The 144,179-nt window shown below is 38.5% G+C and overlaps 1 protein-coding gene across 1 annotated transcript; it reads left to right on the forward strand.

Moving 5' to 3' along the window:
• The first annotated feature begins 6,261 nt into the window (after positions 1 to 6,261).
• On the forward strand, positions 6,262 to 69,211 carry NSG2 (neuronal vesicle trafficking associated 2). Its single transcript, XM_043989079.1, has 5 exons — positions 6,262 to 6,532; positions 7,652 to 7,802; positions 28,670 to 28,789; positions 67,346 to 67,456; positions 67,638 to 69,211. The coding sequence occupies exons 2-5, from the start codon at positions 7,674 to 7,676 to the stop codon at positions 67,830 to 67,832; spliced, it is 555 nt and encodes a 184-aa protein (XP_043845014.1). The 5' UTR covers positions 6,262 to 6,532; positions 7,652 to 7,673; the 3' UTR covers positions 67,833 to 69,211.
• The last annotated feature ends 74,968 nt before the right edge of the window (positions 69,212 to 144,179 follow it).

Raw genomic sequence — 144,179 nt, forward strand, 5'->3', positions numbered from 1 at the left:
GTTGTTTCCTTCAGTGGATTTCTTTCTCATTTTTAAGGAATTGTTTTCCTTAATTTTTATGCTTCCTTTTCTAAGCCATTGACTTTCATGTCATTAACTCTCATTTATTTTCCGAATTTTTCTTTTACCTCTCTTATTTGATTTAAAAAAATAATAAATGTGTTTTATTATTTTGTGGTTACACATAGAGATAGTTTTCAACATTTGTTTTTATGCGATTTCTAGTTCCAAATTTTTCTCCCTCCCTCCTCCCTCCCCAAGACAGCAAGCAATCTGATATAGGTGATACGTGTACAATCACATTAAACATTTCTACATTAGTCATGCTGTGAAAGAAGAATCAGAACAAAAGGGAAAAACCTCAAAAAGAAAAACAAAAAAAGTAGATATAGTATGGTTCTATCTTCATCTAGATTCCACGGTTCTTTTCTGGGGGATTTGTAGAGCATTTTCCATCATGAGTCCTCTGGAACTATCTTGGACCATTGTATTTCTGAGAAAAGTCAAGTCTATTGCAGTTAATCAACACACAATGTTGTTGATACTGTGTACAATGTTCTTCTGGTTCTGCTCATCTCACTCAGCATCAGTTCATGTAAGTCCTTCCAGGTTTCACTGAAATCCACCTGCTCATTGTTTCTTACAGCACAATAGTATACCATTACATTCATATACCACAACTTGTTCAGTCATTCCCCAATTGATGAGCATCCCCATAAATCCCAATCCCTTGTGACCACAAAAAGAGCAGCTATAGATATTTTTGTATATGTGGGTCCTTTCCCCTTTTTTATGGTCTCTTTGGGAAAAATACCTAATATTGATATTGCTGAGTCAAAGGGTATATATGAGCAGTCCCAAAGCTCTTTGGGTATAGTTCCAAATTGCTCTCCAGAATGGTTAGATCAGTTTACAGTTCCACCAACAATGCATTAGTGTTCCAATTTTTCCACAGTTCCTCCAACATTCATTATTTTCCCTTTTTGTCATATTAGCCAATATGATATATGTGAGGTGGTACCTCAGAGTTATTTTAATATGAATTTCTCTAATCTAAAGTTATTTAGAGCATTTTTTCATATGGCAAAAGATAGCTTTGATTTCTTCATCTGAAAACTGCCTGATCATATCCTTTGACCTCAATTGGGGAATGACTTGGATTCTTATAAAGTTGATTTAGTTCCTGATACATTTTAGAAATGAGGCCTTTATATCAGAAATACTGGCTATAAAAATTGTTTCCCAGCTTTCTGCCTCCCTTCTAATTTTGGATGCATTGCTTCTGCTTGTACACCTTTTTAATTTAATGCAGTAAAAATCATCATGTACCCAAATCTGAAGCTTTACTCTAAAGTGGCAGTCATCAAAACTATTTGGTACTCGCTAAGAGAGTGGTAGATCAATGGAATAGTTTAGGCATAGGAAACACAGTATTAAATGACTTTAGTAATGTACTATTTGATAAACCCAAAGACTCCAACTTCTGGGATAGGAACTCAGTATTTGACAAAAACTGCTGAAAAAAGCTAGTATGGCAGAAACTAAGCATAGACCAACATCTTACACCTTATACTAAAATAAGGTCAAAATGGGTGCAAGATTTAGACATAAAATGTGATACCATAGGTAAATTAGGAGAGGAAGGAATAGTTTACCTCTCAGATTTATGGAAAGGTAAACAGTTTATGACCAAACAGGAGATAGAGAATATTATGAAATGCAAAATGGTATGGCACTGAATAGGTAAATTAATTTAGGTAGAATTGTCATTTTTTTATATTAGCTTGGCCTATCCATGAGCAATTGATATTTTTCCAGTTATTTAGATCTGATTTTATTTGTGTGAAAAGTGTTTTTAATTGTGCTCATATAGTTCCTGGGTTTGTCCTAGTAAGTAGACTCCCAAGTATTTTATATCGTCTACCCTTACTTTATTTATTTGTTTGTTTTGTGAGGCATTTGGTGTTATGACTCGTCCAGGGTCACACAGCTAGTAAGTGTCAAATGTCTGAGGCCAGATTTGAACTCAGGTCCTCTTGAATCCAGGGCTGGTGCTTTATCCACTGCACCACCTAGCTGTCCCTCTGCTGTTACTTTAAAATGAATTTCTCTTTCTATCTGCTGAACTTTGTTGGTCATGTATAGAAATGCTGATAATTTATGTGGATTTATTTTGCATCCTGCAACTTTACTAAAGTTGTTAATTTCTTATTTCATTAATTTTTTTTTTGTGGGGCAATGGGGGTTAAGTGACTTGCCCAGGGTCACACAGCTAGTAAGTGTCAAGTGTCTGAGGCTGGATTTGAACTCAGGTCCTCCTGAATCCAGGGCCAGTGCTTTATCCACTGCACCACCTAGCTGCCCCTCTTATTTCATTTTTAAGGTACTTTTTTTTTTTTGGTGAGGCAATTGGGGTTAAGTGACTTGCCCAGGGTCACACAGCCAGTAAATGTTAAGTGTCTGAAGCCGGATTTGAACTCAGGTCCTCCTGAATCCAGGGCCGGTGCCTTATCCACTGTGCCATCTAGCTGCCCCTAAGGTACTTTTTTGAGCTCTTCCAAGAAGACTTTTTGGGCTTGAAAACAATTAATATTCCCCTTAGAGGCTTCATATTTAGGCATTTTGACATTGTCGTCCTCTTCTGAGTATGTGTTTTAGCTTTCCCTGTCTTCATAGTGGCTTTCTGTAGTCAGGGCTTTTTTTCTGTTTTTTTTTTTCACTTTTAGCCTATTTCATGACTTTTAAAGTTGAGCTCTGCTCCTGGGGCACAGGGGCATTGTCCCAAGCTCCTTGCACTGGGGGCCGGGGGCCTGGTCACTGGCTTTCTATTCCAGGCTCTCAGGAGCTTGTAGCTTGCCCAGTGCACTGGGGTGGCCCAGCCTAGTCATGCCTGTTGTGCTGGGGTTCCAGGGCTGGCAGTTTGCTTTCTGGGCCAGGACTGAAAGGCCTAGCCTACTAATCTGTGATATGGCTAAGAGCATCCTGCTTCCTTGACTAGAGACCATCTGTGCTGGGCTGCACTCCCCCTTTAGCCAAGATAGACCTTTCCTGAAGTCCTTGTAGATTATCTTGAGCTGGAAATTGTTTTCACTGTCTTTTTGTTGGTTCTTTTGCTCCAGAATCCATTTAGAGGCTTGATTTTACATTGTTTCTGAGAGAAACTTGGGAAAGCTCAGGCAATTTCCTGGCTTCTTTCCACCCTTGGCTCCACCATCAAAATTATTTTAAAGAGCTAGAAAAAATAATAATTAATTCTCTCTGGAAGAACAAAACCTGGGGCTGCTCAGTGGCGCAGTGGCTAAAGCACCGACCCTAGATTCAGGAGGAGCTGATTTCAAATCCGGCCTCAGACACTTGACATTTACTAGCTTGTGTGACCCTGGGCAAGTCACTTAACCCTCATTGCACTGCAAAAAAAAATTGTGGACAAGACTGTGAACATCCTTTAGAATAGCAAGCTTTAAAAAACCTTGCATTTAGGGGCAGCTAGGTGGTTCAGTGGATAAAGCACTGGCCCTAGATTCAGGAGGAGCTGATTTCAAATCTGGCCTCAGACACTTGACACTTACTAGCTTGTGTGACCCTGGGAAAGTCACTTAACCCTCATTCCCCCTCCAAAAAACCCAAACCAAACCAAAACAAAACCTCTCAAGAGTATGAAGGGAATCAATGTAAAAAATGTAAATTAAGATGGCTTAGAAACATCAGATCTCAAACTATATTACAAAGTGGTAATCATGAAAACAATCTTGTACTGACTAAGAAATAGAGTGGTAGATCAGTGGAATAGAACAGGTAGGTACATAATACACAGTAGTAAATGACCGTAGTAATCTAGTGTTTGATAAATCCAAAGATCCAAACTTTTGGGGCAAGAACTCACTATTTGACAAACATTGCTGGGAAAACTGAAAAGCAGTTTAGCAGAAACTAGGTATAGTCTAATAACTCACATCATTTACCAGATAAGGTTAAAATGGATACATGATTTAGACACAAAGGGTGATATCATAAGCAAATTAGGGGAGCATGGAAATTTTACTTGTCTGATCTATGGATAAAGGAAGAATTTATGACCAAACAGAAATAGAGAGGCATGTGATATACGAGATGGGTAATTTTGATTACATTAAATTAAAAAGGCTTTGTACAACCAAAACCAATAAAGCTAAGATTAGAAGAAAAATGGGAAATGGGGAGAATATTTTACAACAAATTTCTCTGATAAAAGCCTCATTTCTCAAATATGTGGAGAACTGAATTAAATTTATAAGAAGAAAAATCATTCCCTAATTGAAAAGTGGTCAAAGAATATGAATGGGGAGTTTTCAGATGAAATCAAAGCTATCTATTGGCATATGAAAAATGCTCTAAATCACTATTGATTAGAAAAATGCACCAAAATAACTCTAAGGTGCCATCTGACACCTGTAAGATTGGCTAACATAACAGAATAGGAAAATGACAACTCTTGGAGGTCATGTGGAAAAATTGGGATACTAAAGCATTATTGGTAGAGTTGTGAACTGACTCAACATTCTGGAGAACAATTTGGAATTACACCTAAAGGGCTATAAAACTATTTATACCCCTGGGGCAGCTAGGTGGTGCAGTGGATAAAGCACTAGCCCCGGAGTCAGGAGGACCTGAGTTCAAATCTGGCCTCAGACACTTAACATACTTACTAGCTGTGTGACCCTGGACAAGTCACTTAACCCCAATTGCCTCACCAAAACAACAACAATGAAAACCCAAACTATGCATACCCTTTGACCCAACAATACCAATCCTAGGTCTGTATCCCAAAGAGATCAAAGAAAATGACAAAGGACCTATATGTAGAAATATTTATAGTAGGTCTTTTTGTGGTGGCACAGAACTTGAAATTGAGGGGATGTCCATCAATTGGTGAATTGGTGCCTTGCCCAGGGTCAGTCAGCTAGTAATTTCCTGAAGTTGGATTTGGTTGAAATCACTGAATTATTAATCACTCTCTTTGGGGCAGAGAAAGAGCTTTAGCAGATGTCCAAATAATCAAAGTCTACAGTCATCAAACACATAGGGTCAAAGATCTAGAGCTAGAAGGGACCTCAGAAGCCAGCTAGTTTAAGTCCCTCATTTTATAAATAAAGAAACTGAAGCTGAAGAACTCTAAGTCATGTGGTATGCCCAAGAAATAGCATTTGAACTCACGTCCTTTGACTCAAAAGCTATTTTTTTTCACTTCCTTATATCTTTACCAGAATTCTGATTTTTCACAAATCCCTTATATATTTTCTCTTTATGCTTCCACTGATATCACCCAAACACTCTCTTCTTTATTTCATTCTTGTTCCCGAATATTCTATCTTCATCATTTTACTTCCTTCCTTGCCTCAGTTTCTTCTTCTGGAACACAAAAATAACTCCATTTTTCTGATTGAAGAGAACTCAATAATTGAACAAAGAAAGACTCTGCTGATGGATTTGAATTGGATACTTTCCCTATTTTGCTTGCAACAGCATGTAAGTCCCCTTAAGCTTATGCTTTAAAGACAGATATATGAGGAAGAGCCAACTCTTCCTCATTTAAGAACTAAGCATAGGACCCAAATGAGGTTGTTTCAGATATACTAAGTTTAGACATAGGATATTTTCCAGATTTCTTGGATTTTACTATTCACTCCAACCTTCTCTTTCTTGAAGCCTCCCTCCCGTGGCCACTAGCTTCAGATAATCTGAATTTCCCTTAACCCTGAAACAGTACCTTCTTTTAGACCTTAGGACCCTAAGTATTCTTTGCATTGAACAACTGATATAAAATTCCCAAATGTATGCTCCTGGTTCTGATCTCAATTACTAGAAATGCCCGAGCGATTCCCTATCACTCTGGGACAGCAACAATAGAAACAGCCCCAACTCTGAATGAGTTTTATTCCCACCTTTATTAACATGATTGGTTCTATGAACAAACCGGCTCTGACAGCAAATTCCAAGTGTCCAAAATTTGGCTTTGGTTTCTGTTTTGTTCCTGGATCACAGTTTAGTTCTGGAAGGGTTATCCTTTCCCCATTAGTTTTCCTTTTCATTTCCTCTAAAAGCTCAAGGTGGCGTTGCTTGGTAAGTATTTATTAATATATATGTATATATGTATATGTATATTCCACCCTATTCACTTATTAATTCCTTCTTCCGTTTTGAATGTGTATTTTCTATGTGGCAGTTGCGGCCATGCATCAGAAACAGCAGGTGGTGCCAGATGCCAGATGGAATGGGAAGCCACTACCCCAGTGAGTGAGAGAGAGAGAGAGAGAGAGAGAGAGAGAGAGAGAGGGAGAGAGAGAGAGAGCGCAAGCTAGCTGTGTGCTTATTGCAGGCAGGAGCTACTATACTCTGCTCCTAGCTTACTGTCAGTAGCTCTTGGATTCAGGCTGCTACACCCAGGAGCCCTGTCCCTTCAGCACCATCAGCCCGAAGCTCTTGTTCGAGGGAAAACCAGCTCTACTCCTCAGATTGGCCTGAATCTGGCCTGACCCTTCAAGCGTGATTTGCAGTAAGTACAAGGGTTTACTTTGCTCCATTTCCCCCATCCCACCCTACCCCACCCTCTTTCATTATGACACCCCTGGTTTTTTTTCTCATCAATAGAAATGATAAGTAAAATCAGGTCATGCTAAGCTGCATTGTGGTCCTAAATGGAGGAGTCTTTCTTTGACTCAGAGCGAGCTCAAGAGGAAGAAATACAGGGCATTTATTTAGTTAGGTATTGTGCAGTTTGATATTAAAAACATATATAATCATACTATGTTGGAGTAAATCCAGTAGCTATTATATTTACTGAATCAAAGAACCAGATAATGCTAATGATAAGGATACTAAAATGTAGAATATGAATACATATTGATGAATATATGCACATGGAATCTATACAAGGACACATGCACATGCAAACAATGCACTTCTTAGTGGAAGGTTTGCTGAAGAGAAACTGTAAACAAAAAATAGCAATTCAAATAGTGAGGTGAAATGTATCATACTGCATGATGCTCAAGAGTATTCTGACTTTGTTCTTTCTACCTTCTGGTTATGTCTTTTCGATATGAACAGCTTGCATTTTTTCAGCTGTTTTAAATGATTGCTGTTTTGCACATATTTTAAAACCATATTTTTAATTTGCTTCTGGCTTTCCCTAGACTGTAGCTATAGCTGTTGAATCCTATGGGCATTAGGGCAAATGAAACATCTAAATGAGTCTAGTTGTACAATTGGAATAGTGTCTGGAAACCTAACAAAGGTGTCCCCAAAGGATCACTGAATAGTCTGAAGAATTATGTCTGAACCTCAAAAGATCAGGGTTCAAATCCAAGTTCTGCTCCTAGCTAAGTGATCCTAGGAAAGTCACTGTACCTCACCAAGGCTCAATTCCTATCTCTGTAGAGTGGGATAATAAGGTCTGCATGGTCTATTTACCTTACAGAGTTTTGGGAAAAGAGCTTTGTCATCTTTTAAACACAATAGAAACGTTAAGCTCTGAGCTCTGAGTTGTGAGCTTTGATGATAATGTCAGCCAGAATGGAGCTATTTAGGAAGGAACTATTTCCCATGACTGTAATCTTCTCTTTTTCCCTGCACTCTCCTTCTTCTGTCACCTTACTCATTTGGACTGTTTCAGGTCTGGGAAGTGAGGCACAAGAATGGTGAAGCTGGGGAGTAATTTGAGTGACAAGAACAGCAAACAACCTTCTGCTGAGGACGGCTTTCAGACTGTTCCTTTGATAACACCCTTGGAAGTAAATCACCTGCAGTTTCCTGCTCCAGAAAAGGTAACACCAATCATCTCTATTTTTCCAGACGTCAAATGGATTCTTTCCTTACAGAATCTATTTACTTGTCTTATGGCATCCCTTGAATCACATCCATGAGAGATAAATGATTCTTTTTTTCTTCTTGGGGGGATTTAATATAATAAATGAATACATAGAACCATAGTATTGGGACTACAAATGATCTTAAATATCATATAATCCAACAATTTCATGTTGTGTATACTTAAGCTAGGCTGACAAACTTTAAGGGACTTGTCCAGGTTACACAGGGCATCAGGACTTGGACCCATCTTCTTCAAATCCAAATCTAGCTCTCTTTCCACTCATTCCACAGCACCTCCATGGAGTTGGAGCACACATTGAGCATTATAGATGAAAGGGATGTTATAACATAGAACACAGATGTAAAATAGTTGGAAGGGGCCTTCGGAGAGATCATGCTCTATTGGAATGTACTCAGAATGTGGAGTGTCAGAGCTTCAAGGGGCCATGGGGATCATCTAGTCCAATTACCTCATTTTATAGATGGGGAAGCTAAGGCTTAGAGTGGGGAGAGTGACTTTCCCAAGGTCTAGAAGAGATGGGACTCAGATATTAGATCTAGAGTGGACCTGAAGAGCAGTTGCCTAGTTCAAACTTCCAATTTCACAGAGAGGGAAGGTGAGACCAAAAGAAGGGAAATAAATGGACCAAGGTCACACATAACATTTCTGAAAGATGTAGAGAGGAAGAGTCCACCTAAATTTAAGACATGGGTTTAGTCATTTGAAAAGTTTCAGGTACATCTAATGGAATATCAATCGAAAGAAGGTAGAAGCTATTGTAGAGAAGACACAGACACTTACTATCCAGGGTGAGGCTTGTCTGATAAACAAAGATGAGAGAGACAACTTATTTAATTTATGACATGTCTGGAATTTTTTTGAGCTGGTTTTTAAATATGTATTTAGTTAAAATGTCTTGAATATGTCTTGGAAGAAAACAATTGAATTTTCTACAGGAAAGGTAAAAAATGGAATATTCTATTTTATTTTTTCATCAGGGAATGTGAGGGAACAATGATGGTTTTAGCCAATCAATTCAATTAGCCTTAAGTGGAAGCTCAGAGTGATCTGAAGTGCATGGCTGAATGATGAAGATTATTAGTCATCTATTTTTAAAGTGCAATAGATATCCATATAAATCTTTATCATGATAGCAAAAATAGATAGACACCAAAGGACACTGAGAAATCCATGGTTAATCAGGAAGAGCATGAATTCTAGACCTAGCTCTGCCCCTACTTGGGTCAATGACCTTGAGCAAATCACTTTATAGGATCATAGATCATAGGATCATAGATTTAGAGATGTAAAGGGCCTTAGAGACTGTTGATTCTGGCCCTCCCATTTTGCAGATGAGGGAACTGAGGTCCAGAGAGGTTAAGTAACTTGTCCAGGGTCACATGGCTAGTAAGTGTCTGCAGTAGGATTTGAACACAGGTCTTCCAGATTCCAAGTTCAGTCCCCTATTCATCATTCATGCTACCAAAGACTTCAGTCTCTGTTTTTTTTTTTAATCTATCAAATGAGGCACTCTTGGACTAGAACTAGATGACTCTAAAGTCCCTTCTAGCTCCACCAGTCTGTGTTTTATGGTGCTAGAACATTTTCAGATCATTCTGTTCCTTAAGGTCCAAGCCATATCAAAGAATCTGTTCTAATGTCTCTTACAGGACAGGCATTTTTTTGGTTATGCATTCTAAGTTCCTTTCTAACTGGCATTCTATGATCCATGTTTTAAAGTCCCTTTTAGTTCTATTCTATGTTTCATTTTTTAAGGCATATTGCACCTCTAACATTCTGTGAATCTATGATCTTCATTTCCTATAATTATAAGTTTTTAAATTACAAAAGTTAAGAGAAAAAATAGCAAGAAGAACCCAACTTTCCTCTGCACATGAGGGAATATATATTTCCTGGGAACAGAGGATAGGAAAGCCTGCTCCAGGCTTTGTCAGGCTTCAGGATGAACCATTCTCCCAAGGCATCAGTCTATCATGGTTCTTGTATTTGCATATTTCTATAAGATAAACAGAAAAGAGATGGCAAGGTAGTAGTACTGTTGCTCCACCCCCAAGATAAATCCCAGGGAGCAGAGTGGCTGTAGGCATATCCATGCTCATTAGCATGCTCTTGCTCATATGGGATGTGGATTTTTTCTGATCTTACTATAAACCTTAAAGGGGTTTATATCTGTGATTCCCACCTCTCCCCAGCTTCTAACCCACGAGGTTAGACATTGGGGCTGAAGGTATATTTTGTTAGAACATTTCCCATCTGGAAGCTTGGGGATGGATAAAGCCATTTCCTCACAGTACCAAGGAAGGTGATGGAGGTAGAACCAGCCTGACCAGAGGATTTAGTTGATTCACTGCTGCATCCCTTGACCATGTCTTAAGAGGCAAAAACCAGTCAGAGATCATAGGCCTTATAATTGGAAAGGGTCTCTAGAGTTGGAGGATCCTCCGGCCCACCCTCCCATTTTAACAAAACTCCTAGTTTATATAACAGGCTAACAAAGCTTCAAAAATTAGACCTCATGAATTTTTAGTCAAAACAATTCTGCCAGTGTATGTAGTTGTACTTCCATTAATGTTCATCACTTCTGAATGTTGCATATAAAATATTAATAATTATGCAGTACACATGTTTTACACTTGGAAGTTTTCAAAGTGAAGGTGGGAAAACATTTTGGAAGAAGGATCATATGAGTTTGTTGTTAAAGGAAATGAGAAACTTCAGCAGATGGGGGTGGTAGGGAGAGGGTGGGAAGGAAAGCATTCCTGTCATTGGACACAGCATGACCAAAGGCCTAGTGCTGGGTATTAGAGAAGGCAAAATAAGAATAGAGAATAGAATGGCTTAGTTGAACTCTAAAGAGGGTAAGATGGAGCTATACAGGCAATTTTGAACCAGATTGTAGAGGGCCTTGAATGCTAGAATCACAAGTTTAGGAAAAAGGGACCCACTAAAGTTTTTTTGGGGGGTAGAGCAGTGATATAATCAAGAAAATGCATTGAGAAAATTATTAAGCCAATTGTATGAAAGATGGATTGGAGATTATAAGAGAGAAGAGAGTTAGGAATATCAGTTAAGAGGCAATAGTCTAGGTGAAGAGATGAAGTTCTGAATTTGGATGGCTGCAATGGCAAAAAAGAAGAGGGCTGCCTTCCCCTTCAAAGTCAGCATTACTGGTCAATGAAAGAAAAATATTTGCATATGTGTATATGCATAGCTGCACTACATTATCTGAGAGTAATGAGAAACTTACAAAGTCAATGAAAGACCACTGAACTATTTTACTAGTGGAGACTTTGCACCTACCCTGGGCCCTCCTCTCTGCTTCCCCTTTTTCCCCTACCATGTGTGTGCATGCATGAAAACACACACACACACACACACAGAGTAATACCTGGAAAGCACCCTTGGTAGTTAAAAACCATTGTAAAGGGGGGCAGCTAGGTGGTGCAATGGATAAAGCACCAGGCCCTGGATTCAGGAGGACCTGAGTTCAAATCCGACCTCAGATATTTGACACTATCTGTGTGGCCCTGGGCAAGTTACTTAACCCTCATTGCCTTACAAAACAAAACAAATAAACAAAAAACACAACCAAAAACCATCGTTATTTTTAAATAACTTATTGAGTTAAACTTCTGGACTTGGGAAGAAGAATATTTGTGCAGCTGTTTATTATGAATTTCTAAGTCTTACTGAATTTTTTTACCTCAAGGAGTGTAAAGCACTCAAGTTCTGTGAAAATCTAAAAATTTAGAGAAAAATTCCCCCATTCCTCCTTCTTTCTCTTCCTCCCTTCCTCCTTCTATCCCTCCCTCCCTTTCTTCCTGCTTTCTTCCTTCTGTCCCTCCCTCCCTTATAAAATTTAGCTTTATTCTTTAGTCTAATCAACCAACCTGCATCCTACACTCAGCTCACCCCACCCTTCCAAGAACAATTTACAGGAATTCATTCTACCATTTTCCTCTCTAAATCTCTTAAAATTATGGAATGATTCCCTCTGAGGGGTGGTGTGGTATATAGTTGAAAGCACAGTGGCCTGGGAATTACAGAATTTTAGAGTTCAAAGGGATCTTAGATGCCATCTAGTTCAACCCATTCCCCCAAAAGAATCCTTACTCTAACATATATGACATGTAGACATCTATCCTACTCTAGTGTCGCCCATTCCACTTTAGGAAGATTTTGGTTACATTAAACCTAAATTAATCTCATTGAAATTTCCACATACAGCTTTGAATTTCTGCTTCAGAAAGGCATTTTTCAAAATGGAGCTAGAAGAGACTATTCAATCTTATTGCTTTGTTGGGGAACTAGCAGGTTGTTCTCTCAGATTTTATATCACATTAATAATAATAATAATAAATTATTAGTTTTAACTTGATGTTGATGATGATGACCACTTCCTATTGATTATTTCTCCCCAGGGCCCAGCACATAGTAGACACTTAATAAATTCTTGTTGGTTGCTCTCTCATTTTCTTGGATGTCCTTGGATACTCTTACATCAAAGCACCTGTTTGAGTAATCTCCATGGCACCCTTGTCCTTTGGGGGCCAAACAGAATAAATCTAATCCATCTTTTATATGATAGCTTTTCAAGTACTTGAAGTCAGCCATCACATTGCCCCTGGGTCTTTTCTACTCCAAGTTAATTATCTCCATTTCCTAAATCAGGAGACTTATCTATACTTGGGTTCCAGCTATGCCACTACCTTGTGGAATGAGTCCATCTCCTTCATATTTCTGGGCCTTAGTTTCCTCTTTTGTAAAATGATGAAGTAAAACCATAGCTCTTAAAGGTCCTTTCCATTCAGTGGTTGTTCAACTTCCCTCTGAAGGTCTGAGATTTGTTTTTTCTCTCTTCAGATTTAATAATGTATTAGCTATATTATCTCAGGCAAATTAATTAGCTTTATGAACATTTTTCTTCCCTACAATTTGGGGAGAATGGTACTTGGAATAAGTATCTCACAGAGGTATTATAGGAGAATCACACTGTAAATCTTAAAGTTCTATGGAAATGAGGCATGTTAGTGGTAAGTGGAATCATTTACTGGAAACACCCAGTTCACACTGCCACAGGACACTTAAAGGATCATAAGATTTTGAACTGGAAGGGACGTTAAAGCTTCTATAATGCAAAACTCTCATTTTAGAGTTGAGGAAATTAAGGCCTGAGATTAAGTGGTTCACCCAAGGTCACACAGCCAGTGTTCACTTAGATTGTTTCTTTGATTCCTAATCCACAGTTTTGGAAGGAGAATGTTTTTACCTTTTTTTTTTTTTTTTTTGACAAGAGTCAAAATTTTTTTTTAACAGAGTAATGAGGGTTAAGTGACTTGCTCAGGGTTATATAGCTAGTAAGTGTCAATTGTCTGAGGCCAGATTTGAACTCAGGTCCTCCTGAATCCAGGGCTGGTGTTTTATCCCTTGTGCCACCTAGCTGTCCCCATGTTTTTATCTTACATTTTAGAAACCAGAGGAGATTCAGAGAATCTATTTGGGCCAGCTTCTCATTGTAGTCCACCTTAATACTTCAGTATCAAACCTTGGAGCTAATCTCACTAAAAAGGGAATCCTTCCTCCTTCCTCAGCATTTCCACATTTTATTTATCTGTCTTGCCAGTCCTGAGGCTTCTTACACTGAAGATCTCTCTATTATTAATAATTCTGGGAAGTAATATTTTAAATTTTTATGTCTGCACTTTGCACAGTCTGAACTGCAATGTATTATATGAACTTCTCCCTAGAAGCCTAGAGTTACATCAGGGCAGTGTGGTCTTTTCAGAATGAATAATTTATAGCATTTTCACAATGCCAATTATGTCAAATCATATTACTTATTTCTTGAGGGACATTGTTCATGTAAATATGAAGAGAAAATTCTGAAAAAGCCCCCATACATTTGGAAATCCAGAGATTTATTTGCCAAATCACTATTAAAATACAACTTTTAATAAAACAATGGAGAAAATGTATCCAGCCCTACTTCCAGTACACACACATACACATACACATGTGTGCACATATGCATGCTTACACATGCTTTTCATTGTTCAGCTGCTTCAGTCATTTCCAATTCTTCATGACCCCATTTGGGGTTTTCTTGGCAAAGATACTGAAGTGTTTTGCTATTTCCCTTTTCCTTCTCATTTTACAAATGAGGTGACTGAGGCAAACGGGGTTAAGTGACTTGCCCAGGATTACACAGATTTGAATTCAGATCTTCCTGACTCCAGGCCCAGTGCTCTATCCACTGTACCACCTAGCTGTCCCTATAGACATGCATATGCACACACACACACACACACATACACACACACATACACATACACACATCATGCCTTTGCCTTAAATATTTCTTTTAACCAGAGAAGCTAGATTAGTGTACTATGAAGAAAAATGGATTTTTGAAAGAACATGGGTTTGAATCCTGGAACTATTATTTATTATCTGTGTGATCTTGTACAAGTAATTTCCCCTTTCTGGGCTTCAGATTTCTCATCTGTAAAATGAGCAGTTTTGATAAGTGATTTTTTTTTTTTGCAGGGCAGTGAAGGTTAAGTGACTTGTCCAGGGTCACACAGCTAGTAAGTGTCAAGTACCTGAGGCTGGATTTGAATTTAGGTCCTCCTGAATCCAGGGCCGGTGCTTTATCCACTGTGTCACCTAGTTGCCCTGATAAGTGATTTTGAAGGTTTCTTGCAGCTCTAAGATTTTATAAACCTATAAAATCTTGATTCACAATTACTTGGTTCCAGTTTCTGTCTCCAGAAAGGCATTTGTAAAATGGAGCCAGATAGACTGTTTCTTTTCAGTCATTCCTTTTTATGGAATTAGCAGGTTACCTCCTGGAGTTTACTTTCACATTAATAATAATAATGACTGTTTCCTATTGATTATGTATCCCTCAGGGCTTAGCACAAAGTAGGTACTTAATAAATGCTTGTTGGTTATTTTTAAATTTTCTTGGTTATTCTTACATCAGAGTATTTTCACACATAGGGCCTATTTGACTAATCATTACAGTACCTGTAATTACAGTGCAAACTGGAAGTGAGGAACCATTACTATCCTGCTTTTATAGAATTGGAAAATGAGGCACAAAACAACTCAGAATATTTCCATAACTGTTAGGCCTTAAGGAGGCCTTCATTTCATAGCTTTGCTGCAGTGAGCACTGTGGTCATTTCTACCCAGATTATCCCACATACATCCCTAAATTCTATGACCTGGGAGCTCATGGAGAATCAGGGGCAAGAAAGATGTGCAGCCAGGAAACCTCACACCCCTTAACTCGTGCCTTTTATGAAATTTCACTTTGTCTGCCCCCAAATCTCCAATATATGATAGAAGACACAGACTCAGTGAAAATCCCAAGTCCATTTTGTATGTGCCTCTAGCATCTTCCTGAAGGGCAGTGGGGCCTCATGTCATGGTGTGAGCCCTAGACTAGGAGCCCGGTGACTCCAATTGGTCACTTCCCTTTGAGCTTCACTTTCCTCATCTGTGAAATGAAGGTAAGTGAAATGATTGCTCCTAGCTCTGTCTTCCAGCTCTACTTTCTACACATGTCATGGAGAGAATGCTGGACTTGAAAATCATGAGACCTGGGTTCAAATCCTGGTTCTGAACCTTCTTATCCTTCTGACCAAGACATATCTATTTCTCTGAGCCTCAGTTCCATTCTCTGTAAAGTGGTGATAATATTGACATTAGTTGTCTCACAAGGTTGTTGGAAGGAAGCCACTTTGAGTGCTTCACATCCATTGTGTCATTTGGTACTTACAGAAATCCTTTGAGGTGTTGTGTAGTCAGTCAGTAGTATGGGTGACCTGAGGTGTTTGGATCGGGTGATTCCTGTGACCACTTCTAGCTCTGAAGCCCAAGATTATTATGATCTTCATGCTCTCTACCTTTCAGGGGTGGGACAGGGACTAGACCTAGGATACAATTAGTACAGGGAAATCTTGAGAAGAAACTGATACTGTTACTCTGAGCAAATCTTCATTGGCCTTGGGCCTCATTTCAAAATATCTGACCCCAAGCTTGCTGTCAATTTAAATCTCAGGCCTGATACTTACTAGTTGTAGGACGATGATCAAACCATTTAACATTCCCTTGCATTAGTCTCCTCTTCTATAAAATGAGAGCACTGAACTAGCTCATCTCAAAGGTTCATTCCAGCTCTGCATTTCTGTGAGTCTTCCTAAAGTGTAAAACTCACTGGATGGGGAACAAGGAGACCTGGGTTTGAATTCTAACTCTGAAGTTGCCTGACCTTGAATAATCTGATCTCAGAGGACCTTGTTCTCCAGTTAAATAACAATGTATATACACTGTCACGTTTCCCAGGGTTATTTTGAGGAAAAAAATTGTAAATCTTAAAGCCCTATTGAAATTTGAGCAATATTACCACTATTCTAGTCCTGATACTTATTAAGGGACTTTAGGCAAATTCCTTCCACCCCTTGGAACTTAGTTTCCCTAACTTTATCTCATCTCATCCTCCTTGTTCTACTGGGTTCATGCCTTGTCAAATTCCAGGCCTAGGTAAATCTTATCATTTGGAGTCATGCTGTGTCTGCATTTACTTTCTTGGTTCCTCTTCCACATGTGCTACTGAATGGGGCTGGAGGAAGGAAGTCATCCAGTCTGTTGTATTCTCAACTGGGTCTACACTGACCTTGGGGCCAATCAGACTCCTTATGTGTGACAGGCCTTCAAATACTTGTAGATCGTGTCCATGTCCTCTAGAAGCTTTCTCTTCTCTAGATTAAACATTTCCAGTTCTTATAATTGATTCTCCTACGGTATTATTCTATAGTCATTTTACTATTTTGGTCAACTTCCTATCAATGTAGTCCAACTTGTTTATGTATTTCTTAAAATAAGGCATTCAGACCTGACAGAGAGCTATAGATGTTGTCTTAGGGTGGGATATGGTAAGATTATCAAAAAGCAGGGAGACCTTGGATAAAACCTTTCCCCACTCTGTGCCTTAGGAGATTGAACTCGAACAGTGACTACTTCTGATTACTTAGTCAAATACTCTACTAGACCACACTACCTGGTGAATGATTGTTTCATAGAAGCTTATTGCAGAGCAGTGAAATTATACTTGGCCTCCTTATTCTTCAATTTTCTTTCCTTCCATGATGCACAATTCATTTTATCTTATTCATCCACATGGGTGGTAAAACCTAAGACCTCACCATCACTAAAATCTATGCCATATCCATGATCTGGAACTCTGAAGTTACTTGCTATGATCATAATTTTCCTGTCTTCTCTTACATTGCCTAATCCCTCCTAAATTTTTTTTATTTCTTCATATCACAACTTCTAGTAGCATTCTATTCTCCTATTCTCTCGGTTCAATACTCCTGACCTTTACACAATAGTTAACTATTTAAACTATATACTCACTTCTACTCTTGAATCTCTTGTCCCTTATTCAATGCTAATTCTCAGTCCTGGGTGACTTCCACCACCTTCTTTTACATTCCTATTCAAGTCCTGAAGACGGAAGTTACCCAACTATGTCAACTTTTTCCAATACAAATTATTGTTATCTAGTCTTAGATCAACCCGCCTGCTCCATGACAATCCTTTTATTTTTCCTATTTCAGTCATTGCACAGACCCTTCCTAACTTTCTTTTTTTTCCTGAAGCCATCTCATATCCCTGTTTGCTATTCCCCCCTCTTCTTCTTCTTCTTTTTTTTTTTTTTGCAGGCAATGGGGGTTAAATGACTTGCCCAGGGTCACACAGCTAGTAAGTGTCAAGTGTCTGAGGTCGGATTTGAACTCAGGTACTCCTGAATCCAGGGCCAGTGCTTTAACCACTGCGCCATCTAGCTGCCCCTCCCCTACTTCTTACTCTTAGCCTCCTCCTTGACTGAAAATATTAAGGTAATCTATTGTGACCTGCCTTTTTCTCCCTACTTCATATCTTATAACCTTTCTGTATCTTCAATTCTCTCTTCCTTTGCTTATATATCTGATGAAGAGGCAGTCCTTTTTCCTTGGCAAGGCTAATCCCTTTGTCTGTGCTTTTAAACTCATTCTGGCCCATCTCCTCCAGGAACTTGTCTCTTTCTCATATCTTCAATCTTTTTTTATTTGCTGACTTCTTCCCCACAGTCTGTAAACATGCTTAGTTATCCACTATCCTTAAAAAAACAGAACAAACAAAAAATATAACAATGGATAAAAAACCCCCAAAACAAACCTTCACTTCATCCCAAAATGTTATCAAGCTATTGCCCTAACTCTCCTTTCACCTTCGTAGCCAAACTAAAAATGAGTCATTTATACTTACTTTCTCTATTTTCTCACCACTGTCTTAGTTCCCAACCCTTTACAATTTAGCTTTTGATACCCAACACTATACTGAAACCATACTGCTAAAAATTACCAGTAATCTTTAAACTGCTTAACTGATAGTATTTCCTCAGTCTTTTATCTCTATGCAGCTCTTGATACCATTGTCCATTACCACCACCCACTTTCTATGTTCCTTTTGATTCTGTGATATTGCTCTGTCCTGGTTCTCCCAGGCCTTCTTTTCTCTCTCTCTCTACTCTTTCCCTTGATGCCTTCAGATACTATCATGGATTTAAGTTATCTTTTTTATACTGATAACTCTTTTTTATTCATTGGTAAAGGACTGGCTCTCTGGAGAAAGGAGTGGGAGGAAGGTAGTTAGAAACAAAGGTGATAGCCAAAAGATAGAGGTAAATTTTTAACAGTATAAAGTCTTTGAAGGCAGGAATTGCTTTATTTTAGTTATTGTATCCTGAGCCCTTGGCATAGTATCATGTATGTAGTTAGTATTTAATATATATTTGAATTGATTTAAGACATTGTTTTCAAGGGGCAGCTAAGTGGCGCAGTGGATAAATCACCAGCCCTGGATTCAGGAGGACTTGAGTTCAAATCTGGCCTCACACACTTGATACTAGCTGTGTGACCCTGGGCAAGTCACTTAACCCTCACTGCCCCACCAATCCCCCTCCCCAAAAAACAAACAAAAAACCCCCACATTGCTTTCATATACTTACCTTCAGAGTATTCTTTGCTTTATGCCCTTTTGTCAGCTAGGTGGTATGGTGGATAGAGCTCTAGGCCTGGAATCAGGAAGACCTGAGTTCCAATCCAGCATCAGATTTTTACTATGTGACCCTGGGATAGTCACTTAACCTTTGTTTGCCTCACATGTATGTTTTGAGGAAATTTCTAAATTCTGAGGTACCATATACAAAAAATCAGCTATTAATATTAATAACTTTATGGTGTTGGCCACATCATTTCCTTTCTCTGCATCTCAATTTCCTCATTCCCTAAGTTGATGAGGCTGGATTATATGATCTCTAAGACACATTTCCATCTCTGATATTCCAAGATCAGATCTATGATGCCAGCTTTTTATCTATTCAAACTGGCTTTCCATTCTTTCTATCAAACAATATAAGTGAGCTTTTGTTGTCCCTTCTGGTCAGGTGGACAGTCTCATTATCTTTAATCATGTCTAACAGAAACAACATTTTGTAGAAATTATTGAATAAAATGATGATATACACAAAACTGACTTGCAATAAATAGAAACAATGCAAATGGAAGTTATTGTACTGAAGGCCACAGGGAGAAATAGCAGAAGCAGTTAACATGATAGTATGTATTTGGGGCAGAAACAAACTGGTGCTATTGAATGTGAGAATTAGTTCCTTAATATAGGAGTGGATGCCACTGTATGGGATATTTTCTCCAAACCTTTTTCTAGATATTTGTTTCTGTCCCTCTGAGTATTTTTTCTCTCTTGATATTGAAACCTCTCAGTTGGATGTCCAAATCCCAAAACAACATTTGTAGACAGTAATGGTGAAAGTATGATGAGTGATGGTAGAGCACAAATAGAAAAGTAATTTATGGGTAGAAACAAATGAGACTGTTAATCTTTTCTTTTCTAATTTACACCCCTTTTCTAGGCAGAGAGGGAGAAATCAGTTATATATCTCAAGCACTTATCTACACCCAGGATCTACATTAAGCCAATGATTAGAATAAGAAATAGAGATAATAAAATTATATGGCATATATGGCAAACTGCTTATGTATGGTTGTAGCAGAATCATATGGGACTGAAGAATTGAGATGGTAGGGTTTGTCTTTAACTGTTTCTCTCTAGCCCCCCAAGACTTCTACTTAGAACCAGGGATATTTTGTTTTTGAACCAGTTAACTGTTAGGGCAGACCAAATAACATTGCATATGAGACTATCAGGGGAAGATCCTCAGGGCTATTTAACAACACAGTTTACCGTTACTTCAGTCTTTGCCTTTCTTGTTAGGAAAAATAGAAATTAAATGTTTGCCAATGAACTAATCAATTGCCAAGAATTTATTAAGCACCTACTATGTGCTAGGGAAGTATCAAGAGTGAAACAATCCCTACATGCAATAGGCATGAGACTGATGGGAGTATATGTCCAAAGGCCTAGCTCTGTGACCTTAGGCAAATCCTGTAACTATTCTATACCTCATTCTCTCTGTACACAAATCAGAGTTTAAAAATATCATGTGTAAGGTCCAACATTCTATATGTTATGATCTTCACAACTCTAACATTCTATGAGCCTATGTATCTATGGGCTTGCCAATTCTAGATGATGACAAAATTGATGGACCTACACTAGCCAGTTCTCCTTTGGTTATTCAGATGTGGCCAACCCTGATCAGATTTCTAGTTCCATTATTTCTGATATCCTAGACTTGTGCATTTTCCACTGTACCATGTTCCCTCCCTCAATCTATCCATGACCTATCAATTCCCCTGTCAGGCAGGTGTATTTATTGAGCACTTCCTCTGTACCAAGTACCATACTAGTTGATTAGAGGTATATGGATAGCCAGCATGGAAAGAGGGACAAAAGTGGATATGAAAACAAGACAATTAAAAGAAAGCAACCCTTGACATCAAGGATTTTAGGGAAAATTTGTTTCCTTGCCTAGATACAAAGGGAATAAAAACACAGAAATAGTATAGGAGGTATTATGAATATTCTTGGTGTTATTAAAAAAATAGAATATAAGCATACTTTCTCAAAGCATTTTGTAGGTGCTAATGGGCTGTCCTGCATCATTACTAACACTCTCTTTCCAAAGGGTATACTGAAAAGAGAATAGTGGCCAAGTTAAACCAGAAAGAATTACAGTTTATGCAATTTAAGTAGGATTTCTCTCTAAACAATTTGCGTTTTTTAAAATAGCTTTCAGCAAAAATGGGATATAAACAGTATCTTGTCTTCATTAAAGGCTGCTCTTTAGTATCTAAATATCACTGACTAAGAGCAGCTTCTACCTTCAGGACATATGATGTACTTCGTAAGTGTACCCTTTCATAGAATATCAGTAATGGAAAAGAACTTTGAGGTAATTTGGTTCAATTTCCTCATTTTTGTGGATAGGGAAATGGAAATTCAGAGCAGCTAAGTGTGTTGCTATCATACAGCTAGTGAATGGTAGACACAAACCCAGACACGGTTATTATATAATCTTCCATTATAAATAAATTAGATCCAAAACAAAGGACTGTATGAGTTCTAAGGGGAAGCTAATTACTAATTAGACAATCAGGGAAGTCATCATGGAAGAGGTGACATTTAGAAGTTCTATAAAGAGTGGGTAAGAATTTGATGGGTAAAGGGTAGAGAAAGGACAGCATTCTAGGTGGGAGTTTGGGAAACAAAGAGAAGACCAATTTGGCTATAATATATAGTGTATGGAGGGTAATACTAAAAGGAAGGATAACATCAAATTAAATAGATCCTTGAATATTACATAGTGGACTTCAGTTTTGGGCATTAGTAAGATTTATTTGGCAGCTATGTAAAGGAAGGTTTGGAGGTGGTGGGGGAGTGGAGGAAGGTAGGAAAGTAGGCCTATAAGAAGCAGGTAGACCTCAAAATATACAATGGACACAGAAAAACAGGTGAAAAAGACATGTATTAGGGTAGTAGAAACAAGAATAAAGAGGTGAAGTGTACCAACACACTTGAAGGGTGAGGGAGAGGGAAGAGTAAAAACTAACCTCAAAATTGAACATATGAGAGAATAAATAGTGTACCATAGCCTCCTACATTTTTAAGTCAGAGCAGTTCTAGTGATAAAATGTTTAATTTTGGATCCAATCCAGGATGGGGCATCAATGTCTAGATGTGCAGGTCTGGCTCAGAAGACATGTTAGGGGTAAATAGATGGATTTTCAAGTCATCAAATATAGTTGAAATTGTGGGTGAGATGAAGATTGCCTAGTGAGAGAGTAATGAAGATCAAGGACAGACCTTGGGAAACATCCACTTTACAAGGTCGAGAAGGTGATAGGCAAACATAGAAAGGAATAGAGAAGTAACAATTAGACTTGTAGAAGGAGAACCAAGAAAATATGGTGTGGACACTCACCACAGCTCAGAACTCTTCAGTTCAAAAGATCTGCCAATTTCATCCTCCCTGGGAGCTAGGTTGACAGGTGTTTACCACCATGCTTGGTTCTGCAGTTATTTTAAAAAGAATTTACTTTTTCTCTTCCTGTTGGGTTTTGTTTACAAATTATGGAAATACCAAAATTTATGTGAATTTATTTTTTATCTTCCAATTTTGCTAAAATTATTGTTTCAATTAGTAGTTGGATCTCTAAGAAAACCATATCATCTTTGAAAAGGTATACTGTTGTTTTCTATCTGCCTGTGCTTGTTCCATCAATTTCTTTTTATTGCCTTTTGCTATACTTAGCATTTTGAATACTTTCTCAAATAGTAATGGCAATAAAAGCTACTATTGCTTTACCTTTCCTTTTATTGGAAAGAACTCTAGTTTATCCCTATTACATTTAATTTCAGCTCCAAGCTTTAAGAACAAAACTATTTCTTCATATAATTTTTGTCTTTTTTAATGGATGTTATATCTTATCAGACTTTTTTCGGTTGACATAAGAGGTCTCTTTTCCTATTTTTGCAATTTTTTATTGGATATTGGAATTAATTTTTCTTTAAACATTTGATAGAATTCACCAAAATCTGTAGGCCTGGGATATTTTTTCTTTGTGAGTTCATCTATTATTGTTCGCTCAATTTCTTTTTTTATGAGAGCATGCTATCTGAATTCTCTATTTCTTAGTCTGTTCATCAGGTTATTCTATATTTTTATAAATATTCAATTGCTTCATTTAAGTTTAATTGGCATATTGTTGAATAAAATAGCTTCTAATGATATCCTTGATTTCTTCTTAATTTCTTGGGAATATCCTTTTTCATCTTTATACTTGTAATTTGGTTTTCCTCCTTTAAAAATCCAGTTACTACATGGTTATGTACTTGATTAAAAAAACCAAAAAACCAAAACTAAAACCAAAACCAAAACACAGCTCCTAGTTCTGTTTAATAATTCATTTGTTATTGTTTTCAGTTTTATTAGTGTATTCAAGTTTCTATTTTGGTGCTTAATTGGATTTTAAATTTTCTTGATTTTCTAGGATATTTGTTGTTGTTGTTCAATGCCCAATTCCTTGAACTGTCATTTCTCCCTTTTGTTGATTAAAGAGTTTATGGATATAAATTTCCTACTAAGGATTGCTTTGGCTACATCCCACAAAATATTATATTTTCTCTTATTGTTTATTTTTTCTTTGCTGAAAATGTCTATTACTTCTATACTTGTTCTTTGACCCACCAGTTCTTTATGAGCAATTTATTTAGTCACCAATTAATTTTTAATTCTCGCTTCTGTGGCTCTTTGCTGAATAATTTTTATGCCATTGTGTTTAATAAAGGATGTGTTTAACATTTTATTTTTTATTTTTCTGCCAGTGTCTGTGAATTTTTATTTCTTTAAAGGTTTGTCCATTCCCCCACTTTTCCTCTTCCCCCCTTTCCCCTTCCCTCATGCCTTGTAGGATTATGCTCATTTTTTTTCTGGTAAATTATTATTGGTTGCAATCCTTTCTCTTTTGATTTTTAGTATATCATATTCCAAACTCTCTTCTCCTTTATAAAGGATTGCCCTTGGTTGGAACTGCAGTAGACTCCTATTGGCCTTATCCCCAGTCAATTAGCTGAAAGGCTTTCTTAGTTTAGAGTGACCAAACTTCAGGCTTGCCCTTGGTTTGAGCTCTTTGACCTGGTTATTTAGCTGCAGAGCCAAGCCTGGGTCCATGGGCTCAATTCACAATCTTTATCTGAGGGACTCCTCTTCCTGCTTTTTGTAGTATATAATCCCTATCACAGCTACACCTTCACACTTTATCCTGCTACTTCAGGCCCCTGTCTGGTCCCTATAATGGAAAGTTCTGTCGGACTTACTTTGCAGGACCCACTCCTTGGTGCCTGGAGGCCTCTGGCTATCTCCCTATGGTTACCTAGACTGGAAGAGTGACCTTTATGGCTTTTCTTTGGAGTTCCTGATCATTACTCAGATTGTTTCTCTTCCTTGATCTTTGTTGGGAGAGCTAGGCTATGCTGCTTCCTCCTACATACTGTCTTTTCCCATCTCTCTCATCCTCTAACACTCTTCTGACTTCAGCACTTACTTGAAACTACATTCTTCAATTTTACTAGTGATTCATTAATGGCTAAATCAAAAGACTTTTTCTTTTGGACTTTTGAATCTTTTTCTAGTTTTTGACATGATTGACTACTTCCTTTTCTTATCTTTCTCCCTCTCCTTCCATTCTCTCCTCCCCAGCTTCAGTGATATTGTTATTTCCTTATTCTTCTTCCTGTCTGACTTCTTCCTACTCTCCTTTTTTCATCCATCCGTCCATCTCCCATATATTATTCATGGGGGTCCTCTAGGGCTTCTTAGGGACTTCTTTATATATAACCATTCTTTTGGGTCTTGTGGGTTCATTTTTTGATTTAACATAGATGACTCCAAAGTCTACTTCTCCATACCCAATCATTCCCCTGAACTCTAGTCCTAATCTCTGGTTCAACCTATCCACATTTGAGCCCATTATCTTTCCACTAAATTTGCCCCACTTCTGTACTTCCCTATTTCCATTGAGGGAACCATCATTCTTTTATTCACATCAGTTCTTTACCTAAGAGTAATCCTCAACTCTTCCCTTTCTTTCTTGCCTCATATCTAGTGAATTTATTAATTTTACCTTTGCAACATTTGTCCCCCTTTTTCCCTTCACATGACCATCAACCTAATACAGGCTCTACAGTATACTGTCTCATGATGCAGTAAACAGATCACTGGATTTGGAATTTGAAGACCTTGTTTTTTATTCATAGTCCATCTACTTGCTACCTGTGACTTGGGTAAATTGCTTAAGCTCTTTTCTTCATGATAAAGTGAGGATGGATTCAGTGACCTATAAGGTCTCTTCCATCTTTAAGTATATGAGCCTATGATTCCAGGTTTGGATTCTTACAATGGCTTTCTAACTGCTCTTGTGATTTCATTCTTTTTCTTGTCTAGTCCATCCTCCATATACCTACTCAAGTAGTTTTCCTAACTGAATGTATGACCATGTCACTTACCCATTCAAAAATCTCTAGTGGATCCCTGTTGATTCAAATATAATATACAATGTCTCTACCTCCCACCCCCTCACTTCTTCCCCATACCTGGTTTTAAAAGTCATTCATAAAAACAAATACCAAAAACAAAACAAAAAAAGGGGCAGCTAGGTGGCACAGTGGATAGAGCATCGGCTCTGGAATCAGGAAGACCTGAGTTCAAATCTGGATTCAGACACTTGACATGTACAAGCTGTGTGACCCTGGGCAAGTCACTTAACCCCAATTGCCTCACCCCCCAAAAAACAAAACAAAACAAAACAAAACAAAACAAAAAAATAAAAGTCATTCATAATCAGGCTCCAATCTGTCTTTCTAGAATTATTTCACATTACTTCCCTGAAGACATTCTGTTTCTCTGGGACAAAATTGGTCTAGTAGATAAACTTTATATTCCATGTCCTGTGTTTAGGCCTTAGTAGAGTCGGATGCCCTTCTTTCTTACTTCCACATTCCTGGATCCTTACCTTCCTCCCAGGCTCCTTTCAGATGTACCCTCCCACAGGAAACTTTTCGTGAGAACCCATACCTCACCCAATGGTTAGTTCTCCCTCTATCCTCGAATTACCTTTTAGTTACATGCATACATGTTGTAACCCTCCTCTCCAGAATGGAATATAAGTTTCTTGAAGGGAGGAACTTTATCAGTTTTTTTGTGTCTGTGTCTTTAATACCTAGTAGCATCTTGCATCCAGAAGGTACTTGATAAACTTTTCATTAAATTAAATATCTTTTCTTCTTTGACCAGAGAATAGAGTATGCAATGATGTTGAGTTTTGTGGAACAGGAGTGGGCTGCTGGAAAAGCTCATTTATTCTCAGGCATCTCAGTGTAAATAAAGGGAGTGGTTTAGAAGAGAGGGTCAGATTTGGGGAAGAAAGGATAAAAGCTTGAGACAGACTTTAGAGATTATGATAAGGAATCAACAAAGCAAGAATAGATTTTTTTTAACAGCATTGAGGCTCCAGATGAAGTTATTTAGCATAAATTCTTAGTAGATGAGTTGTTTTCTTTTGTGCATTAGGTTTAGAAGAGGTTTTAGATAAAATTTAATCCTCTATCTTTGCATCTGAGTAATCTGAGGCCCAGAGTGGGGAAATAACTTGCCCAGTGTCACACAGTTAGTGACAGAGCTGGAATTTCACTCCAAATTCACTGCTTCCCCCTCCCCCTTCCACCTTGTTGAATTCCTACTCTTCAGGTGAGGCCCAACACAAATGCTACCATATCAAGAAAGCTTTCCTTGATTCCACTAGTCATTAATGACCTTCCCCTCAAGATCTCACATAGCTTTTGTTGGCTGCTTCCTCTTGTACTTGTGTATCATTTTTTGTTATAGTTATTGGAGTTTATATCATATTTGCTGTCTGAGGTCAAAGGATGAGTTTAATCTAAACTTTGCATATCTCCTCTGGCCTACACATAGTAGGTGTTTAATAATATTTATTGAACTAAATTTAATCTTAGGGCTCACAGGCAGAGACACAATTCTAGTTTTTGTATGTCTTAAGACTTGTATAGTTAACTTAGCCTTGAATAGCGTTTGAACCCAGGAATCTGGAAATTATTATATGGAGTTACTTGTATATTAAATCAAGATAATAGCAACAGTAATAAGAGAGGCAGAATGGTATAGAGTCCTGAACACCTGGGTTTCAGTCCCACCTCTGACATAATGGCTGTATGACCCTGGGCAAGTCATTGAACCCTAGACAACTCTAGGACTACAAGTTGCAGATGGGATCTCATCTTTATTGCTGAAGGAAGCTCCCCCCTCCTCAGAGAACTCTTACTTGATCCATCCACTCTCTCCAGCTCTCGTCTTAGCACTCTCCTCCCTTATGCATCTAACTTCATTTAGTTACATAGGAAGTAGAGAAGGCTTTCTACAAGGGTGCCTCCACTTCCTTTCCTCTCACTTTTTACTTGCTCTGTGTTCTAGCTTCCCACCTCATCATTCATCTGAAACAGCTCTCTCCAGTTACAAATGATCTCTTAATTGCTAAATCCAATGGCTTTTTAAAAAATCAATTCTCATTCTTCACCTTTCTGCAGCCTTTGACACTGTCGATCATCCTTTTCTTAACGCTCTCTTTTCTCTAGGTTTTCAGCTCCTATGAATTCAACTGTCATTTTTATGCTAACAATTCCCAGATATTCTTATCCAGCCCAAGCCTCTCTCTTGACCTCTACTGTCATACCTCTACTGTACATATAAAAAATGGAGATCTAGCAGAAAATTTAAACTTAACATGTTTAAAACTGAACTGATCATCTTTCTTTAAGTCTACTCCTCTTCCTGAATTTCCTATTACTATTGATTACACTATTGTCCTAGTCCTCCAACCTTGCAACCTAGGTGTCATCCTCAACTCTTTATTTTATCTGCCCCCCTCCTCCCCAGCCAAGTCCTGTTGATTCTACTTTGTACCATCTCTTCTATGCCCCACCTTTTCTCCTTTGATAGCTGCTGCTCTAGTTCAGGCTTTCATCACTTCATGTCTGGATTATACCAATGACCAATGACCTTTTTGGTCTCTCTTCCTCATGGCTCTCCCCACTGCAGACTATCCTTCACTCAATCAACAAATTGATCTTAGTCATGCCTCCTCCCCAATCAATAAATGTCAGTGGCTACCTATTACCTTCAGAATCAAATATAAAACCCTTTGGCATTCAAAGCTCTTCATAACCTCTCCCACTCCTGTCTTTCCAGTGTTCTTACACCTTACTCCCCTCAATGTACTCTGTGATCAATTGACATTAGCCTCTTAATTTCTTGCACAAGAGACTCCATCTTCTCAATCTATGCATTTTCATTGGCTTTCCTTCTTAATCACCACCCCCTAGCCTCTCTGGCTTCCTTCCAGTTAAAATCCTGCCTTTCACAAGAAATCTTTCCCAATACCCCTTAATGCTAATGCCTTCCCTCTGTTGATCATCTCCAATTTATTTTATTTGTACATAGTTATTTGCATGTTCTCTCCTCCACTAGATTATAAGCTCCTTGAAGCAGGGACTGGTTTTTTTTTGTCTTTTGTTTTTTTTTACTTTCTTTGTATCTTTAGTACTTAGCATAGCAGCTGTCACATAATGTGAACTTAATAAATGCTTTTGGCCTGATAGAGAAATAAATAATTTTTTGGATCAAAATATGTGCAAAATGTGACATTACCTATAGAAAAGCTAAAAAACAATAATGATATATAAATGTTTCAGGTGATTGTGAAGACAAGGACAGAATACCAGCCTGACCAGAAGAATAAAGGAAAACTCCGAGTGCCGAAAATTGCTGAGTTTACAGTCAGTTTTACCGATGGAGTAACAGAAAGATTAAAGGTAAGATGGGCTCTCTATATAAAAACAGCAGACCTTGTCACAAGTAACACAAAATGATCAAGATTACCTTTGAGGATTACCTTAATGCCACCATGTTGAATTCACCAATAAAGACAACATAGTGAGAAAATTTAGTTCTGTCACATCCTCTCCCATCATCCTTTCTTACACTGAGTCTAATCCAATTTCCATATTTCCTTGCTCATTCATTCATTCATTCATTCATTCATTCATTCATTCATTCAACAGTGAGGCAGAGTGGTGTAGTAGAACCTTGAGCTCATGCCATCTTTCTATATGTATTAACTAGATGACCTTTTGTTAGGTAATTTTTCTTCTCTGGTCCTCAGTTTCTTCATATGTAAAATGAAGGTGTGGGCCCGAAACATCTTTAAGGTTCCTTCCTATAATTAGACCCTCTATGACTTCCCTAAGGTACCATGTTCTGAGTATATGTTTTTCCTTTTCTCCCTTCATATGGTGAACCCCTTCTTCCCTCTACCCCACAGTGATGAGATGTCACACTGATAAAACCAAGTTTGTTATTTTGCCCACTATTCCTGTTCTTTTAGAAAAAGATAAAAGTCTTCTAAATTCAGCCCTTCAGGTTATCAATGATCAATAAACATCTGTTAAGTACCTACTATGTGCCAGGTACTGTTCTAAGTGCTAGGGATACAAAAAGAGACAAAAGTCAGTGCTTACCCACAAGGAGATTACAATTGAATGACTGAGACAACACATAAAAATATATAAAGCAAGCTATATAACATATAAATAGGAAATAATGTTACCTAGATATAAGCATTAGAGGGTAGAAAAATCAGTGTGGATGGTTCTAAGCCCTGATACCTTATGGATGGTGCTGAAGAAAGGGATATCCAAATGTTCCTTACCGCCTGTCATATGTTTGTGTGTGTACATGTGCATTAGTAAATTGGCACCAAATTTGCCATAGTATTTGACCTGAATTGTGTTGTTTTAATTTATGTTCATTGATATTGTTGCTGTCATTGTGTATTATTGTTCTAATGGCTTTTTTCCTTCTCTTCCTCTCTATCACCGAGTCTTTCCATGTTTTTCTGAATTCTTCATATTTATCATTCCTTATAGTACCATCTGCCAGCTTGACTATGATACTTGTAAAGACATAGAATGTCACAGTGGAAGGGGATTTTTGAACGTAGTTAGTCCCACAAACTCATTTTATACATAAGAAAACTGAGGCCCAGAGGGAACTAGTAACTTCAAGTTCAAGGTTATCCAGTTCTCCCTCCTCTTCCTAATAGTTGTAATAAACAGATGACATTTATAAAGGGTTTTACAAAAGCACTTTATTTACATTATTTCATTAGATTCTCACAATCCTATAAGGGAGGTCCTACATAATCCTTATTCTATAGATGGGGAAACTGAGGATCATACAACTAGTGGCAGAGCTAGGACTCAGATCTGGGTCTTTTGACTCCAAAATCATTGTTCTTTTTACCATCCTGCTTTATAATGACAATCTAAGTAGAATGAGAAAGAGTGTAAAGTTAAGGGGAAATGGAGCTTCTCTGTATAGTGATTGACTTTTTTTGTGTAGACATTCATGAGCTATGTGACAGTATGTGTGTATAAACACACACCCTTTAGTACTTCAGGTATTGAGAATATTGTTAATGTACGTATGACAAGCCCTTGATAGTCTTAAAGTGTTTCTGTGGCTAAAGATGTCATAATCCTGTACATTTCCTGGTCATGGGTCTCTCTAAACTTTGCTAGGTTGGTCATTAGGCAACAGTCTATCACTAGATCTATATTGGAAGCCTTCCAGCTGCATAGGGCCTGCCACAGTGTGTCGTCTGCTAGCATAGCCTTTGAGAATATAGGGTCACCTTCATCCCACAATGAGGCACAAGAAGAAGACTTTCATAGGTGGTCTCAGACACTAATTTAGCTGTATGACCCTGGGAAAGTCACTTAATCTCTGTTTGCCTCAGTTTCCTCAAATGTAAAATGAGGATAATAACAGGACCTACCTTGCTGGGTTGTGGAAACCAAATGGGATATTTGTGAAGCACTTAGTGCAGCTCCTGCAACATGTAGGCACTATTTAAATGCTTGTACCCTTCCTCCTCATCCTCTCCAGATTAATAGTAAACACACTGTAGTGAATCACATGCTCAATGGTCAGGTATCCCAAGTGGACAAAAAGTGTATAAAATGTATTATGTGATACTCATGTGAGCATTGCTTCATTGCAGTAGTTTAGTTGTGACCTGTGAATGTCTCAGTAAGACCAGGAAGTTGGTGAATTCAAGATGGAATGTAATTTCAGTGACATTTGACAGAACCCAAGGCATTCTGACACCAGCCATAACTCTAATCCCAGCACAGAGATAGCTGTCAGTACTATAGTGATGCTTCTCCCTTTATTCACATTCATGACTGCAGTGATCAGCTGGGGTCCTTTTGTTCATAGATTTCTAGCTGGGAGGGTAGAGGACAGAAAGCTACAGTTTTTACAGGAGGGCTTCAGGTCTTTGAAATGGGATTTACTTCTTCAGTCAACTATGTGGAAGTTTCCGATTTTTGAGGAGTGGCCCTTGTATGCCCACACTATCATTGATAATTAATGATTTTTTTGAGAGGTGATAGATCTAATCAAATCAGCATGTCATTCATTATCATTTTTTTGCCTCTGTGTAAGATTATAGTCCTTGATCACACTATGCTTTGAGAACAGGAAGGGACCTTAGGGATCACCCAAACTAGTAGCTCTTGAATTTTTCCATAGAATATTTTGAAGCTTAAAATATATTAACAAAACACATAAATGTTAACCCAGGCATTAGGGTCAGGGGTGTGGAGGGGTGAAGAATAAATGCTATATCTTGGGGAGAAAAGAGGTTTGGGAACCTCTTTTTATAGTGAATGGCAAGCTGATCTTTTAGTCAGGAAGTCCTTCTTTCCCTAACATATAATGTACCCGCTGTATTACCAGGACCAAGTTACTTTATCTTTCATTGCCCAAAACAACTTCCTCAGATTATAAATTAAAGAAGAGTTGTGGATCTGCTTTGATAGAGGGGAGTTACATACTGGAAGGTGTTTACTCTGTTGATGTCATAGCACTGAAATTTTTAAAAGCATACTTTTGCTATTTTATGACTAGCATTACAATATTCTCAAGTCTTCTGAGAGACAGAGTTTGGGGAACTTTAATTCAGTCAAGTCCCTTCATCTTGAAGATGGGAAAACAAAGACCTAGAGAGAAGTGAACACTGTTTAGAAACAAGGACAAGGTGGTTCACCTTATTGTGCCTTTACTTACTACAGGCACATCATAGAAAGGAATTCATGGCTGTAGAGGAAGGAGAAAGAGATTTAATAATGTCCTTATTTTTACCACATATAAGTAATTACAAATTGAACTGTTTTTTAAAAGAAGAACTTGGACGATTTTTATTTTTAAAAATTATCTTATCAAGGGGGCATCTAGGTGGCACAGTGGATAGAGCACTGGCCCTGGATTCAGGAGTACCTGAGTTCAGATCCGGCTTCAGACACTTGACACTTACTAGCTGTGTGACCCTGGGCAAATCACTTAACCCCCCTTGCCCTGCAAAAAAAAATTATCTTATCAATCCCTTTTTTTCTTTCGCCACATTCATTTCTGAAAATGTCCCTTTCCCCTCTCCTATCATATTTTATAACAAATACTTTAAAAAGGAAGAAAAAAGAAATCAGTTAATGAATACTTATTAAGTACTTGCTGTGTGCTAGAGACTGAGATGGGTACTGAGAATACAAAGAAAAATGAAATATTCCTCTGCTTGAGGAACTTACATTTGAATGAGGGAAGACATCATGGAATCATATATGTAGATGCAAAATAGATGCAAGGTCAATTGCAGGGAGGAAAGGCACTATTGGCTTGGGGGATCAGGAAAAGTATCTTCATGTAGAAGGTCTCATGCTGACTCTTGAAGGAAACTCAGGATTAGGAGAGAAAGTGATGAAGTGGGAGTGAATTTCAGGCATGGGGGAACCCCTCCTGTAAAGGCATGGTGATAGGAAGTGGAGTATTGTGGCTGAGGAACAATGAGGAGATTGTAGTGTAAGACTGGCATTGTTTCCCTGAACCTGGTTGGGAACTTCTTAAATGACATATAGAGAAGTGAATATTTAAGAAAAAAAAAAAGGTAGATCAGCAAAAATAATCAGCCCATTGACCCTATTTGAAAGTGTGTGAAATATTCCACACCCATTATCTTCCAGCTCTTCAATTCAGGGAGGGAGGTACATATTGTGTATTGTGTCTGTACCTTCTATAGTGATGTAGATTATAGCCCTCCTAACCTTAGTTGACAGTCTTTGTGAGTACCAGTAGCCCAAGAATTCCCAGACAAATGTCCACATTTCTGATGAAGAGTCTTTGTGTATTTAGCTTTGGACAGATTTGCCAGGCCCATTCTTGAAGGCTTTGTAGCTTGTTGGGATATGCCAGAGGTTGTATTCTATGCACCTAAATAAATAATCAAAAGTTCTGTCTTCAGTGAGTCATTGGAGCAGAAATTTAATGTAGGTACTTATCCATATACCCCTTCCTATGAGAATTTGCTTAGATGAAAGCAGAGTGAAATTCTGCCTTGTGTTTTTAAAGCCCCACACTCTTGACCCCTATTTCCTATTTTATTCTCCATAGTTAACCCCACTTGTCAATAAAGTGTTACTCCCTCTTTGTGGCTTGAAAGTGAGTGACACCTGATTGGCAATGTCTGATAAATTATACCCAGCAAGGATGGCTTTGGGGGATGTCCCAGTGATAGACTTTATTTGCTGTGTGAGGAGCAGCCTAAATAGGCACAAAGGGGCACAACACTGGCACTTGAACGTCTGGGGAATGTACAGTATTCCAATGGCAGCCCATGAAACAGAGACCTACAAAATGGCTCTTATTCCTATTCAAACCCCTCCTCTGCTATCCTTGCTATTGATAACTGACATTTATATAATACTTTAACATTTGCAAAGTCTTCAACATATTTCCAAATGAGATCAACTCATCTCATTTGACAAATGAGTGCTTTACATGTACTTACATAGAAAAAACATAAAGTGCTATATAACTATAACAGCTCATTTGAACCTCATGATAACTGTGAGATGAGTACTATAAGTGCCATTACCCACACTTTACAGGTGAGAAAATTGAGGCTGAGTATGTCTAAGTGGGTCACACACAGGTAGATGTCTAAGACAGGACTGAAAGTCAGGTTTTTCTGATTCTGACTGTAGGCCTCACTCTCTCTACTGTTCAGCACTGCTTCTCACATGTACACTGATACTGATGGTGTGGCCAAATATGGAATGGTAAATGCTAGGGGGAAATCACGGCTTTTAGACGGCCTATCAGCATTAATTTAATACTGGCACTCTGAATGTGAAATCTTTGTCCGGTGACCAGTGAATTGATATACTACTGGCAGAGCTGAACCATGACAGATTGATATTCTCATTATAAATGAAACCAGAAAATATAAAGAAGCTTTAACTAAGTGAAAAGACAGATAGATGTTCACAGGTTCTATTCAGAGAGACAAATAAAGGAATTGACAATATTGATTTCATCAGGTATAACAAGGTAGCTGAAAATTCCTTCCGTAGGACACTTGGTCTCTTCATTTTGCAGAGTGTATAATAAGCAAACAAACATTTATCATGTACCTACTATGTACCAGAACTACTACTACTACTACTACTACTACTATTACTACTACTACCACCACCACCACTAACTATTATTACAACTAGCTAACATTCATATAATGCCTACTATAAGTCAGGCACCGTGTTAGGTACTTTACAGTTATCATCTCATTTGATCCTCATAACAATCCTGCGAGGTATCATTTTCATAATAAATGGGAATTATTTAATAGATCAGGAAATTTAGGTAGATAGATGTTAAGTGACTTGCCCTGGGTCACACAAGTAGTAAGTGACTGAAGCCAGATTTGAACTAGACCTCCCTAAAAACTGAAAATAAAGAACACTGTTTTGAAGATAACTGCCACTTATGTGCCAGCATCTATTGCAGAGTATAAAGTAGTAAAAAAAAAATTCCAAGAACTTAAAAAAGGTTCCAAACCAATTTGACATATAATTTGATAACCTTTAATGCAACTTTAATATGAAACAGAATATAGGGAAAGATGATGAAAAATGTTGTTAAGATGTGATTCAAAATTATGACATGAATAAAGCCAAAGGTTTTCAAATGTCCCTCTTATGAAATTGGATGGAACTGCTCTTACCTCTTTGCTAGACGGAAGAGTCTGAATTGGTTTAGTATTTTATGACTGACAGGGTATGACTAGCTCTCTTCAGGTCATCCAAATATGCTTCCTATGCAGTGTCACCAATTTCTTGAGGGTTTCATTCATTTTACATTCATTGGGGACTTTTCATATCTTGTCTAAAGCCTTGACTCGTTCTCTAGAGATGTTTTTATCTGATAAAGGTACCAAGGAGTAACAACTTGTTAGTTGTTTCAGCTTGGATGGGTTGATTGATCATGATCTCTAAAGTCACCATTTCAGAGGGTTCTAAGGGCAATGTAAAATGTATGTGGGTGCAAGTAGGCTCTAGAATATCACCAATGACTTGTGTACGTGAAATGGCCTAAAATATATATCATTAAAGAAATGTCTGATTGTTTAAAGGGTCACAGATTTAAAGCTAGAAGGGACTTTAGTGGGGTCTGGTCTTTTATTTCATAGGTGAAGAAACTGAGCCCATGAGACATGGATTGATTCCCTCAAAGTTACACAAATTGTTAGTAGCAGATCTGGATTGAAACCGTGCACCTCTTAATCTGAATCTAGCATTCTTTTCATTGTACCAAAGATAATAGATGGGTATCCCAAGTGGTATATTTGTACTCATTAATGTTAAAAATGTACTTATTTAATGTTAAAAGATGAAGGAGCCCACCATGTTGGAAATGTGGAGCATCTAATATAGCAGATCTAATTAATCTGATTTCATGGGTCATGGAGGCACTAGGTTATTATTTGCATAAGTAATACATACCAGGCATATTCACAAACATAGTTGTCATGACACATCTCTCTATTCCCCTTAGGATCACCTGCAGGTTTTTTTTTTTTTTTTTGTGGGGCAATGAAGGTTACATGACTTGCCCAGGGTCACACAACTAGTAAGTGTCAAGTGTCTGAGGCTGGACTTGAACTCAGGTCCTCCTGAATCTAGGGCTGGTGCTTTATCCACTGCACCACCTAGCTGCCCACTCGCCTGCAGTTTTAAAGAGATTCCTATATCCCATGACTGAGAGTCATGTAACATTATCAGCAGAAAAATGGGATCATGTTAGGGTCATTCAAAGTACAAGGACATTTTCCAAATTCAATACAGTTCATCCTCCTCCTATTCAGCTGAATCTAGTTCATTGTTCATATGCAGTGTCTACTCAAGATACATGCAATGATGAACTAAAAGGGTTGCCCACCTAACTAAATGCCATAGTGTAAGAGATATGCATTCCTTATCTACAGGCAAACAAACTCACATCAATAAGATCATGGATACATCAAAGTACATATCCCCTTGTAGCTTTCTGTATCCTCTTGTCAGCACCCAAACAGAATGGATGTTTTAAAAGTTGTTAGGGTCCTGTGACTACTGACTACCAAAGTCCCATGTTTCATGACCTGGGTCTTCCCAAGAAACTACAAGGAGGGTATGAAAGGTTAGTCAGAGAGTTGGTGATTGCTGTTCCTGTGATAAAATCAACATTTTCCAGCCCTTTAGTGTTATATCAGTGACCTCAGGAGGTTTAACGTGCAAGAGTTTCCCAGGGTGGGGGGGCAGATAGATGGTGCAGTGGATAGAGCACCGGCCCTGGATTCAGGAGGACCTGAGTTCAAGTCTGGCCTCAGACACTTAACACTTACTAGCTGTGTGACCCTGGGCAAGTCACTTAACCCCAATTACCTCACCAAAAAAAAAGAGTTTCCCAGGGATGCATCAAATATAGTGGGATACAAATATTGACATATGGGTAAAAATCATTAAGGTCCTCAAAGAATCACAGACTTTCATAGTTAGAGGAGCGTCAGTGGCCATCAGGCTGACTAATACCCGTAAAAGAATCTCCTCCATCACATATCCAAACAAAAACTTCCCCATCCTTTGCCTGAAGACCTCCACAGAGGAGAATCTGATTGCTCCCAAGGCAGGTATTTTGGGATAGCTGTCATTGTTAGCAGCTTTTTTTTGGACCTCAAGCCTAAGTTTGCGTTCTTGTAACTTTCACCCCTTGTTCCTTGATTTTCCTTATGTAGTTAACAGAAACCTATTCATCCAGATTCTCCAAGTGTCACTGCTCTGCCAACAGAGCTGTCACCTAGCTCTCTCATTCATTCTTCCAACTTAATCTATTTCATATCCACAGTACAAGAGTCAGTCTAGTGGGAGAGTCTGGAGACCTGGCCCCTCCGTGGTTCTGTCTGCTGGCTGTAGGTAGCCTTAAAGTGTGAGAGAAGTAGGCACCCTCATCAGGACCTTTACCAGCAGCTGCTGCCTTCCCAACCCCACTTCTTAGTGTTTCTGCTTTCCTGATTAAGATAACATGTCCAGTGAAATTCAAGAAGCATCCTCATTTTTAAGGTTTCACACAGGTTTCCCATGACTGGCTGGTTGATAAATTCTTCTTACATAATGCAGGATCGTGGCTTGCTTTATTTTCAAGCTGGTTTTCTTTGTTTAAAATATGTCCTCATGCTATCCCTCTTAGCTCCCAACTATGCTGATGTCATTCTCTTATTAACTGCCCAAGCCCACTACTGCATTTGCAATGAGAATGGCTGTAATTTATAGCTCTCTCTCCACCTGGTTCCCCTAAAATTCTCTGTGCCATATTACATTCATAGTCTTCTATTTGCTGACAGAAATGAACCCAGATAACAGATTATATTTTATTATCTTTTGTGCTGGGGTTTTATTACTCTGCACTTTTATTTAGATGCATATTTTAGGCGTGTTATTAAAAATCCCTCCCGCTGGTTATGTGCATATCTATTATCTGGTATCGATGAAATTGTTCTGCATGTGCTGTTTGTGGCAGGAAAGCATAATAATGTTTAACTTTTATTATTTCACTTCTGGCTATGATTGTATTTAAAATATGAATGAGAGCACATTCTGGGATTCTGGCTGGCTGTTTCTTGCTGCATTTCATCAGGTGATCTCATTGGACTCTCATGGTGACCTTGTCTTCATTAATGGGAGGCTGAAAAGCAAAATATGATGGGTTTTCGTTGTTGTTAATTAAAATGAAACATTTTCCACAAGGGAGAAAAATAAGCCTAGATTCTTCTCATGTAAAGCTCAATTAATGTTTAGATGAGGGTTTTGTTAAATCTAACATTATCTTTAAAGCAGAGGACCCTCAGGTCTCAATCTCTTGATAATTAGTAGATCATTAGACTCAGAAAGGATTTTAGAACATAGAATGTAAGAGCTGGACAGGGACCTTAAAACATCAATTATCAGAACTGTCCAAAACTTCGAAAATCATCTAGGGTAACCCCCTCCTTTTATTTTATTTTTAAAATTTTATGGAGGCTTTTTTATTTATCAGAGTCATTTCCCATTATATCCCCATTACTCCCACCAATTAACATATTCAAAAAAGTTATACAAAACCTACCAAGTGTGATATCTTCTGACAAAATGCAGTCTTTCTTATTTATAGGTCTGTTCTAGCCCCTTGACCAAGAGGATAGAAAGGCCAAGATTGGTCCTTACAACTAACCAGTTTTGCCTGCCTTTGTGCACATTGTTCTCCTGACTTTGTGTACTTAATTCTTCATCAATGTATACAAGTCACAGCATCATAGATGATGTAGAGCTAGAAAGGACTTTAGGGGTTGTCAAATATAATCTCAGTAAACAGAAAAAAGAAACTGAGTCTCAGAGAAGTGACTTGCCTGAGGTAATATAGGTAGCAAGTGACAAACCTCCAATTTATACCCAGGTCTTTAAATCCAGTGCTTTTGCCATTATACTGCTAGGTCTTCCTATGACTCTTTGAATCCCTTGATTAATAATTTCTTGTGGTGTAATATGCATACACCATAATTAGTTCAGCCATTCTCATTCTCATACATAATCCTTACAATCTTGTCCTTTATTTTCCAACCATACTCCATGAAAGCAATATTCTCCTTTATCTGCTTTATCCTTTGGCATTGTTTTACAGAGCTGGGAGAGATTAAACATTGGCCATCAAAGCTAGAAAGTACTTAAAACATAAAATAGGGAAGTTAGAGTTAGGTGATTACATAAAAGATGCAATATTCAAGCTGAACTGAACCTTAAAACATAAAACTTAAAGTGTCAGAGCAGGGCCATACAACATAAATCTAAATGTCAGGGCTAGAAAGGTTCTTAAAGATTATGTGATTCAATTCCCTCATTTTCAAGATGAGGAAACTGAGGCCCTTAGAAGCAAAATGCTGACCCTAATGTCACATATTCATTTGGTAGCAGATTCAGGATTAAAGAAGTATTCTCTGACCAGTTGCCATCCTCACAAAAGCACATTGCTCCCATGGTGAGAGGAAGCTGTAGTCTGGTAAAAGGTAAGGAGAAATGAAGAAATCTTGCCTATAAAGTAGAGATGAGGAAGGAGAACCTTTCAAGTAGGAGGGATAGCATGTGCAAAAGTGGAGGGGAAAGACATGAGAAGAAATACAGGGAGTAGCAATTAGGGCACTTTGGCTAGACCATAGAGTGTGTGACACTGCATAATGTAAGGTAGGTTAGAGCCAGAGGAATAGATAGACATAATGCAAAGACATGAAGTTTCATGGAAATATATAGCTCAATAAAGAACATGGAAACTCATCAAAATGACTTCTATAAATTTAGAAAATAATCTTTAACAGTAATCCTAAAGAGAAAAGGCTAAAAATAGATAGAAATTAGTAACTAATTAATACCTTATTTAAAACTTATTGGTGTTTGACTAATTAATCCCAACAGGGTTTCCCATATAGCCACCAGAGAGTAGTAGAGAAGTCCAACTATGCTACTTTGCTGAGCCATAGGGAAAAAAGAAGAAAGATATTACAAACCACAGAAAAGAAATCTTGTTTCCTGTCCCCAAGCCTTTTGTGTCATACAGAAGCATTGGACTTGGAGCCAGGAGATTTGATTTTGAATCTCAGCTCTGCTACTTTCTCCTGATGAGACTCTAAGTATGACTCAACCTCTCTGGGTCTCAGTTTCCTCATGTATAAAATTGAGGGGTTAGATTAGATTAACTCTAAGGTCTCTTTTGGCTTTAAATCCTATGATCTTTATCATTTGGTTTCTGATAAAGCTGGAGTGTCTTAGATCATACTGTATTCCTTTACAGATATTTTCTTTCATGTTTTGAAATGCCTTGATCCAAAAAGAATGAACAGATCTCTTGCTATCATGTCTTTCTTTTGCATTTGGAAAGATGTGCCATATGCCCCCACCTTGGGTTGTATAGCTGTGTCATAAAGTTTTATTCATCAAAGGAATAGTAACAGTCTCCCAATAAAATTATCTGGGTTTTTTGACACATAAAAGATGTCATTTCACAAATATTTTCAAGTCAATTTACCCTGAGTTTCATGGATTGTCAGAGGATGGTAAAAATTTAAAAAATCCCTTTCTCTGTATGCATATTGTGTAATTTAACCCCACCTCTCTAAAATTGTAATAAAACCAGTTGCCATAGCAACTGCTGCATTATCACATCATGGAGTTATGCTAGAGATTTTGAGAAGCTACTGGAAGTTCTCATTGTACTTATTAATGTAAATAGAGCAGTTGGCAGATGGCTCATGGATTTAGAGCTGACAAGGGCCTCAGAGGTTATACCCTCTTATTTTACAAATAAAGAAACTGAGGCCCATATCCTGGAAATTTTTATCCTTATTGCTGTAAAGTCCAGCACCATGGAATGTTATGGTTTTTCTCCCATTAGGACTTGAATTAACTTAGTACAGGTTAATTTTTATGGAAGAAATCATGATAGAAACTTAATCTGTTCTAGTAACTATGTAATATCTTTCTGACTCATATAATCTTAAACTTAGGAATCCTTTGTGATCATCTCTTATAACTTGTACCTGATAGGAATCCCTTGATCATATTTCAAACAGGTGATCACCCAACCTCTAATTGAAGTCTTCCAAGGATGGACAACTCACTATGACCTCAAGCACCTTTCTCAGCTTTTGGATAGCTCTTAGTTGTTAGGAAGTGTTTTCCCTATATTGAACTAAAATCTGGTTTACTATAACTTTAACACTTTGCTCTTCATTTCTACTTTGGGCCAAGAAAAAACTGGTCTAATCCCATTCCTTCAAAAACAGTAATGATGTTTCCAGAGGCTTTTCTTTCTAGTCTAAATATTCTTAGTTCCTTCAGAAAATACATAAAATGGTATTGCCTCTATCCCTTCCATGTCCTCATCATTCCATTTTTAAAATATATTCCAATTTGTGTTCTTCCTAAAATATGGTGCCCCATTTTTTCTGACCATCTAGAGAGAAGAGTGGGATCTCCTTCTGCTTCATTCCAGATACTGTTCCTTCTTAACATAGCCTAAAATTATATTGGGGTTTCTTAGCTACAATTTTACACATACTGAGTTTACACTAACCTAAAACCTCAGATCCTTTCCTCTTGAACTAGAAAGATTTAGCCATGTCTTCTTCATCTTGTGTTCATGCAGTTTATTCCTTAAGCCAAGGTGAGCCTTTATTCTTTACATTCTTATTTGTTACTTATTGAATTTGGCCCAGTATTCTGGCCTGAGACCTTTTAGGATCCTGACCCTGTCATCCATTATGGTGAGAATCCCTTCAAGCTTCATAACATGTTATGTGGCACAAGGACTGTTTATTTCCTTAGGATTTCTCTCCCATGTTTGCCTTTTTATGCTTTAGTCCTGTGTTTGAATGTCAAATTTTCTATTTAGCTTTATTCTTTTTCATCATCAAGTGTACTTGTTTCATTAAATGTCCATTTTCCCCAGCAGGATTATTATATTTTACTAGATGGGTTATTCTTGGCTATTATCCTAGATCCTTGCCTTCCAGAACATCAAATTCCAACCCTACATTCTTTTATAGTGGTGGCTGATAAATCTTGTGTAATCCTGACTATGGATCCACAGTACTTGAATCCTTTCTCTCTTGTTACTTGCAGTATTTTCTCATCGACATGTGAATTCTTGATTTTGGCTATTTATGATAATTTTCATTTTGAGGTGTCAGGAGGTGACCAATGGATTCTTTCAATTTCTACTTTGTCTTCTCATTCTAGGATAGCTGGATAGTTTTCCTTTCTAAAATCTTGAAATTTGGTTTCTAGGATATTCTTATGTTCATGAATTTCAATTAAATAAGTGATTATTAAATTATATCTCCTTGATCTATTTTCTGGGTCAATTTTTTCCTTGTGAGATATTTCATATTTTCTTCTATTTTCTAGTCTTTTGACTTTTTAAAATTTATTTCTTGATGTCTCATGGAGTCATGAGCTTGCAGCTATTTCCTTCAATAAGACTTTGTGCCTATTTTAACATATGGTCAATTCTAATGTTTAAGGAGTTATTTTCTTCAGTAATGTTTTTTATCTCTCTTACAAAGCTGCCAATTATTTTGTCATATCTTTGTTGCATGGCTCTATTTAGTTTCCCATTTTTCCCTACCACTCTTATTTGTTCTTTGAAATCACTTTCTTTGATCTTTTAAAAGACTTCTTTAACTTTTAAAAGAATTCTTGTTGGGTTTATATCCAATCTGCATTTTTCTTTGAAGCATTGCTTGTTGGTATTTTCAGGTGTCTTGAGTTTTCCTGTCACCATAGTAGCTCTTTATGGTCAAGGTTTTTCTGTTTGTTTGTTTACTCACTCTTCCAACTTCCTTCTTGAATTTATACTTTGTTAGTATTGAGCTTTGCTTATTTTTAGGGGGAGAGAATATCTGGACTAAATCACTGTCTTTTAGGTCCTTTTTCTATTTACATAGATCAGTCAGGAACCTGCAAGTTTTTGGTGCTTCCAAGGTAGTATAATCTGGGGGAGGGGGGGAAGGTTGTTCTCTGTTCTCCTTGTCTGAGGTCTGCAAGTTCCTGAAATAAGTTTGGGTCTCTTGGAATGTGGTTGGGTTTCAGTAGACTGATGCTGAACTCAGTCACTGTTTGCCTGATGGGAATTTCTACAGGTTCAGAGCAACTGAACTGCTGGATGCTCTTTGGTATTTCTTCTATTAACCTTGTTATTTTATTACAGGATTGTGGTGGGGGTGGGGGTGGGATAAAGGTTATAACTGAGTATCAACAACTCCTCCCCCCCCCCCCCGGTTAAGGGTTTAAAACTACACAGCTAGGTTTTGGGAACTAGTTTCTGTTCCATACACAGCTAGGTCCTCTATTGCTTGCTGCTGCTTCTGTCTGCCCTAGAACTATGACCTAGAACTAGGTAATGGGTGACAGAGCTGACAATTCACAACTGTTCTTCTTCCCAACATTTCCCTGATTCAGGAATCCTCTGAGTTTTTTTCTTTCCCAGTACTTCCAGTCCCATTGTTCAATCTCAGCTCCCTCACCATCTCGGGCACTAAAATGCTTTCTTATCACTTTTTCTGTAGTATTGTATTCCTGGCCACTCATTCTCACAGACTTCTCTATTTTCTTAAGCAACTCTGGCCTGGGAAAATGACTCACTGTAACTTGATTTCCCTAATCTGAATTGGCGGGGGGCGGGGGTGGGGGTCTTGTGGAGAAGGCAAATTGGGTGAACTGGGCAAAAATGCTGACTCTCTCTGCCATCTTGACTTAGTCTCCCCAAAAGCTCTTCTTGATGCCTTTGAGTATGCCTTTAGATGCTGGTTTCCTTGCACAAACTAGGATGCATTGCTCATCTGCCTTACTTGTTTCTTCTCATGGCATCCTTAAGGCCTGAGACCAAGGTGATTTATTGTGTGTTTGTTACTCAAGGATCAATCTATTCAAGTATGGGGAACCAGGTGACCACAAGGTAGACCTCAGTAGGATGGATTTTTTTTCTTCCATAACAACTTGTGAAGACAGTCTACTAAGGCACACAAGTGTTTGGATATGTGTTGATTGGTGGAACACACATGCTAATGAAATTGTGAAGCCTTGAAGTATAAAAAAGTTACTGTGTACCCAGCACGGCTTGAATTCCATAGCTGAGTAGCCAATTTTCTATATTAATAAATAATAACAACAATAGTGCATTTTTGCCCTGCTTTTAGACTTTCACATAGATATGTCTTTTCTTTCCAAGAATATTCTAAATGTTTCAAAGACAAAGACCATTTTCTATGGTTCTTTACTTCCCCACAGTGCCTAGCATAATGTTGTGAATACTTGCTGACTGGATGAAAGAGTGTGGTACAGTGAAAGGGGGCTTGTACTTGGAATCAGGAAAACTAGTTTAGACCGTGGTCTCTGTCATTTGCTGACTGTATATAATTTTGGTCTAGTCACTTTTATTTTTCTAGGACTCAGTTTCCTCATCTGAAGATGAGGGAGGTTGGACTTAGTGACCTTTAAGTTCTCTTCCAGCAATAACATTTTGCAATTTTGTAATTTGGATTCTGAGCCTGAGTAAATCCAATAGGCAGATCTGGGAGCTTTCCTAAGTAGAGAGAAAAGGATTTTGTAATTCTTTCTAAGATGATAATTGGTGAAGACCAGAGAAGATTCAAAAGTGCAGCTCTGAAAAGTACATGCATACAGCTGCCTCTGTTTCTGTGCCCACCCTCTCCAAAATCAGCTTTTTAAAGACCCAGCCCATGCTGTGATTTATGCATTACTCTGGAAGGGGTACATCTAGAATATGCCTTTGGCTCTCTCTCAGAGAAAGTGTACCTAATGGAGCTGTCACATGGATTCTAAGAGACTGCAGTAGGTGTTGGTTGACCATAAAGCCATGAGAGATTTTGTTCAGCTGTACAAAGCAAAAAATATTTATTTAGCTTTGGGTTACGTAATAAAACATGAAAGAAATTCTTTCCATTTCCATTACCCAAGGCAATTTGGGGAAATAATTCTTTAAGAACTAAAATGAGGCCCAAAAAATCAATTGCATTTTATTGCAACCTAAATTGATACAATACAAATGCACTAAGTATTCAGAGCTACTCACTATTAATGACAAACTGAAGCTATGATGTATGGGAATATGTTTATTCAGTATCTGGGATGGATTTCTCTACATTCACCTTTCTAGTTACCCACACCTGAAAGGCAATTTCAAAAAAAGTATCTGAGAAGAATTTAGAGCATTTCATTTCCTAATATCCTAAATTCATAGCTCTAAGGTTGGAAATGATCTCAGAGAACATTTAGTCGAACTTGATAGTTTTACAGATGAGAAAATGGAAGTTTGGGGAGCTTGAGGGACTTGCCCAAGGTCAGATATCTAGTAAGTTGCATATATAGGATTTGAATCCAGTTCCTCTGATTTAAGAAAATGTTTTTCCCCTGTATCATGCTGGAAGACTTGAAGGACCATCTATTACAACTTGTACCTGAGCAGGACTGTCCTCTACAACATTTCTGACAACTAGTATTCCCAGTTTCTGCTTGAAGTAGGATCACCCATATGTTATTCAATTCCACTTTTGGACAGCTCAACCAGTTATGAACTTTTCTTTCTAATAATAAGCCATGATTTCCTCTCTGTCTCACCCACAGTTTTGTCCTCTGGGGCCAATTAGAACACACAGAATCTCTCTCCAACCTGATAGGTATTCAAGGATAGTCATCTTGTCTTCTCCCTTATCTTTCCCCCTTAAATCTTTTCTTGGCCATCTGTCCCCAGTCCCTTCAACAGAGTCTCATATGACTTGTTTTCTAGTCCCCTTACCATTCTGATCACTTTCCTCTGAATACTTCCCGGCTCATCCATATTTTAAAAATATAGCCCCCAACACTGAACCTAATATTCCATTTGTTCCCTGACAAGAACAGAGAACAGTAGGACCATCATTCATTATGAATTTAACCAACTTCCTGAATCAGGAAGTGCCTCTTTTATGTACTCTTCACTGAGCCACATTGCTGGAATGTTTCCAGGTTCTATCTGTGTCAGACTAAGCTTGAGATCTTGGTTCCACCACGAAACCCTTCTAGGATGCTGCTTTCTTCCTAAGATAATGTTCTCTTTAGGAATTTCAGTGTCTTCTTACTGTCAATTTCTATTAAGCTGATCGGAAGAATCACTGGTCAATTTGATCTTTCCAATTAACTTATGAAATTCCAGGGCATGGGCATTTGTCAGCAAGGCAGCTCCCATGGAGGTAGATTTGCAAAGTCTAGTCCTAGTCTTAGATACTGAGATACTCCTACTGAGATAATGCAGAGCCCACCACAGAAAATGCATGACAAATAGTTGTGAACAAATAGAGATATAAAGCACTTAAACTCCTGGTGAGACTTTATAGATCCCCCCCTCCCCCAAATATAAAGACACTTTGTGAGACCACTGGACAAATAAGCTTAATTCCCTGACTTGTGGTCAGTCGTAAAGCACTTATACAGTTCCTACTCTATGCCTGGCACTAGCTCGAGTGCTGGGGGTGCAACACTGTCTTAACAACTCAGAATAGCGTCTTGGAGGGTTGGCAAAAACCAGGTCTTCCCATAAATTTACCTCGGGGGGAATCTAAGGGGTTTCATCTGAGTCCTCTTTGTTTCTGTAGTTGTTCACTGGCACCAGAGGTTGAGGGCCAGATTATCTGTGCTTTACTGCTGTGAGTTACCCAGATGGCACAGATTCAAGATAAATGGGGAGAAGTTATTATTTGGGAATATCACAAAGGGTGCTAATAAGCCTGGTAGGCTATTTGAGCGGAGTTTTCCTGCTTTGTACTTGTTCATGGGCATATGGGAGTCCTTGCGTCATGTATTTTCTGTGGTGGATGAAATAAATGCTATATCACGCCCTTTAGTCATATTGTGCTTTGAGTGACTATGTAAGAGTTGGAGACTCTGTTACTCACAGTTGGGGCAATATAGAGAAGAGCTATTCCTAAGCCTTATTCAAACTTCTCCAGTCTTCTTATATCTGGGTGGGGGCAATGAGCTAAAGAGGGATATGAACTATTTGGAGTTAGGTTTCCAGGATCAAACTTGATCCATTTCATCACAATGTCCATAGCCCTGGGCCATAGTGTATATTTTGGGTACTCTTCTAGGGCGTCAAAGATTGATTTTATATTGACCCTCAGTGTTTAATCCCTTTTTGGGAGTCTCAGATGTTTTGGGGGTTTATTTGAGTTTAATATGTTTTTAAAACTAGGTTACTAGCATGTTGTGAGTTATGACAACATGTCTCGTTGTATATCTGAATTATTCCATGTTTTGCAGGGATGCATTGGAGAAGTTTTATATGAAACTCCATTTCAGTGTCATCATCAATAAATTTTAATAAAGGATGAAATAAAAACCCCCAACAATTCTGAACTCTCTACTTTCATCAATGCAATCTAAGATCTCATTAGCTTTTTTCTGGACTTCCATGTCACACATATTGAGCTTTTTCAATTTACTGAAATAACCAGGTCTTTTTTCAGAGAATTGTTATGTAGTCATATCTCCCTTAACCATACTTGTAAAGTTCATTTTTTTGAACCCAAGTTAAAAATCATCCTTTTATTAAAGGTTATCTCCTTAGATTCAACTCATTATCTATCCTGCCAAGATATTTTTAGGATTCTAACTCTGCAGTGCATTGCATTAACTGCCCCTTTCTAGTTTCTTGTCATTTTCCAATTTGATAATTATGCCATCTATGCCTTAATCCAAGTCATATTTCTGCATTTTCCTTCTCTCTTTCAGATATTAAGGAGCATAGTATGTACCCATTTTAATGATTTGGGGCCATTATGTACCTAAGAGGCATTTAAATGTGACAGCCGAATATGTTACTTTCTTCAAAGAGGAATTAAATAGGACAGTGTATTTTCTTTCACTTCTCAGCTGATGAAAGAAAAAAGCAGAGTCAGCTCCCAGATTCAGTCAAACTCAGGGCAAATGTTAATCTTAATGTTCTGGATCAAACAATCTGATATTGCTCCAAAGGCCATAGTTAAAATGCATCTGTCCCTCTGAATCTCCTCCCTTAGCTGACTTCTCCAGAACATTAAGCCAGCTCAGGGAGAATAAGGCACTCAGCTCTTTCTACCATGAACAGAAAAGTGGGAGCCCCAGGAGGGAGATTACAATTGACCCTCTTCCCCCCAACACTGCATACAACATTAGTGCTGTATGGGTTGGATGGGTGAGTGGGTGGGTGGAGGAGAAATGGATGGAGATCATGACTGAACAAACCTGCCCACATTACAGACACAAGAGGGGACTCACTTTGTGGAGTTTGGGTAAGTGCTTTAAGTTATGAGCTTTTGAGCTCAGCTATCATTTGGCAAGTCTCTTTGTGGCATTTTTGCCTGCTCATGGCTGCCCTTTATTTTGTTGTTGTTTTTTGCTCACTCTTGCTGATTCAGAAGAAAATTTGATGAGAGAAGCTTTTTCATCATTCTAGCCACAGATTATGGTTAGGAAGCAAGGGATTGAATCTACGGCTGAAAGAGAGCTGGTAAAGTTTATGGAGACTGTGGCTCCTGACCAGAAAATTTAGATTAAAACTGAAAAACCCATAGGTTTTTAGCACCAGAAGGAGCTTTAGAAATCATCATTCTTTTTTTTAATGTGAAACTGAGACCCACAAGACCACACAATAGGTTAGTGGCAGAGCTTGGATCTGAACTCACATGTATAAGCCAAGTGCTCTACATATCACACTGCCCCACTTGAAGTCAGTCATCTGCAAGTTTATGAATAACTCTGAAAAGTACAAATGCATCTGTGATATAATTGAATTGTATCCTGTATCCAGTGATGTAGACCATAACTAATCCACTCCTGCCTATCTTCTATGACATATTGGTTTATGTCTTCTCATTAGCTCAACACCAGGGTCCACCCAATGTGCTAGAAGCTTCCTTCACTTTCTCTTGAGATTCTGAGGACTCTTGTAGAGCTCTCAGTCTGCCCACCTGTCCTCCCTCATTCTCGCCACATGTGTAGCCTATCTTTTTTTTTCCCCGTATGTTTCTCTGATAACATTTTTAGCTCTCATTCTCTTTGAAAATTCTCATTAGTTATATGTACAACTTGCTCATAGCAACCATACACTTCTCCATTGCTCCTTTATGATAGATATTTTCAATTTTTTGAAGACTCAGAAATTATATTTCATTTTGTTTTGTTTGCCATTCCTACACACAGGAAAGGCTAAGTGGATGAAGAATGTCCATTACTCAGATGAACAGCCAATAGAGTTTGTTCATCAACACGTATACTTGGCACAGATAATAGAAATAAACACTGAGTTGGACGTAGCATTAAGCAGGAGTTGCATAGCAGGCTGGACTTCCTTCAGGGAATTGTAAAGTTCCCCCTAGAAACAAAGAACCATCTTTTTAATATCAATGTTTTCATTAGACATGGTGGCCCTGCTACTGGGGAGGTTGAGGCTAGTGGAGCTTTTGAGTTTAGGAACAGTAGTGTGAAGCCAATCTTTGCTTACAGTAAGTTTAGCATGAATAGAGTGAGCCTCCAGAAATGGAGAGGCCACCACGTTGCCTAAGAAGAGACCAATGTGCCCAAATCAGAAATGGAACAGGTCAAAGCTCCCATGGCAATCAAATTGGGACTGGGCCTGTTAACAGCCTCTGTACTTCCAGCCTGGAAAAGACAGGGAGACCCAGCCTTATAAAAAAATTAATATTCTATTCATATTATGTGGATATGAGACGTAGAGCACAACAGTCTCTGAGGAATTGAAAATTAAAAATTGATGAAATGTGTTTAAATATTCAAAATCAGACAATTGAAGCATTTCACTGATTTATTCCTTTATCGTTTAATTTTCTTCACAATAAATTTAAATAGCCTAAAAGCTATTATATAAGCTTCACTTTCCATTTGCCATGATGCTCCAGAACCCTGTGATTTAGATGGTGTAGTCAATCCCTCCATGGGTACCAATCTAACCTCTCCAATATGTAGTTTACGACTTAATGTATTGTTTGAACCAGAAAAAGATATTACCTAGGGGATGAGCCTTTTTTACTACCCTAATCAGAGGCCAGGAATGCAGTCTGGCAATGAACTCATGCTCTTTCCATGACCTACCAGAGCTTAGGTTTCATTGGCAAAACCTTCAAGAATTTAGGATGACCTCCACATAAGAGGCTTCAGAGGACTAGGATCCTAGGAATATGAGATAGAAGAAAACTTAGAGAGAACTTAGTCTAACCCTTCAATTTTACAGCTAAAGAAACAGAAGTCTAGCAATACGAAAAGATTTGCTCAATATCACACGGGGTTAGCAGAGCTGAGACTTGAATACATGTCATCTGACTCCACATCCAGGACATTATTTATTGAAGACAATTTTCATGCATGTCAGATATATTTGTAAATCATCATGATCACCATCACCACCATTATCATTAGGAGTTCACATTAATATAGTGCTTTAATATCTGCAGGTCCTTGCTCCCCCAAACACTGTGAGATAAGGGGCATAAGGGTTATTGCCATTTTACAGAATAAGAAATTGATACTCCAAAAGCTTATTGACTTGTTTATGATTGCATAGCGAATACGTGTCAGAGGTGGTATTCAAACTCTAACTTTAAGTGGAGGCCTGAATCTTCTATGCTGTAAGTACAACTTGCTAAAATATTTAACATCCACATAGGAATTCAATGTACTGGATCTAGTCTTTCAAAGAAATGATCCTTTAATAATCTCATTCTCTTTCCCCACAGCCATGCCTGCCCCCATTGTCTCTCTTATTAGAATGGGAAGTTGTTGTTTTTTTTTTCTGGAAAGATTCAGGATTTTGTTTTTTTTTTTTTAAAGAAAGGTAGAAATATAGGCTTAACTGGCAAAGAAGTCAGATACCAGGTACCTGACTGACAAATGCTGTCTCTCCTCACATGGTCAGTGTCAAAAGGGCACTTAATCATCTGCCAGGGAAAATAAGGGAGAAAAGAAACTGCTACCATAAACCCTAGTCTGTATCCAGGAGGCACAGCCCACAAGAAAGGAGAGCGTCCCAGGGTGGAGAAGGGACCAGGAGAAGCTAATGTAACCAGAGGAATGGTTGTTTGATTGATTTTACTCCTATATTTACCTGGGATTCCCTGAACAAACACACAGAGTAGGACTGGGGCCTAGGTCAGCTTTGGAGAGATGACAACAACAGTCATTTATTTCTATTTCTATCATGCTTTCTTTTAGTCATACACAGTGATTTCCAAAAACCAACAACTCGGTGAGGGAGGGGAGCCCTGAGAGCTTTTAGGAGGGATAAAAAGAAGAGCCAGCCCCAAAGCATGTTAGATAACTAGTGGGAATAGAAATCATAGTGTGATATTAAGAGTCTCCAGTGGAGGGAAAGAGGAACTCAACTAGAATATGGAAAGGTTTTCAGAGGCAAGTCCTAGTTGATATGGGTCTTTTTTTTTTTTTTTGCAGGGCAATGAGGGTTAAGTGACTTGCCCAGGGTCACACAGCTAGTAAGTGTCAAGTGTCTAAGGCCGGATTTGAACTCAGGTACTCCTGAATCCAGGGCCGGTGCTTTACCACTGCGCCATCTAGCTGCCCCACGATATGAGTCTTTTTACGTCCTTTCTATTTCCTATGGAATATTTATAGGGGAGCCAAGGACCTCTTTTACTCACATTTTGGGAAACCTAGACATGAGCTATGTTGCTGGAATAACTACAGGTAGGGACAGTGAGCCAGAGAAAGAAAATCTCCCTCTTAGGATCAGGTCTCAGGTTTGAATTCATTCCACGTGAGTCTAGAGCTTTGAAAGGAGAGAGAATAAGGGGAAGTTAGGTGGCGCAGTGGATAGAGCACTGGCCCTGGATTCAGGAGGACCTGAGTTCAAATCCAGCCTCAATCATTTGACACTTACTAGCTGTGTGACTCTGGACAAGTCACTTAACCCCAATTGCCTCACCCCCTTCCAAAAAAAAAAGAAAAAAAGAAAGGGGAGAGAATGAAAAGGAAGATGTATGTCAAGGGTATTAAAAGTGGGCCATAAACTTATACAAGTATGAGAGATCAAATGTTTTTTGGCTTTTACTTGATTACATACTTTCAACATTAAAAATTAAAATTCATTAGCAACAGTCCTTCCAATGCTAAAAACTTCTGTCACTTGGAAAGAAATTCAGGAAGCGGGTTCATTCCACAAGTGTGGGACATCAGGTCCATATCAGGCAACAAAAACTGACCCACTGACCTGCACATGATCCTCACCCTTTGCTGGGTTCTTTTTTGACTCTGGCCTTCACTTATCTTTCCCTTTCCTGGATCTTTCTAGCACTTTTGGGACAGCACTGCTCATTTTGTCAGTTTCCGTGTATTATCTTGGATTGATATTTCATGGAATGGTAGAGCCATAGACTTCTATCTAGAAGGGATCTCAGAGGACTTCCAGTCCAGCCACCTCATTCTATGAATGTGAAAACTGTACTAGAGAGGAAAAACAAATTTGCCCAGAGTCATGCAGGTGATGAGTAGCAGAGCAGGACACTTGAAAAACAGGACTTCTGACCCACTCAGCCCACTTTCCACTACATCATGCTGGTTGTTAAATGTGTGTTATCTTCCTGACTAGACTGTCCCTGGCTGTGTCATATAGTCCTGGCTCTATTTTAATTGGATCGGGGGATCAAAGGCCTCAGAGCTAGAAAGGACATTTGAGACTATCTAATCTAACCTTTTCATTTTTACAGCTAAGAAGACCAAGGTCCAGAGTGGAGATGGGAAATAATGGGGGTGGGGGTAGGTTTTGTGGGAAGTCTGTGTTAGGTCCTTGGGTCTGTTAGTGCAGCCTCCCTGCTGGAAGTATGGGAGGTGTAGCATGGATGCTGTGGGAGTTCAGGATTAGTGAGCATCAGTTCATGGTTTGGAGGGTTTTTAAACCTTTTGCGGGGGATTCTGGGTGTCCTAGACCATGGAGACAAATTTGCTTTATGTTTGATGTATAATTTCTATTTTGAAGCTATTTGAAAGATCATAGGGATTAGGGAAAATGCTTAGCTTTCCATCTTATTGTTCACATGAGCTGGAAGTATGTCATTGTTGTTGTTGTTGTTGTTATAGCATAGAACTAGATCTAAGAGGGATTTCAGAGACTCTAGTATAATTCACTTATTTTACAGATAAGGAGACTAAAGCCCAGGAAGTTTAAATTATTTGCCCAAGGAAACACAGGTAGAAGGTGTCAGTTGCAGGGTTTGAACCCAGCTTCTATGTTTTAAAAGCTAGTGCTTTTTCCCAAGCATTATAATTGCTTTTAGTTATGTATCAGTTTAATCAGTTGGATGAACTGTTCATTTTGATTTTGTGCCTACCTCATCTGCCATGGGTTATTGCCTCAGTTTCCCTATCTTAAATGTGAGCAAATATGGTTTTTTTGCTCCAGCTACATAGATAATTTCTGGTCTTTATGGGCTAATTTGGCATGTCATTGAAGCCCTCCAGTAGTACAAAGATTTATGTTCTTTTACAAGGAGAGTCCTTGATGATTTTCTTCTTATTGGTAAGACAATGGAAATTTAAAGTAGAAAATGCTTTATCACTTAACAAGACTTACCATGTCCATGTTGCTTTGTCTCTTCCAAGACCTTCCCCATTATTAATGAAATCCTGACTCCAAGCCCTTGGTTCCCACTCTCTGACCAACCCTTTCTCCCACAGGGAGCTTCTGAAAGCAGTTCCAAAAAAGAGATTGAAATTATTACTCATAAAGTTGGAGGCCACAGATGCTTCATTTTCTCCTTCCTTTCAAAGCACAATTCATTAAACAGTATTCATTAGGATCCTGGAACTAGGGCTTCCTTAATTAGATTTTCAGGAGCTTGATATTAGTATGGAGTTGACCAAACAGTGTCCTAATAATAACAGCTCCAATTTGGTAGGGAGAGAATGGGAGAGAAATTATTTTGCTGCTTTTTCCAACCTTCACATTATCATCAGCTATTTCAGTGGCTAGGAAGGGATTCACAACTGCTACTGATAGTCTACAAAGCAATGCAAAAGGGTCCAATTAATCAGAGAAATTCATTTAAATTCAGAATTTCAGGCTGCTAGACACAAATTGCCTTTTAAAACCACAGTAAGAGATGAAGGCTTGGAAATATAACTATGTTCTTTATTCAAGGTTCTTGCCTTGGCACAGGGATATGCAGGGTAGGCTGCAGCTGGCACTGTGTGCATCTAAACAAACCTAAGCCTATTACTTCCTAAATAACACAGAGAAAGAAAGGCTGTTACAAGATGGAGACCAGCTCAAACAATCAGTCTGTGGTTATTGCACACATAATTTAATTATCTGATGAACCATTTGGAATCTGGTTTTGCATTCATGCAGTGTTCAGATTGGGTGGAGGTTTCATAGAAAAAGCACTGAATCTGAGATCAGAGAACCAGAATTAGAATCCCAGTTCTGCTATTTACTACCCGTGAGACTTGGGACAAGATTCTTGGCTTCTTGAAGCCTCAGTTTTCTCATGTGTAAAATGGAATGATAATGAAGATAGCCTTAAAGTACTAAAGAAGTGTGGGCCTTTGACATTATATCTTACCCTCTTTGGACTCTGGCCCTTCTCCCCAATAATTTAACACTGATCATAGTAAAGCTAGAGTATGGAGTAGCAGCAAGATTTAGTGAAATGTGTTGGCATTGAAGTCAGGAAGACCTTGATTCAAACTTTGCTTCTGATACTTATTATAAATTGGACTATGGGCAAGTAACCTTTATTAACCTCAGTTTCCTTATCTGTAAAATAGGCATAAATTATACCTGTAATTCATAGGATTATTATATGTCTCAAATGAAATTTCATATGTGTATAGTTATGGGGTATCACAAAAGTTTTAGGGAAGGTTAAACTTTAATGGGTTTAAACTTGAAAGTGATATATAAATGTCCTTTTTTTTAATATTGTGCCCACCTATTCTTTCCTCCTATCAATGGTTAGCTCATTGTTAAGTGACCAATGTGAAGCCTGGGTGCTTTAACTTAGTCATTGATGATGATCATGACTTTTGTTCACTGAAATAGGCCTGAGGACACCTTCTGGATCTTCCACTTACTACTCCTTTGGTTCCTTCCTGTTCTAGACCTAGGATCCTCTTATTCTATGAAATGATGATAATAGCTCACATTTCTACAGTGTTCTACAGCTTATGAAAGTATTTTCCTGCTAATAGTTACCTGAGGCAGGCAGTGCTAAAAACCCCATTTGACAGATAAGGAAAGTTTGGCTCAGAAAAGTGAAGTCACTAAAAGTTACTTCTACAGTTAGCAAGTAGCAAAGATAGGATTTGAACTCAGGGCCTATGCCTCCAAATCCTGTACCATATTCTACCCCACCATGTACTCTTCCTATTGTCATAATCACTTCCACCATGTAGATCTTGGAACCAATGTGGTTCAAGGGAAAGAGCCCTGGCCCTGGAGTCAGAGGTCCAAGGATCAAAGCCTGGCTCTGCTCCTTAAAACCTGTGTGAACTTGGGCAAGTCATTGGGCAATTAACTCCCTGGGCTTCATTTTCCTAATTGGTAAAATGAAAGGGTTGTTCTAAATGACCTCTGAGAACCCTTCCAGCTCTAGACCTATGATCCTATAATCTATACTAAATATGATTTGCACTCAATCAGAGAGCAGTTCTTTTGTGGTGACACTGATCAAAGGTAGGGTGTGGGGAGGGGGGTTGTTTCTAAAATTAGGAACCTAGAGGCATGAGATTTAGAGTTAGAAGGGACATTATCTAGTCCAAAGCCATCCTTTTAAAGAGGACAACTGAAACCCAGAAAGAAACTGATTTGTCCAAATTGATACAGTAGTAAGAAGCAGAGAAAAGATTTGAATACAGGTCTTCTGACTTAACATTCAGTGTCCTTTCCACTACAATGAACTACAGAAAAAGGATCCAATTACCTGCCTTCTTTGTCTTGTCTTTCCGAGTGATGACTTATTGAACCCCCAAGCTGTAGTGTAAATTGAATAATAATTTTGGGGAAGATTATATTTCATCTAAAATGCAGCAAAGGAGTTTTGCCAGTGGACAGAATAAAATAACTTTAATTAAAAAGCTGGATAAAAGCAGAGAAGTCTGGGGTGAGTTTTCTGCCTGAATTTTAAAATAATCTATTTGGACCATTAAGATGCACAGTCGTGGGTTTCTGTATGACTAGATGAGATGCAGCCTTGCTGGCTAATTATACACTGGGAAAAGTTCTGTGGAGTGTGTGTTTTATAAAGCTCACTCACATTTTTCAGTGTCAGTCATAAATCTTTTTAATGAAATCATCTTGGACTAGAAATGTTGTAGCTCTAGAGCCAAAGAACCCTCACACATTGGCCAGAAGCTTCATAAAGTAACCCTGTTGCAGGCTGAATGATGATATGTTTTATTAATAGGGTGACTAAAGCTGCAGCATGTTACCAGTGACGACTTATGAGACTTAGATGTCACAAGTGGAATAAAAGACACAGGATCACAGTAACATAAGCTTACTAATAGGACATGTATGCCTCAGCATAACATAGCTGGTCATGTACAGAGAATAAGGGTGAACAATGGCCCTTCCAAGACCTGGAGGGAGGCAGGTTAGCTGAATGGGAAGAGGCCTGAACCTTTAGTTACAGGAACTGAATTAAAATTCAGGTTTGAATTCCCTACCTATCTAACACTGGGGGAGTCATTTAAACCTCTCTGAACCTCAGTTTCTTCATTTGTAAAATATCCTTTGCTACACTTGTCCATATTTAAATGTGTATATATAATATACAACATGTGATATATTATATGTGTACATTATATAATTAATGCATGTAAATATTGTATATTATACATACACATTTACAAATTTATACATATTTAAAAGACCCAGAGGAAGATATTCTTGCACAGGGTAGATCCTTTAAAATATTAGGGAGGGAAAAAAATCATGTACATGAATCTAAAAGAATGAGAAGGTTGTGACTGCATCCGTGGAGGGAGTGCTGACACGCATGAGGCCGTGGATTTATTGGACATAAGAAACGAGTAGCAAATAACAACTTTATTGTTGATGATCTAACCAGATCTGTCATGCTAAACCAGAGTTTTCTATTACTTAAGGGATATTATCTTGACTCTAAATCTTCGGATGAAATTCTAAAGGCCAAGATTCCCCTTTGTATTTTTTCCTCCTTGTACCTCAGACAGCCTGTGGTAACTTTAACATTCAATGTACTCATTCTCCGCTCTCTGAAGGAAGTTAGTTGAAAGTCAAGCTGAGGGCACCAGTAATACTTTCAGTGTACCCTAGAATTCAACTTGGAATTTCTCAAACTCTGCTAGCCCAGGGGCTTTTCATTTAATCAGTACATTCATTAAACCACTATTTTTTTTTAACACTGCACTTCTGCACTTTATGTTGTAGCTAGGCTGGATCATCTTTTCTCTATGCCTTTGCTCATGCTGTCCCCCACACACCTGAAAAGGACTCTTTTCCTCCCTCTTCTTCTGTTTCTCCCCACCCCATCTTGTTTTGTTGAAGTCCCTCCCTTCCATCAAGGTCTAACTCAGGTGTCAAAGACTTTATAGAAACTTTCCTGATATCCCTGTATTTCATGCCTCCTTCTCCCCTTCCCCTCTCTCCCTTCCAAGATGAAATCAATCTTTCCTCAAAGTTCTCATGGTACTTTACTTGGCTAAACCTTTCCTTTATACCAATTTCACTGTTCCTTATATCATAGTTATTTGTATATGTTAGATATATGCATATATATATAGTATATATTTGTATTTTCACCTCTAAAATTATTAGCTCCTTGAGAATCTGATCCTTTTGTTGAATCGACTTGTTCTGTATCTCAGACTGTAAGCTCTATAGGCACTTTGGGATATATAAAAGAATCCTAAAACATAATCTCTTCCCTCGGGGTGCCTATAATCTAGTTAGAAATGCAAGATGCATACTCTCTCTCTCTCTCTCTCTCTCTCTCTCTCTCTCTCTCTCTCTCTCACACACACACACACACACGCTTAACTGTGTGACATATAATAGAATTTAGAACTAGAAGAGACCTTAGAAACAAATTAGTTCAACCCTCTCACTTTGCAGATGAGGAAACTGACTTCCAGAGTGGGGAAAGTGTCTTCCTATTTAGTGACCTGGGAAAAAATAATTTCCATCCATCAATCAACTAGCATTTTATTAAGCACTTACTGTATACCAAGCATGGTTCTATGTGCTGGGGATATAAAGAAAGGCGAATCAGGGTTCTTGCCTTAAATGAGCTCACATCCTAGTGACAGAGATAGCATGCAAATAACTATATATGTATAAGGTCTATATAGTGTATTTGGAAAATAATATTAAAGGAAGGGCACCCATGGAGGTGAGAGGCTTCTGTCAGAAGTTGGGACTTGAGCTGAGTCTTGAAAAAGGCCAGGCGGGTGACATGGAGTTGGTGAGGAGAGAGAGCCTTCTAAGGCCTGACAGAGGGTGATCAAGTCAGATGATGAAGTGTTATTTGCAGCTTGCGACTAAACATGAAATTTTGAAGACCTTGCCTCACACTTCACTGAGAAAATAGAAGCCAGTTGGCATGATCTTTCTCTTTTGTCCTGCTCTCCCACTCTAAACCTCTCAACATCATCCCCAACTCACTCCTTGACTAATCTCTGATGAAAAAGTGGTCCTTCTCCTGGTCAAGTGCACTCCCTTTCCCTGTTCTCTAAATCTCATTCATTGTTATTGGTTTTTTTTGGGGGGTGGGGTGGGGGGATACTATCCTCAGCTATTCATCACCATTTTCCTTGATGAAATTGTAAGTTTTTTTCTTTTATTTGTTCGTTGATCCAAAGACTCTTCTCCATTTAAGTATGAATCCTTCCTTTAAAATACTTTAACATGTGTTCTTGATCTCATCCCTTCCTAACTTCTATGACAGATTGCAACCTCAGTCATCCCTTTTCTCTTGTTAATCTTCAAGAGGCAGCTAGGTGGGGCAGCTAGATGGTGCAGTGGATAGAGCACCGGCCCTGGAGTCAGGAGTACCTGAGTTCAAATCCGGCCTCAGACACTTAACACTTACTAGCTGTGTGACCCTGGGCAAGTCACTTAACCCCAATTGCCTCACTAAAAAAAAAAAAAAGAGGCAGCTAGGTGACACAGTGGATAGAGTACTCACCCTGAAGTTGGGAGGATATGAGTTCAAATCTCACTTCTCCCTATATATAGTTTCCTTACTTCAAACAGGCCCAAGTTTTTCCCATCCTTAAAAAAATCTTCACTAGACCCAAGTTATTGTTCTGTATCTCTCCTCTCTTTTTCAGCCAAGCTGCTTCAGAAAAATGTCTTTTCTAGGTGCCTTCACTTTCTCTCCTTTCACTTCTGACATCATCACTCAATTGAAACTGTTCTTTCCAAAGTTATCATTGAACCCTTAATTGCCAAATCTGATGGACTCCACTCAGTCCACATTCTTATTAACTTCTCTGTAGCGTTTGACACAATAGTGTTGAGCAGACTGCCCCTTCCTTCTGCACATTGTCCCCTCCTTGGGTTTTTGGGACACTGTTCTTTCTCAGCTTTCTTTCTGGAAGTTTCTTTCCAACTAGACAGCTAAGAAAACTTGAGTTTGAATCTAGCCTCAGACACTTATTAACTGTGCGACCTTGGGCAAACCACTCAAACTTCTTTCTGCTTTAGTTTCCTCATCTGTAAAATGTAGATAATAATAATATCTATCCCCCAGGGTTGTTTAAAGAATCAAATGCAATAATATTTGTACATTGCCAATCTAAAATGCTATATAAATACTCCATTACCATTGCCACCACCCTCATCATAATCATCATAGCCATGTCTCCTTTGCTGGATATGTCCATAGCTTGCCCCATAATGGTGGGTATACCACAAATATCTTTCCTGGGTCCTTTCCTCTTCTCTCTTAGTAATCTTATTAGCTTGGGTTTAATTATTATCTCTAGGCAAATGACTCTCAGATTTTTATCTAGCCCCATCCTCTCTCTTGAACTCCAGTCCCATATAATCAATATACTATTGTATATTTTGAACTGGATTCTCTATAAGCATAGCCAAAACTGAACTCATTATCATTCTTTCAAAACGTACCCCCTTCCTAAACGTACCCCCTTCCTAAAGTGTCCCATCTCTGTCTAGGACACTACTATCCTTCTGGTTATGCAAATTTGCCACTTTAGATTCATCTTTGACTCCATTTGTCAGTGATGCAATAGAGAGTATTTATGCCTTGGAAGCTGGTTAGACTAGATGACCTGAGGTCCCTTTCAACTATGTTCTAAATTAATGGCTCTCCTTAAAAGCTTATGACTTGTAGGGTACTACTTTAAAAAAATTCATTTTTTCAGTTCCAAGTTTTCTTTTTCTCTCCACCACTCTCCCACCTATTGAAAAGCAAGAACTATGATATAGGATCCCACTTCTAAGGCTAGAAGTCTTGTGGTGTAAGAGAAAGAGCAGCTGGGTTTGGTATCAGTACAACTAGGTTTAGATTCTAATTGTATCTAACAAACTATGTGACCAGGTCTAGTTCTTTATCCATTGTGCTAGCGTCCCTAAACTGGAAGTATTTCTAGTTATAGTGCCTTGTTGGGATTTAAACTCAGGTCTTCTGACTCCAAATCCAGCACTCTTTCTACTTAGGGGTTGATAGTTGATCATTGAAATCTTTTGCCACTTTGGATTCTATGACTATATGATTTTAAGATTTAAACTTAAGGAAAGGGGAAAATAAGAGATAAAGTTTACTGAAGAACATTCAAACCTTTTAATTTAAGGAGACTGGGATTCCATTAAGCTTTTTTCTAGTTCTGTATCCCTGTAGCCTTTAGGGTCCTTCGGGGAATGTGCAATGTTAATTCTTTCTCCCATAAGTCCCCATCTTGCTGCCACTTACAAAAGATTAATGTCTGTTGTGCATCTATGTTTCAGCTCCTCACAAATTTTATTTCCCCTACGTGAGTGTTTTTATTGCTCTGAGATTTCCAAGGTTCATGTTATTCATAAGAAAGTTGAGGTTTATTGGGTATTACTGAATTGAGATTCTTGACTATTTGAATGCTAATGAAGCATCATATTTTCTGGAATAACTAGAGCACTATATCTTCATTCAAAGATTGGCAGAATGTGGGTGGATCTTTTCTCTTCCTTTCCTACTCTGACTTTTCCCTCTGGCTTTCAGCAACATTTGGGACATATCTGCTCAGAAGAAAGAATTTTATATCAGCATATCATAACATAGTGGAGAGATCATTGGACTGGAAGTCTGGAGTTCTGGGTTGGAATCAGGGCTCTGATACCCTCCAACTATGTGACCCTGGGCAAATCACTTGACCTCTCTCTGAACCTTAATTTCGTCATTTGTAAAATGGGGATGATAATAATACTTTTGTTATGTTGCTTTTGTTATAAAGAAGACATTTTGTAAGGTTTAAACACTAGAGAAATGTTAGTTGAGCTTTTTATCATCATATATGATAATCATCAATTATGTATCATCAGTGCTCACAAGTTGTGTGCTTCTACGAAAGCTCATCAAATGCTAATATTCTCGAATTCATGCTCTAAGGCTTCTAATGACAGAATAAAACTATCAGAAAAATCACAATGGCACAACTGCACATAGGGTTATGGAAAGAGTATAGCCTATATAATTAACTACAGGATGTTACTGCCAATGGCTTACCTATGAGGAGTGGCAGAAAAGGCATCAAGGAAAGGGCATTAAGACAGGAAAAGGAGATTGGCCAGTCCTGTAACAAGAGAATGGAATCACTGACAGTCAGCCTGGATATTGTACAGGCATCCATGAAATATGAAAACCAGCAGAGCAAGGATATGGAGGATTTATGTAAAGACATAAAAGAGAATAGCACAAGATAAGCAAGTATGGGGGGATTGTGATCTGCACTGGTAGAAGAAATGATTACAAGGAGGAAATCCTACATTCAGCTAAACATTGAGTTATAATATTGCATCAAATTGCAAAGTTGAAATTCCATGAAAATGCGAGTAAAGAAAAAAGGTTTGTGACAGTTTGAGCCAATCCACTAAAGAGCTCTGTAGGGATCTCTGATTTGAGAGTACAGTGATATCAGATGTTTATTAAAAATACTATCTTTTTAAGAGGGTCAATGAGCAGACAAGAAGAGAATCAAGGAGTTTGATTGATAATTACTTTCCATGTCAGATAAAATACTATTCAGATTGCTCTATCATGGGTATTAGGGTAAAAATCCTATTGGCAGATTGGTTTGTTGATCATTCTGAATCATGTTGTTCATTCTGCCACAAGCCCAGCTAAATCAGTGCCTTCGAGGCAGAGTTAGAAGCTAATTGACAGCAGGTTGTAGTTTGTGTCAAATAATACATATGCTTATGATGGAGGGAGAGAGATGTTTACAAAATACACTCATTGTACTTAATGCCTATTCAGCTTCTCATCCCACACATGAAGCTTCCAGGATATAGCAGGGGGCCCCCCTGGATTTGTATCAGGGATAAAATTCTGACTGCCATTTCCTGGCTATCCTGGGCAGATCCTTTAGCCTCTTTGAGCCTCATTTTCTTTACCTGTTAATCAGAGATGCTTATCGTTATACATGGACTACTGACAGTCTCAATGGTTTTTCATGATGATCACATGAGATAATATATGCTAAGTGTTTTATAAATTCTAAAGCACTATGAATATGTTCATTGTTGGAATGACTATTGTTCCTGTTTCCCATTCTTATAAGACTCTGTCATTCTTTGTATCTCCCATCATTTCATCACTTCTAGTGGAGGCAGCATTTTGGTTAAAAGAACATTGAAATTAGAAATCCTAGGACCTGAGCTTGAATCATGATTTCTCTGCAAATTACAATCTGAATGACTTCAGGCAAGATATTTAGCCTTGCTGGGCCATAGTTTGTTGATTTATGAAATGAAGAAGTTGTACCAGATGACCTCTAAAGTAATTTCCAGCTCTGGAACTATGATCCTTTCATATTGACCCCCAAACAGACTATATTCCTGTGGTGCTCAGGTTCCGTAATTGTACCAAGGTTATCCCTTACAGCATTATGATAATGTGAATGATTGGGAAACTGAGTAAAATCAAATGAGTCTAAGGAGGCCCATTTCATCCCATCGCCTTATCTCTGAGCTGAACATTACTTTTACAGATAAAGTATCCTCTGCTTATTTCTCTTGGAATAACATGATGGCTGAGAATTATAAAATTTTAGACACAGAAGGTATAACAACATTTTACATGTCTACTTCGTGTACCAAATACTGTGCTAAGTGATGAGGAGATACAATGTTTAGATAAAGTGTGATCCTGACTCTAAGGAGCTTACTGTCTAAGGTGCCTTAGAAGTCATCTAGTGCAAATCTCTGTAAATGGGACAACTGAAGCTCAAGGTGAGAAGTGACTTCCTCAGAGTCAGACCACAAGCTAGTAGCAGGGTATGACCCAACTCGCTTTATGACATTTCTTGATTCCCAGACCATGGCTCTTTCTAATACGCTAATTTGCTTGGGATACTATAAAAATAATTGACCATCCTATAAGGTATAACTCCTAATAGAAGTCTTCCCCATATAGAGCCTGGTCTAGTAATTTTCTCATAATTTAAGACTCCAGCTGGCCTCAGCCCCAATATTCCTTTAGCTCATTCCTAACTGAATCTCCATAGTCAGAGCCTCCTAGCCAAATTCTTGTCTTCAATCAAATTTGTGATTCAAAATAGCCCTTTATTCCCTCTCAATTTACCCCACCCTCTTTTCCAGTTGGGGGTCTGAATTGTCAGGTAAATCCTCTTCAGAGGCTCTGGGTTCAAATCCTAATTCTGGTACTATCTGTGTGTCTTTGAACTCAAATCTCTTTGCCTTACTGGATTTCAATTACCTCAATTGCAAAATGAGAGTATTAACCCATATGATCATTAAAACTCTTCAGACTCTCACTCCTATCATCTAATTTCAGCTAAAAAGATAAAGAGCACAATGCTATTATGCTTAATCACTCAATCAATCAACAAGTGTTTATTAATTGCTTGCTATATGTCAAGCACTGTGCTAGGGGATAATTTAAAAAAATGAAACCCCTTACCCTCTTCAGATGATATACCCAGGAAATTCTTAAATGGCATCTCCCCCACCTCCTTATTTCTGTTGTGCTTTGAAGTTTACAAATAATTTTCCTCGCAACAAACCTGTCAGCACCATGGTCAGGGGGAGGGAGGAGTTAGTAATAGTAGTAGTAGTAATATCAATCAGCACCATGGCTAGGGAAATCATAAAACTCTATCAAGGCAAGTTATCACTAAACTTTTTCTGGCCACAATTTCATTGCAAAGTACCCTAGAATAACAACAGAAACCTTAAAAAAACCCACAAAACATTTGGTTTATGCAAATGTTCCATATGAACAGAACTAAAATCTGAAGTGAAAAGCTCCATTTTCAAAGGGACACAGGAGTGGCATGAGGGTGGACTGCTGGACTGCTGACTCTGATTAGGAATGGGAAAGCAGCAAATGAGGTTGTGAGCTGTGTGGAAGTCTAGTTTTGTAGGAAATGTGGACATACCCACACACACTTGCATACACACACAGACACACACACACACCGACTTCTTCATTACTTTTATAGTCAAAGAGCAAACTCATTTATAAAGTCAGTCCTTCATCAAAAGCATACAGACTTCTCATTTAACAGTGTGAGCAAATATTGCCTAAAGTTATTTTAGATAATAATAAGTTCCTCTCAAAGTTTAGAAGCAGAGACTTTTCTGAAGGCCTTTTTTTTAATATCATTTTCCCAAGTGAGAAAATGCTTTATCTCTTTCTGTGAACAAATGTCTCATTTTACTCTTGAAGGAGTCTTCTTTAAATTTCACAAAGCAAATTACAATCATTTTCTCATCACATCATCATAGCATAACCTTGCAGAGTGGTTACTATACTTACCACTCCGCCCGCCCCATTTTACAAATATGGGTGAGATCACCAAGGCCACATAGCTAGCAAGGTAGGAGTTGGACTCTAGTTCTCTTCTAATTACAGATGTAGTGCTTGTTCTACTATGCTACACTGTCAGACCTACTACACAGTCCATAAATATCATCTATTACATTCCTCTCATTTTACAGATGAGGTTCAGGATGGAGAAGAGACTTTCCCAAAGTCATACAGTCAGTTAGTGGCAGAACCAGGCCTGGAGCCCAACTATATGGACTGGAAGTCTGGTGTACTTTAAGAAACATCAACAACTTCCCTTCCATCTCAGCAACAAATTATAAAAGCTACCTAATACACTCCTAATTAAGTTTTTTTCTCAGTTATATAATCCCAATTCATAGGTGTTATGTAGGTGTCAAGATTTAGAGAATTTATAGAACATTAAAGAATTCATGTCACTAGCACTTAGCACAGTGCCTGACACATGGTAGGCCTTGATAAATGTTTATCATATTGTATCATATTACCTTGGATGGTCTCCTCTTTTACAAATGAGAACTTTCTGTGTTTGTATTATTTACCCCCCCCCCCCCCAATTCTTTAGTCACCTTCAAGGCCTTTTTCTCTCCAAGCTGTCTGTCTATTCACAGTGTATACACATATGTCAGAGACAACCTGGTCTAGTAAAAAGAAATTGGACCTAGAGCTGGGAAAACTGAGTTTTAATCTTGGATTTGTCATTTACTAGCTGGGTGATTGTAGGCAAATCATTTCATCTCTCTCCCCCTCAGTTTCTATTAGTAAAATGGGCACAATAATAACTGTACTGCCTATTATTTCACTGGTCTATTTTGAGGAAAGCACTTTTAAACCCTAATAGCTTTAAAATGGGAGTTATAATTATCTCTCTGGAAACATTTAGGTGGCAGAGTAGATAGAGTGCCTGGTCTGGAGTCAGGAAGACTGATCTTCCTGAGTTCAGATTTGGCCTTAGACACTATCTGGGACCCTGGGAAAGTCACTTAATCCTGTTTGCCTCAACTTACTCCTCTGTAAAATGATCTGGAGAAAGAAATGGCAAACCCCTCCAGTATCTTTGCCCACAAAACCCCAAATGGGGTCATGAAGAGTTAGACATGACTGAAAATGACTGAACAACATCAGGAATATCATGGTGAAGTTTACAACATATCAAAGAGTGGTATAAAATGTTTTTTCCCCTATGTCCTCTGTATTATTACCCCCATGACCTTATAGCATTTCACTGGACTTGCAGTCTGCCAAAGGTTCAAGTCCTGGCCCTGCCGCTTATGTATGACCTTGAACAAATTACTTCCTTTCTCTGGGCCTTAATTCCCCTCTTTCAAATGAAGAGTTTGCACTAAATGCAGTCTAAGGGCTTTTCAAGATCAGGATCCCATGACTACCATTTCAATGATCTTTCTCTTCCCCCTTGTTGTAATGAACTCTGACTCCTACCTGCTACTCCAAGTGGCTTTTATAAAAGTAAACAGTTTCTTCCATTATTATGGGTGGGTGGGAGGGCAGTTCTTGGTTTCCTTATTTTACCAGGATCATATTACTCATCCTTTTTTATTTCTTGATTTTTGCTCAGCTGATTGATTTTATTCTCTCCACTGAGGTGTGTTAAGCGGATGGCAAAGTAAAAGGAATGCTTTTTTTCCTCGGTAGCAATGCAAGGACTGTAGGGGCATGACAGGCAGTGGCAAAGAGTAGGACAGAGCTGGAGGGATACATCATACTCAGTCATGTTCTAAATATGTTGTGAATCTGTACTTACAGAGCATCAGATCTGAAAAATCTCAAACTTGAGCATGGAATGTCAGGGCTAAGAGGGACCTTAGGACCTTATATCATAGAATGACCAAACTTGAAGGAGCTTTAGAACATAGAATAAAGAATGACAGGGGCAGCTAGGTGGCGCCTAGCACCAGCCCTGGATTCAGGCGTACCTGAGTTCAAATTCGGCCTCAGACACTTGCCACTTACTAGTTGTGTGACCCTGGGTAAGTCATTTAACCCTCAATGCCCCACAAAAAAAAGAATGACAGACCTAGAATATAAATGTCCAAACTGGAAGGAATGCTCAATATCATCTTGGTAAATCCCTTTGTTTTGCAAAGGAGGAATCTGAGGGACAAAGAGTAGAACTGATTTGCCCAGGGCCCCCAGCAAGTCAGTAGTGGAGGAGGGATATAAAAAGGCAGCCCCCCTAACTTCCAGCCCAGTCCCTCTCCTTCCTCCTACATCCCAGCCTTATTAACAGTCTAGTGAGAATGCAAACATGACATTTAATTGTCAGGTTTGCTTTGATGTATCTCTTCCCTACATGGAGACTAACAGCAAATTTCTCTCATAGGTCACTATTCTCGTCAGCCTGGCTCTGGCATTTCTTGCCTGCATTGTATTTCTGGTGGTTTACAAGGCTTTCACCTATGACCACAGCTGCCCAGATGGATTTGTTTATAAGGTAAGGAATATCAGCCAAAGGAGTCGCCTGAGTTAATCGGGGCATTTAATTGGGTGTCTTGTTATAGTCTTGTCTCCATTTGTTTCTAAATAAGGTAAATGAATTGGGCTCAAGTGGGTCTGAGTCCTTGGTGAGAAGTCACCTCTTGTTATGTGTGTGTTTCTCTCTCTTTCTCCCTCAGCATAAGCGTTGCATCCCAACTTCCCTGGACGCGTATTACTCAGCACAGGATTCCAGCTCCCGGGGCCGGTTCTACACTGTCATAAGCCACTACAGCGTGGCCAAGCAGACCAGCTCCAGGGCCATCGCCCCCTGGCTCTCTGCAGCAGGACCTATAAGTCACGAATCAAAGGCTGTGAAGGCGGATGGCCATTAAAGATGCTCACCTCACCAGCGGGGGAGAAAAGGGGGAAGGGAGGGGGGAGGGGGGTAGGGACACAGGCTTGGTAAAACCTGTGCTCCAGTTACCAGACAACACTGTCCTCCCAGGGTTCCACAGAGGGAGGAGCAAGCCTAAATGAACACACAGGAGGAGTTTGAATTGATATTTACTTTGGTCCATTGTTATTCTCGTTGATTTGTAACTAACTGAGTCGAGCTCTTGTACAAAGGCATGTTTGGTGTTGATTGTTACAATGTAAACTATTTTTCAAAACATTGCTTACTATTTGTTAGGGAAAAAAAACAAAAAACACAAAATGAAATAAAACCAAGTCACTCTCCCAGAACCCTGGCCCAATCCCAGCAACACCAAGAGAGAGGGAAGGATCTCCCCTGGTCCTGTTAAGTGAGAGAGTATGGCCATGGCCTGGGCAGGCTCAGGAGAATGGATGCAAAACCAGTTTGACCATGTGTGGAGGGCGGGAAAGGGTTAGGGAGGCAGGGGGGAATCTTTCATGCCATGTGTGTGGTAGAGGGATCTGTAATCTTCTGTCTGGGCCTGAATTGGCCTGGCCTCTCACTGCTTCATAGAAACTACAGGTGCCAGGCGGAGGTAACTTGAAAAAGCAAGCTAAGATTGATAGTGGAAGTGTTTTCAACCTGAGTTAGTGACCCAGGAAAGGCTCTTACCCACTTTTCCAGTTGTGGGAAGACTTTGTGGCTTGTAGCATAAATTTGTCTCTTCTCTGAATGAGATGAAGTTTTTGCCCACAAGATACAGTCCAGAAGGTCCTTGGTTCAGATTCTTAAACCTGGCTTCTGCCTGCAGTATCCATGCCACAGCAAGGCCTGATGTGGCACACATATATAGTGGGGACTGAATACTATTATTGACTAGTTACTCTGCTATGCCTCCCATCTGCTAATTTGTCTTAGGCAGGCCACAGGGGAGCCCACATGACGTTGTTGTAGGAAAGATGAGAATAGAGTCAGGTTAGCAAGATTGAAGTGTGGGGTAGGGCTTTTCAGTAATCTCTGACAAGCTGTTAAGAAGGGTATAGCAGAAGAGGCCTACATCTGGTGAAGCTATCAATGCCATTATACTCAGCATCTACATAGAGAAAATAGTATAGTGAAACTGTCATGCCCAAACCTATCCGCTGATTTTCTGTCCCTGCCATGATTCACCTGTAAATTCATCTGTCACTAGAAATGGGAAACAAACAAAAATGACCCCCAGCAAACTGCCGAATAATTTATAATTTTGTGGCGTATTTTTGTCAGTAGGTAGCAAAGACTGAAGTATTTTTTGGTGTAATTCTTGAACTTTTCTGAGAAGAAAAAAATAAAGATAGATGTGTCTGAGAGTCCTCACCTTTCCTGAGTCCCTGTGTCTTTTGTGCGTCTCAGTGTAGAGTGGAAGGAGTTGGGGGTGCATATGATCAATAGATTAGAGGAATGCCAAGGTCCCGAGCCAGCTCTTTAGTGGGGACTGGATCAGGACCCAGTGAACTTGACTTAGAAAACAGATATTTCATATACTGGTGATCTGGAGGCATTGGGGAAGGAGAAACCGAGTCTGTGGAGGCTTGGTTTAAAAAAAATAATGGCTAGCATTTATATAGCACCTACTATGTGCCAGACACTGTGCTAAGTGCTTGATAAATATGATCTCATTTGAACCTCATAACAGCCCTGCGAGTGCTATTATTACCCTTATTTTATAGGTGAGAAAAGAAAACAGAGGTTAAGTTACTTACCCAAGGTCACAATTTCTTTTACCAGACAGAGTTTCAAGTTAGATAAGCTTGATTTTAAAACAGGGGTGAGGGGAATTTGCACTTTTATAATGATGAGTGGTGAAAGATCAAAACATCAAAGGGTTTTCTATAGAGGGCTGGTCCTTGGCAAAATTGAGAATGAGGCACATTTTTTTTTTTCATTTTGATTTTGCAGAGTAGGAAGGGACCTCAGAGAACATCTAGTGCAAGCTCACTCCTGGGGGCATTTCTCCACAACTCATAAAGAACTGTAGGATTTAGAACTGGAGATGTAAGAAATAACCCAGGCCAACCTCATTTGACAGATGAGGGAACTGAAGCTTGTGAGAGGCAAAATGACTAGTCCCAAATCATGTAGTCAGTAAGTGGGAGAGCCAGACTTCAAATTTTGACTTCTGACTGAAAATTCAGGGCTACATTTCAATTCCTCAGTCTAGCCTTGATACACACACCATTCCTTAGCCTTGAATGTCTATACTAATTGTAAAATAGGGCTAATAATAAGGGTAAAGTCCTCTACCTCAAAGGGATTTTCATTAATTCAGTTCATTCAACAAATACTTATTGAGCACCAAATTTGTGTTAGGCATTTGTTCAGTGCTGGATTCAGAGAGAATCATATAAATATAAAATCAAAATATATTTGTAAAATAATCATAGTCTATTTACATATCAATATGAAATCATTTTCAAAGGCCTTGGCTAAATAAGAATTGGTAATCCAGAGAAAATGCATATTTTCTTCTTTTTTGCCCATGAATGCACAGGACTGAGGTTTATTTTGTACTTTTGTTTCTTGGGGTGCCATGGCTCAAACATTTATCACTTAATGGCTGACCTTCTGGCAATGAACTTGGTCAAACTCAATGAGGCTGGTTTGTAAAGAATAGGTAATCTTGATGACAGCTTGGGCATGAAAAATGGGGTAAAAGACAGATGACCACTTGCTTAGACTTGCTTCACTACTAAGGCTGCAGTAGATGAGATCAAGGTAAGTGGCACTATGCTGTCAAGTATGGATGTAGTGCCCACTTACAACCTAAAAGAAAACAACAATGCCTCAGGCTTCTATAGCTATTAGTGCCCAGTCACCAGGCCTTTTACAACTAGGACAACAGGACTGTCTGAAACTAGAATCTTGAGTCCCAGGCCCAAACAAGAACCAAGAATTCATATGCATGGTATCATCTGGGGATGCATCATTTACCACTATCTTGGGATGAATGAGAAGAAATGGCATCAAGCAATTAGATCTCCTTGTAGGTTCAACTTCCAAAGACTCTGAAGGGTGGGAGACCCAGTCAACTGGTACATACTCCATTGTATAACTAGCCAACAAACTCTCATTCCCTCCTCCCCCCTGATTTTTTTATTTGGAGTCATCATTTATTGAGTTGAAAACCTTCCTCCCCTACTATTCTTTCCCTCTTTCTCATTCCTATGCACCACAATCCTTCCTCTCCATTGTGCCTCCTGGAACTGTTGTCAATGGATTCCCTTCTTTTCATCATAGACTTTTCTTTAACTATCCACCCCCTTTTAATCTTCTTGTGCTCACATCAACCTGGATCACTCTGGAAGACACTGTATCCCTAGTCACTTTCTACTCCTGGGTTTTCCTCCCATCATGGTCCCCCAATATAGTTGGCCATCAGGAGGAAGAGATATGTACCATGTTTCTAATTGCCAATTATAGACTTTCCCTTTATATGTACCTCACTATCTATATTTCTTTTCTTTCCTTTAATGCTCTAAACTTTTTGTTGTTGTTTTTGGTTTGTTTTTTGTAGGGGCAATGAGGGTTAAGTGACTTGCCCAGGGTCACACAGCTAGTAACTGTTAAGTGTCTGAGCCTGGATTTGAACTCAGGTACTCCTGAATCCATGGCCACTGCACCACCTAGCTGACCCCAGTGCTCTAAAGTTTTCATAGCATTTTGTATACAGTATCTCATTTAAACTTCATAATAATCCTGTGATATAGATATTAGAGGTACTGATTTTTTCCATTTTGTTGTTCAGTTGTTTTCCAGTTGCATCTGACTTTTTCTGACCCCATTTGAGATTTTCTTGGAAGAGATACTGAAGTGGTTTGTCATTTCCTCCTCCAGCTTATTTGACAGAGGAAGAAACTGAGGCAAACAGGGTTAAGTGACTTGTCCAGGGTCACACAGCTAGGAAGTGTCTGAGGCCAGATTTGAACTTAGGGAAGAGGAGTCTTTATGACTTTAGGCCCAGAACTCTATCCATTACTCTACCTACAATGAGAAAACTGAGGCTCAGAGACGAAGTGTTTTGCCATGATCTCAAAGCTAGGGCATCTCATGAACCCTGGGTCCAGCATTGTCCACTATACCATGCTGCCCCTGGATCATTCTGTCATCTTTCTTAGGATCATCCTTTAATGTTCAAGGAATTTAGCACTTGTCCTTCCCAACCTTGATTTAGTTTTTTTCCACCCCTATTTTTATGTTACTGAATAACTCTGAAGGAAGTCATATAACTAGGTTCTTTACAGATTTGCGTCATCTAATTCTAACCAGGATCTCACTGCTGTATGGCAATCCTTTGATTCTACCTAATTGCTCTATGATCAAGTAACCGTAGTTGACGTTCCAAATCTTTTCCTGTATCCTCAAGTCTTTTATACTCTGAAATCTCTCTCATCAAACAACCTTATCTCCTTTTTCACTAAGAAAATAAATCCCATCCATCCTAAGGTTCTATCTTCCCCTCTAATACAGAGAAGATTTCTTAAGTGTTCTTCATAATCATTCATTTTCTTCCCCTTTGTTCCAGTCTCAGATGAAGACATAGCTTTTCTTGCCAGTGGCAACCCCTCTCTGACCTTGATCACATCTCTTCTGAGCTTAGCCCTTCAATCATCACCCCTGCCATCTTGAATGTCTATTTACTAGCCCCTTCCCTTTGGCCTACAACATACTCAGGTCCCCCCTGACCCTCAAAAAATAAACAAAAAAACTTTTATGACCCTGTCATCTCTTTGAACTCTTATCCCATAATACCTGCCCCTTTCATGACCAAACTCCTTGAAAAACTTATTCCTCACTGCCCTTACTTCCTTACCTACCCCTCCTCAACCCCCTGCAATCTGGTTTCTAACACTATTGCTCAATGAAAACTCTGCTCTCTCCATGGTTATCAATTTTCCCTTAAATGCTAAAACCATTAGCCTTTTCTTAATCCTCAGCTTTTGACACTTTTTTGAATATTATTCTTATTTTGACTTCCTCAATGATGCTCTTTTCTTTTTCTATGCCCTTATCTCTGACCACTTCTCAGAATCTTTGGTGGATTATTATCCTCTCCGGCCCCATAAGCATGGGTGTCTACCATTGTTCTGGGTTATTTCCTCTTCTTTACAGATTCTCTGTGATCTTAGCACCCATGGATTCTATATATACAGATGACTCCCAAATTTATTAATTTAACCCTAGTCACTTCTTGGGGCAGCTAGGTGGCACAATGGATAGAGCACTGAGCCCAGATACAGGAAGACTCATCTTCATAAGTTCAAATCTGGCCTCAGACATTAACTGTGGCATCCTCTACAAGTTCCTTAACCCCATTTGCTTCTGTTTCCTCATCTGTAAAATAAACTAGAGAAAGAAATGGGAAATCCATCCAGTACTCTTACCAAGAAAACCCAAAATGGGGTCATAAAGAATCTGAAATGAATAAATAAATCTCTTCTAAACTTTAGTCCTGGGGCAGCTAGGTGGCACAGTGGATAGAGCACTGGCCCTGGAGTCAGGAGGACCTGAGTTCAAATCTGACCTCAGGGGCGGCTAGGTGGTGCAGTGGATAAAGCACCGGCCCTGGGTTCAGGAGTTCCTGAGTTCAAATCTGACCTCAGACACTTGACACTTACTAGCTATGTCACCTTGGGCAAGTCACTTAAGCCCCACTTCCCCTCAAAAAAACAAAATAAAACAAAACAAAACAAAAAAAACAAATCCGACCTCAGACACTTCACACTTACTAGCTGTGTGCAAGTCACTTAACCACAATTGCTTCACCAAAAAAACCCCCAAAACCCAAAAACTTTAGTCCTTTAAAGCTAAATGCCTTTTGGACATAGTTTCCAACCCTTCCATCTTTCCATGTTGCAAAAGAGATCTTTTTGTAAACTCATACCATCTCTTAACTTTTATATTTCTGCTGAGGGCACCCACTAGTCACCCAGATTTGAAACCTCAGAGTCATCCTTGATTCTTCTGTCTTCCTCATCCTGCTATAAGCAGGAAATCCCAGAAATTTTATGCTTGCACTAAGACTTTTGGGTCATCCTGTAGAATCAATTGCTAAGTTTTGTGGATTCTAGTTCTATTAACAGCTCTCATACATGTCTCTTTTCCACCACTCACATACCCATTAACTTAAGTCATGCCCTCAATAACTCTCCCTTAGATTATCATAATAACTTGCTAGTTAGTCTCTAGGTTTGTAGTCTCTCCCTTTGCTAATATAATTCTCTAGGCAGCTGTCAAAATAATCTTCAAGAAATACAGGTCTGCCCATGTCAGTCACCTGCTAAAAAAATTTACAGTAGCCCCCTAACTCCCTATGCCTCTAGGAGAAGCTACAACCTTTTCAAGCTGGCATTTGAAGCCTATAACAATCTAGCCTTCCTTTCTATATGTGTTTTACATCGCTTCCCTCAATCCACTCTGCATTATACCCAGACTAGACTATCCTTCAATCTCCACATTCTGTTTCTCAATTCAGTGCCTTCACACAGGCTTCAATTTCTCCTCTTTCCCCTCTTTCCCCCAACAATGATATTTCCTTCTTCACTTCTTATAATCCTTGGTTTCTTCAGTGCCTCAGCTCAAATACCACTTCCTAATGCTACCTTCACTCCTCCACCTTTTATCTCAAAGTTTTATCTTACATTTATTTAACATCGTAGAATCAAAGCTGGAAGAGACCTCTGAGGGGATCTACTCCGATACCTCCCCCCATTTTACAGATGAGGAAACTGAAGTCCAGGGAGTTAAAACATCTTGTTCTTAGTCCCACGGGTAAAAAGCGCCAGCCAGGATTCTGTGTACATGTTGTAACCCCAGGAGAATGTAAGTTCCTAGAGGGCAGCGGAAGTTGTGTTTTTGTTTTTGTATTCTCAGGACCAAGTATGGTGCCCTGCACATAGTGCATGCTTAAGAAAGGTTTGTTCCATTGAATTGAACTGAATTTACAAAATTCATTCCCCGCCCCATCCTCTGAGGTAGGTAGGACAAATTTTAAGATTATGATTTCATGGATGAGCAAATTGAAGCCAAAAGAGCGATTAGCCCAAAGTTACAAAGTGAGTCAATGGTGGCTCTGTGACTAGAATCTGGGTGTTCTGAATTTTAGTCCAGCACTTATTTTTTTTATTTATTTATTTTTTAAATAGACCCTGCCATTGAGTCTATTTCAGACCCTTCTGAGAATTGCTAACAAGAGATGCTCCAGTCTGGACTTCTTAATCACAAAGTATTTTGGGAGTTCAATCTCAGGGGACTGGTTAGATGAACCCAGTAGCTATTATAGGAAAAATGGCCCAGGATGCTGAGATGGCCACCAGAAAACCGTTCTGTGGCTATGTCCAGAGATCAAGGATGATTTGCCCCTGAAGTTTGCATGGGGGAAGGGAAGAATGAGGAGGCAGAGAAATAAGGTTCTAAATGAAACAAAAATAACATTTCAATAGTATTTTAAAGTTTACAAATCACTTTCCACACAATGATCCTGTGATGTAGGTTGCAAAACTACTTTTATATCCATAGTACACAGCTGGGGAACTGAGGTTCAGAGTCAGTGCAAAAAGCAAAAGATCTAGTCAGAAGAGTTGTCTCTCATCTGAACTTTGCTACTCATTTCCTGGGGGATACTAGGCAAACCTCCTTCACTCTCTCAGCTTTAGTTTCCCTTCTCTGTTAAATGAAGAGGTTGGAATGGATGATTTCAGAGATCCCCTCTGGGTTCAAGTCTCCCTCGTTTAATTTCATGTCCAGCATTCTTTCTATTATATGAACTCTCCAAGATCTGGGGCGAGTGCAGCATCTCCCCAGTCAGACCAAAATAATAAGAGGGCAACCTCCTTGTGGTAAATGAAAGTCCATCTGGCTAGTCTGGGCACCACTGAGTCATCCCTTCCCTGAAGCAAAACTGAAACATGCTGGGGAAATCGAGCAGGCCTATGGGAGGAAAAAGAAAAAGAAAATCCTGGGAATTTTTTTTTTTTGTAAAGGCAGATGCTGGACTTATCACAGAGATTTTAAAAAATAACTCACTTTAACAGATGGGTACAGGCATGTTACCATGGCAACATCAATGTCATTTTCCATGCATTATCTTTCTTCCCACACCATGGGGTGTCAGCGTTTTCTGCTTTGCTTTGCCTTGCATTTTTAGCAGCTAGCAAAAGCTTTGCATGAGGAGATACTTAATAAATGTTTGTGAAATTGAATTTATTATTATTAACATTATAATTATGAATAATAACTCTCATTTCCATAGCCCTTTCAGGTACATAGATAGTCCTTTTCTTCCTTTGAAGCCCTATATGGGAGTTAATACAGGTAGTATAATCTCCATTTTGCAGATGGAAGAAACTGAGCTTCAGGGAAGCGAAGAATAACTCACAATTCTATAGCATTTTAAGCTTTACAAAATGTTTTTCTAATAACCTTTTGGTAGTAAAAATGATTATCTCCATTTGTCAGATAATAAAGCTGAAGCTCATATAAACTGCACCAACCTGCTTGTTTGTGCCTCATCAAGTAAGTATCAGAAATGGAACTTGAACTCAAAGCTTCACTTTCTATCCCATCCCTCTTCCCCAACCCCTCCATCCTAGAAAAAATGATCTTTTATATACATACAAACACACACATATTTGTCTATCCTATCTATCTATCTATCTATCTATCTATCTATCTATCTATCTATCTATCTATCTATCTATCTATCTTCCTATCCATCTATCTATCACCTATCTGTCTATCCATCCATCCATCCATCTATCTATCTATCTATCTATCTATCTATCTATCTATCTATCTATCATCTATCTATCTATCTATCTATCTATCTATCTATCTATCTATCTATCTATCTATCTATCATCTACCTACCTACTGACCTATCTATCTATCATCTCCAAGTTCTGTCCTGGGTTTACTTTCAAATACTGACTTCCCTGTTCTGCCCAAATAATCATTGTTCTCTTCCAAGAGAATAGTTTCAGGAAGCATTAGATTTTCCTCATTTTAATTCTGTGCAACACTAGGGTTATGGACTGTTCACTTGCTAAAGAGTCAACATGACTGGTACTGGGAAGTTCATCTGGATTGAATCAATCAATCAATCAAAAGTAAACTAGGTGTGAATAAGTCTTTAATCGATTTGAAAGGATCATAGGGGCTTCAGGTCATTGGATGGAAGAAGATAACACTACACAGAAAATAACATGTATTTGATCGAAGAGAATTATTCATACCTTGTGGGGCTAAAGCTAAAATGGTAAGAAAGTCTGGAAGTTTGAGCATTTCAATAAGGAAGCAGTCCAGTGAGAGTCAAGCTCCATGGTGAAGGGCACCTGAGAAAGAATTGGCCTTGAGAAGAAGAAAAAGAGTGTTCTCTTTTTTCACCCCTTCTCTCCCATAGACCAAGTGACAGACAACTTTGTAGAATTCAAAGAGCTTCAGTATCTATACGTAGGTTTCTGTAGGTGTCTATACTAGGCTCCACCAGACCCAGGAGCTCAATTCCACTTCCAGATACTCATTTGCCTACTTTCATGAAAGAATAAACACAAAAGAAGCAGTGGTACCAAATGTTCATGGTCATTGCCCTTTCCTCACCTAGCACCCCATGGGCATCTTTCTTATTCAAAAGCTGCCAGGGAAGAGAGTGAGAGATTGTTTGTTTGAATCTTGTTTGCACATTCAGTTTAAGCTATCTCTCTACTGGGTCATCAATTATTCTGGCTTCTAAAAGCATTAGAAGATTTCCCAGCATTTTATAGTTTAGATTTCGGAGTCATTCATGGCTTGAAGTGGTATCCCCATATTTCTATGTGTTGAACTGCAACCAATCAATGAATATCCATGCATGCTCTCAATAAACCACCACTAAGGGGAAATCTGGGCATGTGCTAAGGACTGGTCTCTTCCACCAGTTAAAATGTTATATCCTCAGCAAATTGTAGCCAATTTTGGGTGCATTTTGAACTCACAATCCACAACCCCGACCCAGGACAGTTCTCTCAAAACAAAGTGGCACAGACCTTAGACAGTGTCATATGTAAAGGTTTTGATGGAGTCTAAGGCTCTTTTCAGCTCTAAATTCTATGATCATAGGATCTCACCACTGACATACAAATCTTTCTGGAGAAACTAGGGAGATAAGCAAATCAAAACAAAACAAAAAACTCATAGATTATTCAACAGTTTACAAGAGGTTTATTTACCCATAGTATGAAAAGGATACCTAGTAAAGACATATATCTCTTAGAGCCTCCCCCTTCTTTATACAGAAACTAGCCTGCTAACAAAACCCCAAAGGGGGGCATGAAGAGTTACTTAACCCTATTGGTCTCAGTTTTCTCCCGTGTAAAATGATCCAGAGAAGGAAATGGCAATCTACTTCAGCTTTTTACCAAGACAATCCCAAGTGGGGTCACGGAAAGTTGGACACAACTGAAAAATGACTGAACTACAATAAAGAATCCCTCTGCCAAACTTCTGTTATCATTAAAGGCATTGTCATCCTTCTAACAACCTGGATTTATAACTTCAATGTCACTCCTAACTACATCTTCTCACTCAACTAATCTTATAATTTCTACCCCCACAATTACTCCCACATCTGTCCTCATACAACTGTCACCCTAGTTAAGACCCTCATCCCCTCTCATTTGTCATCTAGCTATGGCCTTCTCTATGGCCTCCCTGTCTCAAATGTGGATGCCACTCCACATTGCCATTCCAGCCTCCACACAGCTGCCAAAGTGATATTCTTAAAGCACAGCTCTGATCCCATCACCCTTCACCCTTTGGCTCCCTATAGCTTTGAGGATAAAACTCCTTATAAATTCATGGTGCCATTCAAAACCTGGCCCTCATCTACCTTTCTAGTCTTGTTACCCTTCACTCTCCTCACTTTGTATTCCAGTCACACTGACCTACTTGCTGTGCCACATGCACAATGCTCTACCATCTACTTCTTTTTTTAACTCTTTTTTAATCATATTTTTAAATTTATGGAATAAAACAAGCATTTTTTTGTTGTTCGTTTGTTTTTTTGGAAAACAAACATTTTCATAAGATAGTACAATAAAAAGATGATTGAACATAAAAACACAAATCCACTAGGTACAACTTATTATTTCTTTAAAATACACACAATCTTATCATGTAGATTTCCCCCCTTCTCTTTTTTCTTTCCTCCCTTCCGCCTACCCCAGAGATGGCTACCATCTTCAGATGCAAACAGGTGCATACACAGACATGGATAGATAGATAGATAGATAGATAGATAGATAGATAGATAGATAGATAGATCTCTATCTCTATCCAGATCTCTATCTCTATCTTTCTCTATCTCTATCCAGATCTCAATCTCTCTCTCTATCTCCATCTCTATCTCTATCTATAGCTGTATCTATATACAGATCTAGAGATAGACATCTAGATAGATATGTACAAATATGTACACACATATGTAAAATTATTCTATACATACTTCTATTCATCAATTCTTTCTCTGGATGCACATAGAATCCTCTCTGTGACTTTGCACTGTTTGTCTTCCATGACTGCCAAATACTGCCATCTTCACCTAAACCTCTTAGAATCTCTTATTTCCTTGAAGGCTCAGGTCAATTGACTCCTTCTCCATGAAGCCCTTCTTACTTGCCCCAGCTGTTAGGAAGCCCCACAACCAAAACTCCCTTGTGTTCATTCTGCATAGATTCTCAGTGTACCCATGTTGTCTCCCCAGACATGTAAGTTCTGCTGGGGCAGGGCCGAGCTCACTTTTGTATTTTTGTCTCCAGTGCTTAATACCACCCATGCCTCTCATATAGTATATCCTTAATTAATGCTTGTTGATTGATTGATTGGCAAATTCTGAGTGGGAAATCTCTCTATGGAGACATAACTACTAAGTTTATAATTTATCTAAATTGTAAAGAGTGTTCCAAGGCACATGAGGGATAGATCTCTATCTCTATCCCTATCCAGATCTCTATCTCTATCTATCTCTATCATCTCTATCTCTCTCTTTCTCTGGCCTCTTTCTCTGTCCATGGCCTCACTCCTAGTAAGTTTAAAAGGCAGGATTTGAACCCAGGTTATCCTACTCCAAGTTCGATGATCTATATTCATTATGCGACACTGCCTCTCATGCAAAAAAAAAAATTCAGTTCGGTTCACATGGGAATGGTTATACCTTCTAAATTAGTGTGATCTGAATTAGAGTGGTTTTGCTATATAAGTCCATTAATATTCTACATGCATAACTATCAAGACTTTTGAATCATTAGTGTGAAAAATGAATGATTTCCACTGCATTATTTATAGGACAATGAATAAAATTTGATCAAGATCAGACACTTGGGTTAAGGCTTGACAAATCTGTCAGAATTGAACCACCTTCTTGGCTATGAAAACAAGAAGTATTAAAAGGGTGTCACAGGTAGATTTGGAACTTGGATTTTTCCTTTATCCACAAACCTCATCTAGATCTGGTCAAATATTTCACTTGGAATCAAAGGAGCAAGTTCAAATCCAGGCTCTGACATTTGTTACTTGTGGGTGACCTTACTCAAGTCACATAAATCTGGGTTCATTTTCATAGGATCACAGATTATAAGATCATGTAATTAGAGGCCTAATTAAACTCCTTTACTTACACAAATGAAAAGGGGAAGGTAATAAACTTCACTATAAGGGGCCTACTAGATGCCAGGCACTGTACTAACTGATTTTTAGAAATATTATTTTATTGAATCCTCACACCAGTGCTGGGAGGTTGGCGTCCATTTTACAGTTTGGGAAACTGAGGCAGAGGGGTTAAGTAACCTGCCCAGAGTCTCACAGTCCGTGTCTAAGACCAAATTTAAACTCAGATAGATCTTCCTGACTTCAGGCCTGGTCCTCTATCCACTGCACCACAAGCTGCCTCTAGAAAGCAGGCCAAAAGAATTTAAATGAATTGACCAAGGTCACCCAGATAGAGAGAGGATTCCAACCCAGATGTTCTAACTCCAAATCCGTTGCTTTTCCCACTGAACCACATGGCAATGCCTTTATCTTATCTATAAAATAAGGATGTTGAATAGCTCTAAAATCCCATGAGCCTCCTTGTCTTTGCTGACTTTGCCCTAGATTATCCCCTAAGCCTTATTTTATTTTATTTTATTTTATTTTATTTTATTTTATTTTATTTTTTACAGAATCGCCAAAGTTACAGCTGGAAGAGAAATTAGAGGCCATTTTTTCCACCTCTTCCTCATCTTCCTCATTTTACAAACTGGAAAACTGAAATCCTAAGAGGTTAAATGATTTTTCTCAGAATTAAAAAGTGAGCAGTAGTGCTAGGGGGTACAGTGGATAGAGCACCTGGAGTCAGGAAAATCTGAGTTAAAATCTACACTCAGATACTTACTAGCTGTGTGACCCTGGGCAAGTCACTGCTTCCTCATCCCAAAAATGACTTGGAGAAGGAAATAGCAAACTACTCCAGTATCTCTGCCAAGAAAAACCCGAATGAGGGCATGAAAAGTTGGACGCTACTGAATATGACCAAATAACAACAAAAGAGGCCACAAGTCACAACCAAGTTTTCTGACTCTCCAGTCCAGTGTTCAGTTTCAGCAAGGAAGGAGAGTTCTCATGGAATGCCCTTTCACTTGGAAAATATATTGCTAATCTGTTTTCAAATTACCAGTCACCAGATTGTTGGGTAGCGGAGGTAATGCAGGTAGGGAAAAGGAGCCACAGATTTGTAGTCCCAGTTCCAGGTACAAAGCCTAGGTCTGCTGATTGCCTGCTTCCTGGGGGTTATTGTCAGGAAAATGGTTTTTAAACCTTAAATGCCCTAAAGATTCATGCACCTGTGTGACCTTGACCAAGTCACATATCTTCTCTGGACTTATGTTTTCTCCTCTGTAAAATGAGGGGGTTCGGTCACGTGAACTCCATGGTCCCATCGGCTCTACTTTAAATTCTGGGATGCTGTGGCTGGTGTTGGTATCAGTGCCCGTATAAAGCTGTAAAAACATAACATTGGAGAGTTTCAGGGGTGTCATTCTCTTCTTTCTCCCTCATAGTAATCTTCACTTCCCCTCCCTCCCCCTCTTTTCTTTTTCTCTCTGTGTCTCTGTCTCTGTTTTTCTCTCTCTCCCTCCATTCCCTTTCCTTCCTTTCCCCCCCTCTCTCCCCCCTCCCCCTCTCCCTCTCCTCTTCTACCCTCTTCTCTTCCCCTTCCCTCCCCCTCTCCCTCTCCCCTTCTACCCTCTTCTCTTCCCCTTCCCTCCCCCTCTCCCTCTCCCCTTCTTCCCCCTTTCTTTTTCCTCACTTGAATCACATCCTCTTTATTCCCTTTCTTTTTCTGCCTCTTCCAATTGTACTTTTTAGTTGTTGTTTCCTCAGGAATACTTCTTATGTAGGCCTGGCTGCCTTCCTGAATGCTAATAAGGAGACTCTGGGTGTTGGCTGCTATGCTCTTCTCACACACTGGCTCTGTTTTGGGGTCATGTCAGAAGCAGATCATTTATCAGCAGTGGCATATGCGCCTTCTGTACTTCCAATCCGTCACTTGCTTCCCAAGCTCCCGCAGGAGCAAGTCAAGCTCCAGCTGAATACTCTCTCCAATGACTAGCTAGACTGCCTCCCTGGCTGTGTCCCTGTTGCTTCCTTGTGATTCTAAGGAACAAGGGCAAAGATTGAGCCTTCCTGTGCCCAGCACTGAGCCAGGTCCTTGGCCGGCGGGGGTGGGGTGGGGGTGAGGCATGCCAAACTAGAGGAGATTCACCTTCACTGAGATTCTCATCTTGGTGTTAAACCTTGGCCTACCTGCAAAATGATTAGGGAATGATGCAGAAGGCTAGGATAGTGCCTTATTTCTTAGACTGTTATGGTGGGAATGGACCTTAGAGTTAATTTTTCCATCTCTCAATCCACAGGGAAGAGAACTGAGGTCCAGAGAGGGAAAATGACTTACCTAAGATATCCTTGCTTGGGACTGGCAGTTTTACACCTTAGACCCAGGGCTTTTGACTCCACAGTCAATGTTCTTTCTCCTGTACCACACTGCCTGCCTCCTCTCTGGCACTGATTGTTAGGGGAAGACCCCCACCCCCACCCCTCAGATTTCCTCTAAGGCCTTATGGTGGCATGGTAATCGATATCTTTGTGTTCTATGATATGATGTCAGTGGAGCCCAAGATCTAGTGGGTCCGGCCAAGTTGAAAAGGCTTGAGAATGTGCCCAGAATTGGACTGTGTATCTGCCAGCCAAGGATCAGTCCCAGTGATGGTTTGAAAAGATTCATCATCAAAATGTTAATCACCAGAGGGAAGCAAATCATTATGGTCATGGCAATTTACAAACTTATTAAAGTGTAGAGGGGCTTCTATCTGCACCAGTGGAAAAAGTTCCCATACTGATGAAATCTTAGTGTTTATTTCATGTCATTGCTGGCATTTATAGAGTGTGTTCAGATTTGCAAAATGCTTTGCATATGTTATATCTTTGCACAACTCTGTGAAGTAGGTGCTACTAGTGTCCCCATTTTGCAGATAAAGCAATAGAAGCATGGAGAAGTTAAGTGACTTGTCCAGGATCACACAGCTAGTAAGTGTCTGAGGCAGGATTCAAACTCAGGCCTTTGTGGTTCGAGCTCCCATACTTTATCTACTATACTAAGCAACTGAAATATTCACAGCATTATTAGGAGAGGGGCGAGGGGGAAGCCTCATTTTCTTCACCTGGGCATAATAATAGGACCTTTCTCACGGGGTTGTTGTGAGGATATATGCTTATAAAGCACTTTCCAAACCTAAATGCTAGCTATTATTAGTATTATATAAGTTATCATGATTTGTTTTATCTCCCTACCATTCTGTCAACTCTAAGAGGGCAGAGACTATTTAAACTTTATAGCTCCCCTGATGCCTAGCACAGTCATGCTCACAGTACTCAATTAATAGGGGCAGCTAGGTGGCTCAGGGGATAAAGAGCCAGACCAAGAGTCAGGAAGTCGCATCTTTCTGGGTTCAAATCTGGCCTCAGATATTATCTGTGTGACCTTGGGTAAGTCACCTAATTCTGTTTGCCTTAGTTTCCTCATTGGTAAAATGAGCTGGAAAAGGAAATGGCAAACCACTTCAGTATCCTTGCCAAGAAAATCCCAAATGGGGTCACAATGAGTCAGAAATGACTGAAAAATGATTAAACCACAACAAACTCAATTAATAAATGTTTATTGTTGAATTGTGCTATATTACACTCAGGGCATATTAGGATTTATAGGGCTATATACCCTTAATGACAGCTGACTGCCCAACTTTTCAAGTTAATAAATCTGTTTTCTTTAGTTTTTCTCTTCCTTTTTCCACCCCTGCCTTCTTTTCCAAAGACAAATCTACTTTATTTGCTGCAATTGATCTGGTATGGGACAAAAATGCAGATCATCAAGTTACTTAAAGTGGCATATATCGAAATTAAGAGTAGCTAGGTTCTGAGTGAGGGCCTTTGGTGGTATTGGGGAAATTGTAAATCATGTCAAAAGCAGTGGATTTGGGCTCAGAGAACCTGGCCTCAAATCCCAATGCTGCTTCTTACTACCTGTGTGTCCTTAGCAAAATCATCTTGTTTTTCTGAGCCTCAATTTCATCTGTGAAATGAGGGAAATCAGGTAGCTGAGGATCTCAAGAATCTACACTGTATCATCATATGGAATGTAACCCTTTGAGGACATGGAATTTTGACACCTACTTTGGCTGCCTTTGGCTTACATTCTCCTCTTCTTACCACATGTTCTTAGGACACTGTTCTGTTTATAATGCAATTCATGGTTTCTACCACATTCAAATGCATTAGCTAATGTGATCTTCACCAAATCTCTGTAAGATAGGCAGCCCAGGCAAAATTCCCCCAGTGAGGTCCAGAGAAGTGGTCCCAGTTGTTATAATTAAAGTTTTTATTGTTGGCATTTGTTTTTCATATTATAGCATTTCCTGACACACCATCCCCATGTAACCCTCCCTGGTAATAAAGGAAAAAAAAAAGAACAAACTTGATGGTCAAAACAATCCTGTCTGACAGAGTATGCAATATTCTATACCCATTATCTCTCACTTCTTTATTGGGAGGATGAAGTGTGTTTCATTATCTGTTCTCAAGACCAACATTCATATGATTCATAAGTCTAGAACTCAAATACCAACTTCTATAATAATAGAATAATATTATAGAAATGTAACAATAGTGCAAAGGAATTTTCAAATATCTGACCTGATTTTCACAACCACATTGGGAGGTGGGTACTATTATTATTTTTAATACATTACAATCATGTTAAACATATTTCCACATTAGTCATATTGTGTGAGAAGAATCAGAACAAAAGGAAAAAAAACAAGAAGAAACAACAGCAGCAGCAGCAACAACAACAACAACAAAACCAAAAACAATGAAAATATTATGATTCTATCTGGATTCATACTCCATAGTAATTTTTCTGGATATGGAGAGCATTTTCTATCATGAATGTTTTGGTATTGTCTTGGATCATTGAATTACTGAGAAGAGATAGGTCTGTCACGGTTGATCTTTATGCAATGTTGTTGTTACTGTGTACAATGTTCTCCTGGTTCTGTTCATTTCATTCAGCATCAGTTCATGTAAGTCTTCCTGGGTTTTTCTGAAGTCCTCCAGATTTTCATTTCTTATAGCACAATGGTCGTCTATTATATCTATATACCACAACTTGTTCATCCATTCCTCAATTGATGGGCATCCCCTCAGTTTCCAATTCTTTGTCACCACAAAAAGAGCTGCTATAAATATTTTTGTACTTGTGGGTCCTTTTCCTTTTTTTATGAGTGGATACTATTATTATCTCTGTTTTATAGATGGGAGTTGAAGTAGAAAAAGGTTAAGTGACTTGCTCACGGTCACACAGCTAGTAAGTGTCTGAGGCAGGATTTGAACTCATCTTCCTGATTCTGGGTCCAGCACTCTATTTTGCCACCTAGCTGTGTTGTGGACATCTCCATGGTACAGTTAATAACTTTCAATGCCTGCTCTTTTCCCCAGGCTGTTTTTAGTACAGTGAGAAGCAACATGTTTAATGGAAAGATCACTTTCAGTCAAGAAACCAGGGTTCAAATTTTGACATCAATAGTTACTAGTCATCCAACCTTGGACAAGCCACAACTTCTCTGGACCTCAGTTTCCTTATATGTAAAATGGGGATAATGACACCTAAAGTGGCTATAATCCTCGAAGCAGTGTAGAAACATGAGCTTTTATTCTTATTTTTAAAATGGGGACATAGTTATAATAATATACTATCTCAATTCAATGTTTATGGTGAGAAAAGTGCTTTGCAAATCCTAAGTGCTAAAAGAACATGAACTTCCATCCCCAATAAAACTACTACCCATGGGTTATTCAATGATGCCAGTTTCTTTAAACAATGCCTGGTGTTTAAATGATGTAAACCCATTGATAAAAAGGCTTGGGTTGATATGAAGAGGTTTTTTTTTTTTTAAGTAGAGCTATGTGACATGGCTGCAACTTTACATCTGCCAAAGACTTTACCATCATTATGATGCCCCAGGGAGCCTGAGAGTTTGCTAGGTGGTAGTTGGGGATCCCATATGATAGACGAGGGGAATGAAGGCAGAAGGGCACCTGTGGGTGTGGAAAGAGCTAGAGCTGGTGAGTAGGAGGAAATGTGTGGTGCACACATGCCATTCTCTGTTCAAGCAGATGGGAAAAGATCACTTCTCATCTTTTCCTATTGTGATTTCAAGCCATGGGGATTTGTCTGAATTGTTTGGATAATCACTTTGATCTTCCACCTCTAATCAGAGAAAATGGAATGTCAGAGCAAGAAGGGTCATTCAAATATAAATGGAACTTTTGTAAGAATCATCATGTCCTTGGAGTCAGGAAGACCTGAGTTCAAATCTTCCCTTTACCACTTATGGCCATGTGACAGCTTCTATCAGCTTCAATTACCCTTTCTATAAAATGAGAACAATAATGCCTGTGGTTGTTTTGAAGTTCAAATATGGTAAATATATAAAATGCTATAGAAATGCCAATTATGATTATTAAAATGTAAGAGCTGGAAAGGACCTTAGGGACCATCTTCATTTACAAAGAAAGAAACTGAAGCCAAGACAAGGGAAGGGAATGGCCAATGTTCTTTAATAATATAAATGATCTTTGCTATGAATATATTTTTTCAGTGGCTTAAACCTGAAAACTCTAAAAAATAGTGATGCACGGTGAGAGGAGATATGAAATAAATGCTAGTGGAACAAGAAATTTTTGAGCTGAAGTTGTCTTGGATAAGACAAGGGCCAATATCCTGATGATTGCAAACCCCAGGGCTTGAGTTCACACTGTCTTCAGTCACCCATGGCCCATCCCCTCCCTGTGGAACCATGGACTTTTCCCCATCTTCTTGTCCAATTCTGGACCAAATTGACAAGCTTCCCGATGTTTTTCTTTGCTCTTCTTGATCATAGTTCCATCTGGTGGCTCTTTATGTATTTTGCTGGTATATTTGTGTGTGGGGGGGCAGGCTGGGCTCCTTTAGAGTCCTCCATATCATGGTTTTACTCATAAGTCTCATTAGGATATGGATATTTCTGAAATGTGTGGTTGTTCTGCCCAATGTGACCATCTCTGAATCCTCATTGTCCTTATCAGCAGATTCCAAGCAAGTCACTTGCCTAGAATATAGCAAGTGCTTAATAACTGCTTGTTGATTGAATGACTCAGTCCAACTCATACCTGAATGAAATAGGGACAGCTAAGTGGTAACATAGTGCACATGGCACCAGACCTGGAGTGAGTAAGATCTGAATTCAAATCCAGCCCCAGACACTTTCTAGTTGTGTGACCCTGGGAAAGACACTCAACCCCATTGGCCTCAGTTTCCATTTCTGTAAAATAAGCCGGAGAAGAAAATGGCAAACCACTCTATGATTTTTTCCAAGGAAACCCCAAATGGGGTCACAAAAAGTTGGACAGAACTGAACAACAACTAACCTGAATAAGAATCCCTAGTTTTGTATATCCAAAACATTATCTAGCTTTTGATTAGAGATCTTCAGTGAAGGGGAATCCATTACCTCCCAAGGAAGCATGTTCCATTTTGGGGAGAACTCAGATCATGCTGCTGGTGCTATAGCTACTTGGTTTGGTGTGTTAGGAAAATCACTAGTCTATAAGCTAGAAATTTATGTTCTAGTCCTGATTCTACTAGTTACAAGCTATGTGATTTTAGCCAAGTCACTTCCTTTCCCTGATCTTCAGCCTTCTAAGCTATCAAATGGGATATTAATTTCTTCCCTGTCTCTCTCAAAGTGTTGCTGTGAAGGTCTAGTGAATACACACACACACACACACACACATATATACACACATATATACATATGTGTGTGTATGTAAAGGCTTATAAAATATAAGGGATTAACATTATTATTAATGACAGGACCAGAACTTAAACTCCAGATTCTTAATCCAGTATTACTTCTACCATATCACGGTTGCCTCATTGCTGACCACATAAGAACAGTAACTAGCATATACTGAAAAGGGCTTTGTCCCAGGGCACACCTTCACACATTGTCTCCAAGGTCACTACTGTCTCTAGTCTTTTAAAGGCATAGGGTACAGGTGTCCCTGTTAGAATCCCTGGGGGATAGACTGCTTTTTGAAGCAAGTGTGTCCATTATGGTGGTAGGGAACTATCCTCTGCACAATTTGTAACCCCATCCCCAAAATGTACATATTTTCATTGAGGAGACAAAAAGTGTTCCTAAGTTTCCATTATGCCATGTTTTTTATTTTTAGAATCCAAAGGGATTTGTGAAAGCTGAAGGTACTTTTTTTGGGGGTGGGGTGGGGCAATGAGGGTTAAGTAACTTGCCCAGGGTCACACAGCTAGTAAGTGTCAAGGGTCTGAGGTCAGATTTGAACTTAGGTCTTCCTGAATCCAGGACTGGTTCTTTATCTACTGTGCCACCTAGCTGCCCCCACAAGTAGTGGTACTTTGTAAAAATTTGGAGTAGCCAGATGTTTTAAAAAAGGAGATGAAGATGATACTCAAGTTAATGATTAAAAAGAAAAATTACATATTCACCAAACTGTAACAATATTTTTTTTTTGTGGTAGCCAAGAACTAGAAACCATTGATTGGGGAGTAGCTCAATAAGTTGTGGCACATCAATGTAATGGAATCTTACTACATTTTATGAAATGATGAATACAAACACATGGGGAAACTTCTATAAAATGTTCCAAAATTAAGTAAATAAAACCAGAAAACAATATGAATATATGACCACAACAGGAAGATGGAAAGAACAACCACCAATCAAAATGAATTCTGTAAATTATAGTGACCAGTCTTGAGGCCTTAAAGGAGAGATATGAGAAGGCTTTTCCTTTCTTTCTTTGTTGGTGTTGGGGGAGGGTAGAATTTATAGGTGTAGAGATTAAATATAATTTCAGATTTGATTCTTGGTGGCTTAAGTTTTTTCTCTCTTTTATTATTTGTTTAAGGGAAGGTTCTCTGGCCATTATTGAACATTACTGGCTTCCTTGGCTTCCTTTAAGTCCCAGTTAAAATCCCATCTTTTACAGGAAGCCTTTCCTAAATCCTCTTAATTCTAGTACCTTTCTTCTGTTTATTTCATTTTTATGCTTTATACAGGTTGTTTGTATATATTTGTTTGTATGTTGTCTCTTACATTAAATAGTGAGGGCAGGAACTGTCTTTTGCCTCTTTTGGATCAATTGAATGACCTGGGAGGGGGGAATGTATTGATAAATGCAGGTCACATGAAAAGACAAGATAGAAATAACAAGTTAAAATAAAATAATAGCCAGGGCTCCCTTCTAATGCAATTATTTTGTGCTAGAATATTTGAGCATATATGGGGTTTTTTTTTGTTTTTTTGTTTTTTTAGTGAGGCAATTGGGGTTAAGTGACTTGCCCAGGGTCACACAGCTAGTAAGTGTTAAGTGTCTGAGGCTGGATTTGAACTCAGGTACTCCTGACTCCAGGGCCGGTGCTCTATCCACTGCGCCACCTAGCTGCCCCTGAGCATATATCTTAATATTTCAAGGATACAAAAATATCTTCAGTGAAGGCTCTTCTGCTGAAATAGATCTTAGCAAATGATCTCATACATCACTTGGGAAGGGTGTACTTCTGGCCAGTCTTCTGGCAATTCCTTTTTTTGTGTTGTAGACACTCATGACATCATTTGCTCCACACTATTTCGACACTGGCCAGAACTGCTAAAGACTTATGCTCTTCTGACATAGCCTGAATGCTCCGGTTATTTCCAAGATATAATAAGGCATCAGAGATAGACTCTATTAAAGGTGCTGGGGAAATAGGGAAATAATTTGCCCTTCACATGATGGTGGTAGTGATGATGATGGTGATTTCCAGCATTTTTGTAGCACTTTAAGGTTTGCACCATGTGTGACAAATGGGGTGGATGGAGTATTCAGGGAGAACTAGCATATCTGCTGTTGAGGGCTTGCTGATCCCTTTTCAGGGCTTTTCATCTACCTTTTGTGTCTACCCAGCACTCAATTCTTACCTGTGGTTTCAAGAAATTATACTATGTGTAGAGGACACATACTGGCAAACTGTCTCAACAGATGGAGTAAACCAGATATAGGATAACCTATGGGCCTCAAACCCCATTGGTGAATTAGGGGAGTGTTGGCCTCAAGCATATGAAGACTTACCCTGGTGCAAATGAGAATAATTTGTTCCAAGGGCCACGAAGGATGACTGAAGTAGGCATTGTGGAGTGCTTAGAGTTTGATCAGACATAAATGATGTTGTCCTGGGCCATTGCCAGTCATTCTTACTGTTGTCCTGCCACTGGACTTAGATGACTATGGAAAAGGGGATGAGACTGATAATTTTATGCAACTCTGCCTCATTTAAATCCAATTCCTACACAAGTCAAGACATCACTGTGTGATGTTGTTGGTGGTCTTCAAAAATAAAGGAAAAGCAAGAACAGCAATTTAAGGTTTGTGACTTTACGGATAACAAGTAGATATCTCATTTAATCCTCACAACAATACTGGGATGTGGATGCTATTATTTCCTCCATTTTATAGATGAATTTGAGACAGAGTTTAAGAGACTTGTTTATGACTATATAGCTAGTAAATGGTTATTCTGGATTGGAACTCAAATCTTCCTGACTCCAAGTCTAGCTCTGTCCACTGCAACACCTACTGGTCATCTTTCAAGGGTTAGATAGTTATAGATATGTAGAGATCTCTTTTTCTATATAAAAATATGTATAATGAAAGCTGATATTTATAATATATTTTTAAATTTGCTAAGCACTTTATATGGATGATTTTATTTGATCTCTCCAACAACCTTACTGGGGAGGAAGGGAACACTTAATTAATCCCTTAATTAGGGAAATTGAGGCTCAGTATGGTTAAGTAACTTGCTTATTGCCAGGTCAGTTTCCCAGGTGAGATCTGATTCCAGGTCTCTCCCAATAACATCTCGTGTTCTTTCTACTATGCTATATATACAACTCTAGATTAATTATGTCTTATAAAATTCAGCTACAGAAATAAAATTAAATTGACTTGTCAGTTGAATTTTGTTGTCTTCACAGTTACTTGCCAGAAGTCCTGGACCTGAAATATCTTGGCAGTGTGACTGTGGACAAGCTAATTTGTCTTTCTGCACCTCTGTAGAAAGTAGATAGATAGGCAACATGAGGTGGTGGATAGAGAGCAGGCTTCAATGCAAGGAAGACCTGAGTTCAAATCTTGCTTTTGCCACATAATGACTGTATGATATTGGGTAAGTCACAAAACCTCTCAGTGCCCCAAGTCAGCTAAGATACTGATCTGAAACAGTAGTGGGAATTCCTTACAGGAAACTCCTTACACTCATGAAATCACAGGTTACGTCCTCATTCCTCCCCTCCTCCAAAGGAGATAAAATGTTACATTAATTACCTTACAAGGCTATTGTAAGGCAAGTTCTTTGTAAGCCTTAGAATGCTATGGAAATGGGAGCTATTTTTCTTGCATTATTATCTACAATGGTTCTACAATTTCATACCTGAATTGGCAGCACAGGCTCTGAAATCAGGTTTTTTTTTTCTTCCTGGTCTTCATTTCCTTCCTCTTTTTTCCTTCACACCCTGCAATTTGCTCCTGCTTCTGGGTACAAGGAGCATCAGCTTCATTCTCCAGCACCATTCCCTAAACTAACAAAATCACACTTGGACTCAAGCTTCGTGATGCTGGATTCCTGACTTAAACAAGCACATTTGATGAGAAGGATGTGTTAGCTTTGGGCTGGCAACATATTCCCTTTCTATGCAGTTTCCAAGCACACTATTTCCTTTAAAAAAAGAAACTCAGCCACAGAATTCAGAAAGGTTAACTCTTGGAAGAGAAAACAAAGAAATCACTGGCAAATTGATGTTGTTTCTTCAAATTAAGTTGCCAAAAAAGTACAGGAAAAAACAGAGTCTCCTTGAATTTTACAACATAGAATTTTGGGCTAAAAGGGAGCTTGAGATATACAACATTAGGCCTGGAACAGAACTTAGAACATAGGAATCAATCGACCAGATTTTAGTGAATATTTCATCACAGAACAAGAACTTTGGAGTGAGAAAGGACTTCACGGGCTATCTACTCCAACCTTACAGAATCCCCTCGACAACATTCCCAGTAAGTACTAATCTAATCTTAGTTTGAAGACTCATTGTGAGAGAGAATCCACGCTGTTCCAAGGCAGTGCATCTTACTTTGAGGCTGCTCTACTTGTTAGTAACTTTTTTCATATGTGGAGAGGAAATCTGTCTGTAACTTCTTTTGCTCTGACTTCTGCTTTCCAGCCCACTCATTTTACATGGAGGACTGATTTGCTCCTTAATCAATATGGTGGCACTTAGCCAGTGAGAGGTCTGGTAGCTACATTCATTTTGGATCTCAGTTCTCTTTTCAGGAGGCTAGCTTGAAAGAATAGGTATAGAATCTTCCCCAGGACCTCAATAATTGATTCAGTTTAGCTGCATAAAGATCTCAGAAGTAGAAAGGAGCTTACAAGTCATCAATCTACTCCAATGCTTCCACTCTACAGATGGGCACACTGAAATCCGGAAATGGTCAGTGTCTTAAACATTCCACTCCAAACTTCCATTCACTTGGAAGCACAGGCTTCCAAGTATGTTCACTGATCTATAAACTCTCTCAATTTGATTTCATCGTTCATAGAAATCAGCTTTGCAAAGTTTTTTTTCTTATACAAGACCTCTAAGAAATCATACAAGTATTTTGGGGAGTCCAGACTTGTGATTTAATCAATTCAAGGAATTCCCTCATGTGAAAACTTTTTCCATCCTTGAAGAGAAGTAACTTGACTGTACTGATAGTCTTAGAGAGTTTCCCAGGTCACTAACTTGCTGAGGTCACATAACTTGCTAAGGGTCACACAGATAGTATATGGTCATGGGCAGAACTTGAGTTCAGGTAATTCTAATGCCGAGGCTAGCCCTTTCTGTACTATGCCATGTTGTTTCTTTGAAAATATCATTATGGGGACAGCTAGATGACACAGTGGATAAAGCGCTGATCCTGGATTCAGGAGGACCTGAGTTCAAATATGGCTTCAGACACTTGACACTTACTAGCTGTGTGACTCTGGGCAAGTCACTTAACCTTCCTTGCCCCACAAAAAAAAAAAAAACAGAAAAAGAAAAAAGACAATACCATCATAACCATTTTATAGATGAACAATTGAGGTCCAGAGAGTTTAATTTGCTTACCCAAAGTTATATAGATAATTGATGATAGATATAAGACTTGGCCCCATATTTTCTTACTCCTAGTCAAATCTTCTTTCCTGCATAAAGTTGTCACATCCTATGCTGGTGGAATTTACCCAATAGAGTAATTGTTGTACAGTGGACACTATACTGGATTTGAAATCTGAAGATGTGGGTTAAACCCCCAGCTCTGCCACTTATTAAATATGTGAACTTGGGCAAATCCATCATCCCTATCTCATCTTCAGTTTCCCATCTATAAAATGAGGATGTTGCAGTAGATGGTCTCTAAGGTCAACTTTAAATCTATGAGCCTATGACTTATTGCATCAGTCTGGTACCCAGTATTCAGAGCAAAAGTAGAGCTGAATATCATTGCTCCCTCTTTTCCTACAACTTTAATCCCAACCCATGAGGGGCCACTACCATCCCAGGTTCAAGGCACTATATGAATCTTGGCTCGTAATACGTATGTACGTATGTATGCATGTGTACATGTGTGTCTGTATACATATATGTATACGCATATATGTATATATGTGTGTATGTATATATAAATATCTTATATATAAGCTTATATATAGCTTATGACCTCCCCCAACCTTCATTGATGTGTTTACCTCTAATAGTCAGCCAATAAATATGACGAATTCAAAGCAAAGATAGTTATTGAGATAATATTGTAAGAACAATAGTGGTAAACCATTTCCCCCATCGATGTACACAATATAAGTGAGAAGGATGAACATAAATAAAATTCACTATTTGAGAGGCACACAGGTAAGCTACATAGATGTTCTAGGCAATTCACACTTCCAACATTGCTGGGTCCTGATATACTTTCCCTTTTTGAGTTATCCTTCAGAGCTAACTCTTGCCTCAAGTAGGTATACTTCCTACTGGGTGCAGCATCTCCTACTTAGCAAATAATTCTCCTGCAAGAAGTCATGCCTGGTGGAACAGGAGAGAGAAATCCCTTGGTCCCTAAAAGGTGAAGGTTGTGGTCTGCTTCTATAAGGGGCTCTCTTCTCTGCTGCCAGAGGTCACATCCTTTACTTGCCTTACTGTTTAAAGATTGTCTTAATTTTTAAAGGACCAACAGGAGCATTGCCTTTCTGACACCCCCAATAGCTAGCTGCCCTCTAATTCCATTAAGAATTTCACACACACATGCACATACACACACAGCCCTATATAAAGTGAAAACTCTTTTAAAAATGGTAACACTCAGAAGAACATTGTACACAGTATAATCAATATTATGTGTTGATCAACTGTGATAGACTAGATTCTTCTCACCAATACAATGGTACAAGAAAGTTCCAAAGGACTCATGATGGAAAAGGCTCTCCAAATCCAGGAAAAAGAGAACTGTGGAACATGGATGCTGATGGAACCTTACTATTTCTTTTGTTTTAGGTGCTGTTGTTTTTCTTTTTTGAGGTTTTCCCTTTTTGCTCTGATTCTCTTATAACATGACTAAGGCAGAAATATGTTTGTTATTGTATATATATATAACCTACATCAGATTACCTGCTGTCTTGGGGAGTGGGGGTGGGCGGAGAGGGAGGGAGAAAAATTTGAAATTGGAAATCTTATAAAAACAAATGTTGAAAACTCTACATGTACCTGGAAAATAATAAAATACTTTTATTTAAAAAATAGGAAAGTAAAAAAAAATTTAAAAATGATAACATTTCTTTGTTTCTGTTTCCTGTCCTTTATCTTCTGGCATACTATCAACTAGTCCAGTTGATTCCACCCCCCCTGCCCCCCCATCTGATCAGGGATTATTTATTTCACTCTTTCTAGCAAACTATATGTCTTTGAACTCCTTAGATTAAGGAACTTCTGCAATGATGGTTAGATAATTTAGCATTGCAAGAAAAAAATTAGCTTGAAAAAGTGTGAAATTAAGGATACATAGAAGCTACATAATGACAGAACAATATCATATCTATATAGGCACTATGTCAAAGGACTGTACACCTGGGTATCCAAACACAAAATGTATCCTCAGGGTAACTAAAGGAATACTCCGATTTATCACCTTGGAGCTCTATCAAATTGGCAAATTTCCTTTCCCTTTTAAAACAGTGACACTGAATTGTTGAGGGAATTCATTTCAATGAATAGAACAATGGCACAGAAGAAAGGGCCCTAAATTCAATACAAAGGAAAGTGTCCTGGTATCAAGCACTTTTAACTTGGAGTCAGAATGAGTTCTCATAGCATCTTAAACACTCCCTTGCTGTGTGGCCCCGGGACAGTCACTTAAGCACTCTTAACCATAGTTCCCTTGTCTGTAAGATAGGGATGATTCAAATCAATAGAAATTTATTAAGCTCCCATTGGATGGCGGACATTATGCTAAGTGCTAGGGATACAAAAAAGAAAAGAAAAAAAGACAGTCCCTGCTCTCAAGGAGACAGCATACAAAAGGAAGCTGGAAATAGGGGAGAGGTCTTGGGAGATACTGAGCATGAGGGCATCATGTTCCAAGCGGAGCTACAGATAAAAAGCAGAGCTGGCTGTGGAGAATTAGTACAACAATAACACCTAGTTACAGAAACGGTGTGAGGATAAAATGAGATTATAGACACATATACACATAAAATCTTTTATATACATATATAAAATCTCATTTTATTCTGAGAACATGTAAATATATATGTAGATATAGATATATCTATATCTAGATATATGCATGGATATGTATATATGTGTGTGTATTTATATGTAGGGCAGCTATGTAGTGTAGTAGATAGAGTACCATCCCTGGATTCAAGAGGACTTGAATTCAAATCTGGCTTCAAGCTACTTACTAGCTGAGTGACCCTGGGCAAGTCACTTAACCTTTTTTGCCTTAGTTTCCTCATCTGTAAAATGAGCTGGAGAAGGAAATGGCAAACTACTCTAGTATCTTTGCCAAGAAAACTCCAAATGGAATCATGGAGAGTCAGATATGATCAAAATGACTGAACAACAACAAAAATGACAGATGTATATGTAGCTAGGTAGACATATTTTAAATATATATATATATATATATATACACACACATACACACACACACACATATATATATATATACATACATACATACATGTGTATGTGTATTTGAAATTTTTGTAAACCCGAAGGCATTTTATAAATGTTGGCTACTATTAGCTATGTGATCTGGAATAAATTTCTTTTCTGGGCCTTGGTCTTCTCATTTGGGATAGTAAAATTATATTACATATTACATAGGGGTATCATGTTTTTACCATAAATTTTAAAGAGCTCTAGTAATGCAAACTCAGTAGTTATAAATTGAAAAGCAAAGCTTTTAGCCTAAGTCTAAGCTCATGGCTCCCAAACTTCTACTTCTTATAATAGTAAGAATGCCAAGTAGCTTCAGTAATTTGGTTCTGAAATCAGCAGAAGAGGGACTTAATTGCATTTGAAAAGAACACCCTTAAAAAACCTTATTGTGTTTTTCTCACCAGGAGAAATGATGTTTTTAATTAGCTGTTCATTGACCCATCTCTTGGCTCAAGCCATTAAACCTTGTGCTGTGCTCATAAAGAACAAACTCTATTCTCCTTGCTCTATTTTATGAGCAACATTAGAAAGCACGCTTCCACCCTGAAGAATGAATTACCTCTGAAACAACATTAGAAAAGGGCCCTTCTGCCTGTTGATGGTGAGAGACAACAGAGCTCTTGGGGGTCCAGGGTAATGGAACAATCAATGAACTGGGGAAAAGATGGGAAAAGCTTCAGGTTCTGGGCCTAGCTGGGTCACTCATTGGCTTGGTCACTCACTGGCTCCATGACCCCAGGCAATTCACTTTCCAGCTTTGTCTTTTGTTTCCTCCTCTGAAAAATGATGAGCTCATAGATTTTAGGGTTGAAAAGCACTTTTGAACTCATCTAGTCCAACCCCTTTATTTTATAAATGAGATAACAGGCAAACAGTGAAGTGAGTTACCCAGAGTCACATAGCTAGCAAGTGTCTAAAGCCAGATTTCAACTCAGCAAGATAAGTCTTCCTGACTCCAAGTTCTGGCACTCTGTCTACTGCATCACCTACCTGCCCAGATAGTATGAATTGGAAGATTTGAACCTAGTTCTTTCCTGATACCAAACTCAGAGCTATTTTTTACTATTCTATGCTACCCCTGAGTTAAATGATTTCTAAGATGGCCTCTTTTTCTCACACTCTGTAAACTGGTATGTCAAGGACAATTTCAACCAAGAACTTATTGTTAAATTTTTCAGTGTAAGGATTACATTTTGGATATTGGCAAATACTAAAAATCAGTATTTAATTCATTGTTTTGTTGACTGTTTAGACTTGAAAAAGTGATGGAAAAATGTTCATGATGCAAAATAAATTTACAAGTGTGTTATAGATTCATTCATTCCCTCATCCCCTCCAGAGAGCTGGTTGCTACACATATATTTACTAGCACATTCACGATAATATATGATCTGTGATCTAGATTGAGTGTCAGAAAACCTGGGATCAAGTTCCGGTTTTACTATGACCAAATTGTATGACCTTGGATAAGTCACTTCTCCATAGGATTAGTCTATAAAATGAAGGAGTAGGACTACATAATCTTTGCGGTATCTTCTAGCTTGATGCTTTAATCATTTCTGTTTTATTTTGCAGTTGATGCTTGTGAATCTTTTGTATCTCTCTGAAACTGGAATTATTGCCAAGCTGACCTAAATTATAGTGATGCTGTAGAAGACAGAACTCTGTTCTCCTCTTCCTTGTCTGCTTAACTCATATCCAGGGCTCTGAAGATATCTTAATTGCAGTCAACTTCATCAATCACACCTTAATACAAATGGATTTTTCCCACACCCACTTTTTTCCTTTAAAAAATCCCCAACATTCATACACTCTCAGTAGCTCCTAAAACACCCACAATTTTTCACAATGCTGTTAATTGGCTGAGAGCGTTGGGTGATTAGCCAACTCTCATGATTTCATCAACCTTTTTTTTTTTCTCTTGGAGGTAGAGCTGTGGAGATCTCAAAGCCACTAATTTGGATTTGGAATTAGCTGAAGATTCACTGTACTTTTGGTTTTGCTGGACTCATGTGTAGATGATCAAAGTTGACATCAAAAGCGTCTAGTTTACATATACATTTACCAGGCATATCTAGTTCTTGTTAACTACCTGCTCTGGTGTTTCATAGTGAATTGACAATTTATGAAATGAGGGTAGGCATGCCTGGTTCTTTGGGTCCTCTCCAGGAAAGACTATGATTGACAGCAGCAAACAAGGCGGCAATCACACTTGAATTAGGCACAGAGAGAAGTGGTGACAGGGTTACAGAAGCAGACTGTGTGGCTCAGGGATGTGGGAATGGGATGAAGGCAGGCAGAATGAGGAAGAAGATGGGGAGGGAGAGAGGCAGAGACTGTAACTCATGTAGCCATAGATTAGAGTTGGGAGTGTTAGGCAGCATGGATAGTAGAGTGATAAAAAGGCACGAGTTTGAGGTCTCATTTTTATAGGGTTTATTTTTATTTGTTTGTTTGTTTTTTGTAAACAGACCAGTTCCTATGTGTGCCACCTTGGGGTTAGTTCATTAACATATTTGAATCATCTCAAAATTATCAATAAAACTTCAAAATCTTCATCTCACAGTTATGAGCATCATTTGATGATCTTCTGGTCTGGAATTTGTCTGGAATTTATGTATTGTGGAATGAGAAGTCCCTGATAGTGGTACCAACATAGCATCTGCTGATTCATAACACATTACCAGGACGTGAATTTAGGTTAATAGACAATACTTTTTGTAAATCGGACTCCTTTGATCTTTGGAATGGTTTGTAAATGACTTCTAAGATCCCTTTCACATTCTTATTTCCTCTTATTGCCTCTTTATACTGTCTACTTGTAAACTTACTGTACTGACTAGAAGGGGGGATGTTGGTCAGGAGAAGCAGAACAAGATGCAACTTTAACACAAGGTAGCAACCTGTTGTAGCAGAAAGGACATTGGTTCAGAAAGATACAGCTTCAAGTCTTAGTTTTGACACCGTCTACTTATATGATGGGGCAGCTAGGTGGTGTAGTAGATAGAGTACTGGACTTGAAATCATCATCATGAGTTCAAATCCAGACTCAGACACTTACTAGCTGTGTGGCCCTGGGCAAGTCACTTAAACCTGTTTGCCTCAGTTTCCTTATCTGTAAAATGAGTTGGAGAAGGAAATGGCAAATCATTCCAGTATCTTTGCCAAGAAAACTTCAAATGGGGTCATGAAGAATTGAATACAACTGAAATGACTCGTCAACAACTTATATGATGCTGGGAAAGTCACTCCCTTCTCTGTAAGCCTCAGTTCCATCAGCTGTAGCATGGAGACAATAGTATGTATACTATAGGCTTCAGCGAACAGTTGTGAGGTTAGTGCTTTGTAAACCTTTCAGTGCTAGAGAAATATGATTTATTATTATTGCTAGTTTCCTCAATAGCTCATAAAATCCTCCAATCTCATTAATGCCACAGTAAAATAAAAAGACAACAGAATATTCTGTCTACACATGCAAACTCATTTGATTGGTCTGAATTGACCAATCATTCATTTGTTCAATCATTCAAGAAAAGCCTTGGAATTGGAAGGGCAAGAAGATAATGGGCCATTTACACAATAACCTATTTATTTACCTGATTAATTTCCTTTGGCAAAACAGAGAGCAGCAGGGGCCTGAGAGGAAATGGTGATAAGATGGGTATGTTTCAGAGGTGGTAAGGTCAGAAAAAAAGTGCATTGTCTAGCATCCTAGGGGATATGATAGAGGAGGCACTGAGGTACCTGACAGATGGGGAAGGAGACGTTGTTGTTCAGTCATTTAAATTGTGTCTGATTCTTTGTTACCCCTTTTGGGGTTTTCTTGGCAAAGATACTGGAGTGGTTTGCCATTTTCATCTCCAGCTCATTTTACATGTAAAGAACTGAAGCAAACAGGGTTAAGTGACTTGTTCACGGTCACATTGCAACTAAGTATCTAAGATTTGAATTCAGGGAGATGAGACTTCTTGAATCCTGGCCAAGCACTCTATCTACTACACCATATTGCTGTCCCAGAGGATAAGATAGAGATGTTAAAAAATAAAATTGGCCTTGGCCAGTTCTTGCACCAAAGGCTACCCAAAACTCAATTCTAGTCAACACATTTTTATTAAGCTCCTATTGTATGCGAGGCACTGGAAATACAAAAGTGAAAAACTATATGGCCCTTTTGCTCAATAAATGTATAATCTAGCTTGGGTGATGCAACATTAACAAATAGTCAATCTTAGAAAAACATGGATAGACTTGCAGAAAATAATAAAGACTGAAATGGGCAGAAACAAGAGAATGTTGTTTCAAAACAACTTTGAGTGAATAAGTCATTGTGATTATTAGAAGTACCCAAATTAATTACAAAGGACACATGAAAGAAAATGCTATCTAAATCCAGAGAAAGAACTGATAAATAGAAGTACATATATAATGACTTTACATACATATGTATATATAATGTATATGTACATATTTGTATTAATGGAAGCCATCTCTAGTGTGGGGGGAGGAAAGAAAAGAAGAAGAAAAAGAAATTTAAATGATAACTTTATTGCATATTTTAAAGGAATAGCAAGTTGTACATAATAGATTTGAAGTTTCATGTGCAATCATCTTTTTATTATACTTTGTTATGGGAATGTTTCTTTTATTCTATAAATTTAAAATAAAATGAAAACATATAGTATGATACAAGATAGACTATGAGAACCAAAACTACATAGTGGAAAGAGTACAGAATTTAGAGCTGGAGGATTCAGATCACCAGTATTTAAATCTATGCTTCACCAATTACTACATTGTGGCTTTGGACAAATAACTTAACCTCTCTGGGTCTCAGGTGCCACCTTCTCCATGAAATCTTTCCTAATTTTCCCAAATGAACATGATTTCTCCATCTTCAAGTTGCTCTAGATTGTTTCTCTCAAGATCTCTTCTTTGCCATTTTCATGGGATCATAGATTTATAATTAGAAGGGACCTCAAGATCATCTCAGTCAATCTCTTCATTTTTATCTGAGGTAAGCCTGGAATAAGGAGGGAGAGAGATAACAACAGGCAGAGAGGCATTTCAGGCTTGATGAATAGCCTACACAAAGGTGGGAGAGGGCAGGGAACAGTTGCAGCATAGAGTGTGTAAAGGAGAATAGAATAAAATAATGATGGAAAGGAAGTCTGGAGGCATATTGTAAAAGTCCATAAATGTCAAGATAAGGGGTTTCTATTTTATTTTTAAATCACTGATGGAGAAGGGTAGTGGTGTTATCAGAACTGTTCATTCAGGAGGTTATTTTGGCAGTTGGGTGGCAGATGGATTGGAGAAGGAAGAGACAAGAAGCAGAGACAGTAATTAGTAGGCTATTATAGTTGTCCAGATGAAAAGTGGTAAGGGCATAAGACAGGGTGGTGGTCATGCAAGTGGAGAGGAGATTAATGACAGATATATCTCAGAGGTAGATTTGTCAAAATTTGACAAATTATTGGATTGAGGTAGGGTTGAACAGGTTAAGTCAAGCCAACAATCTGTTATTAAGCATTTTCTATGTGCTAGATACTATGCCAAGCTCTGGGGATATAAATAGAAGCAAAAGGAAGTACAGTCTCTGACCTCAAGGAATGTACATTCTTTTTTTTTTTTTTTAACTTACATTCTAATGTAGAAGGAAATGCATAAAAGGGAGCCAGGGTATGGGGAATGGTGTTGGAGAATAAAAGATGAATGGTCTGAGCCCTTCCTCAAAATGGAAGCCCCAGAAAAATTCACAAATAGATGAAAGAAGCTGCAGAGTTGGAGAGAGAAATCAGCTGAGGCATAGTGGCAAAGTCTAGAGAATAAATAAAAGAACCAAAGATGGTTCAGAGTTTTGAGTCTGTATGACCAACAGTCAGTTAGAAATAAGAGACTAAAGCTCTGAAAAGTGATTCAAGGAGTGAACTTTGTTCAAGATTGTGAAGGCATCTTTATCGAGATGATAATTGAAGCTATGAGAGTGTAGGGTCACCAAAGGAGGAAGAAAAAAGAAAAGAAAAAAGGGCAAAGCTTTGGGAAAGAAAGAAAGACAGGAAGAAAGGAAGGAAGGAAGGAAGGAAGGAAGGAAGGAAGGAAGGAAGGAAGGAAGGAAGGGAGGGAGGGAGGGAGGAAGGAAGGAAGGAAGGAAGGAAGGAAGGAAGGAAGGAAGGAAGGAAGGAAGGAAGGAAGGGAGGGAGGGAGGAAGGGAGGAAGGAAGGAAGGAAGGAAGGAAGGAAGGAAGGAAGGAAGGAAGGAAGGGAGGGAGGGAGGAAGGGAGGAAGGAAGGAAGGAAGGAAGGAAGGAAGGAAGGAAGGAAGGAAGGAAGGAAGAAAGGAAGAAAGGAAGAAAGGAAGAAAGAAAGAAAGAGAAGAAAGGGCAGAAGGAGGGAAAGGAAGGAAAGAAGGGAAGGAAGGGAGGGAGGGAAGAAAAAAAGAAAAAAGGAAGGAAGGAAAAGAAGAAAGAAAGGAAGAAGGAAACAAGGAAGGAAGGGTACCAAGAGAAGGAAGAGAGAAGGAAGGAGGAAAGGAAGAAAAGATGGAAGTAGAGAAAGGCCAAAAGACTAGGAAAAGAATCTTTTAGAATATGGTGTCAGGTGTTACTGAAATTAGAGTAACAGTACATCATCATCATGGTGAAGTGTACTAAGCTATAGATAGATCAATGCAGCTGAGGAAAGGAAAAAAAATAGACTACTGGATTTGGTCATAAGGAGGTCATTAGTCTTGCAGAGGGCTGTTTCAGTAGAGTGGTGCATAAGGGTATTGCAAGAGTAAGATCATAGGCTATTGCAATAAAAGTCATTTAATGTGTCACCAATCCTTACTATTAAAAAAGAGAGCAACCTCTTCTTTAATCAAAAAGTTTTGAGAGAAGTTGGGACTGAAGGAAGAGAGATTCTAAAGAATTGCCCAGGATTGAATCTAGTATAGCTTTGATGACCTTGGGTATTGGAATGGAGGGTAGGGCTGGACACAGAAGACAAATTGCCCTTCTCAGACAGGCTTTCCTTCTATAGTTATCCAAGTTTTATCAAGAACTGACTAGGGGAAGCTAGGTGGCATAATGGATAAAGTACTGGCCCTGGATTCAGGAGGACCTGAGTTCAAATCTGACCTCCAACACTTGACACTTACTAGCTGTGTGACCCTGGGCAAGTCACTTAACCCTCATTGCCCTACAAAAAAAACAAGCAAAAAAACAAGATAAAAACCCAAACTGACCAAAATGGCATGTAGTCCTTGGCAATGGGCTCTAAGTCTAAATGAGCATTTGGGACTGTGGGACAGAATTTGTGTGGGAGCATGGGCGAGGGTGACAGAGCCTCTCTTTCCCAATCTGCTCCCAAGCTTTTCCATTTTGGGCACCATGAAGGGGGCCATCTGGCAGATTTCAGACCTGTATCTGAGAAACGGCTCTCTTTTGCACTCAAAGAGAGCAATTGCATTTGGATGATCAAAGCCTAGCAAGTGTCTGAACCTGCTTTGAGAAAGGTGATCATAAATTCCTTTATCATTTTAATGGCTTGGGGGTGGGCACTTATATAAGTCTTTTTATTGTGCAGGTCCCTAGTTTCTCTTTAAATGAAACCTTTTATTTCATGGTGGCAACTAGAATGAATGTTTTTTTTTTTTTAATTTACTATATATAGTGCTCATGCTTTGCAAAGCAATGGGGACATAAGAATGTAGTATGACAGGTAAAGAGAAGTAGGTGGGGCTATTCCCAAATAGTAAAAAACCAGCAAATCAGGTTAGATCAGCCTTGGTGAAATATCATTGGGAGGACTCAGTACCATTCTGGACCCATTTTTGCAAGGACTTTGACAAACTGGATAGTATACATCGAGATGAGGGTAGCCAAGGTGAGGATGAGAATGGAGACTGATTTGCGTATCAAATGAAAGAACTGAGATCATTTAGGCTGGAAAACAGAATATTTAGGGAGAACAAGTAGGTTGGCTTGAAGTATTTGAAGGGTTTTCTTGTGGACTTGTTTTGGCTTGTATGCAGAAGACTAAAAACACGATACATGGAAGTTAAAGAGGCAGATTTTGCCTCAATGTCAGGGAAAAACAAAAGAAAGCAAAAATATTTCTGACATTCAGAGCCTTACAAAAAAATAATGGGCTACCTTGGGAAGGAGAACTTTTTTTTCTATCCCTGAAGGTTTTGAACCTGAGACTTAGACTTCTGTTAACAATGGTGTAGAATTTTGAGGAGATTCTTGCTCAGGTAAGAGGGAAAGCACATAGGCTTTGCCCTGACATCCAACACTTAGCTGCTGTGATTCTAAGTGTAGCTGCAAATTATGGCTTAAGAGACATCTCAGAAACAAATTTGAATTTGATTTAAAAAAAAAAGAACTTTGCAATATTTTCTTTTGCAGAGAGTTATAGAATAACATGATTTTGCTCTGCTATGTACTCTGAATAATGATTTATACAGAGAAAAGATGAAATTCTTAAATTAGTCAATAACATCGTTAGGAAAAGAAACAATCAGAACGTCCGTGTTTGACAAGGAAGGGGCCCAGAAAACAGAATATGAAAACTGGGAGGCACCTTAGAACATAGAATGTCAGAGTTGCAAGGGACCTCAGAACAACAGAACACAGAATATCAAAACAAGAATAGAACTTAAGCGACCAAATAGTTTAACTTCCTCATTTTACAGGTAAGAAAGCTAAGGTATAGAGAAGTACAGTGTAGCGTGCTTCCAGGGGCAGAGCCATGACTCATATGGAAGACATTTGCTCCAAAGTTGATGCCCTTTCAATTTCATTATTGGCATTCTGGTACCTAATGAATCTTTATAAACATTCAGGTTTTGATCTTTTTAATCTGGGGTCTAATGAGGCTTGGAGGTTAAATTGGAGGAAGATGTCTCATGTTATTCCTTTGCTCAAATTAAAGCAGCTAACAATTTCTTGACCTGCCTTCAAAAAAGGGAGAGGAAAAATGTGAAAATCAATTCTAGATCCATTTTTCCTGAACAAGGAGAAGGAATTGGCTGCTAATAGAAATGGTATGATCCTAGGAGGAAAGTAACCATTTCATATCCAAGTTTGTGAAAGAGAAGGAAAGGAAAACAGGCATGGTCTGACATATACCACAGATATTTTTTAAGTAGATTCAAAGGGTTTGAAGAAAGGATAGGTAAATTTTAATAAGCTAAAATTCTGTAGGGAAATTCAGACCACCAGCAATAGGAAGATCTCAAAATAAAATTGTGATGACACAAAAAAAGAAACTTCAGATGAAAAGCTAAAGTCTAAGATGATGATTTAGATGCAAGTGGAACTCATCAACTCAATTGGATTTTTTAAATTGATAATATTATTTATTTTTATGTCACCTATATTTTCCAACATATGCCTTCCTCAACCTCTCCAGAAATAAAACCCTTGTAAGAAAGAATGGAAAAGAGAAAACAAATGTTTAAAATTGGCCATCACATCAAATAAATCTGATATTATATACAGCATCATATATCCACAGTCCCCCATTTCTAAAAAGAAAGGAGGGAATTAATGCTCATAGCTCTTTGGAGGGACAAACTTAGTCATAATTTCACAGCATTCAGTTTTGATAATTTTGTTGTTTTTGTCTATTCTGTCTTCATTGTGGATGCCTTTGTGTATAATGTTATCCTGTTTCTGCATACTTCATTTTGTGTTCACTTTCTCCATTGTTCGGCATTAAAAACCTTCCCATGCTTCTCTGAACTCTTCATGATCATTTCTTACAGTGAAGTGATAAGTCCACATACCAAAATTTCTTTAACTATTTCCCAATGATTTTGCTGATCTTCTTCTAAAGGAATAAGAAGATAATAGTCCCAGGATAGAGGTACTTCTCTTCTGGCTAGACTTTATATGAAACATCATGGTCAGTTCTAGTCTTTTTTTTCTTTAGTAATAATTAGTACAGATAAGCTGGAGAGTGTCCAGAGTAATCCTGGTTGATCCTGGGTGTAGGAACTTGAAATCATTGATTGAAGGAATATGAATAATTAACCTAAAGAAAAGGAAAAAATCCAATAATAAGTTTCTTCAATTGTGATTCCTGATTCCATTCTTTCCCTTCTCCAGTCCAGTATCTTCACAGAGGCCAAAATGATATTTCTTAAGCACAAGCCTGACCATGGAATTCTCTAGGTCAAAAGGAATAGGAGCAAATACCTACTTCTCTATTTGGACTTTAAAGCCTTTCTCAGTGTGACTTCAGTCCATCTTTCCATGTTTATTTCATGTTGCCTCAATTTACTCCTGCTCAGTATCCAAGCAAAACTGTCCTTCTTGCTATTTTTTATACATAAACTGTCTTCTTCCTCCATCAGTTTACATAGTCTGTCCCCATACATGAATTGTTCTTTCTCCCTTTGCTTTTTGAGATCTCTGCATTTCTGCAAGGTTCACCTCAAGCTCCTCTTTTTGTATAAGGTTTTTATCGATCCCCCCCAGATGTCAGTGTTCTCTTCCCCCACATTACTTTGTACATCTGTAAACAGAGTATTTCATTTTAGTACAATTTAAGAATTTAAGCTCCTCTGGTACAGGAAATTTTTTTTCTTATTTTTGAATCCCCAGCACCTAGCAAACAAACACATTTTTGTTTATTAGATGTATTTAAAGGCCCTTCAAATGGAAGAAGGATTAGCTTTGTTCTGCTTGTCTTCTGAAGACAGAAACAGGAACAGAATAAAAGAATTTGTTATTTTGGAATTACAAATAGGAATTGAGAAAAACAGGAAATTAGAAAAATTACACATTTAAGGGCGTGAGGCAAAGAAAAACTTTCTAACAATTAGAAATTATTTTGTTATTTGTCCTTTGTTCTCAAAGAGGACCAATGACATCACGAGAGGCTAGAGGTAGAATGGGTTTCTTCAGAAGTGGTAGGTTTGTGGGGGCAGCTAGGTGGCACAGTGTATAAAACACTGGCTCTGGGTTCAGAAGGACCTGAGTTCAAATCCCACCTCAGACACTTGAGACTTACTAGCTGTGTGACCTGGGCAAGTAATTTAACCCCCATTGCCTGCAAAAAAAAAAAAAAAGAAGAAGAAGAAGAGGGGGGAACAGCAAACAGGGGTATGAGATGGCTTCAGGAAAAAAAAGAAAGTTAGGAAGGGTCAGTGCAATGACTGAAGCAAGCAGACCAGTGGGGGCACCTGATGGAATCTGTAGGTAGGTCAGGCCAGACCAGGAGATGGGCATAGGAAGCAGCTGGAAAGTTTTTTGACTTATTGAATCAATCAAGCAGTTTATTGAGCTCCTACTATGTGACAAGTACTATGCTAGGTTTGGGGGTTACAAAGCCAAAAGTCAAACAGTCCTTGCCCATAAGCAGTTTAGCTTTTTTATCAAGGGAGTTGACTGGTATTAGTATATACAAAAATACAAGGCTTTTTTTTTTTTTTTACTAGGGTTGGGGTGGAGTGAGGAAGACTCTTGGATACTATGGAAGGGCTTCATATACAAGGTCCTAAACTGAGTATTAAGTGAAGCCAGGGATGCCAAGAGGCAGAGGTGAGCAAGCGGTACATTCCAGGTCTGGGGGACAGCCAGTACAAAGGCATGGATGGCAATGGGAGATGCAATATCAAGCATGTGCTCCAGCAAGAAGGCCAATTTGGCTAGATCATAGAGTGTGGGAAAGGGAATAATATATAATAAGTCTGGGAAGGTAAGTTAAGGCCAGATTATGAAAAGATTTAAGAACCAAAAAGAAGAATTCCTATTTGATTTTAGGGGAATAGGGACCCACTAGAGTTTCTTCAGCAGGGGAGTGACATGATCAGATCTGCTCTTTAGCAACATCACTTTGGCAGCTTGTGTAGGGAAAAACTGGAAGCCAGTAGAATAATGACAAAGCTATTGCAATAATGAAAGGGTGATTAGGAACTGAAATAGGTTGGTGGCATTGTGAGTAGAGAGAGAGAGAGGGGACAGATGTTGTAGAAGTTGAAAGATGTGGCAACTTATATGCAGTATAAGAGGGAGTTAGTGGAAGTATTGATGTTTTTAATCTGGAGGACCAAAAAGATGGTGATACTCATAATAGAAATATGGAAATTTGGAAGAAGGTTAGGTTTTGGGGGGCAATAGTGAGTTTTGTTTTGGACAAGCTGAGTTTGAGATGCCTATGGAATAGCTGTTAGGTGGCAGAATGGATAGAGTGCTGGGCTTGGAGTCAGTAAGACTAATATGACTCTGAGCAAGTCACTTAACCCTGTTTTCCTCAATTCCCTTATCTGTAAAATGAGCTGGAGAAGGAAATGGCAAACCACACTATTGTCTCTGCCAAGAAATCCTCAAATGAGGTCGTGAAGAGCCTGGCATAAATGAAAATGACTAAACAATGGAACATGGAGAGATCTAGCTTAAAATGGCCAGCAAGTAATTGGAGATGTGAAACTGGGGCTCAGAAGAGAGGCATACCTAGACTGTTATAATGAAAATCAAAGGAGAACCAGATTATCTAAAAATTTGCCATACACAAAACTTCAGGAAGTCTTCTATAAGTAAATAAAATAAAATTGCTTTATGCATTTAATAAATGAAATTATTTTTGAACACTGGAAAATATATGAAAAATGACAAGAAATGACTTTCAGTTAGTATTGTACCCACTTAAGTTATTATTAAGGTAATTAATAGCCCATTATAAAGAGAATTAGCCTCAATATTTTTGGGGAAAAAAAGAAAATCCCAAGTTGTTTTTGTCACCTATTTTATACTTCATGGGTACCTATTTTTGCTACAACCAAAAGGCCAGGGTAGTGAATTGTGGGGACAGCAAGGTAGCAAATGATACTGATAGTTTTAATAAGGGTACCAGTCGCTCTCCAACTCTAAGGCTGTCTCATATCCAATTGCTTCTTGGACATTTGGGAACATGTTCAGATGTTCAGTCATTTCAGTTGTGTCTGTGACCCCATTTGGTGTTTTCTTGGCAAAGATACTGGAGTAGTTTGTCTTTTCATTCTCCAGCTCATTTTACATATGTGGAAACTGAAGCAAACAAGGTTAAGTGACTTGACCAAGGTCACACTGCTAGTAATTGTCTGAGGCCAGGTTTGAACTCAGGAAGATAAACCTTCTTGACTCCAGGCCCAGTGCTCTATCCATTGTGCCACCTAACAACTATTCCATAGGCATTTTAAACTCAGCTTGTCCAATATGGAACTCATTCTCTTTCCCTAGCAGGAAAAAAGCCTGTATTTCTGGGCTGGTCTCTACCTAACTGACAGACTGAGACTGGAACTCTGACACCAATCAGAATTTCCACTCATATTTGTTACCACCTTAGCTCAAGTCCTCATTAACTTTTTCGCAAGAATATTATAATAAGCTTACTAACTTTTGGGGTCTATGTTACCAGTCTTTTCTGGCTTCAGTTCCTTCTTTTCACAGTTGCCACAACAGCAGAAAACAACAACAACATGATAATGATGATAATAACAATAACTAGCATTTATATGGCATTTTAAGGTTTGCAAAGTCTTCTCAGCCTTCAATTCATTCTCTTAGTTGTCAAAATAGCATAATACTGATAATGATAATGATAATAATAGCTGGCATTTATATAACACTAAGTTTTTGCAAAGTACTTGATATGTTATCTTATTTCATTCTCACAACAATCCTGTGATATAAGTGCTATTATTATCCTCATTTTACAGATGAAGAAACTAAGGCAGATGGAGGACAAGTGACTTGCCTAGGGCCACACAGCAGGAAGTGTTTGAGCCAGTATTTGGATTCAGGTCTTCTTGATTCCAAGTTCAGTGCTCTGTCCTTTATACAGGTTTGACCATGTTGCTTCCCTCATTAAAAACAACAACAATAAATGAACAAACAACAACAACCCTTAAAACCCACCACTAACACCAACAGTGGCTCCCTATTTCCCATATGGTAAATCTGGCACTTAAGGTCTTCAACAACATATATCTAATCTTACCTAATTTTACCCCCATTCTACATTCCAGCCAAACAGGAGTACTCATTTTTTCTTAAATTCAATATGTCTTTTCCACCTTTAAACATCCTTTCAGGCTGTCCTCTGTTCCTGGAATGTATTTTCTTCTCATTTCTATTACCTTTCAGAATTCTTTTCTTTAAGGTAACTTCAGGCACTGACTCTACCATGAAGTCTCCCCTATTCTCCCAAACTGAAAATATTCTTGTTCTCTAGTGTATATATATACGTATGCCTACTATAATGAGAGAAGAGATCATGCCCCATTTTTAGCTTTATATCCTGGCACACAGTACCTTGCTGTGTATCTAATGTGCACTTAACAAATGTTTGTCAGATTGAACTGACTAAAGCTGAGTACTGTGATGGGAGAGAGAGCACTGGGGCAAGGCAGGATGGACTTGGGGCAGAATGCTAGTGGCTTTTCCAGTGGGCATCTGTGCTGTCCCCCCACCCCCGTCCCTGGACAAAGTATTGCTCATTATGCTGGACTAGTAACTGCTTGAGAGTGTGGGCACAGGATTTCTTGGAAGGCTGGGTAATGATGATTCTGTGTCAGGAGGTCAGCAACAGTTGCCTCCTTGACCAAACCTTTTGAACCCTTCTTTATTCTGCCAGGAATCCCTGGATCAAAGGGTTTGGTTTCTTTACAGCAGTTAGACCCTGACACCATGGAGGATTTTCTCAAATCTGAAATTGATGCATACAAAACACAAAGGGAATAATAAAAACACCTCACATTTCTATTATGCTTTACAGTTTACAAAGTGTTTCACATTTATTATCTCATTTAAGTCACACAGGTAGTTTAAGTCTTATTGGCTTAGAGACTCATAGACCCTAAGAGGGTCACAGATTTAGAACTGTAAGGGACCTTAGAGATTATATTGTGAAACCCCTCATGTTATAGAAAAGGAAATTGAGTCTTATGAAAGAGAATCACAGAGTATCTGTGGCAGTGGGGTGTCTAACTTTTCGTATATGGAAGAAAAGACTAGTGATGTCTTTTTTCAGCACAGTAGGTCCAAAATGGTGCTCAAAGTTCCTCGGGTAATATATGTCTGAACCAGATTTCAAGCCGAGGAACCTGGGTTTCTGAGGTCAACAATCTTCCTCTACACCATACTGGAAACAAAGGCTCACTCGAGTTAAAAGTTTATTTTGCCAGTGTCAAACAACTACTCAGTGGCAGAGCTTTGATTAGAATCAGGGTAGTCAGAAAAGGACTGGCCTTGGAGGCAGATGACCTGTGTTCAAATCTTAGTCCTGACAATATGAATTTGGGCAGTGTAGACAGTTATTTCACTTATTGTGGGTCTTTAGTTTCCACATCTATAAAATTAAATTGTTGGAGTAGATAATACCTGACAGGGTCTAAGTATTTAACAACCAGCTCACTAGAAAAAGTTATTACACACTTTTAAGTTTAATCTGCATTTATTAATATTTTCTTCATCAGTTTCTTGAGCCAAAACAACCAACAAAATAATAAATCAACACCTGATTTGTAGCAGGTAGCCCTGATTTGATTTCTGGTGTATATTTATTCACACTGAAAATTGAACAATCAGCTCTTTGGAGCCAGTCTGGGCTGGCTCCAGTACACTCCTGAAATCAGTCATCCAATCAATCAATAAACATTTATTAAGCACCTGCTATATACCAAACATCGTACTAAGGGTACAAAAAGCAAAAATTCACGTGCTCTGAGTCACTTAAGATGCTGGCAAAGCTTAAACGTCTATGTGCCTTGGGCTTGTTTAAAGGATGGTAGTCATCTTGGATTTAGAAAATTACAAATGATGTATAACTAAGGATTTTGTGGAAAAATTCTGGAGAATTCAATCAATGTGAATCACGGAAAGGAGAGAAATGGGAAGTGAATTTTAATGGTGAGTGCTGTGGTCATTCATATCTTGGAAACTGAGTCTTGACCTGAGAGATTGAAAGTAGGCATCTAGGTCCCAGTGAACAACTCATACTTCCCCACATAGTGATACATGCCAGGACAAAGAGCAATGATGAGAGGTTTCTAACTGGATTTGTTCTTATACCATTTATCTCTCTCAGGAATTTTCTAAACTCTTCTATTTCTGTTTTCACCATAGATTGTTTTGCATAAGGGTGAAGGAAACAAATCTGGGTGACAAGTTCTGTGGCAATAACATTATGTGACTCTGGAACTCAAAGTTGGTAGGATGCTTAGCTACTATTGTTAATATAATTATTAGCTGATACCTTTTAATTATTTGGAAAGGGTGGCATAATCACTCATCCCTCTGTGCACCTACAGGTAGAACAATAGCTTCTAGAAACAATAGAAAAGTGGGTTCGAATGAGTCATATGACTGACTTGAAGAAGTAGTTTTCTGTTAACCTGCTTGGGCCTCCTTGATTAAAAAGTAATGTATTATTGGAGGAGTGGCTGAACAAATTGTGGTATGTGAATGTAATGTAATTTTATTACACCATAAGAAACAATAGCTAGCATTTATTGATATATTTAGAGTTGACAAAATGTTCTTTCTTTCTTTCTTTTGTGGGGCAATGAGGGTTAAGTGACTTGCCCAGGGTCACACAGCTAGTAAATGTCAAGTGTCTGAGGCTAGATTTGAATTCAGGTCCTCCTGAATCCAGGGCCGGTGCTTTATCCACTGCACCACCTAGCTGCCCCAGACAAAATGTTTAACATCTATTATTCCATTTGAAATGTTGAAAGATGATTTCAGAGAGTCCTGAGTAGTTTAAACTGATACAGAATGAACTGAGTAGCAGAAGAAGTATTTATGCAAGGGCAGAAACCTTGTAAAGACAAACAACTTTGAAACTCTTAAGAACTCTGATCAATGTAATGACCCAACATGTTTTTAGAAGACCTATGATGAACCATGTTGCTTGCCTCCTGTTAGAGCAGTAATGGACACAAGGTGCAGAAGGAGACATATAATTTTTGGATATAGCCATTGTGTAGATTCATTTTGCCTGACTATGCTTATATGCTGCAAGTTTTTCCTTTCTCCTTTCCCCCCTTCCTTCCTCCCTCCTTCTCTCCCTCCCTTCCCCCTTTCTTTCCTTCCTATTTTTTTCTTTTTTTTCCCTTCCTATTTTTAATTGAGAAAAAGGATTGAGAAAGGATTAGCCATGGTGTTAAAAAAAGGATCCCCCCACCCCCGTCCAAAAAGGAGAACAAAAAAGAAGTTCAGAAAGAAGCAGGAAGAAGCAGGACCATTTTGAAAGTATCATGTATAATTTATCATATACTTTTTTTTTTTTCGGTGAGGCAATTGGGCTAGTGAGTGTCAAGTTTCTGAGGCTGGATTTGAACGCAGGTCCTGCTGAATCCAGGGCTGGTGCTCTATCCGCTGTGCCACCTAGCTGCCCCTATCATATACTTTTTTTTTTTTTTTTTGCTGTGGGGCAATGCGGGTTAAGTGACTTGCCCAGGATCACACAGCTAGTAAATGTGAAGTGTCTGAAACCCGATTTGAACTCAGGTCCTCCTGAATCCAAGGTCGGTGCTTTATCCACTGCGCCACCTAGCTGCCCCCCTATTATATATATATATATATATATTTTTTTTTTTTTTGGTGAGGCAATTGGGGTTAAGTGACTTGCCCAGGGTCACACAACTAGTAACTGGCAAGTGTCTGAGGCCAAATTTGAACTCAGGTCCTCCTGAATCCAGGGTCGGTGCTTTATCCACTGCGCCACCTAGCTGCCCCTGTCATATACTTTTAATAAAGCAACCAGTTTGAAGTGGAGATACACAAATTTCCACAACTGAACCTTCCTTTTGTGTTCTGTTATGTGTATGGAATGTCTCTGTCTGTCTGTCTATCTCTGTCTTTCTCTGCCTTTCTCTCTATCTCTCTGTACCTGTCTCTTTCTGTCTCTATGCCTTTCTCTTGATTTCTTTTTCTCTGCCTCTCTTTCTCTGTCTCTCTCACTTAGGAAACCTGCATGGCATTGTGTCAGAGTAGCCCCAACCCAGCCCAAAAGAGGTAATAAAATTCATTCCTCTTCCTAGAAATTCTTTTGTCCTAGAATTACTGTTAAAATTCTATCCTCGATTTGTAGAAATAGTTTGGATAGATTTCTCCATTTGTATTGAGAGAAATTTTAATGAAAATCAATGTTTCTAGTCCTTATTAAATATCTATTTCCCTTATTCTAAAGCAAAACGTTCTCTGTTTATATAGTGAGATTTAGCCACCCAACTGTCTTGTTGGCCATTGCTAAAAAGACCCTACATTTCCATTTTGGATGGCTGGAATTCAGTGGGTACCCCCAAATTCTGTCTCAGAGCCACAGCTTTTAAAACTTGCTTTTTCCATTACAACAAGCAGATGGGGCAGTTATTGATTTTTAAAGTCACATTTTATGAAGTGTGATTATAAAGTAATGTGATAGATTTGGGGGACAGCTGGTGGTATCTTGATAACTGCTTTATAGTCATACCAAGCAAATGAAAATTTGGAGATGGGTAACCTATGCTCCTAGACACAAGAGTAACCTATGCTACTAGTCACAAGGTAGTTAAAAAAACACAGACAAGTGTAAGATTCCCAAGGAGATATTAAATGCCATTTTACCCCTGCCCAGTTCCCCAAGAGTTGTGGTGAGGAAAATACTTGGTAAGCCATGAAATCCTATAGAAATTAGTTATTAACACATGCAATCAGATCTATCTATTAAAAAGCTGAATTAAAGTAAACATTGATGTTTCAGTTAAATGGTGGTCAATCCACAACTCTAACCAAATGCTTACATCTTGGGGTTTTAGTGGGCAACAGATCCAAGATGAGTCTGTGTGATATATGCCATCTGTAATATGCTGCATGAGTGATAAGTGATATTGTGTTATATGGAATGTATTACATCATTCAATATGACTGCCAAGAAAACTAATGAGATTAAAATAACAACAACCACACGCCTAATCTCTGATTAAGGTGGTATAGTAAACTCCTGGTAAGAAAACTATCTGTGTTTCTTAAAGACGACTAGGTGGTACATTGGGTAAGAATGCCAGACTTGGAGTCAGGAAGACCTGAGTCACATGTACCAGCTCTAGGACTCTGGGCAAGTCACTTAACCTCTACCTGCCTTAGTTTTCTCATCATTAAAATGTGGATAGCAATAGTCTTCCTCCCAGCCTTGTTGTGAAGATCATATAAGAAAATATAAATCATTTTGTAAACCTTAAAGTATCATGTAAATGCTGGCTATTATTATCTATGCAGATCTGCATCCACTCTGCAATTTTTGAGAGTCATTCACAATTTCTTTATTAAGTCTTAGAGGGGCAGCTAGGTGGTACAGTGGATAAAGCACCAGCCCTGGATTCAGGAGAACCTAAGTTCAAATCTGACCTCAGACACTTGAAACTTACTAGCTGTGTGACCTTGTGCAAGTCACTTAACCCTCATTGCCCTGCAGAGAAAATGTCTTAGCAAGTTGTTTGAGACTAAGAACTTAATTGACTTTATTAGGTTCACAGAGACAGAATGTGTCAGAGTCAGGCCCTAAACTCTGGTATTTCTTTTTGTTTGTTTTTTCACAATGATACATTTTTTTTCAGCCTTTAAAAGTTATTTTAGACAGATTCTTGAACTAGTGGTTCATAGACATCAGCCCTTTCTACTTTTGTGCCTGTTTTATCTCCTGATGTTTTTTCAGAGGCATCGCCTTCACCATGCAGTTCCATTAGCTTTCCCAATTCAAATTTAAGCTTCTTGAAACTCTTGTATTTTTGATACACACATGTGATCCTCTAATGACTATACCATGCTACTTCTGAGCAATCTAGTTTTACATTAAAGGAAGCATCCTGTCTGGGTCTAGATACACAAGAAAGTCCTACAATACTGTGCCCTGGTCAGATTATGGAGTAGTGTGTGGGGTTCTGGCTGCCATACTTTAATGAAGGACATTGATAAGATGGAGAGTGTCAGGAGGATGGTCCAGAATAGGAAAAGAGGAAGAAAGAGAATTAACTTTTATCCAGGGTCCTGAGACTTAAGTGACTTGCCCAGGGTCACTCACCTAGTAAATATCAAGTGTCTGAGGCTGGATTTGAACTCAGGTCCTCCTGAATCCAGGACCGGTGCTTTATCCACTGCACCACCTAGCTGCCCCCAGTACCAAGTATTTGAAAGGCTATCTGGGGAAGAAGGCTTTGACAAGTTCAGCTTGGTCTCTAAGAGCAGAAGTAGTAACAATGGGTAGAAGCTTCAGAGTCAAAGTCAAGGGAAAACAATTTGAAAATAGAGTTCCTGGGGGAGGAGAGAAATTCCCTGTCTCCAAGAAAGGTTGGGTGACCATTTACTGGGGTGTAATAGAAGGAACTGTCCAGATGTGAAGTGAACAACTAGTTTCTGAAGTTCATTCAAAGTCTGAGAGTCTGGGTTTAGTGGTGTGTTGAATTAGAATGAGAGCTAGAGAATATTAATTAAAGATTACTTACCACTGAAAAATCACCCTGAGATAAATTCATCATTCCCAACTACAGTTCAAAGGCTCAGATGAAGTCCTTTCCCATTAACTGCAAAGAGTGCATACAGGTGCCAAATTCTAGACCAGTAGATTTTATAAAAGGCAGTTAGGCAAAGCAATGCCTTTTCTAATACCTGAACAGACTCAGATATTGGAAGTGACCTTCTGATCATTTTATTTAATTTGTTTGTTTAATAAGTTTTTAAAATTCATTTTTAACATTCATTGAAAAAGAATTTGGAGCTCTGGATTATCTCCCTCTTGCTCTTCCCCCACCCACTGAGGAGGCAAGAAATGTTATATCAATTATGTTTGTTAAATCATGCAAAGCATATTTCCATATTAGCCATGTTACAAAAAATGGAAGAAAAATAAAGTGAAAAATTATGCTTTAAATGACTAATATAGTAATGTTTTACATAATTGCACATGTATAACCTATATCTGATTGCTTACTGCCTCAGGGAGAGGGGGAGGGGAAGGAGGGACAGAATTTGGAACTTAAAACTTTAAATTAAAATGTTTATTATTATTATTATTATTTTGTTTTGTTTTTGCAGGGCATTGAGGGTTAAGTGACTTGCCCAGGGTCACACAGCTAGTAAGTGTCAAGTATCTGAGTTCAGATTTGAACTCATGTCCTCCTGAATCCAGGGCCAGTGCTCTATCCACTGCACCACCAGGTTGCCCCATATTATTATTTTTAAAGAAGGAAAAACATTATGCTTCAATCAGCACTCAGACATCATCAGTTCTTTCTCTGGAAGTGGCTAGCATTTTTCATTATAGGTTTGTATCATTGTATTGATCAGAGTAGCTAAGTCATCATTCATTAAGTCACTATTCATCATAAATTTGGATCATTATATCGATCAGAATAGCTAAGTCACTATTTACAGTTGATCATTGCACAATATTTCTGTTACTATGTAGAATGTTCTCCCACTTCTGCTCATTTCAATTTGTACCAGTTCATATAGGTCTCCTGAAGCTCTTCTGAAACCATCCTGCTTGTAATCTTTTACAGCACAATAGTATTATTTTATAGCAAAATGGTACTCCATCAGAATCATACATCACAATTTGTTCTGTCATTCTCTAATTGATAGATACCTACTCAATTGCTAATTCTTTGTCACCACAAAAAGAGCTGCTGTAAATATTTATGTACCAATAGGTTCCTTCCCCCTCCCCCACTTTTGCTCTATTAAGGATACATTCCTAGCAGTGGTATTACTGGTACACACAGTTTGATAGCCCTTTTGTTGTAATTCCAAATGGTTCTCTAGAATGGTCAGACCAATTCACAACTCCACCAATGGTATATTAGTATCCTGTTGTTGTTTTTTTCCATATCCCCCCCAACATTTGTCATTCCTGGAAATCTTTGCTTTCATGTTAGTCAATCTGACAGATCTGAGGAGATGCCTTAGAGTTGTTTTAATTTGCATTTCTCTAATCAATAGTGATTAAGAGCATCCCCTCCCTCCCCCCAACTATGTATAGTCCTGATTTCTTCTTCTGAAAACTGCCTATTCATAACCTTTGACCATTTATCAATTGGGGAATGACTCTCATTTTTATAAATTTGGTTCAGTTCTCTATATATTTGAGAAACTTGCTTTAAATCCACCCCCACAATTTCTTGCTTTTCTTTTAATCTCAGTTTAATTGGTTTTGTTTGTGAAACCTTTCTAATTTAATGTAATCAATATTATCCCTGTAATTCTATTGTTTGGTAAAATAAAAATTCTTCCCTTATCCATAGATATGACAAGTAAAGATTTTCATGCTCCCCATGCATATGATATCACCTTTTATGTTTATATAATGTATCCATTTTAACCTTATTTTGGTAAACAATGTGAGAGGTTGTTCTATACCTAGTTTCTGCTTAAATGCTTTCTCATTTTCCCAGCAATTTTTGTTAGTGAACTCTTGTCCCAAAAGCTTGGATCTTCAGGTTTGTCACTCGATTATTATGGTCATTTACTACTGTTAATTGTTTACCTAATCTATTGCACTGATCTATTACTTTATTTCTTAGCCAGTATTACATTGCTTTCATGATTACTTCTCTGTAATGTAGTTTGAAATCTAGTATTTCTAGGCCACTATCCTTCACATTTTTCCCCATTGATTCCCTTGATATTCCTGATCTTTTGTTTTTCTAGATGATTTCTGTTATTGCTTTTTTCTAGCCCTAATTTTTTTTGGTAGTTTGAATGGTATGGCACTGAATAAATAAATTAATTTAGGTGAAATTGTCATTTTTGTTATATTAGCCCAGTCTACCCATGAGCAATTAATATTTCTCTAGTTGTTGACAACTGTATTTATTTGTGTCAAAAGCATTCTGCAATTGTGGTTTTTGTTGTTTGTTTGTTTGTTCCTGGGTTTGTCTTAGAAGGTAGGGTCCCACATATTTTACATTGTTTACAATTATTTTAAATGTAATTCCTCTTTCTATCTTTTCCTGATGTATTTAGTTGGTAATATATAGAAATGCTAATAACAGTTTATTTTACATCCCACAACTTTGCTAAAGTTAATAATTGTTTTAATTAGTTTTTTAGTTGATTCTCTAAGATTCTTTATTATACCATTATATTGTCTGCAAAGACTGATAGTTTTGTTTCCAAATTGCCTATTCAAATTCCCTCAATTTCTTTTTCATGTCTTATTTCTATAGCTAGAATTTCTAGTACAATATCAAATTATAGTGGTGATAGTGGACATCCTTGCTTCATCCATGTTTTTATTGGGAAGGCTTCTTGCTTATCCCCATTATAGATAATGCTTGCTGGTTTTAGGTAGATATTACTTATTCCTTTAAGTAAAGCTCCATTTATTCCTAGGTTTTCTAATATTTTTAGTAGGAATGAGTGTTGTGTTTTGTCAAAAGCTTTTTCCTGTATCTATTGAGGTAATCATGTGATTTTCTCTTATTTTTGTTATTGATTTGGTCAATTATCCTGATAGCTTTCCAAATTCCTAATATTTCTTAATACTTTCCTACTATTTCCTAACAGTTTTCTTAATATTGAACCAGGCCTGCATTCCTGGTATAAATCCCACCTGGTCACAGCATATGATTTTTGTACTATATTGTTGAAATTTCCTTGCTAGTTTTTTTTTTTTTATTTAAATGTCTGATCTCTTTCTAAAGAGATGACAATGGAGCACATGTTTTGGCAAGTCCTGCCCTGATGGAAAGGTTTCAAATCTAGGTCCAGGAAAAGACAGTAAATCTCTTCTCCAAGGATTAGACTAGCTAATTGTCAGAAAGTTCAACTTTGAAGAGCTAAGCAGTGCATAAAGTGATTTGGGTTTGTTTGTTTTTTGTTATAGCAACTCAAGAGACCTTTCACTCTGGCCTAGAGGGATCTGAAATCTGTGTTGATTGAGGGAGTGATCTACTAGGTCTCTGATGCTCTGCTTGTTTTCAATTCCATTGAACAAGATGCATTAGTGCATTAGTGTATAGTAGGTTCTGAAAAATTGTTTATTGGATTGTATTAGACATAATGAAATTGAAGATTGTTAAACTATTGGAGACAGTTGAACAGATTACCATCACTATAATGCTCTTTTTTGTAACTTTTCTTATGTTTCAAACATTAACACATCTTTTAAATGGACTAGGTCAATTTATATGCAACTACCATTAGGAGGCACTATGGGTTTCATCCATATGTGCCTTTTCCTCTTTGGACAGTTGATTGTCATTCATTCATTATTTTTGGCCCCTGTATGGGTTATCCTGGATGTTGATGTAAGTCTAGAAGTATTTGTGTGTGCCCATCAATCACAATCCCTTAGTTTGTTCCTCTAATTTGTATTTTAGAAAAATTCGTAACTATTAGTCAAAAGTCTCTGGGTAGTATCATTACTGTAGCTCACAGTTTAATTAGATTAAATAAAATGATTTTTAAAAAGTAAACATAAAAATAGTATCTTAAAAGTGTCAACTATCGGGGCAGTTAGGTGGCGCAGTGGATAGAGCACTGGCCCTGGAGTCAGGAGTACCTGAGTTCAAATCCGGCTTCAGACATGTAACACACACTTACTAGCTGTGTGACCCTGGGCAAGTCACTTAACCCCAATTGCCTCACCAAAAAAAAAAAAAAGTGGCAACTATCTCTGTTCCCTTCATCATTGTTTGAACTATATCCTTACTCTTTCTAGTTCCTGATACACATGGGCAAATAAACAGAACATTTATGTACCCAAGCAAATCTCCTGACTCCTAAAAGCATGGGAAGAAATTAGTCTTTGAATCACTGACTGGCCTCATCTAAATTGAAGGGTGCTAAAGTTCTTGATTAGTGTTCCTTCCTCAGTCTTCTCATGGCTTTGTTGAAAAGAACCTCATTTGATCTACTGCTCACATTCTCTGGTTTCTCTGTTGGTGGAATAGAAAATTTTCACCAGGTACAGAGGCAGAGCAGAGTATGGTAAGAAATTCTTCCCATAATCACCATTCTTCTGTCTTTTTCCTTCATAGTCCTATGCTGAGACATCTATGCCTTGTGTATTGGCTCTTGGGAAAATTACTTCAGAATACAGATATTTTCTCTTCTGAAATCATTTTAGGAAATGAAATCCAAGGTTGGGGGGTGGGGGGACACATGCAATTCTACCTGAGTTTATGTAAACCATGCTAAAAATAAATGACCTCTATTCAATTTTTTAACCAAGTTCAAATTCTTTTATTTAGTATACAAGGCTCTCCATAACCTAGAGCTTTCCTACCTTTTTAGATATATTATATTATTATCTGTTATCTCTTCTTCACTCAAGTCAACAAGATCATTTTCTGTCATGCCGACAAAGATTGCCCTGTTCTTTATACATGTATGATGCCACCCCCACTCTGCCTTACCCTTTGTTGAGGGTATTTGTGACCTGGTTCAGGGGCTAGCTCACCCAAAGAATTGGAGGCTTATTATAACTCTTATAAAATAAAAGGAGATTTATTAGGAGAGAGGAATATTTGGCCAGGGAACTGATCACCATGGTGACTGTCCCACTGGAGTAAGAGAATCCCTGGTCTTTTGTATCTTTACAAAACAAAGAAAGGGGAAGGAAAGGCAAGACAACTGTGAGGGATCTTTGAATAACGGGGTAACAGTAGGATATGCAGCATCCATCCATATCCTGCATATCCTCTTGTAGGCCTTGATATTGCTTGTCAGCATAGCAGGGTCATGCTTGGCCACAACTTTTTCCTGAGGTGCTTTTCCCTTGAGGAAGTTTTAAGGATTCCTTGGGACTTGGGATCTTTAGGTTTCTTGGGTCCTACTGAATTACCACAACAACTTATTCAGCTGTATGGAGCAGGGGCTGTTCATTTGGTGGCAAGTCTTTAGCACAAGAGAAAGGTTGTAATGGAACATGACATGAAGAGAAAGCAGAAGGATTTCCCAGACTAAAGTTCTGAAGATGAGAGAGATGAGGGGGATGTAAGGGTAAAATGTCATTAGGTTCCACTTAATGAAGTCAAAGGCTGAATCTCCTCCTCTCTACTCTGATATAGACCAGCTGCAGTGAGAAGTACTCAGAGATCTCTGCTTATAATGGGACATGGAAGAAGACAGGGCTGACTTTCTCTAGTCTGAATTTATGCTGGGTGATGAGTTGATGTCCTGTGCTGAAAGAGAGCCAGATCCCAAGCTCCCAAATCTAAAGACTGCCTTTACAATGAATGCACAAGCTGAACACTATCTATTCTTTGCCTGCTTGGAGAAACAGCTACGGGGACCAGGAAAACCAAACTATGTATTTCTTAGAACTCCTGGGTTGGGAGCAGCAAATGTGCTGACTGGAAACTGTGTTGGCCTACATGGGGCACAGACAAGTAGTTGATCTATTATTTATTTGTTTTTATTGATTCCACATTAAGAATAAGTAACTATATTCAGGATCTAGGCATTCCTGCCTGATCACCATGGGGAGAAAACTTCCATTTGGCAGCATAATGGATAAAGAGATGGATTTGGAGTTAGGAAGAATCTTTTGTATGCTTTTGTATCCTTCCTCAGACCCTTAGTAACTGTGTGATCTTCTTTCAGGAAGATCTTCCTTTTCAGACTCCAGTTAATTCGAACTTTTCTTTATGGATCTAATGTAAAACTCTGTTTTGTTATTCTCTAATGGGTTTACCACATGCTATTGTGTGTTATAGTTTTGGGTGTTAGGGATGTTCTTCTCTTAGATGATAAACTTCATAGTAGCCCAGACTGTCTTTCCTTAGCTTTATATCTTCCATAGTGCCTAGCACAGTGCTCTACAAATAATTGGTACTTAATAAGTGTTTTTGTATGTAGTTGTACTACACAAATGAACAACACAGAGCCAGACCCAGAAAAAGAATTGTTTTATTGTTAAAGGGAAAGGAGTTCACACAATACAGAAAATCAGACATTTGAACTAAAGAAAGCATCATGTTTTTTTTTTTTAATTTTAAATTTATATGGAAATCCAGCTGGAAATATTCAAAGCACACTGTTTCAAGTCCCCAAGGCAAGGTTCATTCCTGCCTGTGTTTTGTACTCTCTATCTCATTCATCATAAGCACTAAATATACCATTAATATTAATATCTTATGGTCCACTTAATGTGACACCAGATTTTATTGTAAGGGAAAAATCCTGTCAACAAAAGTAACAAAAAAACCCCAGTTATTACGAGCATAGTCAATTTTTGCAGTAACTTGCAATTGGAAAGACAGTGGGGGACTGAGCTAACAGCACAGGGAATTTTCACCCTCCCACAACTTCAGCGATTTGGAGAGATGAGTCATCTCCCTCTGAATAACACAGAGCTTCTAACTCAGTGAAGGTTTTCACAGGAGCATTGAATTAAAAGTGAGTCCTGGATGAAAAAGCAATGATACAAAGGGCATCAAGCTAGGAGTCAGGAGTCCTGACTTCAAATCACAGCTCTCCCATTAATCAGATATAAGACCCTGGGCAAATCGCTTATCTTGTCTGAGCCTTTCCTCAATTAATCAATCAATAAACATGTATACTGGGCTTTCTATGTGCCAGGAACTGTGCTAAGTGCTGGGGATACAAAAAGAGGTAAAAAGACGATCCCTGACCTCTTGGTTGTAGACAGAGACTATTAGGCATGGTATAGCTTTGCACTTGGAGTCAGAAAGACCTCTGCTTCAGTTCTGTCTCTTATACTAGCTTAGTGGACCTTGGCCAAGTCACTTAACTGGCCTATGCCAGTTTCTTTATTTCTAAAATGCGCATTAGAGTATCTGAAATGTCTACCATACAAAATTGTGGTGAAGATAAAAATGAGATCTTTGATGTAAAAGAATATTTAAATTGTGCGGTGCTACATGTGTATCACCTATTATTATAGTGAAACGAGGGGAATGGATTAGATGATTACTAAGGCCCAGCTCTATCCATTTGATTCTCTAAAACTCTGTTCAAGGAAAAGAAAGGATTGAGCTTATAGATATACATAGAGGGGTCTGTTTTCTTCTCTGGTGAGAGGGTTTCTGGGAACAGTGAGCTTGATGGAAGAAAGCCTAACTACAAATTTTATTCTAGAATTTATACTTAGAGCAATAGTAAACAAGTACTTACAAAGCTATGTGGTACAGTGGATAGAGCACTGGGCCTGGAATCAAGAAGACTCATCTTCCTGAATTAAAATTCAACCTCAGACACTTACTAGTTGTGTGACCTTGGGCAAGTCCTTAATCCCGTTTGCCTCAGTTTCCTCATCTGTAAAATGATCTGGAGAAGAAATGGCAAACCACTCCAGCATCTTTGGCAGGAAAGCCCCAAATGGGGTCATGAAGGATCAGACATGATTGAACAACAACAATAACAGCAATATTATGAAGGAATGGAGAGAGGCAGAAACAGAATTAATTGTCCATACATTGTCATAGCCAAACTTCATCATAGATGCAAAAATTTGTCACCATTTGAAAAGCGAAAGGTTTTGACTTCCAGGTGGAAGGGAGTAACTGATGTCAACTTTCATGTTCCATCTCCTGATGATACCATGAACTGGAGGTATAAGTGCTGCTGTATATCATAGAATCATAGAATTTATCACTGGAAGAACCTGAGAGATCATGTAACTGAAACTTCTCATCTTTTTTTTTAAGGCATCCTTTTTCATTACATGGCCTCTTCATGAGGAATCTTTTCCTGCTCTCAAACTTTCCCTTGTAGTGAAGAAGTATAGTTAAGCAAACAAACAAACACACTGGCCATATTTAACAATGTATGACTCATTTTGCATCCATAGTCCACCATCTTTGTGTCCAGAAGAGGGAAGCAGGATTTATGGTCAGTCAAGCATTGCTTAGAGTCCTGATGTTTTTCAGTGTTATTTTGCTTTACATTATTGTGCTCATGTGCAGTGGTTGACTTCCTTCACATTGCATCAGTTCACCCACATCTTCTCAAGTTTCTCTGAATTCCTCAAATCCATTGCTTTTTGTAATACAATAAAATTCTATCACATTCATTAACCACAATTTGTTCAGTTATTCCTCAATAAATGCCCTCATTTTAAAGAGGGAGAAACTGAATTCCAAAGAATTTAAGTGATTTGTCCAGAACCATTCATATAGCACATTAACAGAGCTTATAATTTGGCATAATATATAGAGTCAGGAAGACCTAGTTTAAAATCCTGTCTTGGACATTTAACTAGCTGCATGACCTTGGGCGAGTCATTTCTCTAAGAATTAATCTCATTGACTCAGTGACCTCTAAGGTCCCTTTCGATTCCTATTGGTGATGCTCTGAAGCTCCAGATGTGACTCCTCGGACACCACAGTGAGCTCTTTTGACTAGATTTTACTTGTGCCTTTCTTCAGGCTGAAAGTCAGTATCAGTTTTTGTTGTACAGCACAAATGTAGTGGTGTTTGCTACTATGCAGATGATCTTGGAGAAAATGGTAAAGAAGTAAGAATGTATTGGAAATGAAATTTTAGTTTGAGGGAAGGAGTCTTAGTGGTGTGTGTCTGTAGCATTGGGAGAAAAGAAGAAATATTTTGCAGAAGAGTTATAAATTCCAATATTTTAGATGATCTCAGAAGAACATTACTGATTCATTTAACCTGGGGTAAAAAAAGTGCAGCAACTCTTAGGAGTTAATTAACAGTTCCCACCAATCCTGATTTTAAAAATAACTCAAACCTTAAAGAAATGGGTTGTTTTGAAGGCAACAGCATTGCTTCTTGCTAATGAATGCTCTGATTGTAATCATTGTAGAGCTGGGTCACATTCTTTCATGAGGAGTTGTGGTGATTTTTATTTTTATGAAAGCTTTATCCAAAGCCTCCTGTCGTCCTTGTTTCAGTGGAATCAGCCTTGAATTCAGTGCCAGATGACTCAAGTTCTAGTCTTTGTTCTGTAACTTTCTATGTGTGAAACATTGGGCAAGTTCTTCTCTCCCACTGTACCCCTCCCCTTCTAGGTTTCCTTGACTGATTAAAGTGCTGGCCTTGTTGTTTGGAGGACCCGAGTTCAAATCTGGTCTCGGAAAATTACTGGCAGTGTGACCCTGGGTAAATCACTTAACTCTGTTTGCCTCAGTTTCCTCATCTGTAAAAATGAGCTGGAGAAAGAAATGGCCAACTACTTCAGTATTTCTGCAAGAAAAACACAAATGGGATCATGGAGAGTTAGACATGACTGAAACACAAAACCAAGAAGCTGGACTATAGGAGCTCTAAGACACCTTTTAGCTATAAATTAGATAGATTGATTTAATAGAAACATTATTGGATTCAAGAGTCAGAAGACTTGGACTTGAATTCTAGTTCTGCCACCCATCACCTCTGTAACCTTGGATAAGTTGTTTCCCTTCCCTGTCCTCAGCTTCTTTACCTATATGAGTTGGTTGCTTAAGATGCTCTCTAGATCTCTTTCCATTCTAAACTAAACAGTGTGAGGCAATAGACAAAGTGGACAAAGTGTTGGGTTGGGAGTCAGAAGTCCTGATGATCCTACTTCTGCCTTTTACTACCTGGGTGGTCTTGGCAAGTCACTCATCTCTCAGCCCTTCAGTTTCCTCATGTCTACAATGAGTGGGTTCTATTAGAATATCTCTGAGGTCCCTTCTCACTCTAAATTCCATGATCCTATGTGATTTGCCCAAATTCACATGAGTAGCAGAGCCTAGATGTGAACCTAAGTCCCTTGCTGCCCAATCCAGGATTCTTCTTACTGCCCTACCCTGCCTTTCAAAGGCTGGATCAGTTAATTTGTATACCATTACAAAGGCCTAATCTAACATTACTAACTAGCAAGGAGAAGATATAGATAAATCAATTGAGATAGCTATAGATATAAACAGATTGGTTGGTTGGTGTTTATCCTTCATTCTAGAAAAGGACCATGACACTGATGTGATGTCATGACTTGCAGTGAATTGGATTAAATGGAGGAGGTCTGTGAAAAATCACCAGATTTACTCCTCCAGAGTCAAAATAAAGATCAGTATGACTGGAGATGGCTCCAGATGTTTTTAAGGCAATTGTGGTTAAATGACTTGCCCAGATAGTAGGTATCTGAGATGAGATTTGAACTCAGGTCCTCCCAACTTCAGGACTAGTGCTCTATCCACTGTGGCATCTAGCTGCCCCCAATAGATCGACATGTAGATAGATAGATAGATAAATATGTGTATACTTTCATGTCAAAATCATATGATTATTCTTACTGTGACCATTGGCCTTTGACACCCCACCTCACTACCCCATGCTGTAATTCCTGACTAGAAATACAGAGTTTCATGTCAAACCCATCGTTGTCTGTATATTCACTGTCCAGATCTCCCAGAGGGTATCAGGCAAAAGGAACAGTCAATATTCTAAGCAACCCCAAACCAATCACCTCATGTTTCTTGTCTTTCCAAGTGGTTGAACACAGGAAGAGAACAGAGCTCGACATATAGAAAATTTGTACTTTTCTCTAGTCTTATTCTAGATAAGGCTGTGGGAAGAAAAGAGGAGAATTGGTGGTTAAAAATTATGGCTGGTTCTTTAGGAAAGAATGATGGGTGTAGAGCCAGGAGACATGAGTCTGAATCTTAGAAGTAACATTTACTAGCTAGATGACCTTTGGCAAACCACATAACCATTTTCTCCCTCCAATCTCCCATCTATAAAAGGAGGGTCATAATACCTCTACCCTCTACCTTATAGGGTTGGTGTGAGGAAAATATCATATAACATTTAAACATTCTATGAAAGAGTTAGGAGCTGGGGTTTAATTACCACTCTGTCCTACATTTTTATCTAGCTGGAAGAAGCCTCCAAAATCATCTAGTCCAACAGACACTTGAACAATGATTCTTTCTGTAATATACTTTCTTTTAAAATATTTATTTTATTTTAATTTATGGAACAAAATAAGTATTTCCATAACGTAGTGTAATTTTTCTTTAAAAGATGATTGTACAATATACTTTTATTTGTTTGTTTGTTTTGTAGGGCAATGAGGATTAAATGACTTGTCCAGGGTCAAACAGTTAGTTAAGTGTCAAGTGTCTGAGACTGGATTTGAACTCAGGTCCTCCTGAATCCAAGGCAGGTGCTTTATCCACTGTGCCATCTAGCTGTCCTCCACAATATACTTCTAAAAGGCTTTTGCTTGAGGATGATCTCCCAAGGCAGTGCATTCCACTTTTGGATAGCTCTAATTGTTAGATGGTTGGACCTTTGAAGACTGCTATAATGTTTCCTATGACTTTTACAGGCTAGACATCCATAGGTCCTTCAAACATCTTTGTCTTACATGCATTGGAAATCCTTCACTATCCTAATCACCTTCCTTAGGACACTTTTTAGCTTCCTAATGTTCATCCTTTGCTTGTGAATTTGATTTTTTAAATATCCAAGCATAGGAATTTACATTTATCCTGATTAAATTTCATGCTATTAGACCAGCTCATGCATGGCTCTAGCCTTTCATGAATTTTGGGGGAACTATTCCCTTCAGAAACACATTTTTTCCTTTCTCTTCCACCAAGAGGAACTGAAGTTATAGCCCAAGCCTTTGCTTTGGAATGTTGATAAGGTGGATATTTTGTGAAATGTAGACCTGAGTTATAAAGAATGGGTCATGGGATTGTCTTGGAGGGGCGGAGCCAAAATGGCGGAGAGTAGCCAGCAAATCACCTGAGCTCTCCTATTCCCTCAAAAAGAACATTAAATCAAGCCTCTAGATGGATTCTGAAAATACAGAACCTGAAAAGAGACAGAGAGACACAGTCTTCCAACCAGAGATCATTTAGAAGACTTTAGGAAAGGTCGGTCTCACTGGGGCAAAAGGGAGGTGCAGCACACAGTGGCAGTACAGTGCTGAGGGGGTCGGGGCAAGTCAGCAGGAAGCCGTGGGCCACAGCCAAGCAACTGAGGCCCCTGGATTCTGGCTCAGCAAGCTGGTGTCACAGCAGGACAGTCGTGAAACCCACCTGCACCAGCTGGGAGGGCAGGTTTCCAGTTAGACAGCCACCCATAGGACAGGCATGACCAGGCTTACCAATCCCAGTGTGCAGCCAGCAAGGCCAGGGCAGTGAAAAATCCACAAGCCATAGAGGCCTCAGTGTAGAGAGCCAGTGACACAGCCCCTATACCCCAGCACAAGAAGCTTGAAACAGGGACCCTGGTGCCCCCAGAGAAGACCTCAACTTAAAAAGAAAGCTTCAGTATGAGTAAGAAACAAAAAAGAGCTCTCACCATTGAGATCTTCTGTATTGACAGGAAAGAGGCAAACACAAACTCAGATGAGAACAATACTCCCAAATTGCCTACATGTGAAGCCTCAAGAGGGAAGATGAATTGGCCTCAAGAACAAAAAGCCTTCTTGGAAGAGCTCAAAAAGGATTTAAAAATCAATTGAGAGAAATGGAGAGAGAAATGAAAGCAACACAAGAAAATTATAAAAATGAATAGACAGCTTGGAAAAGGGAGCACAAAGAATGACTGACGAAAACAATTCCTTAAAAAATTCATCTGGCCAAATGGAAAAAAAAAAGGTGCATAATCTCATTGAAGAAAACAATGCCTTAAAAATTAAAATTGGACAGTTGGAAGATAAGGAATCCATGAGACATCAGGAATCAGTCAAGCAGAATCAAAAGAATGAAAAAATAGAAGAAAATGTGAAATACCTCATTGGAAAGACAACTGACCTGGAAAACAGATCCAGGAGAGACAATCTGAGAATCATTGGACTGCCTGAAAGTCATGATCAGAAAAAGAGTCTAGACACCATATTCCAGGAAATTATTAAGGAGAACTGCCCTGATATTATAGAATCAGAGGATAAGATCATCATTGAAAGAATCCACCGATCACCTCCTGAAAGAGACCCCAAAATGAAAACTCCAAGGAATATTGTAGCCAAATTCCAGAATTATCTTTTTCAGGAGAAAAGATGGACATTCAATGAGATTGGGGATTTTCAAAGTTTCCTGATGAAAAGACCAGAACTGAATATAAAATTCTATCTTAACATATAAGACTCAAGAGATATTTAAAAAGGTAAACATGGGGAAAAATTACTCAATAAGGTTACACTGTTTACATTCTTACATGGGTAGATTATGCTTATAACTCTTGAGAAATGTATATGTATTTGGGAAGACAGAAGGATTATACCCAGAGGATATAAATATAAACTGTCTTTCATGTGATGATATCAAGAAAATTAAGGGGTTAAAAAGAGAGTTTATGGGGAAAAGAGGAAAGGGGAGGTGGAATGGGGTGAATTACATCATATGAAGAGGTGAAAAAACCTATTACAATAGAGGGAAAGAAGGGGGGGTGAACATTGTTTCAACCCTACTCTCACTAGATTTGATTCAAGGAGGGAATAACATATATGTTTATTTGGATAAAGAAACTTAGATTATACTTTAGGAAAGTAAAAGGGTAAGGGGAAAGGGAGGGACTGACAGAAGGGAGGGCAAAAGATTTTTGGAAAGGAGAGCAGTTTATGACCAAACAAGAGATAGAGAATATTATGAAATGCAAAAATGGAAGGATGATTTTGATTACATTAAATTAAAAAGTTTTTGTACACACCAAAGTAATGCATCCAAAATTAGAAGGGAGGCAGAAAGCTGGGAAACAATTTTTTTGGCCAGTGATTCTGATAAAGGCCTCATTTCTAAAATATATTGGGAATTAAATCAAATTTATAAGAATCCAAGTCATTCCCCAATTGAGAAATGGCCAAAGGATATGAACAGGCAGTTTTCAGATAAAGAAATCAAAGTTATCTATTGCCACATGAAAAAATGCTCTAAATCACTATTGATTAGAGAGATGAAAATTAAAACAACTCTCAGGTACCACCTGAAACCTATCAGAATGGCTAATATGACAAAAAAAGAAAATAATAAATGTTGCAGAAGCTGTGGAAAAATTGGAACACTAATGCATTGTTGGTGGAGCTGTGAACTGATCGAACCATTTTGGAGAGCAATTTGGAATTATTCTCAAAGGGCTATAAAGCTGTGCATACCCTTTGACCCAGCAATACCACTTTGGGTTCTTTTTCCCAGAGAGATCATAAAAAAGGGAAAAGGACCCAAATGTATGTGAGATTTAAAATTGGATATACGAGCATTAAACTCCCCCTTTTAACTTTTCCCATGTCTATCTATCTATCTATCTATCTATCTATCTATCTATCTATCTATCTATCTATCTATCTATCTATCTACCTACCTACCTATCTATCTATCTATCTATCTATCTATCTATCTATCTATCTATCTATCTATCTATCTATCTATCTATATCCCAGAGCACTAAGAAAAAGAAGCCTCTGAGCTTAAATCTGTGAGGGATTAGTTTTTATAGCTTGGGAATTAATTAGACAACAAAAGGTCATGCCAATTAGGGAAATAGGGAAGTAGAAATACAAATGAATAATCTTAGATCTAAGCTTAGTCTATTTTCCTTTATAAAACTGCCTGCCAGGTCGGGAACCAGCACACCCAAAGCTGAACACAAACCCCATGTGCCATCCTGGCTAAGTTGAAAAGCCAGAGAGAGCGAACTTCTGTTCCTCCCTCAGTTTTAAGCTGGCATGCCGGAAGTTTGTCACGGTCTCCTCCTCAAAAGTGAGGTCCTTCAAAAGCCGCTTCAGTGGCATGTGCTCAACACTCAAATGATTCAGCTAAAACTTCCATTTTTTACCACATTCCCCCCTTTGTTTCATTTGAAAAATGAATGAGGTTGGTCAATGTAACAGGAAGTTTTGATACCACCCATCTCATTCTACACCTGGTTTCTATGTCCCCTCCTATACGCCTGATGCCATGGACATCTCAATCCCATGCATCTGATTAAGTCTGACTCAGTTTCCTCCAATTTGTTCAGTGGCATGGACATATATTCCATCCACCTATTTTAAGCCTGGCATACTGCATGGCTTGAGCAATAGCTCAGGTGTAGGAATGCTCATATCCCATCATTTCTCTTTTCTTTTATGGTAACCCCCATAATTATCTCAGGTGTCATGATAAATACAGTGTTAGATTTGGCCTTGACATCTGTTACCAATAATATTAGATTTTTAAATTTCTCATAATGGCATGAGGATAATTAGGCAGATTATGCAAAAAGTGATGAAACAAAGATAAAAATTATTTTTAGAAATTAATGTTGCAGCATCTTCTCAATTTACCCTCCATAAGGAGGGGACTATAGTAATATTAAGTTTTTTTGTTTTGTTTTGTTTTGTTTTTGTTTTTGTTTGTTTGTTTTAGTGAGGCAATTGGTGTTAAGTGACTTGCCAGGGTCACACAGCTAGTAAGTGTTAAGTGTCTGAGGCTGGATTTGAACTCAGGTACTCCTGACTCCAGAGCCGGTGCTCTATCCACTGTGCCACCTAGCTGTCCCATAATATTAAGTTTTAAAGAATGTTTCAATTTTTGTTTTATTATATGTTTCATGTGTAACAGCCAAGATTTTGAATTCCCTTAGACATGTTTTTGAAAACGTTCATTGGTTGATTTAATTAATGACAAAGCTATTTTACAGTTGTGTTAAGCTCAATTTTGTAGGAAATTTTCCTGGATGATTACTAGAATTCACATATCAACCCTTGAAAAGACTTCCATTCCACGACTACACCTAGAGGACATCTGAAAAAAGACTTTCTGAGACTTTAAATGAACAGTTTTGTTTTGTTGTTGTTTTTTTTTTCTTTTCTCTGATATAATGTACAACATCTGTTACATGTACTCTCTGCAGAGGCCCTCCCTTTGCAAGACCAATGTCAAAGGTTCAGTTCATGAGGACAAAAACCGCCCCTCTGGACAAAACTTTCCTCTCTCCCTTTTCTATATTGTTACTAACATATTGTTAGTTAGCATAGGATATTATAGTCTGTTATTTTTGACTGTTTCATCAAGGAAACACCCCATTTCTTGAAGAAACAAAGGGGGGACTGTAATGATTGGAATGACTCCACCTGCTGGAGACTTACTGTAGAAAAGCGCCACCATGAGGTGAAGGTCTCTGAGGGAAACACCATGCGTCTTTTCTTTGGTGTCAGGAAGTGACGTTTGCTTGTGGGAGGAAGAAGGAGGAGCCTGGTGCTCTGACTCTCTCTCTTTCCTGTGGACTCTGGCAGAGAACAGAGCTAGGAATACTCTCTCCTTTTAATAGATAGATAAATGTAGGCCTTTCTCTCTCTCTTTACCAAATTCTTATTCTCCTTAATAAATGCTTAAAAGTCTAACTCTTGCTAAAGCTTATAATTTATGGGCTACCACTCATTAGATATTTTAGACAATATAGCTAGAATTTTAGCCCCTAACATATACAAAAATATTTATAGCTGCTCTTTTTCTGGTGCCAAGGAATTGGAAATTGAGGGGATGCCCATCAATTGGGGAATGGCTGAACAAGTTATGGCATATGAATGTAATGGAATTCTATTGTGCTGTAAGAAAGGATGAGCAGGAGTAGTTCAGAGAAACCAGGAAGGACTTGCATGAAGTGATGATGAGTGAGATGAGCAGAACCAGAAGAATGTTATATACAGTATCATCAACATTATGTGTTGATCAACTGTGATAGACTAGATTCTTCTCACCAAACCAACTGTACAAGAAAGTTCTAAAGGACTCATGATGGAAAAGACTCTAAAAATCCAGGGGGAAAAAAAGGAACTGTGGAATATGGATGCTGAGTGGATCATACTATTTCTTTTGTTTTTGGTGCTATTCTTTTTCTTTTTTGAGGTTTTTCCTTTTTCCTCTGATTTTTCTCTTATAATATGACTAATGCAGAAATATGTTTAATTATATATATATATATATGTACATATGTATGTTATGTATCTCTATCTCTATGTGTGTGTGTGTATATATATACATATATATATATACATATATATATATATATAAATATAATTACCTGCTGTCTAGGGGAGGGGGGAGGGAGGGGAGGGAGGGAGAAAAATTTGAAATTGGAAATCTTATCTAAATAAATCTTGAGAACTAAACTAAATTAATTAATTGATTAAGATTAAAAACAAAAACAAAAACAAAAAAGAATGGGTCATAAGCCAGAAAAATGCACATCGGTACACGTACTATTAGAAGAATTACCTAATCCCAGTGCTAAAAGGAACTTCAGAGGTCATTCTTTTTCTCCCAGAGGGCATTCTAATGGACCATATACTTGTTCAAGAATTCCTTCTCTTAGAACTAGGACTAAGGAAATGTACAAAACATATCACCTTTAAGAGACAGGATACTTAGAAAAGATGTTATCTGTAGGAAATTACACATTAGGAGATCAGCTTCTCTGAGAAAGTGTTGTATGTCTCAGGACTACACCCTACTAAAAGAAAGAGGATACATGATACCTTATAGGCAGTCACCTAAGATGATAGGGGACAAGGGATAGAATAAACCGGCCTTAAGAGTAATAAACAATTGGGGCAGCTAGGTGGCACAGTGGATAAAGAACCCACCCTGGATTCAGGAGGACCTGAGTTCAAATATGATCTCAAGCACTTGACACTTACCAGCTGTGTGCCCCTGGGCAAGTCACTTAACCCTCATTGCCCCACCAAAACAAAAACAAAAATAAAAAACAAAAACCCAAAAAAAGTAATAAGCAGTCCTGCTGGGCGTAGGACTGAACCTCATGTCTCCAGATACACAATAACTTATTACACAACACTCCTTCTTTTTGACATTATTTTTATTTTCTAAGAGTGAGACACAGCAGAATAAAGGGAGGGAAAGTTAAGATTTATACATGTAGTAACAGAAATGGAATAAGGGAAAATGTTCATATTCACTAATATGGAAATAGTATATTCATAAGGGACAGAGAGAGAATGTACAATTAAAAGTTTTGTCTGTTCTTTGGGAAATAGAATTTAAAAAGGATTAGAGGAAGATAACAAAAAGTCTAGGACACAATAAAAGAAAATTTCTTGAAAAACATGACAAAAGAATATTAAATTAAGAGGCTATAATGAATGTGAGTTGAGGGAAGATTTAAAATCATATTTCTAGCTGTGTGCAGGAAAAAGAATAAGGATAAAGTCAAAAGTGAGGAAGAAACAGATGGAAATCACATCATTCTTAGGTCAAGACAATTGAACCTTAACATCATCTCATCATAGAATTTCAGAGCTGGAATGGATTTCAGAGGGCAATGGTTCAAACATTACCTGAGTCAGTAGAGAAAAATCACTCTTCAACAGAGGTGTAAAATTCATAGTCCACTGCAAGAATGTAACCTGTAAATATTTAACAAAATAAATAAAAATACAATACAACATGGATAAAGTTAATGTGTGGTTTTCTAAGTCAGTATATGGCCTCCAAGAAATTCATTTTTATTTGAGTTCTATACCGCTGCTTTAAAGCATCTTGATCATTCAGCTTCTTCTGGAAGATCTTGAAGTGGTATGGAACATATTACTTCTCTTTTTAAAAATTTTATTATTATTATTATTATTTTGCAGGGCAATGAGGGTTAAGTGGCTTGCCCAGGGTCACACAGCTAGTAAGTGTCAAGTGTCTGAGGTCAGATTTGAACTCAGGTCCTCCTGAATCCAGGGCCCATGCTTTATCCACTTTACCACCTAGCTGCCCCAAACATATTACTTATCAAGGCAGTCCATTATACTCTGGAACTAAGAATATCCAAGTTTTTCCTGATAACAGTTCCAAAGCAGCATGTATAACTTTTTAACTTTGTTCTTAGTTTTGCCTTCTCAATCTGAGGAGAACAAATCTAGTTCCTTTTGCACATGGCAGCTCTTCTGGTACCTGAAACATAGGATCATAAGGTTTAGTTTTTTGAGGAGCTTGTAGATCATCTAATCCAATCCCTTTATTTTATAGATGAGGAAATTGAAGCCCATAGTGATTAATACGTGATCATAGAATACTTGTTGAAACAATGAATGACATTGATTGGGTAGTAAGTCATACTGATTCCACTTAAGGTCAGTCAAAATCATCAGTCAGTTCATTTGCTTGCCCCATTTCTGCTCTCTGAGCCTCAGGCTTTTCTTCTGTTCAATGGGGATTATACTTGCATCAGCTACCTCACTGAGTTATTGAAAGGAAAGTATTTTGTAAACTGCAATGTGCTATTAGCAAGGTGTGGGAGTGCATTATTATGAACTGTGAAAGACTGGATGTTCTTCCCTTTGGTTCCAGAAACAACTTGATAGTCCATAAAACTGTTCAACAATGGAATACCAACCAGAAAGAGATTTCGCCTCTTCCTCCTCTTCAATCAATCAATCAAAAAACACTTGTTACATGTCTATTATGCACCAGACACTTTTCTAAGAGCTGGGGATAAAAAGGCCAGCATCATCACAATGCCAACTTGTGTTTTAACAGTTTAAATGGTACTTTCATATCCATTATTCCATTTAATTCTCCCCTAAAACCTTTAAAATAGATTTATACAATTTGAATTGGAAAGGACTTCAGAGGTCATCTATCTCAACCCTTCATTTTACAGATGGGTAAATGGATACACAGAGAAATTAGCAACTTGATCAGGGTCTCACAGAAGATTGATGGCAGAATATCGAGTATTTGTCCAACTATATCCTGCAGGACAATTGCCCCCATTATCGAGCTGAGGAAACTGCAGATCAGAGAGGCTCTACAGGATCCCAAGTATAGGAAAGGGCCAGAATTAGGACTTAGATCTATCACACATCTCCTAACTTCCAATATAATCTTCCCATCACACTGTGATTCCACTGAACCATTTTTCCAAGGGGCATGGGCTTAATTTTGTACCAGGGAATCTAGGTGGCCCAGTGTCTAGAGTGCTAGACCTGGAGTCAAAAATACTTGAGTTCAAATCCAGCCTCATGCACTCATTAGCTGGGTCACCCTGGGCAAGTCATTTAACCCTATTTACCTCAGTTTCCTCATCTGTAAAATGAGCTGGGGAAGGAAATGGCAAACCACTCCAGTATCCATGCCAAGAAGCCCTCAAAATGGGTCACAAAGATTATGACATGATTGAAAAATGACTAAAATAACCAAACAACCTAATTTTATATCACTATCCTATCTCTACTTGGAGAGAAACAGATAGACAGAAACACAAAGAGAGGCATAGAGTCAGAAAGACATTCAGAGAGAGACGGAAAGGGAGAGACAGAGAGAGGGAGACAGAGAGACAGATAGACAGAGACAGACAGAAAGAAACAGAGAAGCAGATAGATGTAACAAGAGACAGAGAGCCCATTTCACATAGCCGGGTGAATGGAAGGCTCCCATGTTGAAAGGAATCATGTTTCATAAGCTAAGACATGTCAATGACATTAGAAAATCTAATTTAGGATGGAACATGGCATTTGGGGGCTTCCTGCTGGCAGCTGCCATCTGGAGAGAAAGCAGCACCCTGCAAACCCAAGTTGGGCACCAAAGGGGATGAACCAGTTTCTCACCTACTTTAGATGATCTGGAGAACAGCCTATATTAACAAGTTAAATATAGGCCACACCATTCATTATGGAGGCCCAGATGCACCTCACTTTACATAATAAAAAAAGTTCTTGAAAAGCTCTGTAAATCTAGCTTGTGTAAAGTAAGGCATATTAAAATACTTGGGAAGAATCCTAAGGATAACATACTTTTATACTTGAATGAGGAGGTTGGATTAGATGATTCCAACGTCTCTTTCTTTTGCACCCTGTAACACACACACACACACACACACACACACACACACACCAACTCTAAGTTGCAGAGAAGAGGCCGATCTGCTCTGATAGAGGGAGTTCCTCCCTGGGACTTCCCCATGTCCATGGTCTGTTGATCTACATGCACACAGACAATTGAGAAGCAACAAGGTATAGCAGAGAATGGAGATTTGGGCAGCCTTGAAGTCAGGAAGAACTGAATTCAAGTCCTGTGACCCTGGATAAATCACATAACCTCTCAGTGCCCCCAGGAAACCTTCTATGATTCTAAGAATCATAATAGATGCCAATTTGCATTTTAAAGGGAGTTCCTTCATTGAGAGTTCCATATATTAATTAATGACCCAGTTCTAAAATCCTCAAACACATATATTTCAGTTTTTAGTGAAAAGTACATTGGACCAGGAGTTTTATCTACCTTTTCTACAAAATATTTGTATGATCTTGGCCAAGTCACTTCTCTCTGGGGTCTAGTTTTTTTTCACCTATAAAATGATGGATGGGACTAGATAATCTCCAGCTTGAAAATTCTGTGATTTTGTGATGTTCTTCTTATTTGAAGGGAGACTTATCTGTAGGGGCTGCCTTTAGGGCTTTTTCCCTCTGGGCTCCATCACATACTGAGGCAGATCTATTCTTTCATCTCCTCCTGGGATATCCTACCTTGGATCATTTGTGTAGGTTTTTCCCCTTTCCTAGAATGCCCCCCCCCCCCTCTTCCCTGCCTGGATGAATCAGGTGCTTCTTCTTCCATGAGATCTTTTCTGATCTGGGTCTGCTGGGTCACCAGTTGAACATGCACCCTCCCTCCTCCAAATTTTCCAGGACACTTTGCTGGACTTTTTCCTTTGCTCCCATCACATTCTACCTTGTACCACAGAGTCCTGATCTAAAAGTGGAGCCCAGAAGAATAGTAACCTTTTGCATGGGTCTGCCAATATTTTATTTTCTAGACTTAAGCATGTCCGAGGAATGATGTTCCTTCTTGGCCCAACAAAATTGTAGCCTGTTGGCCTTCCAGGCACAGCATTCAAAGTCCATCTGCTCATTCATGCCCTAGACTGGTTGGTATGAGATGAATATCTAAATAGTTTCAGAGCCTTGTAGCTTCTACCTTTGCAGAGTCTCTCACATTATTTCCTTTCCAATTCCACTGCTTCTGTCTAGTCTAAGTCCTCATCACTTCCTGCTTTGGTGACTATGACAACCTCCCAGTGGGTCTGCCAATCTCTTGCTTGTGTTAGTTATCCTATGGACAGTTACAAGGTTAATCCCCACCAAACATCACTTTTGTTGCATCTCTCCCCTTGTCAAGTGACTTCCAATGCCTCTTGCCGTCATATCTGGGCTCTTAAAATTCTGCTTAAAGTGTGGAGTTTCAGAATAAGCATCAGAAATGCAAAGGGGGGGGTACTTCTTTAATTAATAGTGCTACCTACCTCCTGACAGAGAAACAATGGACTAAATCTGCAGAATGAGACTCACATTTTTGGACACGGCCAATGTGGGATTTTGTTTTGCTTGACTGAACATTAGTCAAAAGGCTTTTGTTTTGTTTTGTTTTGTTTTGTTTTTCTAGCCTTGGGAGGGTGGAGGACAGTGGAAGTGAGGGAGAGAAAATAAAAGCTTGCTAACTGAAAAAAATACAATTTAATTTAATTTAAAATAATAATAAATAATTCTGGCCTCAGTTCATATTGGAACAGTGACCATTTGCTTCCTGGGAATGGTACCAAGCACTGCTTTATAACATTAGACCCCTGGAAAAGGGGCATGCAGAGAGACACATTTTCCCCTGGCTGCTTTCCTGCTAATTGATACAGCGGGGAAGAGACATAGTGAAATGCTCATGGCTGACAGTTTCTCCTCTGGAAAACAAGATAATTTTACAACATGCTTTCCAAGCTCTCAATCTTTTTCTTTGAGTAGTCCAAACTAGCTAAAAGCAAATAGATTAACCTGCCTAGCTAAATATACCAGAAACTTGTTATAATTTTTCTGCCTCTTTTCTGCTTCGGGGACAGCTAGGTGGCACAGTGGATAAAGCACCAGCCCTGAATTCAGAAGGACTTGAGTTCAAATCCGGCCTCAAGACACTTGACACTTACTAGCTGTGTGACTGTGGGAAAGTCACTTAATCCTCATTGCCCCACAAAAAAATGAAACAAAACACCAAACAAACAAAAACAAACAAACAAACAAAAAGAAAACTTGGGCTTCAGCAAAACCACTACAAGGTCTATATCCCAAAGAAATCATAAAAAGGGAAAAGGACGCACATGTCTAAAAATATTTAAAACTTTTATTTTTGTGGTAGCAAAGAATTAGAAATTATGGGGATGCCCATCAATTGGGGAATGACTGAACAAGTTGTGGTATATGAATGTAATAGAAAACTATTATGCTGTATGAAATGATAAGCAGATGGATTTCAGAAATACCTAGAAGACTCACATGAACTGCTGTTGAGTAAAATGAGCAGAACCAAGAGAACATTGTATACAGTATCAACAACATGATGATGATCAACTGTGATAGACTTAACTCTTCTAAGCAATACAATGATCCAAGACAATGACAAAAAACTTAGAAAATGCTCTCCACATTCAGAAAAAGAACTGTGCATTCTGAATGCAAGTTGAAACATACTATTTTCTCTTTTGTGGTCACTTTTTTGTTATTGTTCTTTATTATTCTTTCTTGCATTTTTTTCTTTTGTTCTTATTCTTCTCTTACAACATGACTAATGTGGAAATACATTTAACATGATTATAATGTATAATCTATATCAAATTGCTTGCTGGACTTGTGAGGGGAGAGGGAAGGGAGGTGGGAGAAAAAATTGGAACCCCCCCCAAATATCTTTACATGTAATTGGGAAAATATTAAAAATTAAAATTAGATAAAAAAATAACTGGCTTTGAGTAACAGTGTTGCTGTCCCAACTTCAGTGCTGAACCAACTAGCTATTTCCCCTGCAGGTGCAGCTCATTATTTGCTCTGATAAGTATGTTTAACACCATAGAGCAAGGTTATTCACATGAGGATGATGTTCTAGACCATCTCTTTCCTTTCACAGAGGGTTTTCAACAAGAGACTGGATGACAATTTGTCATTGGTATGGTAGAGAGAATACATACTTTAGGTAGGAATTGCACCAGAGCCAGTAGTATAAGATTTAAATAGAAACAGCATCTCTGCTGGCCAAATTTTGACTTAGAAATCCATAAATTAATATTGTCTATGTTGCATTGTAATGTGATTAATTTTGTTAAATACTTCCCATTTTAATCTTAATTCTAATCTTAATCTCACATTTTAATCTGGTTCATTGGCACTCAGGATTGTTGTGGGAAGCTGCACGTTTGACAGATACAGACTGAACAACCACAGTGTAGTGGGAACAAAATTCATGGAACAGTGGACAAAGTCACTGGATTTGGAGTAATAGGACCTAGGTTTAAATCCTGTTCATTACTTACTATCTGTGTGACACTGACCAAGTCATCTTGCTTCTCTGGAACCCAATTTCTTATCTATAAAATGGGGAAATTGGACTAAATGACCACTAAAGTTCCTTCCAGTTCCAAATCTATGATCCCTGGATTTGAATCATGTCTCTACCATGTACTCTTTCAGGACCACCATTTTCTCATTTATAAAGGGAAAATTTATAAAGGGGTTGATGATCTTGATGACCTTATAGTCTACTGATCTCTAAGGTCTCCAGGGTTTTGTGCTTCCAGTCTCAGCTTTGATGTGTGATATTGAGCAAGCCATTCTCAACCATAGCTCTTTGTCCTTTCACACTAGAGACTGTTCTTTCTACTCTGTGCTGAATTAGGCTATTGGTGGTAAAGTGGACAGATCCCTGGGCATGGAAGCAGCAAGACCTGAGTGCAAACCCAAACCAGCTTCACACATTTATTAACGGTGTGACTCTGACAAAGACACCTGTTTGTCTCAATTTTGTCAACTATAAAATGAAGATAATAGTAGCATCTACCCCAGAGGGTTGTTGTGAGAATCAAATGATCTATTTGTAAAGAAAACATTTAGCACACTGTCTAGCACACAGTAGGCTCGATATAAATACTTATTCCTTCCCCCTTCCCTAAATCACCCCTAGAAGCTAGACTATCCCAAGCCTAGGATCAGAAATAAGGCTGCTACCTGTAATACTTAAGAAGATATAACAAACTTAGTAGAACACAGCTTTGAAAAGATGCATTTTAACAGAAATTATATGGATTTTACATGGTAAAATAAAATCCTTTCACTACAATGTATGTGTGCATCTTTGTAATGGTGTGATGGTGTGTATTATAAAGCTAACAGTGTTTATGCTTGAATCACATAGCCTCCTCTCTTGGGAGCAGAATTGGCTCTATAAATAAGCAAAATAGGCTTCTGAAAAATTGTTGAATTGAATGATATGATTCAAAAGTTACTGTATGTCAGAAAGCCTGAAATTTACAACATTAGAGTATATCAACCAGAATTACCTACCTGGAATAAAAGTATTGACAGTGTAAACATGATGAAAGCTTCAGGAGCCAATTTAGTCCCTAGTCAGACATGAAGCAAGGTTCAATTCAATTCAATTCAATTCAATTAAACTTAACTCAATATCTCTCTATTATATGCTTACAGTAGGTAGGGTATAACTCCTAGCATTGTCTTTTCCCCCTTCTCTTATCCTCACCAACAAATTTATTTGAGCAAGCCATTCTTATATTATCACATGCTAATTTTTTTCTGGCTTTTTGTGATAGCTTATTATAGATGTGTCATAAGCCCTGTGAGGCAGGAACTTAGTCTTATGAACGTTTTACTTTTTTCCCAGACTAATCATTATGCATTTGCTCATTTACTAAAAAATTGTTTAATGGCTCCCTATTTCCCATCATATAGAGTTCAAACTCCCTTTCCAGGATATAATGCAATCTAAATAATGTATCTCCTCCATTGCTTAACATGGTACCCTAAACACTATGGATGCTTATAAATAATAATGTCACATTTGTGTAATTTCTAAACATTGCTTTAGGTTACACACATTAGGTGATTTGAGCTTCACAAGAACCCTGTGAGCTGGATATTACATATATTATCTCTATTTTACAATTTAGAAATCTGATGTTCAGAGAGATTAAGCTACTTGCCTATAGCCATACTGATTGTATCCCAAGCACCATTGGAATCCAGGTCCCCCTGACTTCAGGCACCCAACTTGAGTGGTGCAGGAAGCTGGCCAATTCCCATTGGCCCTTCCCTGTTTTCTCCAGATAACAGCCAGTAGAAATTCCCCCTGCTTCCCCACAGGTGTGCAGACCCACTTGGCTCAGAATCTATGCAAGCCCATGCCTGTGAGGCAGGTATGTTAAGTATTATTATCCCCATTTTACAGAGAAGGAGACTGAAGTGCTGGGAGGTTCAACAATAGGGGCTGTGTTTGAACCAAGTATTCCTGACTTCAAGTCTAGCGCTTTGAAAGTAGATAAAATGCCATCCTCACAATAACTTGGTGAAGTCCTTGGTAGACATATGGCTGCCCTTATTTTCAGATGGAAGTGGCAGTTAGAGAGGTGAAATGCCCAAGTGTCAACTGACATCAGAGGTGGGGTCTGTACCCAGGTCTACTGACTTCCAGGCCAGCCCCCTTCCCACAACA

Source organism: Dromiciops gliroides, chromosome 2 (genome assembly GCF_019393635.1).
Source record: "Dromiciops gliroides isolate mDroGli1 chromosome 2, mDroGli1.pri, whole genome shotgun sequence".
In the NCBI taxonomy this organism is placed as follows: domain Eukaryota; kingdom Metazoa; phylum Chordata; class Mammalia; order Microbiotheria; family Microbiotheriidae; genus Dromiciops; species Dromiciops gliroides.

What these genes read in the sequence shown, in the direction of transcription:
- NSG2 (XM_043989079.1), top strand. Translation starts at nt 7,674, where the DNA reads ATGGTGAAGCTGGGGAGTAATTTGAGTGACAAGAACAGCAAACAACCT. An exon ending in GAGTAACAGAAAGATTAAAG is followed by an intron (nt 28,790 to 67,345) that starts GTAAGATGGGCT and finishes TTTCTCTCATAG; the next exon opens with GTCACTATTCTCGTCAGCCT. An exon ending in CAGATGGATTTGTTTATAAG is followed by an intron (nt 67,457 to 67,637) that starts GTAAGGAATATC and finishes TTTCTCCCTCAG; the next exon opens with CATAAGCGTTGCATCCCAAC.